Source organism: Prosopis cineraria, unplaced genomic scaffold (genome assembly GCF_029017545.1).
Source record: "Prosopis cineraria cultivar Desert tree isolate PC_DT_omini unplaced genomic scaffold, ASM2901754v1 PC14, whole genome shotgun sequence".
NCBI lineage: Eukaryota > Viridiplantae > Streptophyta > Magnoliopsida > Fabales > Fabaceae > Prosopis > Prosopis cineraria.
The window spans coordinates 14,022,097-14,166,275 of record NW_026555345.1 but is presented as its reverse complement, the minus strand read 5'-3'; the positions used below and the strand labels follow the sequence as shown (position 1 = coordinate 14,166,275).

Below are 144,179 nucleotides of genomic sequence, written 5' to 3'. Positions count from 1 at the left end.
CTTAGACTCTTGATTAAGGACTTAATAGTATTAGAGGATCCTATGGCTGATTTTGGCAATAGTGTTCTCTCCCAAAAGGTGTTGAGATTAATAGGCCTTCAAGATTCAATAGTAAAAACCGTGGAAAGACAACTTGTAAGGAAAAAAGGAGTGAACTCATAGAAAAGGAAGAAAAGCTTGTACTATTAAACTCCAAGGCAAAATTAATTATTGCAAGTGCCTTGAGTCAATAAGAGTACTTTCATGAGAGTAATCTAGAAACAGTAAAGGAGATGTAGGATCTCTAAAGATTTCTTATGAAAGCACTAAAGGAGTCAAGGAGAACAAAATAAGTACATTGACTCAACAATATGAGCTGTTCAAGATGAAGCCTCGAGAAAGTATCAAAGATATGCAAATATGCAAGTCAGATACACACACATGATGAATGAGCTAATGGCACTTGGAAAGACTTATACTTAGAAGGAACAAGTAGAAAAATTATGAAAGGTCTCCCGGCTAAATGGCAACCCAAAATAACTACCATTGAAGAAGTAAAAAGTGACTTTGTGAGATTTGTGATAGCACTATTTGGAAGTCTTGTCGAGCACAAAAGAGTTTGAGTGAATGAACTTAAGAGCTTTATTACTTTGCTTACTTTCCGTGTTGTTTAGAAATGAGGAGTTGTGGGAGTATTTATAGGCCTCCCCCTTTCTCTAGAAAATTCCCACCTCCTTAATGGACGGTGGAGATCAATCTAATCCTATGATTTACATTCATCCTCTAGAGTGTTCTATCAAAATATCTACAATAAATATCTAGATATTTATAAAGATATTTCTAGACTAATCTTTAAGATATGTATGGAATGTTCTAGAACATTCTAGAATATTCTAGACATCTCCACATCCCTCTCTAAGTTTCTAAAACCTTCTAGAAAGTTCTAAATTTCTCCATATTATTCTAGATTGTTCTAGATGGTTGTAGAACATACTAGATTCTTCTTGAACGTCCTGGATTCTCTTGAAAATCTCTGCATCATCTTGGACGTCTCCAAAAGCACTGTAACCCTATAGTTTCTTCTCTTTCTGAATAGAGGTTGTGACAATAGGCTATAAACCTAATAAAAAAAAGTTTTATAAGAACTTCTTTGTTCTTGCCACTATGACTAACTTACCCAAATCTACTTATTCCTACTACAACAAGAAAGGGCACATGACAAAATCATGTATCCGTAGGAAGCAAGGGTTGAATGAAAATATGAATTAGGTTTCAAAGGGGTCTACTAACCCACTAGGACCTAAATAGATTTGGGTATATTAGAAAACATGACATTTGTGTAAGTAATAAGGAGAGTCACAAATGAAAAATTATATCTAGACAGTGACTGCTCTAAGTATATGACTGGTGATAGCTCTATATTCTTATACATAATAGAAACCAAAAATGGTAGAACTGTCACCTTTGGAAACAATAAAAGGGAAGAATTCTCGGTATAAATAAGGTTGGTAAGAATTCATCCAACTCTCCATCTATTGATACTGTTTACTTGGTTGATGGTTTAGGACATAACCTCTTGAATATAAGTCAATTATGTGATAAGAGTTATGAGGTTACATTTAATGTCGTGTGTTACATTATGGGAGATGAACAAATAGGAAAAACCATCCTAGAAGGAAAGAGAGTTTAGAATGTATACTTAATCAATCTTTGTGATGATGACTCATTAAATACCAAGTGTCTAATTTTGGTAAATGATGAGAGCTAGCTCATGTCAACATGAAGTAATTGGACAAGCTAGTAAAGAAGGAACTTGTCATTAAGCTGTTAAAAATAAAATTCAAAGCTGACAAACCATGCGATGCTTGTATGGCGGGTAAACAAGTCAAGACCACATTTCAAAGCAAAAATGTAGTTTTTACATTAAGGCCTCTGGAGCTACTTTATATAGATCTAATTGGTCCTTCAAAGGTAAAGAGTCTAAGGGATAATCTCTACATCTTTGTTATTATTAATGCTTATTCTAGGTTCACATGGACTATCTTCATGTCTCACAATGATCAAACCTTTGATTATTTTATGGCATTTATAGCCAAAGTATAAAATGAAAAGATTTTGAAAATTGTGAAGATAAGAAGTGACCATGGTGGAGAATTTGACAATTTTAACTTCATTGAGTTTTATGAAGAACAGGAAATTAGTCATGAATTTTCAGCTCATAAAACACCTCAATAAAATGGAGTTGTGAAAAGAAAAAGATAATAGCAAGAACCATGCTAAATGAGAAGAAACTCCTAAAATACTTCTGGGCAAATGCCATGAGCACAGCATATTACATCACAAACAGAGCACGTATTCAACCCATTCTAAACAAAACCCTATATGAGCTCTATAAGGGAAGCAAGCCTAACATCTCTTATCTGCATGTATTTGGCTGTAAGTATTTTGTGCTCAACAATGGTAAGGATAATTTAAATAAGTTTGATTTTGAAAGTAATGAAGATATATCTCTTGACTACTCCAACAGAAGTAAAGCTTTTAGAGTCCTTAACAAAAAAAACCTATCTGTTGAAGAGTCAATTTGACAAATCCTTATCAGATGAGAATAAGAAAGAAGAAACTATAAATCTTCTCTTGATGATCTCTCACTGAAAGAAAAGGAGGAAAATCAAACCAACAATGATACTATGACTAATGATCAAGATGGATAGACAAATGATCTTCCAAAAGGTTGGAGATATAGTAAGTCACATTGTATTGATCAAATCATTGAAGAAGGTGGTGATAGAATGATAATAAGAGGTTTACTTAGAGAAGTATGCCATTTCAGTGCATTTCTTTTTAATATTGAACCTTCTGACATCAAAGAAGTCTTATCTGATGAATATTGGCCTATAGCAATGTAAGAAGAGTTAAACCAATTTAAGAGAAGTTAAGTTTGGGACTTAGTGCCTGGACTAAGTGATCATCCTGTGATTGCAACGAAATGGGTCATTAGAAACAAACTTGACGAAACTAGTATTATGGTAAGAAATAAGGCTAAGCTAGTAGCTAAAGGTTATAATCAAGAAGAAGGGATTGATTATAATGAAATCTTTACTCCTATTGCTAGACTTGAGGCTATTAAACTTTTACTTGCATTAAGGATTTTAAACTTTATCAAATGGATGTCAAAACTACTTTCTTAGATGGACTAATCAATGAAGAAGTTTATGCAGAGCAACCTTTAAGACTTGAGGATCCATCAATTCCAAATCATGTCTATAAACTGAAGAAAGCATTATATAGATCGAAGCAAGCACCAAGAGCTTGGTATGACATGTTAAGTAGTTTCATATTAAATTATAACTTCAAAAGAGGAATGGTGGATAAAACTCTATTATATCAAACTAAAGGTAGTTATATCTTTATAGTTCAAATTTTTATTGATGATATTATTTTTAGAGCTACTAATTAAGTTTTTTGTGAGAAATTTGCTAAAATTATGCAAGATGAATTCGAGATGTCTATGATGGGAGAGTTGAACTTCTTTTTTGGATTGGAAATGAAGCAAAAGAGGGATAGGATCTTCATTATCCAAACTAAGTACATTCATAAACCACTAAAGAAGTTTGGATTTAAAAATTCAAATCCAAGAAACATACTGATGAGTGCATCAATCAAGATGGATAAGGATGAAAAAGGGAAGAAGGAAGATCAATCTAAATTCAAGAAAATGATTGGATCACTCCTCTACTTAACTACTAGTAGACCTGATATCATGTTCAGTGCCTATATGTGTGCAAGATTTCAAGCTAATCCAATAGAATCTCATTTAAAGGTTGTGAAAAGAATCTTCAAGTATTTGAATGAAACTCCATAGCTAGGACTTTGGTTTCCTAAAGGAGGAAAGCCTTAATTGATCACTTATTCAGATGCTAATCATAGAGGATATAAGGCAGATAGGAGGAGCACAAGTGAAACTTGTTAGTTCTTTGGTGGCTCACTAATATCATGATTTAGCAAGAAATAACATAGCTTATCCTTATCATCTTGTGAAGCTGTATACTTGGCGGCTGAAAGTTGTGCACAAATTCTTTGGTTAAAACAGCAATTAGAAGATTTGAGAGTTTATCTCAAGGAAATTCCAATCAGATGTGACTACACCAATACTATCAATTTGGCCAAGAATCCTATCCAACACTTAAAAACTAAGAACATTGATATAAGGCATCATTTCTTAAGAGATCATGTGCAAAAAAAGGATATCATGCTAGAGTTTGTGCCCATTACCGAGCAATTAGCAAACATTTTCACCAAGCCTCTGGCTGAAGAGCAATTCACATTCATTAGAAGCGAATTGGAAATGATAAATCCTAATGAGTTGTAAGATTTTTAAACTTAATTTTATTACATTTTAAATCTTTTACTAACTTAAGCTTTGAAGTTGTTTTAAGTTGTTTTTGCAAGGCTTAATTGTGAATCTTGGCTTCTCTAAACTGAATCAAATTGAATCATAGAGAAAGAGGTTAGAAGATCAAGTATAATTTGATTTAGAGAATAGTTATTATTGTTTTAGGACATTTCTTGCGAGTTCAAAGGTTATATCTTGTGTGAAAATGCCTTATTCTATTGTGATCATTTTATGGCTGCATTTTCATGCATTAGACATGCTTGGCCATTTACATGAAATATCACTCAAGATACCATCCTTACTAAATTGTGCTAAATCACGCATGAAGAAGATAGTTCTGCTAGCATGAGATAGCATATAGTGTATCATCCTTCCTAAGTTGTGCTAAATCACGTGTGAAGTAGGAAGTCTCACTTGCATGAAATGTTCTCCTAAGAGCATTTTGTTCTAACCTACTTATTTCTCATGTGAAGACCACTTGTGACCACACGTGATTCTACCTATACTGAATGTGCAAAATATGAAAGTTAACTATATGGCTTAATCTCGCGTGAAACAACCAAGTTACAGGCAAGAAATAATACTTAGGCTGAAATATTGGTTAAATCACACGTGAAACACCTTTTTCCTCACGTGTGATCCTACACTGCCTATATATATCTCGCTTGTCAACTCTTCATTTTCATGCATGAACCAATAGTGAACTTTCTAACCATTACACATTCTCTCATTCTTAAATGCCTTCCTGATTCTTCTCTGGCTATTTTGGCATTCGAATTTCTTTATCTATTCCTTTTAAACTTCTTTTTATCCTTTACTTCACTTTAATTTCTTCTCAATCCTCAACCAAAATCTCTCTTCTTAAAATTCTCTATGATGGCAAGAGCTAAGGATACTAGAAAGAAATCCAGTGAGGAGGTAACAAGGAAGAGAAAATTCACAGAGGCTTTGATCGGTGAAGGAAGTAAATCACCTTCTTGATCATCCAAAAGGATTAAAACTCCAAGAAAAACTAAGGAGCCTACTTCAACATCAGAGCCTACTTCGACTGATCAACAAGATAAGGCTCTGATCAGGCTTGGTCAAGAACTGTCTCAAGATAGAAATCTTTACTTTCCCACTATTGTTTCTGCAATTCTGAAGAGATTTCATGTCAAGTACACCAAAGTAGCAGTGCTGGAGCCAGAAGAATTCAAAGATACTATCCTCTATAGAATGGAGTTTAAGCTGGAAGGGAACAACTTTGTTCTAAAAGAAGAAGAACTTGTCAACCTTGTTGTAGTAAGAAAGAAAAGAAAATTGCCAAAGAAAGCTACTGTTGGGCCTAGTGAGGTTGCTGGAGCTTTATTTTTTTAGCCTTTTCCTCATATGCCCATTCCACCTAACATGTCAAACACCTTCCTTTACAAAATTCTCAATGGAATTGAAGGCAAACTTAATCAACCAGTGGTGCATCTCAAGAATGACATCAAAGGCCTTGGTAACATAATACTGTACTTGAATTGTTAATGAGATAGAATTATGGATAACCTTAGTATTTTTTAGGCACAACGAGGGATTGTTAGACAAGAAGATGAGGCTCGTGCTTCAAGGTTCAAAGAAGGTAATTCATACTATCAATTCATCCACAACCTCGATAACCCATTCTGACCAACCTTACTCACCTTTCCATATGCCTTTCCTTATTGACCTTTCCTTTCAAGAGCAAGAAAACCTTCTATTTCGAAGAGACTAAAGGTTATCCATCTAACTCACCTAGAAACTCAGCCTTAAGATTCAGCCCAACTGATAATGGATGCGGAAGCAAAATTGTGCCAGTTTAGGGACAGAACCCTAAAACACAACAAAAACACAAGAACAAAAAGAAAGGGAAGAAATTTATGACAAAAATAAAGAAAGATATGAAATAAACAATGGGATAATGATAAAGGAGAAGATCCTTTAGAGCACCTACCTCTAGGAACCTCAATCTTTGAAGACACCATAAGAGTTGATCACACTCTTGATCACGTCTATTTCTCACACAGGATGCCACTACAAAGCACTAAGGCTCACGAGAGTTATAAACTCTAAAATGAATAATTTCATTCAACTTCTATTATGTGTACAAGAGGGAGTATGCCTAATTTATATAGGCTCATGGAAAATAATATTTCCTAAAATTAGAACCCTAATTTCCTAATACTAAAAGGAGAAATAATATAAAATAATGATAAAATATTCAGCCACATAATTTAGGAGATGTGATCCTAAAATTATAGGATTGCAAAATTTAAAAATTAATACTATAATTAATTCTAACATTTGACTAGACTCAAAATAGGAAATCAAATCAAAAGACCATTAAAATAGGAAATAATTTAAGAGACAATCAAGGGATCATAAAGGATTTAAAATCACACCACCTTTGACTCCTTCACTAGGGTTTCATGCCTCCTTGCTTGCAAAAGGCTCAACTTGTAGTCTTCCTTACATTAGGCTAAGGTTTGCATCTCTTGGACTTGACTCTTCATGAATTTGGATCTTAAGCATATTATACACGTATAGATGCTCTCCTTTAAGCTTGAGAGGAGTGCCCCAATGCTCTTCAAGCTCTTGAACTTCTTGCACAAGACTGAACAAGGCTTGCTTTATGGCTTTAGTTCGGGCTCTTGTCATTGAACCTCCAATATGTTGTAATGGGTCTTTAAGTACCTTGGATTAGAAGTATTAGGCTCGTTATTCCTTGTCTTGGGCTCCTTCCATGTCACCATGCTCATGATTACCATGCTCAAGATTCGTTGCCATTAATGTCATGTCATCCGTGCCATGGGGTCCATCACCAACACACTGATTTCTAGACTGAATCTTATAACCATTAAGACACCTCAAAGCCTATCCATCCCTTTGATGGCATGCCACTCCCTTACATTCCCTCTTCACCAAATCCTTTGACACAGCCAAAATTGCTGAAATTCTATCTTTTGAGGAATTATATGAAGATATTAGTGATATGAGTATTACCAAACTTATTGGTAAACTCACTCAAAATGTTAGAGAGCCCGCTACACCTAAATCTATGCTTATGTTTATGGCTTCACCAGCTATTTCCTCTACTCAATCTATAACCAAAACCTTTTAAAGGAAGAAATCTATCCCAAAACATAAACAAACCGAACCATCCTTTCACCAACCTATTGAGGAACCGATCATTGAAGAACTTAAGGACCAAAGACCTAAAGATCAACTTCACTCAAGTCAAGTTCCTCTACTTGCTGAAGGACAAGTTGAAGATATAGATTCAAAATTGCCTTTAGATTCTCCTCGAGCTACTGATGGCTCAATTGCTCCATTGAATCCTATTCTACCTATAGATCCAAATGACTCTTTCACTTGGGCAATGGTTCTGTCCACTCCAGCCTCTAATCCAAAATCATTGTTTAATAGAGAAATTTTGGAAACCCATCTCAGATATCGTGTTTGATCTTTCTTAAGAAGGCCTGCATCTTTTTGACAATACCAAAAGGGGAGAAAATATAGTAGAGAGAAAGGCTAGACTTAAAGGGGAGATGTAGGAATTAGCCTTATAGGAAGAAATCTCTTTGTATAACTCTTATATTTTTCATTATGCTATGTCTTGTAATATATCTATTATCAATGCAATATTTCATGTTTTTCATGTTCAATTTCTTAATTGCAAAATTAATAATTCTGCATTCTTAAATTTTAATTCTCCCATATCAATTTAAAGGGGAGTTTTGTATTAAACAGAACTAATAACCTTGATCTTAAGGTTTTGTTATCATAAAAAAGGGGGAGATTGTTAGATCATGTATTTTGATGATTATAAAACCAAGAGAAGCGGTATTTGTTATGTACGCAGATATAAAGAATCATGGATGAAAACAAAACATTAAGAGCATGAAGAATCAAGAGAAGATGAAGATGTTTAGGATAAGTTATTTAAATTCTCTTAAATTCAATATGAAAACTTTGAGAGTTTAATCACTATTCATAATCATTAAAATGAATGTATCATAGTTGAAAATCTCAAGTATGATTTTGAGGACTAGACGTAGTCAAGTTTGGGGCTGAACCAGTACAAATTTTATGTGTCTCATCTTCTTCCTTCATACTAAAGTTTTCCACTCTTCTAAGTTTTCAAAAATTTTTAAGTGTCACCCAATTCACCCCCTCTTGGGTGCCAACCTTTCCTAACAAGTTTCACATCCATACACTTTACTATTTAAAAGTTGGACACCCGGACACAATATTGTTCATTTTCCTTTCAAAACACATACAAGGGTGTTTAAACACACTAACTTAGTGCTAATAACCTTAGAACCACTTAAATCAACTCAAATGGATCACAATCAACTTGATTAACAAATCATATAATAACAATTACATTCTAAACAAATGTTGGCCATTGAAAACCCTAATTCCATATAATTTAAAGGGTGGCATAAAATTCACAAATATCAATCTCTTGGCCAATCAACCACACATATGACTCAATCACATACACTTGTATTAGTATCTCAACCTCTAATAGTAATCTCATTACAAATACATCATTCCAGATCGAGATACCCGCAAATACACAATCTCATGCAAGTAATCCCAAAACAAATGTATCATCTTATATTGGCATAAAATTTCACAAGTTATTTGTTACAATACGAAAATAAAAGGGAAAGATCTATACAAACTAAAGCTCTTCAATCCTCAATGGTCTCTTCCTTTCCTTTACTCTTAATGAAGCCTTTTCCTGTAAAATATAATCATGAGGTGAGATAAATATCTTAGTAATAGAATAACTCACAACTATCAATTAATATGCACAACTGTAAATAAGTAATGCTTATATATGTAAAGATACATTACAAATCCAAATAAAAGCATTTCCATATTCATAAGTCATTTTCACACTCTAGCATAATCATTCTACCATCCGAGTCTCCATATCACCCTAAATGAAACTAGAGGCTCTATTAGACTAGACGCTCACACACGTTAGCCCGAGTACACCGTATCACACACCTTAGTAATAGAATTGCCTGGCCAAAGGCATTATGTCCCACTTCCGAATTATGGTTTCCCCTACCAAACAAGATTAGGGTGTCGTTACTCTCACGTCGTATCACACTAATGCTAAGGAGAGTAAATTTCCAATACCGTAACCTACTTGGGCACTAAGGAGAGGAATTTAGCAATATGATACCTATGTAGGCACTACGGAGAGGAATTTTCCAACACCGTACCCTATCGAGCACTAAGGAGAATGTATGCCATATAGACTTTCACTACCTCTTCCTACAAGTGAACTCTTACCTCTTAACTTGATCATACTCACACTTCTCATACAAATCACATACTCGTATCCAAACCATAAATTACTCAATAAAGATACTTTCATAATATCCTCAATTAATTGTTTTTAAAATCATTTTCTATGCACAATATCCTCATTCCCAACATGCAATACTTTCAAAATGCATATGTGCAAAGTTATATGTTTACTCACAAATAATTAAACAATTAATCAAATAGAGTGAATTATTCAGTTATCTTAACCCTTTTATAAGGTCTCATTTACTAATCCATAATTAACTCCTAAAATCAAGGTAATCACAGGAATAACCCAAATGAATTACTAAGTTTGTAAAATTTTCATAAATATGATCCTAAATTTTTAAAAATTAAAATGATATAAAGTCATTTTAAAAAAATAAAATCAGAGCAAAACATGCATACAGAGGTATGGATATCATACAAGGTAAGACAAAATCAATCTAGGGTTAAAATAGCAATAAAAAAATCAATTCTAGCACAATGACACTGCAACATAAAATTTTATGTTGTGGCATAAACAACAGAATCTGTGACAGCAACAAGTTGTCATGGTAGATTTTTTGGCTGAATTTCTGACCTGCACCAAATCTCGGTCTGATGTCTAATTAAGGTAATCTAGGTGTCTATAGAAAACTTTCTCTAACATCTAGCTAATGGCATTCGTTTCACATTCAAATCATTTCTCAATCAAAAATTGGACACCAAAAAACAAATACACTCATTTATGCATTCAAAACACAACTAAGGTGCCTAAAACCCAATCTAAGTTTCAAAATCCCACACCAACCCTTAGACCACACTCAATAGACTTAGGACAACCTATGTAACATACCACAATAACGAAATATCACATATTTCACAATTTCAAACCTCAATCCCTTAATTTAAGAAATAACGAGGGGAGGCATTTTGAATTCAAAACTTAATATAATCTAATACAACTATGCATATAGTCAAATTTATACTTGCACTAGTATTTTGACCTTACTCATATATCTCAACTAAAAAGATGCCACATGCATTAGGCATAAAATACACTTTAAATACTCAATATTCAATAGTGCAAGTAATAATAAAATATGATCATCCTAGTTTCTAAGCCTCTAGTGCTTTTCCTTTGTCCTGCTTTGAATTAGTTCCTGTAAAATGTTAAATAAAGGGGTGAGTACAACCACTCAGTAACCAAGTTTTACTTAATCTATACAGTTGCATATCAATCGATGCAATTGGCAATAAACATACATATAAAGTATGTATGACAATGTATAGCCTCAGCTATAACAATAACAACCATATGACTAGACTTCAAACACATAATCATATATATATATATATATATATCAATAATGCACAACCTGGAGTGGCAACAATACCAACTATGTGCACCTAAACCTTATCAAACCACAATACTAACAACCATAAGGCTAGGACTAAATACATGATCATATACCAATCTTATACCCTCCTGATTAACTCTAACATGAAACCGATGGCTATTCGGTAGCTACACCTTTCACAGACTAACCCAGCCTTTTACTTGTGAGGAGCTACTAAGCTAGGGTCAACTCACTCACTTGTGTAATCCAGTTTCCCCTAATACTAACAACTATAGGGTGTCATACCCCTAATCTAGTCTCTTAATAAATTGGTGGAGACTAGTTAGATTCGAGTCCCTCATAAAATAAGTGAGATAGTTTTAAATCAACCATGAGATAAGGGCTACCTCTCGATTCTAATGGTCAGTACCAATGTAAGCTCTCAACTTTCTAATGATCGCTACTAATACTATGTGGATTTATCAATCTACCCCTCTCCTTAGGCAAATTTTTGCCAATGATCATCCTATGCACAGATTATACATATTACACAAATATGACCAAAATCACAATCCCATGTCATGTCCACATCAATTTCTTACTCCAAGTAAACTTTACAACTAATATATATCACATATGTTATATTTTCACAATATCATAGTTAAATGGCATCGTTGCTTCACACATATGTATCATGCACAAAACTCTTTATTTTCAAAAGCCATTTCATCTATAATACCACACATTTGCCAAAATTACATCAATAACTTTCTACACATCAAACAAATTTTAAATCATAAATTTTAACAACTACTTAATTAACATACAACTATATAAATAAGTTTTTCCCCTGTTACCTCAATCCTTTGAGAGGTTAAAGGTTACCCTTCAATCATAACTTGGTTTTCCAAGCTAAATTCATGCTCAATGATACTTTGTGAGATTAGTCTACAATTACATTAACACCCATTACTAATAATCATTAAAATCACCACTTCCAACATCTAATTTCATACCTTAGTAACTAAATTTCTCAGCTACAAGATCAACTTCAAGTCGAATTAGTTCCTTAACTCCTATTAACTTTATTTAGCTCTCCACAACTTAAATAATCACTATTATATGATCCAAAATCATCATTAATGTCACAAATTACTAACTTTCAACTCTCAAATTTCAACACTTTAATAACCCAAAGCTCTTAACTATTGATTTTAATGACTACATTAGGTTTATTAACTCCCACTAGATCCAACTAACACTAACAAAATCTTTAATCAACATTCATGGCAGCCACTTACCTCAAGCACTACCATTTTATGGCATTTAAATGTACAAATTTGTCCATAATTGAGAGCCCACTCTCATGGATGTATAAAACCTCTATCTTTAGGCTTAGATAACTCAAACAATTCCCATTAACTCGATTTAAGTCAATGGGTTTAGACCTAAAGCTCCTAAGGTCCGAAAATCATCTTCCAACTTCAAACCTTAACTTAAAAATGGTGTAGAAAGGAAGATGAATGGTAAGGGAGGCTTACCTTAGTGATTGAAAGTTCTAAATCTTCCCAAACACCAGCAAAATCATGCCCTAACAGAGAGGATCACGAGCCCTCTAAGGTCACCCATACTTGACCACATAACACTCCACAATCAAGGTAATCAAGGGATTAACTCTCAAAGGATTACTTAAGTTTGTAAAATCACATAAAAAGGATTTTCTCAACTTTTACATTTCAATTTTTTAAACAATTCTTTTAAAGTGTTCAAATTAGAGCTTGAAAGTAATGTGGAAGCTTAGAATTTAATTGGAACCCAAAACAAAAGTTTGGAAAACTTAAAAATGGATTTTTTTTAGGAAACGGCACGTGCATCGTGGCTCACGACATGTGTGTCATGGCTTGTCTTCTCTATGCCATGCACCGTGGCACATTACATGAATTTGACATCACAGGGAGCGAACTTCTGACACATCCCAAATCTCTATCTGATGTCTGATTGAGGTAGTTTTGATGTCTACGTAAAGCCTTCTCATAGCTCTCACTAATGGCACAAGTTTCACACTTAAATTCTTTTTCTATAAAAAGTTAGACACTAAAACCCATTTTGACTACTTTTTCATAAAATTTCTCAAATAGGGTGCCCCAACTCAACCACATGTGCTGATAGCCTACACCAACCATCTGATCACACCCAATAGACTCATACAGACCCGTGCAATGCACCACATATAATTGGAAACATGTTTATCATAAAACCACCAATTAACCCCAATTTTCTCAAGACACAAAAGGGGAGCAAAAGTTGCACATATACATCAATTTCATCCTAAATATTTCAAAATATATATCTCTACTTGCATAAGTATTTTGGCCTTATTCACAGGTTTACAACTAAAACTCACTAACCTAGGGCACAAAATACGCAAGTTATACACAAAATCATGTAAGTAGTGCATAAATTATGTCAAATGATCCTAGTTGACAATTTCATTAACAAATACACATGAAAATAACAAAAAGAGGCATAAAGAGGATTATTCCACAATCCTAAGCCTCTGTGTGTTTTTCCTGACTCAGATCTGATGAGCTAAGTCCTGAAAATATTGAGAATTAAGGGGTGAGTACAACCAATCAGTAACCAAGCTTTACCTAACCTATACAATTGCATATTAATTGTAAATAAATGTAATTAAGCAATTATACAAATATCACATATAAACACTTGGTCACGGTTCACAAAACTAACAACCATGTGATCGGGCCTACAATACACAATATCATGATATTTCACAAAGCATAACATAGGATCGCAATAATAACAACCATGTACCCCTAACACATGCCAGACCATAAAACTAATAACCATGTGGTCAGTCTTATATGCAGGATTATATGCCAACCTTATACCCTTCTGTTACCTTTGACATAAAATTGGTGGCTATCACATGGCTACGTCCCTCACGAACTAACCCAACCTACTACTTATAAGGATCTACTGGGTTAGGGTGAACTCACTCACTTATGTAATTTAGTTTCCCCCAATACTAACAATCGTAGGGTGTCGTACCCCTAATCTAACTTCCTCATGAACTAGTGGAGACTAGTTAGGTTTGAGTCCCTCGTAGAATAAGTGGGACAGTTTCGAATCAACCATGGGACAAGGGCTACCTCCCAATTCCAATGGTCGGTGCCAAGGTAAGTTCCCAATTCCAACGGTCACTACCAGTACCACGTGGATTTAAACTAATCTACTCCTTTCCTAAGGCGAATTCCCGCCAATGATCATGCTATGCACATTTCTCACATAATATGCATTTCAAGAAACAATTCATGATAAATTATCTCATATTTAGTCACTCCACACAATCCACATATCACATATCACAATTCTTCGCTTCTATAACAACATGCCACAAGTAAATTCATAAATCACAAGTAGGTAGCCAAAATCAACATTTTTCTTTCTAAAATCATTTCACAATTAAACATATTGCTAATATGCATCAAATATTTCAATCATAAATCACATTTCACAAATACAATTAACATTTAACCATAAAGATTAAGTTTCCCCCATTCACCTCAAACCTTTGAGAGGTTAAAGGTTTACCCCTCAGTATACCAACTTCTAAAGCTTCAACAAACTTAAATGGTGCCAAATGATTCACACTACAATTATAGCGCAAGATTACTATTATTGTCTCAATCTTGAGAATTTATCAACATATTATTCTATACACATTATTCTATCAACCCCAAAATTCACTACCCATTCATACTAAATGGGCTCTTTAGGTTTCATTAATGCACATTATCATTAATAACACTTCAAACCACCATTAATGAACACGAACTTCTCCCAACTACCACATTTATGTTAATTTTTGGATATTAAATGCTCTCATGGACCAACCACTTCTAAAATCATTAATTTGATATTCTAATACCTTAAACAACTCCCATTATACCCATCCCAACCAATAAAATTGGACCCATACCCCTATGGATTGAATTTCAACCATCCAACTTAAACCCTATTACAAGTCATCATAAATAAGGGAGAGAAAGAAAGAATAAGGTTAGATTAATTACCTTGGGTGTTTAGGAGTTTCAATCTACCATCAATATGCTCTAACCACAAGCCTTAACAGAGCTAAAGTCATGCTCTTCGATTTTCTCTTCCTCTTCTTTGTTTTTCCCACACTGATACGAATCTGATATGTCAAATTTTTTGTCATGCGTTGCAGTGCATGCTACCCTCCATCATAGCATATGGCATAGAGGAGCTCATTACATTTAAATCTGTCTTTGTGCACTATAGTAGACTAACTACATACCACGACATATGACACAGAGAGCAATTCTTTACTTTTTCTTCCTCTTTCCTTGCTTGAGTGGCTTACCATTAATCTAGACCCACTTTTGGGTCTAAAATCACCACAATTATTACACTAATTAGACCCCTCTAGCCACACACCTTATTAACTCACTAATTAAAATAATTGGGTTGATTAATCACAGTTAATTTTCTCAGATGTTACAAGCCCCTTCGTTCTCCTTTTTGTCCTTTGTTTTTCACACACATAGATGCCCTTTTCAAGTTAAATTCATAACATCATACTGCAGCGTAATGCACAATTAGCCAAATTCTGATTTTCTCTCTTCAATTTAAGCCCAAGTGGCCCAATTCATATTCGAAACCAATCTAATAACTAAAACCAAACTCAATAGGCCTATTAGCCATCTCTAACCATCCTCAAACTCATTTATACTTAAATTTACAAATTTTTCCTTCATTAGCTTAATTAATCAAGGGCATAATTTTTGGGATGTTACACCTTTTGTCATAAAAAGGGTTACCGTTATCAAATATTTGCTTCACAAGGTCCACTCACATAGCAACTATAACATGTAGAGTTTTTAATATGGAATTTATTGATGATTAAAGGAGAAATTAGTTTAAAAAATTATTAATTAATTAATCATGTTTTCAAGTTATTAATTGACATTTTAGGTCATTAAATAGCTTTAAGGTCAAGTTAGGGTTGAAGTTGGGTTAGATAAAGACCAAATGGCTTGATACAAGTGAGATTGAGCTTAATGTGTATTATGCCCAAATTTTGAAATAAAAGCTACATGAATCAGCTTAAAATTTTAGATGGGATTTTTGTGAGAGTGGGGAGAACAAAAGGGCATATTAGGTAACTAAGCTAAGGCTTCTATTTGAGCATGATTGAAGTTGATTTGGGTTCTCATTCATTTGAGTAAGCTTGCTAACTCCATCTCATTCTCTAATCCATCTTTAAAGGGTAGAAGATTTAGAGATTTTGGGTTTACAAAGAAGATTTAGGGACGAATATAATTGAACCCTAAGGATTGTATGTGATGTTGGAGCTTAATTAAAGCTTCTTTAAGTTGAATAAGTGTTAATATGAAGCTTAAGGGTTGTTTGGAATAAGTTAGATCAAGCCTTAATTGATTTATAGGGTTTTGAAGTATGATAAATTGAGATATTAAGGGATATGTTGTGATAGAGTTAGAGGAAAGCTTGAAGGGGCGGTGTAAACTAGTTGTGACCTTGACTATCTTCTTTGTTACAAATAGGAGAGAGAACTGGGAGAATTGTGATAATATAGGTAGTTAATAGTGCTTATGTTAATTGAAAATTAACATACAATACTTGTTGTCGTAGATTAAGGTATGGAGAACCTTACTGTGACCCCGGAGGAGATTTAGTACCACAAGTAACCTTTTTAGTAACAAAAAGGTCGGTAACCAGATAATTTATATTATTTATTAACTTGTAAGAGTTATTTACAAGTTGAACTTCATATGATTGGTTATTTCTATCTATATATATTTTTTGTAAAAGTTAAATATTTTTGAAAAAAAAAGGTAAAGTAGTGATCTATGAAACTTCATGTTTTGAGTGATAAGGGTGTTCCTTATACTTGCATGGAATTTGATATGCATGATCTAGTGAAAATATGTTGTGAAATGTGACATGTTAGTGGATAGGAGTTCACCTTAATAGAGATAGTAGAGAAAGTCCATATGACATTACTGGCACTCGGGATACTAGCACTAGTGTAGAATTTGAATTTTACAGGGGACTTTTAACATCGATTAATGCGCACCTGCTATTAAAAGTAAAGGTGATGGCATTTTTATAATTTTAAACAACTTTCAACAGCGGATGAAGTAAACCCTCCTTATACTCACTGTTGAAAATATGCATTTAAAAATAAAAAATAAAATTATTCAACTTTTAACAATGGATTGAAACCAACTGCTATTGAAAGGTCATTAAAAAAATTTGAAAAACAAACACTTTCAACAGTGGGTACCTTGCACCCACTGTTAAAAGCTAAAAAAAACAAAAGAACACTTTCAACAACGGGTGTAGTGTACCCACTGTTGAAAGCTAAAAAGATAATGCTTTCAATAGTGGGTGCACTGAACCCACTGTTTAAAGCTCATTAAAGAAAAAAATTAAAAAAAAAACACTTTCAATGGCAAGTACGATGCACCCACTATTGAAAGCTCGTTAAAAAAAAACACTTTCAACCACCCGTTGTTGAAAAGTTTTCAAATTTTTTTTCTCTAAACCCACCCCCCACTCCCCCTCCTTCTTCACCAGATACACCTCTTCCTCTTTCACCACTCCCATCTCGACCCCCCCACTTCCTCTCATGCCAACCCCTCGTCGCCCCCCTTGCCACCCCCTCCTCTCGTCGCCCCCCTTCCCCCTCTTGGTCCCCCTTCCGCTTGCCCCCTACACCCAGCCCCCACCAAGATCCCCTCCTCCCACCTGCTGCCCCCCACTAAGACCCTGTCCCCCACTTATTGACCCCTTTCTCTCAGCCCCCCGTCGCCCGCTCTCCCTCAGTCCCCACCCCTACTCCCCTCTCCTCACCTTGTCGACCCCCACACCCTTTCCCCTCCTCAGTGGTCTCATCCACTCTCCTCCATTGTTCCATTACTCTATTGCTTTAGGTATTTTCTTAATTATTATTTAATTATAATTTTATTTTAATTATTATTTAAATAATTATTGTTGAATTACTTTTATTATTATTTTTAAGTAGAATTGTTATTGTTGGATATCTAATCTTTAGAAAAAATATTCTAAAATTTTATTTATATTAATTGTTGCTGGAAGTGTTGTTAATGGAATCATAAGGCCTTAGGTGTTGCATGTGATTATTATTTTGTGTAAAATTATAAATTTTCTCTTGTAAAATTTTTAGGAGGTTTAATTTTTAGGGGGGACTCTGCCAAATTTTTTTTTAAATCTAGTATTTTTCCTAAATTAATTAAAATTATAGATTAATTGGGAATTTATATTTTTTAAAATAGTTTGAAGACGATAACATGCATATCAGTTTTATTGTTCTCTAGGTAGTAACATATGGATCGTAATTAGATAAATACTAGATGAACAAGTGATGTGTATGATAATGGTGTGAAGGAGTTTTTGGCATTTGCTAAGAAAAATGTTGTTGACGATAGTGAAAAGTTATATTGTCCTTGTGTAAATTATTTGAATGAGAGGAGACTCAGTGTTGCTGAAATAAGAGAACACTTGATTTGTGATGAGATTTGCAAGAATTATATGGTATGGATTTGGCATGGTGAACGATTAGAAAACCATAGTGGTACGTCTCAAAATATGGAAGTTAGTAATAATCTTGGTGATAAAGTAGATATGGGTGAAGATCAGTTAGAGGACATGACCCGTAATGTTGGAGAAGAGGCCTTTGAACAAGCGCATGTATATGATAACTTGTGTACTGATCTAGAGAAGCCTTTATATCTAGGGTGTACTGATTTCAGTTTGTTATCTGAGGTGTTAAAATTAGTTACATTAAAGGCAAGAGCTGGGTGGAGTGATCAAAGTTTTACATGGTTACTAGAGTTACTTCAAATAATGCTTTCAAAAGGAAATGTACTATCAAATCATATTATGATGATAAGAAGATCTTGTGTCCAATGGGTATGAATTTTAAAAAGATACACGCATATCCTAATGATTGTGTGCTGTATAAAGAAGAGCATGAAAGGGAGGAGAATTGTCCAAAATGTGAGGCACCACGATATAAAGAGAAGGGGCTCTTGTAAAAGTCTTGTGGTATCTTCCGATTATACCAAAGTTCAAGCACTTGTTTGCGAATACTAATGATACGAAGAACTTAAGGTGGCATGCAGATGAGAGGATTTTCGATGAAAAATTTTGACATCTAGCCAATTCTCCTCAATGGAAGAAAATTGATCAATTGTTTCCTAAATTTGGCAATAAACCAAGGAACCTAAGGCTTGGATTTTCTACTGATGGAATGAATCCTTACGGTAGCCTTAGTAGTATACATAACTCATGGCTTGTTCTTTTGGTTATTTATAACCTATCCCCTCAGCTATACATGAAACGGAAGTATATCATGCTATCCATGTTAATTTTAGGACCAAAGCAACCTAGAAATGACATTGATACTTACTTAAGACCTTTGATTGAAGACTTGAAAGAGCTATGGGAGATAAGTGTGGATATATTTGATGCAAATTGAAAGGAGAATTTCAAGTTATGTGCTATGATCTTTTGCACTATAAATGACTTTCCTGCATATGAAAATTTGTCTGGGTACAGTGCCAAGGGTCATAAAGCATGTCCAATTTGTGAAGAAGGCACATGCTACCATCAACTTCAACATGGAAGGAAGATAGTCTACCTTGGCCATCGTAGATTTCTTAGACGAGATCACCCTTATTGTAAATTAAAGAAAGTTTTTAATGGCCACTAAGAGCACCTTCATGCTCCGAATGCTTTAATTGGGGAGCAAATCTATGAACGAGTGAAAGACATCAATGTTATTCTTAGTAAGACTCAAAATAATACAAGTACCAAAAATATATAAAAAAAGGTCTATCTTCTTTAATCTTTCATATTAGCACTTTCTTGAAAGTGAGGCATTGTATTAATGTTATACATGTGGAAAAAAACATATGTGATAGTATTATTGGAACATTACTAAACATTCCAGGAAAGACGAAAGATAGTTTGAATGCAAGATTAGATTTAAAAGAATTGGAAATACGAGAGGAGTTACACCCGAGATTAGAAGGTAAGAGGACTTATCGTCCCCCAGCTTCTCATACATTATCCAAGGCAAAGGAAACAAGTTTTTGTGAGTGATTACATTAGATCGAAGTGCTGTTAGGGTATTCTTCAAATATTAATAAGCTTATGTCGATGAAAGAGTTGAAATTGGTAGGCTTAAAGTCTCATGATTGTCATGTCTTAATGTAACAATTATTACCAGTGGCCATTTGAGATATATTGAAAGAGGATTTAAGGCACATAATAACTAGGCTTTGGTTTTTTTTTCAATGCAATATACATTAAAGTTATTGATCCCCTCAAATTAGATGAGTTGGAACAAGAAGCTTCTATTATATTATGTCAACTTGAGATGCACTTTCCTCCTTCATTTTTTAACATTATGATACACTTAATAGTTCATTTAGTGAGAGAGGTTAAAATTTGTGGCCTTGTCTACTTACGATGGATGTATCCAGTTGAGAAATATATGAAAATATTGAAAGGGTATGTGAAGAATCCTTACCACCCTGAAGCATCTAATGTTCAAAAATATGTTGCTGAAGAAGCTATGGAATTTTATTCTGATTACTTGTCTAATATAGAACCAATTGAGCTTCCTAAATCTCATTAGGAGAGGAGGCAATTAGGTCAAGGCACACGTAGGGTATCAGTAAAGAGCATGAATTGTGATGAAGTGCAATAAGTATATTTATATATCTTGAATAATATTGACAAAATTCAAAGTTACATAGATACCCATAAAGAACTCTTAAGGGTAGAATGCAATCGGCTAAGAATGACTAAACAGAGGTTCTAAAAAGAGAATAATAGGACTTTTGTAGATTGGTTCAAATAACAAGTCTTAAATGAGGATAATGTTTCTGATACAATTAAATAGTTAACAGAGGGTCCTAATGTGGATGTGATATGCTAGAATGGATATAATATTAATGAGTATTCATTTTATACAAGGTCTCTTGATGAGAAGAGTACTGTACAAAATAGTGGAGTTATGATAGTGGTTGAAGCTGTGCACTTCTCAAATAAAAAAGATAAGAATCCAAAAATGGCATCCATACCTTATTTTGGGATTATTGAAAAGATTTGGGAGGTTGACTATACCAAATTTAGAATTCCTATTTTCAAATGCAAGTGGGTTGACATTAATGGTGTACAAGATGATAAGTTAGGATTTACATTAGTTGATCTTGGAAAACTAACTTATAGGGAGGAGCCATTTATTATGGCAGACCAAGCAAAACAAGTTTTCTATGCTACCAATCCGGCAAATAAAAGTTGATCAATAGCTCTCAAAGGAAAAAGGGTGACTGATAGTGATGATAAGAATGAAACAAGCTTCAATATCTCTGAAACTCCTACCTTCTCATCAGGACTACCCAATTTGAATGTAGATGAGATAGATGATGAACATGTCGCATGAAGTGATCATCATAAAGGGATATAGGAGAATATTTTTATATGAATTTAATTTTTAAATTAATGTTAGTTTTCTAATTTAGAATTATGCTTTATTTATAATTCTTTGTGTTTTATTTATTTTGTGTTATTTGAGTTATGCTTTATTTACAATTCTTTGTGTTTTATTTTTAGGAACATGGAGAAAAATCAAAGTGGACCCACAAATGGTGTTTTGAGCTAGCCATATATAGAGGTTACTCAAAGCTAGCCGACTGCAGAGGTTACTCAAAGCCAGCCAACTGCAGAGGTTGCTTAGAGTGGTGACAGTGATCCTAGTCAAAGCCAGTAGTGAGGAAGGGCAGGCGAGGAACACGATTGAGAAAGCTGACCTTGAGTAGGACCACTGGCCGCAGGTTACCAATTTAGTTTGATTGGTAGTGGAAACTATGAAGGCTAAATAAGGCCAAGTTTGTCAACGAACTTGGACTCCTGTCATGAAATAAGCCCAGTATCTTGCATGAAGATTGACTTGATGTGCTAGAATGTGTGAAGGAACAAATTTGAAAAAGTATTCAGGTATATCATTGTAAAGTTATAAACATTTGTAATTATTATGTATAAAATACTAACTATTATTAATTACAACTCACATATGATGTTCTAAATGATGAAGCATATCAAAGACAGTTGATAAAATATTGTGGGGAATGTTGGAGAGGTTTCAAGACTAACCTTGCGAGGAAATTTTTTCATGTCAAGTTGAAAGAAGGTCAGCCTCGTCTTAATCCTCTTTAGACATATCAGTTTCTAGACAAACAAACTTGGCAGGAATTCTACAAGATTCAGACTTCTGAAAAATCTATAGTTAGTTAATTTCTAATTGATTTAATTGTAGTAATTTAATTCAACTGATTATATTAATTTGTTAATTTTTTAATAGGAAAAATGAGCAAAAGGTAAAGAAATTGCTCGGAGAAATGAATGCACCCACACGATGTCTCAAGGGGGTTATGATTGCGTTGACGATATTTTGATGGATGAGAAGTTGAAGAAGAGAGAAGAAGAAGCTAAATTCAATCCTTCTATTCTCTTATCCCTACTATCGCCTATCTCTCGTAAAGATAAATGGAGATATGGACATTAATACAAGAAGGGAGGGTATACAAGTAAGAAGGCATGTGAGGTTGCTGAAAGGATTGTAAGTAACATTTATCTCTTTAATTTTGTTATTCGATTACCAATATAGAATGTTATGATATTTGTTTTGTTTGTTATATGAGGCTCTTAAGGACCAACAATCTCAAGGATCCTTCATTCCAGAGGGTAGAAATGACATTTTGGTGGTTGCTACCGACAAGCAAGAGCATCCGGGACACGTTAAAGGTATTGGATTTGGCATAGGAATCAAAGATTACTTTGGAGCATATGCATGCCTTAGCAGATCAAGTGTTTTTATGAGAGAAGAGCTGGAAAATGTACTAACAAATGTAAGGCAACAAACATGAAAGGAGGCTGAGGCTTTATTTGAAGCTCACTTGGAAACTCGACTTGCAAAAATGAAAGAGGAGATGATGACCTTTATGCCCTCACAACAAGAGATGACTATTGATACACCTTATACACAATCTCCTAGATTTCATAGCATGAAAGAGAATAATGTTCTTGGACACATGTCAGAGGGTCCTTCAGTGGGAAACACGGGTGAACCGTGTGAGCTACATCTAGAGAATCTTGATAGATGCTTGGTTGCTCTTGGCAATGTTCACAGTTTGGGACAAACCATCTACCATAAGCAAATGCAACAAGATCAAGTCAGAGTGGTGGTAGAAGATGTACAAGTAGTAGATGCACTTGTCCCATTCCCTACTGATGAGGTCAAGACTGTGTCCCAAGCTGTTGATACTTTTATCATGTGGCCTAAGAGACTTATGAGTATGGTTCAAGCCAAGGTATGTTTTATTAAATATTTCATACATTTTATTAAATATTTATTTTTATATTATTTTTTTAATTAGCTATCTCTTGTCTTTTCAGCTTCCCTTGCTAAATAATCCCCTGCCTAAACTTCCACAACCATCGCAATTGACTCCTCTCCAAGAAATAATTTTATTGGCTTATGACAAATCATTTCAAGAAAAAAATTTTCCAAAGGAAAAGGATGTTGTGGATATGGAAATTCTAGTGATGATTGAACAGGAAGATTTGAACCATCTTTTCTTGAAAAGTCAGATTACCACAGCATCAATTGAGCTTTTTATGCTGTAAGTATGTTTTACTTAAATACAATTAACTTATCAAGATCGATCAACTAACATAATTGCATTATCGCAAGTACCTCCATCGTTTGTGCATTACATCGGGCAAAGGTGATCATTTTAGATTTCTTTGCCTTCATCACATGACGGAGAAAGGGAATACTCCTGAAATGAGATCTTGGTATCCCCAGCAATGAATATGTGAAGTTAAAAAGGATGTTTTCACGGCTCCATATGTGCAATCATAAAAATCAATTTACGATTGACAGTTTTTTTGTTAAATGTGGATTTCTTTTGATATCTCAATATATTTTGTAGGAACTACTGGCAACTAATTGTTCTTTCATTGAAGAGTAACACAGTCCTCTTCTTATGCTTCCTCCATTACAAACTAAATAATGACATAAAGAAGATGATAAACTTGTAAGTGTACTTGTAAAAAAAACTATTAATTTTTATGGATATATTAGTTACTAATCTCGTGATGTTGATTATAAGATAATGAAAACATATCAAACGATGGTCCTAAAAAAGCACCCACATGAACTAAAAGATCTTACGTGGATTGAGCCAAAGGTAAGTTAAAACTAACACTTTATTAACATATTCAATTGTTAATATTTATTATCAATTCCCAATTATTTATATATGTTTTTATACAGAGTTGTAGGAAACCACTAAAGAGTAGTTTGTGTGGCGTATATGTGATAAGGCACATGCTTAACATTATCACATTGGGAATGACTAAATTTACAAATGAGATAACTATATTTTTCAAAATATAATTTTATTGTTGCTTGAATTAATTGGTTAATGTTTTAATTGCAATTTTATACTTTAATATAGATGTTTGACATTGTGGATCCATTTTCGAGGAAGAGATTGACGACATCCTCACATGTTGGGCACAATATTTTATGGATGGTACATGAAGTTTAGGTAGTTTTTCAGGAAATTGTATGAGACAATTTAAGTTTTGTGTAATTTCTATAGAGTTGTATTGAAATTTGAATTATTTATATGTACTTGAATTGGCTGGCTGGCAATAAATTGTATAAAATATTTTCATTTGCAGGAATTGAGGGAACAACTAAAAATAGAATAATTTTTTTTAAAACCTCTTTTAACATTGATTCATGCCATAACCGATGTTAAAAGTCTTATTTTTTAAAAAAAATTCAATGAGAAAGTTTCAATAATGGGTCTATGTTTGCTGTTGAAAGTTCATTTTTAATAGCCATTATACAACTGCTATTGAAAGTCACTTACATTTACATCTCCTAAAACAACAGCAGACCTGGAACCAATATTAAAAGTGTTTTTTACCTATTGTTAAAAGCCTATCCTTTAATAGTGCTGGTGCAACCTCCTTAAGGCCCAAAAAGGGTGTGGTGTTAGATAATTATTCTCCTTAGTACCTAGAAGGGTGTAAAGTTAAAGACTATGATCCTTAGCATCTACAAGGAGTCGTGTTGGAGTAACAACACCCTAATTACTCATAATAGGGGAGACCTGTAGTCCAAAAGTGGTTTAGGATTGTAAGCTTAGGGACCAAACACATGGTTTGGTTCTACAAAATAGCCTACCTATTCGGTTAAGAGTATTGGAAGATCGGATGAATAGCAATCATGCACTGTGAAGTAGTGATAATATATAGTATTTGTATATGGTGTACTTACTATACATATTTTAAAACTTGTTTATAACTTAACATGTTAATTGATAATGTAAATTATCTTGGTTACTGAGATTTTTATCTCACCTAATGGTTATTATTTTATAGGTTCTGTCACTGAGTTTGAGCAAGGGAAAGAATCAGGCAAGTGCTAGTATATTTGTCACATTACAATTGTAATACTCAATTTTATTTTGGGTGGTGTGTACAAAAACTTAAATATATGAGAATATGAGTTGCCAACTAAGAATGTATAACATTTTGTTATTTACACTTGTATTATACTATTTTATTTTATATTTTAGCTCAATATAATATATGATTTGAATATGTGGTGATTTTTGTGGTAAAGTGCTAAAATACTAATACAAGTGCTAGGAATGTAGTATATATGTGGTGTATTACGTGGTGACGATAAGGCTAGGCAGTTTTTGTTTATGAATTTGTGATTTTGGCCATATTCGATGAAACCGACATTAAGTGGTGAAATTTTGTTCAATCAAGTATATATCGGTCTATTGGCCTTAGTTCAAGCCTTAAAATGGGTCAACGATATAAGTTTTGAGTTTTTGATACTTGGATGTTTGTAAACTGTTCTAAAATCTGACTTTTCGCATCCGAGTACCTAAAATTCTCCTTTTTCCTTCTCTCCTTCACAAGTTGACCACGTCTTATTAATCAAATTTCTATGCCAACATATGCCGTGGCATTGGCACAATGAAAAAAATCTCATTGTTGTTTGCACATTTCACTTTGGATCCCCATTCTTTCACTTGATCCTATCCATTCAACCACCCAAAAAGTCAAAACATCAATTCACCACCCAAAATCCTGATTATTTAATGAATTCACTAAATTACTAATTTACCCCTTAATTAGTAATTAACTTTCAAATCAAAAATTTAAGATGTTACACCATAATATCATTTCATAAATCAAAATCAAAGCAAAACATGTTCACAGAAAGATGGGGTACCTAATTATATCAAAGCATTTACAATATATATATATATATATATATATATATAATTAGGATCCTAAAGCACACTTGCCAACATATGGTGTAGCCACATTAGCTCTATAAAATTCGCTCATGCTGACACATGTCACTTCCAATGTCAACCTAAATATAATTTGGCTCAAGGATAGGGAGAAATAAATTCCTAATTGCACATTATGAGATAATGGAAATATAATCATTAATGTAAGGATTTGTGGTGATGATCAATAAAAAGCAGTCAACCAAATTCAATTACACTTTTATCTTGATTGTACATGGTGATTTATTAAAACAAAAAATATATAAAAATTATAAAAAATTTTAATAAATTTGCTCACCAATTTGGACAATCCACATTTAATATGGATGCTCAAATTTAGTATTAAAAAATTTTAATAAGTTAACTGCATTGTCTAAAGTATATCATGACTACATATCACGTGGGTTGGAATCTTGTATCTTATATATCTTATATATATAATTTAGACTCTTAAGCACACATGTTAGCGTATTACGAAGACATGTTAGGTCCCTGTTTTCCTCTTATGATGACATGTGGATGCAAGTAGATTAATTTTGCAAAAATAAATTATTATTTCATTAAAGTTTCATTTAAAAATATGCTGCATGTATTTGATTTACACATATAATGTATTGATTTTGGGATTTGATTTTTTTAATTTATTGTAAATATGATCAAAAATTTCAATCTACTTTTTCAGAATAATTGCAATTAGTAATTTCCCGTCAAATCATCATCATCATCCAATCACATTGAATATTATTCCCATTACTACCTATAATTATTATTGTGATTTTGCATTTAAAAATTAGGTAACCATGTTATATGCAATAATTCCCATTAATATGTGCAATTCGTATTCCTATTTAAAGTTATTATTCTATCATGTTGCATTTAAAGATCAAATCGTGGAGCAATTTTAAAAACTTACCATTCCTATTATCGCTCATCATCAATGATTCATTATATATTTAGATATATAATATTCCATCACACACACACACACCATTCCTATTATCGCTCGTCATCAATGATTCATTATATATTTAGATATATAATATTCCATCACACACACACACACCATTCCTATTATCGCTCGTCATCAATGATTCATTATATATTTAGATATATAATATTCCATCACTCACTCCCTCACACACACACATAAACAAAATAGTAGTCATTTACTTTTTATAAAAAATTTAATTATTTACTCGATTTGAAAATTTCTCATCAATCTTACACCATAATCAATTTCCAACCTTACTTTATAAAGAGAATAGAAAATAGTTGATTGGATAAATAATTATTGCTATATCATTCAATAATTTCTAATTGAATTAATATGGGTTTTTCAAATTTCTCCCATTTCTATGCAGCTTATCAATAAGAAATTGCTCTTCTTGTCTTTTTGTTTTCTCACGTTTCCTTCATTGTCAATTCAATTTTTCTCTTTCATTCTTCTTAACCGACATTTAGTCATTTGTATTTTGAATTTTCCATCTTTAATCAACAATCCTCCGGACCTTTGCGTGTGCTAAGTGCACAGAAAAGCAAAAAAGAAAAAAATGAATAAAAGAAAAAGATGAGTTAAAAAAGAAAAAGATTTTGTACCCAAACTTGGATTCTACGCAGCGCTGGTGATTGAATTTTCCATCTTCAATCAAAAACAACATTTTGATTGAAAAAGTTTTAGCACCAATTTTCAGATTTGTAACTATATGTTGTGAGACTATTGCCTTGTGCATTTCTATAATGTTGCCCATGAATGACTTGAACCAACATAGCTTACTTTCAAAATTAACAAGCTCTAAGGCTATTGTGTTTCTTACTGGGTGGCAAGGTGTAGGCATTGTGCTATTGTGTATATTTAGAGTACTTTTGAAGGAGGGAAAAGTACAAAATGGATTGCAGGATTTCATAATTTGCATGTGTAGAGGTTAGTTCCCTCCTTATGTTATGATCTAGACTTTGATCAACTCGTCTTTTTTGGGCTACTTTGATTCTCTAAAATAAATAGAAAACTTTTAATATATAGACTTTTACATGCATTTGTATAAAAGGCCTAAGGGAGAAAGGAAAGTTTAAATGCTTCCTCTAAAATAAATAGAAAACTTTTAATATATAGACTTTTACATGCATTTGTATAAAAGGCCTAAGGGAGAAAGGAAAGTTTAAATGCTTCCAAGAATAATTAACAAATACTAAAAGCTTCAGGCTATAGCATAAGATCAAAATGATCTTAACATAAAAATTAGCTAAATCAAATTGAAGTGACTTTGTTTTACAAGATTTGATCTTCTATTTTAGATAAAAACTTATTGTTTTTTCATATAGATGTTGATTCTAGATTTTAGGTGTTCACCCTGATTTCCATATTGATTTGGATATTTACTTATAAATAAGATTAGAGGCTTCAAGCTATAGCATGTAATTAAAGTGATGCCTAATCATTAATATCATCATATCCTCAAGGTAGCTCACATGACCTTCATTTATTGTATTTATGTGTTTTTATGACATATTTGGCATCTTTAGCTAGCTTTATTTATAGTAGTTAAGTGATGATAATTCATATATTTAATTCTCTTATTACTTTTTCACAATTTTCCTATCTTGTCCCGATCCTAAATAGGAGGGACGAGATATGAGATAAAAATTTAGTCCCTTTTCTTTTTCACAATTGGACATGGGATAAGGTTGTCATTATCTGTCTCATGAACACCTCTACCATTGACAGCATTATTTATATCAAATAGGTACTATACTTAATATTAGACTCTAATTTAAAAGGAAAAATAACCATGAGAGATACATTCTAATTCTAATATATTTATATACTATGTCATAAACAGATCAGATGATAGTAAATAACAATTAACAAGTTTTTTCAATGGTTATTTAACCTAGCCAAATTCAAATATTGTTGGGCCTAATTGGGGATAACTCTTAGAAAGGTATTTTGTGCATTCACATAGACTTAAACTTGAGACCTCATATTTAAGTGGTTACATAACCCATTTCACTAATTGATGCCTATTAGTGACAAATGACAATTTTAATATCCTAATGATATAATATATTGGTATGAAATTTTTACTATTTAATGATTATATATATAAATATTGCACAATATTTTATCTTTTATTTAATATTAAATTGTATAAAATAAATGATATCCCATGCATTGCACAGGTTTATTGCTAATTAGGTTGAAAAACAACATTTCAACATAATAGGATAGAGATATACTGTGGCATTCCATAAGTGCATCGTGACACAACCTCTTTTGTGCCATATACTAGGCACCATGCATTACATTGCATTGTACGAAGTTGACAGCAACAATGTTCTCAAATGATAGTTTCCGAGGCAAACTTTCAATGCACTACATTTCTTCATCCAACATTCAGTTGACGCAATATAAGTGTATATAAAAAAGCTTTTCTCCAAGTTTTAGCTAATAGCACTAGTTTCACATTTAAATTATTTCTCAAATAAAAGTTGGATACCTATTTCTAAACTCACTCTTTTTACTACTTAAATTGCAACTTGGGCATTGAATATTCAATCCAAATGCCAAAAGTTCACAAAAAGCTCATAGATTACACTTAATGGACTACAAAGGACCTATGCAATACACCACAATAATACAACATCTAACAAATCATGATTTTAACACTTAAACCCTTAATCACAAAAATAGAAAGGGAAGCTAATTTTCTAGGAAATATCTCAATACTCCTTTACAATTATCCACATTCTTAATATCATACTTGCACTAGTATTTTGGCTATGTCTAGATATCAAGATTTAACATATAACGATTTAAGGCCCAAAATATACAAATGAACTCAAATCATCAAATAGTGCAAGTAATCAAAACAATGCAACTCCTAATGGACAATTTCAATAAAATCATACACATAACTTTCAAAATAATTGAGGCCTATGAGTTGTTAGTTTTGATTATTGCAAAATAGAGAAGCATTTATTTTGTAGATGATTATGTGTATTTGAATGCTTAAGAAAGTTTGGACTGTAAGCTTAAATCTTTGATTATTATCCTAACTATCCTTTAATGTCCTTCTCTCTTATAAGCCTTAAGATAAATATTTGATTTATCTTAATTCTCTTTGAACAAGATCAGTTTGGCTTAAAATATTTAAGCCAATAGGTTCAGATCCATAGTTTCTATAAATTAAAAACCATCTCTAAAATTCAACCCTAACCCAAAATCTAGAGAAAAGAGGAAAACGATGGAAGTATAAGGCTTAAGAGGCTTGCATTTAATGTTCACAAACTTTGAAACACTCTTAAAACCTTCAAAATCCCTATGGCCTAGTAGAGCTCAATGTTCAACCTCGTTTCCTCTTTGTTTCCTTTCTATTTTTCACATTTGATATAGCACTTGGAAGAATTATGACCATGCTCCATAACACATGCCACATGTCCCATGGCATGTGTTACAAAGAGGTAGGCTTTATAACATCCTGAATTCCTAACTCTAAAACTAATTGATAATTAGGGGTAAATTAGTGAATTAGTAAATGATTAGAATTTTAGATGGTAATATCGAATTTTAGCTTGTTGGAATGTCAAATGAATATGATTGAGTGAAGGAATGGTGTTTTAGAAAAGGTCCAACAAGCACGGTGAGAGTTTCTCACTGTATCACACATTGCGGCATATGCTGCATGCACCACAGCGCATGGCATAAAAAGTTTCTTACTAGTAACATGTTAGCTCTTGGATACAAAAGGAAAGGAGTGAAGAAGCATGCAGAAGAGAGGAGAAGAAGGGTAAACTCTGCTAGGGCATTGATTTTTGGAGTCTTGGGAGACACTTCCAATCAGTTGCTTGTCGGGTAAGTTTCATACCACCATAAAACTTTGATTCTACCCTAATTTTTCTTAGTTTAAGTGATAAAGAAATTGAATCAGGAAGTTTTAAGGGGTTTATTTCTTACCTTTTAGTAATAAAAACATTTTTGAGAATTGAACTAAAGCTTTGCGATTAGTTTGGAAGTTAACGATAAAGGTTTAAGGCTGTAGGCTTGTTTTAGCCATAAATGAATGATTAAAAAGGCTGAGGATTTTGATATGAAATGTGTTAAGGGTACTAATGTTGAATCCTGGTTTTGATTATTACAAAATAAGAGAAGTTTATGTTTGACAGGTTTAATAATTAAGAAATAATGGCTTGTAAGGAAATTGGTTAATTTTGATTTAAGGTTTTGAATCTTGCGTCTTATTCCTATATATTTCCTTATTCCCAAATATGTGTCTTATTTCCAAATAGCCAAGAAACACATGAGCTTTTCCTAAATCTATTCATATTGTGTTTCTTTCTAAAGATTAAGTATTTGATTGATCTTAATTCCTTAAGGACCTCTTGTATTGCTTGGAAGGTATCTCAAGTGGTCTTAGAATCAAATTCAAAACATGAGAGCTTTTATCATTTTTCAGTTTGATGGTCCTTATTTTGGAATAGCTCCTTTATTCCAGAATAGCATATTCCTGAGGGAACTTTTTTCATTCCCAAGTATCAACTATCTTATCTATTTTGATATAGCGTATTTAGGAATAGTTGTCCTTATTTTGGAATAGTGTTCTATTCTTCAAATCTTATTCACGCTGCGTCTTTGTAAAGTAGCTTATTTAGGAATAGTCTATTAAGGAATAACTTATTTAGAAGTAGCTTCCCTTATTCCCAAATAAAGATTTTCATATCAATACTTACGTAATTATCTTCTGATATATGTTCTTTACTTTGAAATATCCTCTCTACATCTCTGTTCTGTTTGATCTTGACTATTCTAAAATAGCCTCACTTGTTTCAAAATAAACTTGAATATCCTCGCTCTATTTCACACAAGAAAAACAGGGGTTCTTTGTGATCCCTTTTGAATTCTTTCCTTTCGCATTTTGCGTGTCTTGTTGGTAATATAATCTTTTAAAAATCATTCTAAACAAGTTCTTGAGCTCATTTGAACGTCAAAAAGAGTTTCTTCCAAAAGAGTTTCTTACCTACCTTGTCAGAACATTTAATAAAAAGAGTTGCTACCTTTCCTTACTTGCTGTAACAGAGAAAGCTCTGCCAAAAAGCACTATTACATTACCTCAATTCAGCGATTGCTCAGATAACTCAGAGAAAAGAAGATAATAACTCTAATGATTATATTCCTAACTGTAACGGATCTTTTACAGACTCTAACTATAAATACAAGCATTTATGAAGACGGTAGATTGATGAATGAACACGAATAAACTTAAGTCATTCATATTTATTGTTTACCAATTTTCTGAGTTTATATTTATTATGAGTGAGCTTCATTGATTATATATCAAATCTAAGCAAGAGAATAGTAGTTGTTCATCTTTAAACATACTCTGTTTACCTCTATTTTTCTAATTCAAAAAAGAGCAACTTAAAGTTTAAGTTGGGTTGTATCATTTACCTTTATAAGGGGGAGTGATTTAGACTTTAGGTTAAGTTTTGGATTTTATTGTGGCTACCAAGAACCCAGATTAATCTTGGTAAAATTAGTGGAGAAATCTCAAGCAAAACTTGAGGACTGGACGTAGGTTCAAGTAGTTAGAGTTGAATTGGGATAAATATCTGTGCAAGCTTCTCTTCGTTTATTTTCTTAATGTTCGGTGATATCCCTCTAAACTCATCTTTTGATTTTAATTATCATTTTCTCATTTTTTATAATGCCCAATTCATCCCCTTCTTGGGCAGACTTTTAGCTAGAAGTGATAGAAAGGCTAGAGGAAGTGGTTAGGTCTTGTACTAGTTAGGAAAGAAAGGAATAAACAATTAATTATGATATATGGTGATAATTAGTACTAGTGGTCAATTTGTAAATTGACAAATAATGCTAATTTGTGTAGCTTGATACTACATGTGTGCGCTTTAGTGGCTTGGAAGCGAGTGTGGAGATAATAAGTGATTAGAGAAATTCATGGGTAACCTTTTTAATAACAAAAAGGTTGAGATAATTGAATAATTTTTTTTACTTAATTAATTGTTATAATTATTTGTAAGTAGAAGTATAATATTATCTTTGTGTTTGAAATTGTGCATGTTTGTGAAATGAGTATATGACATATGAAAATGGTTTTGGAAATGAATTTGTATATGTACATGTGCATAGATACAATTTGGATAGCATGATTATGCTAGGGATGGGAGTTCACACATAAGGAGGAATAATGAAAATCCATATGGCATTCATTCTCCTTGGCGTTAGACTAGGTATGGTGTTGGAGAATTCCTTCTCCTTAGTACCGATATAAGTGTGGTGTTGAAGAATTCTCTCCTTAGTTCCATATGGAGTATAGTGTTAGAGATTTGTGCTCCTTAGTATTTGTGTGATGGGATGTTGTGTGATGTAACCTCCAATAATGTCCACCTAAATTTTGCAACACCGTTCCTTCCACTCAATCCTATTCATTCAACATCTCAACAATTCAGAATTCTAATTTACCATCCAAAATCATAATCACATACTAATTTATTAATTTATCCCTAATTAGTAATTAGTATCTAAATTGAAAATTTAGGATGTTACATATGATAGGAGAAAACCATAATTTGTAAGTGGAACAAAACACTTTTGGTTGGGTGATTCTACCACTGGGGTGAGTTTGGGACAATGAGTATATGTTTGACTTAGTAGAGCCTATATTTTTTATCAGGGTAATATAGAAGATCGGAGGGTAGGAGATCATGCTAGCGAATATGGTAAAATGTGAAAATGATTTTATAAAGTCATGTGTTTGTATGCATATGCATAAATGTATTTTCATATAATAGTGTTACTTACTTCAAGTTATACATGTTGATTAATAGTTGTGAATTATTTTATTACTGAAATTGTTATCTTACCTTGTGGTTACATTTTTGTAGGCCTCGATTGTGAGTAAGGCAAAGGAAAAGATTTGAGACAAGTGTAGCAGTGGCTACAGTTGTACCCTTGAAGTCTTGTGTAATGAATTTGTACTTTGAATGTTTAATGATTTGAGTTGCTATAGATATGCATGAGCATGTATTTAATGGTAAATTTATATAGCTTTGTGGAAATCTTAGCTTAATGTGCGCGATAATGTGTGATATGTAGAATGATAAGTTAAGATGATATGTCAACTTTTGTCAAACATTGAAAAATGGTGACTTTGCTCCATTTTTAATACTTTTAAGGCAATATTAATCTTTTTAAAAGGTAAGAGTATTGAATGCTCTTTTAAAAAACTTCTCAGACATTTTTGATTCTTAACCATATGATAAGTTCTTTTTATTAATTTAGAGCTTGTTTGGATAACCTCTAAAAAAAACATTTGACTATATTCGGGGTATACTTTTGTCAAATTTAACAAATAGTTATATCTTTCCAAATATACTGTTGTCTGATGCAAATTAAAAACCAAACACACATATATAAGATATTAGGAGAATCACATTCAATGATCTCTCAAAAAAATTATTCACAAATAAGGGCTAACAATAAATTTTATTTTAAAAAAATAATCATATTTTTATTTTAATAATAATTTATTTTATATTAATTATTGTCTGTAAATAATTTTTTTGAGTCCTTGAATGCGATTCTCTAAGGTATATTAAGAAAATTCTTATGTGATCCAGGCGTGTAAAGGGCCTGCTTCCCGGTTTCCCGGCTCTGGCCACATAGCCTTACGGGCTGGTTCCGCCTTCCGCCCCTGTAGTTGCGGTCTTGCCCGAGCGGTCACAGTTCCCTCTGATTTATTCTCACAGTCGCATGCTCCTGCAGCTTAGCCGTCGACGTTTTCTTCATCTTCCTCCGCGAGTCACTGGTCTTCGTCTTCCTCTTCGGCGTTGCTGGTATTCATTCCACCTGAAGTTGAAGCTTGTGGTTCGTGGCCTCTCATTCTCTTATCTCCATTGCAGGTAAAGCTTGTTCCTCCCTCAATTGCGGCCTCCATGACAATACAAGAGCAAGCATCTGATCGAAGGGCCCAAGTCACTCAAAGGAAATAAAGTAGGGGGAAAGCAACCTCTTCTACTTAATATATACACCAACCCAATCTCAATACAACTTATGGAGAGGCAAAAATGGAAGCCCACGGAGCCGTAACTAGGTCCAGTCCAACAGCGCCCATTCAGGCGGATACCTTAATAAGGATGATCGATAAGAAAGGTCAACCGAAGCACGGATTCCCACTACTAATCCATTCTTAAACGTGAGTGGCCCTAGCTCCAGCTACAGGCGCTATAAAGCCCGGAGAAAGCCGCGAGCTGAGCAAGGATATTCTATTTAATTAAGATGGACTTAGCCCAGAGGCATATCGTTACCCATAGCCCATGGATCACTCACTACAACAAAGAGTGCTAAATCACCCTCTATAGTCCCTGTATCTACTCTCCGATTATTTTTCTTGTGGTGGGTTGTGTGAAAATGGGAATTTCATTCAAAAAATGCTTTACTTTAAGGAGGGCTGGGGCAACCCGGAAAAGAAAAGATAACCCCAGAGTACAAAAATACCATCAAAAAAATGGAGAGAACAACTCATAATCTTATACTCGCTGAATCATTATTCTTGTGGCGTGTTTAATTATAAATGACTCGCTTTATTCATTATCTGAAATTTTAATTATATAATTGAATAATTGATTCGTTGTCTAATTGGTTTTCTCATTTGGATTGAAATTATGAATATGCATTTATACACAGAGTAGTCTCTGATTGTTTTCTGCTGGTTTACTACTTTGGATTGGTTTTTGGACTGAATCATACATCTGCTTTGAATGGGTTGCTTGGACGACAGTTATATGAGTATGCTGGGCTTTTAATATTTATAGAATCAAATATCTAAAATTTTGTATGCATATAAAGATGATTATGGAGGGTTATGCCAATATAAATTCTCCTGATGCATACTGTAGAAAGGCGATGACTGAATATATGCACCTTATTTAATTTAGAAACAAAGGACCATATTGTGGTAGTATTTCACTGACAATATCACTTATTGTAGCATTATTGCATTGAAAAGTAGATATATTATGGATTTGTGATGCTACTGTATTGATAGCTCGACAAATTGTGGTGATATATACATATAATATTATTTTTCATTTAAATATTACATCACATGTTCAACTGATTGAACCATAAAAACTGTTACTTCTTGGCATTTCTAGTGTGATGTCTGGTTCGCTTTTAAAACGTTGGCTTGGTTTTGAACTTTGAAGGTTAAAAGTATTCAAAATATTAGCTCATAATGGCCAAGCTTGATTGCCTTAGGTTCCTATTCCGTTTTTGATATTTTCAGTTTTCATGAACTTTTGAAAGACTTGCATTCATTTACGAGGCATTGTCTCCTTTTTATCACGATGAATTACTGCGCCTATGCATTTAGAACAAGCACTTTTTTTGGCACCTTTAACATGGATAATCATCCTGTCGTTACTAGTCATCTTTGACATCTGCACCTATTGCAAAGATCTTATATTTGTTGCTTCGTTTATTTTAATGTGCAACTCTTGATTAACCTTTTTATAACTGATGGGTATTCTCAGCTCACTCCTTCAGTTTTTCTTGCCCTTACAATTTGTGTTAGTCTTATTTCTGGTCTTTTATGCACTCCATGCAGTGAAGATGGGGAATGATGATAGTTTGAAGGCATGGGTATCGGACCAGTTAATGTCACTACTGGTTTATTCTCAGCCCACTGTCATACAATACATTATTGGACTATGTAATTCATTTCAAACCACTTTCCATCCTGTTAACTTCTTCTCTATTATCTCTACGACTCATTTTGGAAAATATTTTGGAAATATATTATTGTGGTTGCAGCAAAGCAAGCTACTCCACTGACTGATGTAGTGGGCAAACTGGTTGAGTTTGGTTGCTCAACTCGTGCATTTTTTTGCAAGAGTTCCTCACAAATCGTCTGGTTTAAATGTTAGTTGTTTAATCCGTGTGGCACAATGAACATATAGTCATAGATTTACCATCATAACATCTTTTCTCCTTTAATACTTATGTGTTGGAAGCATCTTATATCTTTGTTGCATTGCTATGCTCGTTGTATTATGTGCCAGATTTATCACAAACAAGAGAGAGAAGCTGCAATGCAGGTTAGAAAACAAAAGACTTATCCTATTTTGGATGTTGATGATGCTGATGAGAATGATGGATCTTCCTTGCGGACTTGTTCTAAGTCCAGAAAGGTTGAAGGTTGGAAAAAACGGTTCAGGAAGAAAAATGAAGTGGATGATGATGAAGATGATGAGGCAAAGTTCTCTGAGCCCAAAAGTTTAATTTCATTTTCTTATGTTTTGGTAAGCTGCTGATTAGTGGTTCTCCTAAGAGCATTTGACTTTGTTTTGATGAAATGAAAAACCTGCAGGTAATTGCAAGGGAGGAAAAAGAGAGACAAGTTAAGAGGAAAATTTCACTAGATGAAGATGATGCTTCAGAGGTGGTTTTTGTGTGTGTGTGTGTCTGTGTGTATGTGTGTGTGTAAATATGCTTTAATGCACTAAATAGTTTTCTACATAAAATATATGAGATACATTTGCTAGTTTCTACTGATTATAAAAATCTATAATTTGTGCAATCAGCTGGATTTATGTGTATTCTCGAAATTGGATTTTACTTAAGTTCTATAATTAATGGATTCAACTTTACATTGATCTTAGATGTTCTCCCATTGATTAACTGGAGCCCTTGCTAGGTGATACATTGATCTTGTATGTGCAATAATGTTAGCTAGATTATTATTGTCTTTCAGAAATATGAGTTATGGAGACTTGGTCTTATTTATTCTAGCAAAGTCCCATGTTGAGATGTTATTTTCTCATATGGTGCGTTATGTTAATCTAATGTTGATGTGGTATTAGAGGAAAAAGAACCTATCTTATTATCTTTTATATAAGTTAATCACTTAGTAATTTCTAATTTAGAGTTTGTAACTGATAGGGGTCCTTTTGAGTTTGTTTTTATGGTTAACATGGGCATACAGAAATATTATCCCTTAGTAGTATCTTCATAGGTTGAGGATTCTATTATTCTATTTGATTTTTGTTTGAATTCTTGTTTTGGATTGCTTTGTAGTCTACTATTAATATCAGTCCTGTTTAATATACTGTTTTAAGTAAATAATTTATAGAATAGTCATAGTTTTTTTTTTTTGTTTTTTCTTGTTTGCGTTCCTTTGACATTAAACAATCACATGTTTTCCTCATTTGTTTCATCTTTTGTGATTCCTTGTTCATATGCAGACAGTCAGAAGGAGAAAGATTGCGTGACCAAAAAGAAAGGAAAGAATTAGGGCAACATAAAAGAGTACGAGATGCAGCTGGGACACGAAAGGTTCATTTGTATATTCCAACTACTTTTTCTCTTCCTTTTTATCTTCAGTTCTTGGTGTCTGGTTTGCTTATACTTTATTCTTGTCTAATTTGCATTATTTTGGATAGAGGGTATAAACTATCATTTCATGGAGTCAAACAACATTCATGATCTTGTTCTTTGTTGATTAGGATATGAATAAGTTAGTCTTCGAGTTACTGGCCGCATGAATTGACTGTGTCTGCTTAGGCCTTAATTTTGGCCTTATCTGGTAGGATCCCAAACTTGATAGAAATAAGAAGAGTAATTCTTTATTAAAGCATGAAATCAGAATCTAATTTCATATATCAAGATAATATAGAACAATGATTTCATTCTTTACTTCTCTTAAATGTTTAGGAGAAATCTCCAAAGGGCCATAAGTCTCAAAAATCTGTTTTATTCATGATATGCTAACTTTTAAGTTGCTATGCATGTTTATAAGGCTAAATACCATCCAAAATATTGAATAAAATCTAAATAAAATTTAAAAAACTAAAAATTTAAATAAAATCTAAATATCTAGATATATGAATAAATATCTAGATATCTAAATGAATATCTGAATAAAATCTAAAAAATAATTCAAAATTCAAAATAATAATAATTAAATAAAACTTAATTCAACTGACCCTTATCATTATTCTTATTATCCATTATCCATTTTACATCTTTCAATTTTAACTATTAAATATAATAAAAAAAGATTATAATTATATTCAATCAAAGAAATAAAATAAAATGATATAAATAATAATAAAAGTTAATCAAAAGTTCAAACAAACAAAGAAAAGAAACAAAAATGACTTTGTTCTATAAATTAAAAAGGTAAATAAAATACCAAATCATTGATGGAAATGGAAAGAGAGGGATTTAAACCCTCCGTATGAAAAATTCGTACAACAGATTAGCAATTTGATGCTTTAGTCTACTCCCCTTGAAATTGTTGTGCCTATTATGTTTTCTTGAAATGATTTTTAAGAAAAAACATCGTATATTTGTCTGTGTGTAGTTAATTTGGCCAAGATCTGATTGACTCAGGAACTAGCCCTATGTTAGTGCATTAAATTTTCTTAGCTTAGCTATTACTAGCCTTTGTTCTTTTAACTCTTTCTATGTTTCGTATCTTGATCTTCTCTCTCTCTATTTTGTTTTACAGTTAACTGAGAAAAAATTAACATGAAAGGAGGAAGGTATATGCATTCTATATCAGTTTATTGCCATACCAAAAATATACATGTAAGCTTGCATGTATATTTATATGTATTTGCATGTTGGTTTTTTTGACCTTACCTCATTCTTTCTTGCAATAGAAGAGGCAATTTGAAGAGCTAATGCTGCAGAGCAGAATGATATTGAAAGTCTAAGGTTTGTTGTATATTTTTCTATTCATTGTTCATGTGCTATGCATTTTATTTATCTACTCGGGACGTCTTCATTTTATAGTTGTACTGGTCAATGCCTTGTTAGTCGATGGTCTAGGTTGAAGTTATTTGGTAGCAAAAGAAGTCTTTATTCACTATATGAGTCGATATATAGTACATAGAGAGAGAGAGGGAGAAATCGATCATATCCTTATGATTTCTCCTCAAAATATAAAATAATAAAGGCTATGATAATAAGAGATAAAATCAGATCAAAGAAGAACGGAAAATTAGGTTAAATATTGGAATGGGCCTAAAGATGGTAAGCCCGTTATCAACACTTCATCAGTAGATGTTGATCATTCCCAGCTTGCTTCTGTACCTCTCAAATTTTTCTTGAGTCAACGGCTTGCTCATCACATTGTCAATCTGATTTTTTTAAGGAATATAGGATAGATCAATCATTTTTTCTTCTATTTTCTCTTTAATAAAATGTCAATCAATCTCCACATGTTTGGTGCAGTCATGGTGTATGGGATTGTTAGCAATTTTTAATGTTGAGATGTTGTCACGCCAAACTTTGATTGTAACATCAACAATCTTGAGCTCTGTCAAGAGTCTTAATCCACATGTCTTCACAAAATTCCCAATGCCAATGCCTTACATTCAGATTCAGCTAGGCATCTGGAGACTATTGGTTGTTTCTTCTTTATGTCACCAAGTTTCTCAACACATAGGAATAGTAGCCAGTAGTTGATTGTCTCAGTTTTTGAGCCTAGTCAGCATCTGCGAACAACTCAATACCTTTGAAATCTCTTTTTCTAAAGAATAATCCTTGAGTAGGAGTTTTCTTTTGGTACCTTAGAATTCTATAGTTTGCTATCATATGCTCGTTTGAGGATTACTCGACAATTGGTTTACAATTAGAGCCGGGAAAACGGGTTGAGCCCATCGGGCTAGTTCGTTTAAGCCCGTATAACAGTAGGGTCGGGCTTGTAAATAGGACTCTAAAATGATAAAATCGGGCTTAAACGGGCTAGCTCGTTTAAGCTCGTTTAATCTGGGGCTTAAACGGGCCGGCCTTGCAGGGTTGAGGGCCAGCCCGTTTAAGCCCGTATGTACATATTTTTTTTTAATTAATTTTCATAATTTTCACTCTTTTTAGATTTGAAAAAAAAAATTAAACTAAATCTTACTCCACATCACATATCAGCCCATATTTACTGAGGATGGAAGGCAAAAAAAAAAAGGAAAAATAGCAATGAAGAATCATTGATCAAAAATTATATCAGTCAAGGATCACTTGTTGTTAAAATCCGAGTGGATATTTGTGGATTCGGTTAGCCTTTATCAATAAGTATTCATTTAGGTTTTAATAACAACTCATTTTAAATTAACAATAGTTCATTGTAGCTTGTCTTTCATTCAGGTTTTGATAATAATTGATTCTTAATTGATATAAATTTCATACAGAAATCCTTGGCTGTTATTTTCTAAAAAAATACAACTTTAAATCCCCTAATTCATCTAGATCCATGATAATGATTCATTCAGTTCAACATTTACTCTTCTAATTTCGATTGGGTGTTTGTCGGCTTAGCCGATCCATTACTTATTGCATTGCTATTATTTTATTTGTGTTTTTAGTTCATTTAGATGTTATTTAGTTAGTTTTTTTATACTTTTCTTGATTGGGTATTATATTAGAATGAAGTAATTTTTTGTTTGATTAAAAAATTTTAAAAAAATAAAAATAGTTAAAAGGGCCTAAAGCCTACAGGGCCGGCCTTGAGCGCGCTATGTCAAGGGTCGGGTTTTGAATGTCAGGGTCCTAAAGGGAACTCGGGCTTAAAAGGGTTTGGCCCCTTTAGGCCCAAGCCCTTTAAGGGTCGGCCCTACAGGGCCGGGCTGGCCCTTTTCGCCAGCTCTACTTACAATGCTTGTTGGGAAGCATATATTAGGTCTAGTGTGGGATATATAAATTAATTTTCTCACCAGCCTTTGGTATCTCTATTTACTGCTGCACCATCCGGCCTAATGGTTAACTTTTGATTGAGTTTCATTAGAGTATGGGCAAATCTAGCTTTGAGCATCCTTGTCTCCTTCAATAAGTCCAAACTGTATTTCTATTGTGATATATTGATTTCCTTATGGGTTTGTGCCACTTCCATGCCAAGAAAGTATCTCAAGGCATCGAGATCCTTGACTTCAAATTCAATTGTCATGCTCTTTTGAGCTTAGTGATTTCTTTTGCGTCATTACCTGTCAACACTATATCATCAACATAAACAATGAGAGCTGTTGTTTTGTTTCCATGGTGTTTAACAAATAAAGTGTGGTCTGCTTGATGTTGCTTATAGTCTAGGCCCTTTATAGCAGGAGAAAACCTTTCAAACCAAGCTCTGGGTGCTTGCTTTAATCCATATAAAGATTTAAGAATTTGGGCAAAAAATATGTTATACTATTCACAACTAGGGTATTTATCTAGGTTTAACCACACAGCACTTTCGATTAATCCCTAGAATCAAGGTACAATCAAAGAAATATTTGCAAGGTCAATTAGAATCTTATCTAATTAATAAGATATAATAGGAAAGAAATAAGAGGCTAAAGTCGGCAGACTTTTGTTTCTTTAACCCTTAATTATTCTTAAACCTTAACATGTTTGGGCTTAACCTAATGGGCCCAAGATGTCGTATTCCAACACTCCTCCTTAAGTTGGTGAATAGATATTAATCATTACCAACTTATCAGTTAGTTCTTCAAATCGTTCTCTCGCAAGTGGCTTGGTCATGATGTCGGCAATTTGATCTTTTGAAGGTATATGGGCCAAGTCAATCACTTTTGTTTCAACTTTCTCAATTATAAAATGACGATCGATCTCCACATGTTTGGGTCTATCGTGATGTACCGGATTATGTGCAATCTTTATTGTTGACATGTTATCACACCGTACCTTGTAAGGTCCCTTTATTTCAATGTGTAGCTCCTTTAGGAGTCTCATGATCCACATTCCTTCACATATGCCCAAAGCTAGAGATTTGTACTCTTTTTTTGTTGAGTTTCTTGAGACCACTGGTTGCTTCTTGCCCCTCCAAGTCACAAGATTGTCCCAAACAAAGGTATAATATCCAATAGTAGAGCATTTGTTGACTACAGAACCACCCCAATCTGCATTAGTGTAGACTTCTCTATTCTTGTTGTTTCCTTTTCTAAAGAACAGTCCTTTTCTAATAGTCTTCTTTAAGCATCTTAGAATCTTGAAAGCTACTTTCATGTGCTCTTTACATGGGTCATTTGAGAATTGACTAACCGTACCAATTGCAAAATTGATGTTTGGCCTTGTGTGGGATAAATAGATGAGTTTTCCCACTAGCCTTTGGTACCTCCCTTTGTCTACGGGTGATCCTTCTTTTCCTTTCTTTCTTCTCAAGTTCTTTTTGTAGTTGGTCTCCATAGGTATATCCACAAGCTTTGACCCTAACAACCCTGTTTCCATCAATAAATCAAGTGTATGTTTCCTTTGTGAGACGCTGATCCCCTTTTCTAATCTTGCTACTCCTAGACCCAAGAAGTATATTAGGTTTCCAAGGTCTTTAACTTCAAATTCCTTAGCCAGATTTGCCTTTAATTTTTCAATCTCTCTTAAGTCATTTGCTGTCAATACAATTTCCTCCATGTACACAATCAGGATAGCGACTTTATCACAATTATGTTTCACAAACAAAGTATGATCTAATTGACATTGAGTATAACCATACTCTTTGACTGCTCGTGTAAAACGTCCAAATCAGGCCTGAGGGGATTGTTTTAGACCATACGAAGATTTTTGCAATTTACAAACTCATCCAGGTCTTCCACTTCCCCTTAGCCTAGGTGGTAATTCCATGTACACTTTGTCCTCTAGGTCACTATTTAAGAATGCATTTTTCACATCCAGTTGTAGTAACGGCCATTTAAGGTTTGTAGCTAGTGATAAAAGAACCTTAATGGTGTTGAGCTTGGCAACTGGAGCAAATGTCTCTTGGTAATCTATGCCATGAGTTTAGGTATATCCTGTGGCTACGAGTCTTGCTTTGTACTTGTTGACAGTCTTATCAGGGTTGTATTTGATGGTGAACACCCACTTATAACCCACAGTAATTTTCCCTTTGGGAAGATTAGTAACGCTCTAGGTTTGATCCTTCTTAATGCATGCAACTCCTCTTGTATTGCTGCTGTCCATTTAGGATCTTCTTTAGCTTCCTCAAAGGTTTTTGGTATTTTCTCATTGGTCACATTAGCTATAAACGATTTCATAGGACGAGAGAGTTTCTTATAAGACATACTTATAAATGGGATGCTAAGTGCATGTTCGTTTGCCATTCCTTAGGTAATTGGCATAAATCTCCAGAACTTGCCTTCGGTTTGAATTCTTCAACTTGCATAGGAATAGTTTGGTCACTACCTTCACTCACATTCTATTTAGTGCCCTTGTTTCACCTAGATTGTGATTGATCCTCCAATATAGTGCCCTTATTTCGCCTGATGTGAGATTCTTGCTTCTACATACTAGGTTGTTCCACCCTTGTCTTAATAGTACCATAATTTTTCAGATTTTCTTTTTCTGTATTACCACATTTTTCCAGAATATCTTCCTCTAACTAGGTTCAGATGAGGTGATATTAGGTTTAGAGGGTACAATTGGAGGTGATTGAGGGTCATTTGATTATGTAGGAAGAGGAGCTATCATCGTAATTGGTGCAGAGTCAAGAGGGGGTTCAGGTGGCATTTGGGACCTGCTAGATTTAGTACTGAGGTTGCCAGGTGCAAGTTTATCAGAATTACTATTTTTAAAACAAATTAACCATTCATTATTGGTCTCACTCCCCCCCGAATGGGTAATTTTTGGAAAAATGGTTGATTTTCACAAAACTGAGCATTCATAGTGATATAAAATTTACGAGTGGAAGTTGAATAACACTTGTAACCCTGTTGAGAGGATGCATACCCCAAAAAGATGCATTTGATAGCTCTTAGGTCTAATTTTCCTTTATGTTCATCATACACAAAAATAATGCAGCCAAAAATCCTTTAAGGTATGTTTAGCAATAGGTGAGAGTTTTGAAAAACTTCTTGAAAACTATGTGCAGGGGTTCAAAATGTTAAATTTCTTGAGGGCATTTGATTTATTAAATATATTGCAGTTAAGACAGCTTCACCCCAAAACATTTTTGGAACATTATTGGTAAGCATTAAAGCTCTTGAAACTTCTCAAAGGTGTTTGTTTTTCCTTTCAGCTATATCATTTTGTTGTGGAGTGTTAACACAAGAGGTTTGATGATGAATCCCTTTTTCAAACAAGTATTTTTGACAGGCTGTACTCGTGTACTCACGGCCATTTTCAGTTCTCAATATTTGAATTGAGGATTTAAATTGATTTTGTACAAAAACATGAAAGCGTTGAAAAATATCAAGTGCTTCAGATTTGTTTTTCATCAAAAATACCCAAGTTAGGCGAGTGTGGATATCAATAAAAGTGATAAATCATCTAGCATTATTTGTGGTTGCAATTCTAGAAGGTCCCCAAATGTCATTATGCATTAGTGCAATAGGTTGGGATGGTTTATAAGGATGAGGCAAATACTGGTTTCAGACTTGTTTGGTAAAGTAGCAAAAATCATAGTGGAAAGAGGAGGGATTTATTTTATTGAATAAATCTGGAAATAACAATTTCATATAATTGAGACTTGGGTGGCCTAACCTACAATGCCACAACATCAACTCATTATTTGATGAAGTAGAGCAGGCAACAACATTTGCTACTTTATTTCTCTCTCCCTTTCCTCTCAAGTAGTAGAGACCATCCCATTCTTTAGCATTGCCAATCAACCTCTCCGAAGTCAAATCTTGAAAAATATAATGAGTGTCAAAGAATGTAGCACTACAACCAAGCTCCTTAGAAATTTGTTTCACAGAGATCAAATTGCATTCAATTTCAGGCACATATATTACATTTTCTAGTTTAATATCTTGTGAAATTATCACAGTTCCAGCCCCTTTAACCTTGGCATACGTTCCATTAGCAACTTTGACATGAGGATATGCAGATTCAGTTTTAAACTCACAGAATAATTCCTTAAAACCAGTAATATGGTGAGTAGCACTAGAGTCGACTATCCAAATGTTCTTGGATATTGTGTGGGTTCTACATGCAGCTATGAGAGACATACCTGCTTGTCCCAGAGAAATGGATGGGTTAGAATTCTCATTGGCTTGAGGAGTAACTTCATGTTTTTCCAAAAGTCTCTTGAGTATTGTGTTTTCCTCTTGGCTTAGTGGCTGTTTTTCAGATGTAGGACCAGTATATAGTCCTCGAGCTTCACCTCTGCCTTTCTGCTTGTTGTGGTTGGGCAGTTTCCTATGAAGTTTCTAGCATATATCCTTAGTGTGACCACTCTTGTCGCATTGATCGCACCAAAGTGAAGAGCGTTTACCCTTGGCTATTATAGCAAAAGATTCTGAGTTAGTACTAGGAGTAGAAGAAGAATTAAGGTTTATACCTTGTACTAATTCTTTTCAACTTTCCTCAAATTTGATGGTGTTGACAGTATCTTCAAGGGAAGGTAAAAGTTTCTGTTCCATGATCCTCGCCTTTACACCTTCAAATTTGTCATTCAACCCCAAGAGAGATTCATGCGTGCGTTCCCGTTCTACAATTTGAAGGTAAGTGTTGCATCAACATGATTGGTCCATTGATAGATTTCATAGAGATCTATCTACTGCCAGATTCGCATAAGGGCGTTGTAAAATTGAGTGATTGATTTATCTCCTTGCCTTAGGTCTTTCAGGGCTTGTTTCAATTGAAACACAGCTACTGGGTTCTCCTTGACAACATACGTGCGTTTCACCAAGTCCCATATCTCCTATGCTGTTGAGGCAAGCATGTAGCTGCTGCTAACTTCCACAGTGATGGAGTTTACAAGCCAACTCATCACCATATTATTTTCGGATGTCCATGTGCAGCAAGTAGGATCGCGTGATTCTAGTTCTTTGGCTTCTCTAGTCACGTACATTTCCTTTCCTTTCCCTTGGATGAACATTAGAATATTGTGGGACCATAGTAGGTAGTTTTTGGTCAATTTGTGAGTGACCATAACATATGGGAAGCCATCACTACTTGTCATGGCTTGCTATTTTGGAACCAACACACCTTCTATGTGTGATGTCTTGGATGACGAAGATTCGTCCATAGTGTGAACTCTCACACTGCTGAATTGCATTTGCCTAGGAAGTCGGGAGCCAAACGCTCTGATACCATGAAGAATTTGGGCAAAAAAATATATTATTCTATTTACAACTAGGGTATTTATCTTGGTTTAACCACACAGCACTTTTGGTTAATCTCTAGAATCAAGGTACAATCAAAGAAATATTTACAAGGTCAATTAGAATCTTATATAATTAACAAGATATAATAGGAAATGAATAAGAGGCTAAAGACGGCAGACTTGTGCTTCTTTAACCCTAATTATTCTTAAACCTTAACATGTTTGGGCTTAACTTAATGAGCCCAAGATGTCGTATTCCAACAAAGATTTATATAGTCTCATACTTTACCAAAATTCTCTTAATTTCTTATACCTAGTGGGTCTTCCATGCAAACCTCTTCCTCAAGATCACCATTAAGGAAGGCATTCTTGATATTAAGTAGAGGCCACTCTAAGTTCGTAGCAAGTGATAATAAGACCATTATGGTATTGAATTTTGTCGTACGTGCAAATGTTTCTTGAAATCCAGTACCATAAGTCTAAGTGAATCCATGAGCAACTAGGCGAGCCTTATACTTGTTGATACTCCCACCAGAGTTATATTTAACAGTGAACACCCACTTACTATTCACTATAAATTTTCCCTTTGGAAGGTTCACAATCTTTCAAGTTCTATTTTTATGTAGAGCCCTCAGCTCTTCCTCCATAGCTTGTTTCCATTTCGGATCAGCAATGGCCTCATTGAAATTTTTGGGAATTCTAACACTTTCAACATTAGCAGCAAAGGTCTTCAAAGGAGAAGAGAGTTTCTTGTATGATACATAACTCCTAATGGGGTGTTGAGTACAACTTCTCTTTCCTTTTCTCAAAGCAATTGGCTAGTGTAGTTCTTTAAGACTTGTCTCAGGTACAGAGTCATGGCTTTGCCTTGGTATGATAATGGAATTTTCTCCACCAAGTTACTGTTTTGGGACATTAACAGGTTCATTCACGCTAGTCTCAGCAGAATCTAGTTCAGATAGCAAGGTTAGAGGTTCAAATGGTTTTTTATCTTGAAACTGGGATCTGGTTTCAGATTTTTCTGATGACTGGTTCGTGAGTTCTAGGGCTGATTTCAAGTCAAGAATTGGTTTGTGAACATTGTTCAGACCTGTCTGTACAATTTCTAGGGCTAGTATTTGGGAAAATGGGAATAACGGGTATTCTAGTGATGTTTCAGGTCCTTTATGAGGCTCAATATTGTTTTGACCAGGTTGATCACATTTGGAATCACAAATAATCCATTCACTCTGCTCACTCACCCCCTGAATGGGTGATTTGGGATAAAAGGGTTGTTGTTCAATGAATTTGACATTCATGGTAGTGTATACCCTATTGGTCATGGGAGAACAATACTTATACCCTTTAGGTTTGAGGAATACCCCGGTAAAATGCACTTAACAACTTCTAGCAAATGTCTACTTTTCCTCTCGGAGACCCCATTTTGTTGAGGAGAATAAGCACAAGAGGTTTGGTGGTGTATATACCATGGAGAGTCAAGAAATTTTTAAGATCATAATTTAGATATTCTTTTCCATTTTTAGTCCAAAGCATCTTGATTGAGGTCTGAAAGTGGTTTTTAACAAAGGAATAAAAATTTTTGAAGATGGAAAACACCTCTGATTTTTCTTTCATCAAGAATAGCTAAGTTAACCGAGTGTGATCATCAATGAAAGTACCAAACCAACGAGCCTTAGAATTTGTTTCAATTTTAGATGGATCTCATACATCACTATCAATAAGATTAAAAGGATGAGTTGGAACATCGGAATGAGAGGGATAAGAATTTTGCGTTTGTTTAGCAAAATGACAAGTCTCAATGAAATTCTGCAATTAATTTGTTGTTGATACTTGCAAACAAAAGTTGCATGTCACTAAGACTAGGGTGGCCTAACCTAGAATGCTGCAACATAAGATCAACAATGGAAGTAATAAAGGTGGTAGCATGAGAATGATGTGCTATAGGAAGAGATCCTTGAATGTTGTAGAGTCCATTCTATTCCTTACCATTGCTAATCATCTTCCCCAAGGTTAAATCTTGAAAATCACAGCCATTTTTGTCAAAAAAGAACAAGACAATTTATTTGAGTTGTAACTTGTTTGACAGATAACAAGTTGCATTGTATTTCAGGAACATAAAGGACATTCTTCAACACAATATTCCTAGAAATAACCATAGTGTTAGAGCCTAACTCCTTAGCATACTATCCATTGGCTACTTCAACTGAATCACGTTTAGTAAATTTGCTAAACTAAACTTGTTATATGATCAATTGCACCTGAATCCACTATCCAAATGTTTCTAGTTGCAGTAACACCACTAATTGCTTAGTAAGAGCAATGCTTGCGTTTGCTAGAGTAATAGGAGAGGTTTTCTCACATAAATTGGTAGAAGCAGGTGAAGCGTGTTTCTCTAGAATTTTTCGCAACACCAAAAATTCCTTAGGGCTCAAAGAACTTTCCTTAACCCCACCAATACCAACCAATAGCCTTTTTCCGTTTGATTTAGACTTTTGTTTTGGGTTGGATAGCTTACTGTGAAGTTTCCAATATTCATGTCTGATATGGCCATTCTTCTTGCAATGATCACACCATTTGTGACTTTACCCTTCATGTCACCTTGAGTGCCTTGAATAGCTAGTGTATAAGAGTCATGAGATGAGTTAGAACGGGTGGGAGGATGAGTCAGTACCTTTTTGCTCTCTTCACACTTAATCATATTAAATGATTCTTTCAATGAGGGAAGCAGCTTCATGCTCATGATGCATCCTAAAACGTCTTCAAAAGCATCATTGAGGTTGAGGAGGAAGTCATAGCATCTTTCTTGATCAACAATCTTCTTATAATACAATCCATCTTGATGGCAAGACTATTCATGGACCTCATGTAAATCAATCTGTTACCAGAGCCTTATCAAAGAACTATAGTATTGTGTCACAGACTGTTCTTTTTGTAGAAAATGACAAAGCACACGTTTCATTTGAAAAATTGCAGCTGTGGTCTCCTTAACAGAATATGAGAAAAAGTTATATACTTAATTGTTAGAAGTATCTTGGGCTAGTTGTTTAGAATTTATTAGTTTATTGTTTCCAATGTATTTTTTTTGTCTTATTTGTTATCTTTGACTTTTAGGCAGTGAATCATTTATTGCTAGCTGTTGTGATTCTTCCTATATGTATCCATCTCTCTATCTTCTCACATATATGGGAAAAATATAGAAAAATATTTTTTCCTCATTAACCAATGTACTTAAGTTGCTAGTTTCTAATTAAATCAAAGCATGTGGATCTTTTAAAGATGACTTATTCTATAACAAACTATTTTTAACATTAGCAATACATTACAATTTACTTGTCTTGATTTTATTGGATAAAAGTATACAACAGCAGCAATAAGCCTTGTCCCACTAAATGAGGTCGGCTATATAGATTTTATGATGCCATTGTACTCTATCATGTGCCAAGTGTTTAGAAATGTTAACTAAGATTTTAGTCGACAACTTTGTAAAGTGTTCTCATTGTCTTTCCTCTACCCCTCTTAATAAAGCTCAAATTTATCTATTTCACTTTTCTTACTGGTGCCTTTTCGGATCTTCTTTGTACATGTTCAAACAATCTTAAATGATTTTTTATTACTTTTCTCTCAATAAGTGCTACGTTTACTTTTTTTCGTATATACTCATTTTGAATTTTATTTTACATATATGTTCGTTCAAAATCCAAAATGAGCGAATACAGGAAAAAGTAGGCGTCACACCTATTGAAGGAAAAATGATAGAAAATTGTTTAAGATAGTTTAGACATGTACAAATAAGACCATGGGAGGCATCTGTGAGGAGAGTGGAATAGATGATTTTGAGCCCTATTAAGAAGGCTAGATGAAGGCCAAAGAGAACATTTTTGAAAGTTGTTGAGCGAGATCTTTTACTTAATAATATTTTTAAAAGCTTAATAAATGATAGAGTACAATAGCATCATATAATTCATGTAGCCACCCCACCTAGTGAAATAAGGCTTGTTGTTGTTGTTGTGTATGTTCGTACATCCATTTCAATATTCTCACATTTGTTACTCCATCTTTGTACTTTTACTGTTTTATTAAAGCGTAACATTTATTACCATATAACATTCCTAGTTTTGTAATAGTTTGATAAAATTTCCTTTTAAGTTTATTAGGTACCTTACAATAGCAAATAACTCCTTTAGTCTTTCTCTAATTAAACCACCTAGCATCTAGCTTGCGTAATTTTCCATCAATTTCCCTTTCATGTGGGATAATGGCTGCCGAATATCTAAATATTTTCACTTGAGGCATAATTTGATTTTTCAATTTCACTTTTAAATTACTACTGATCAATCTCTTATCAAAATTACAATGCAAATATTTCGTCTTATTCTTACTTAAGTGGAAACTTTTTGATTCCAATGTCTCCATCTATAACTCAAGTTTACAGTTAGTCTCCTCTTGTCTTCGCAATAAGAACTATATTATCAGGGAACAAAAATGCATATGAGGATTTCTTCTTGAATATTCTTGATCAAAACGTCTAAGACCAGGTTAAACAAATAAGGACTTGAAGGTGATTCCTGATATAGTTTAATCTTTATAGGAAAGTTATTTATTTCACCACCAAACCTTGTTATACTAGTTATTATCCCTTCATACATATTTTCTATATTTCTAACATAGGCAACACGGACTTCCATTTTTTTTTTTAAGGCTTTCCAAAGTATTTTCTTTGGTACATGGTCATAAGCTTTTTCTAAATCAATAAAAATTATATGTAGATCTTTTACCTTTGCATCAATACCTTTCCATTAATATCTTTAGTAGATAAATCGCTTCTATAGTTGCCCTACCTAGTACGAAGCCAAACTGATTTTAAGAGATATTAGTTTTCAATCTCAACCCGTGCTTAATCACTTCTTCCCACAATTTCATTGTTTGACTCATAAATTTAATCTTTTGGTAGTTAGCACAATTCTAAATGTTCCCCTTATTTTTGTAAATGGGAACTAAGGTGCTTCTTCTCCAATTGTTAGACATTTTCTTGAACTGTAAAATCTCATTGAATGACTTAGTTAACCATCACTTCCCTTTTTCACCCATACATTTCGACACTTCAATAAGGATACAATTAGGTCTATTAGCTTTACTATTTACCATTTTCTTAAGAGTTTCCTTTGTGTCACTATCGCATATTCTTTGATAAAATGACACATTTTGTTCTCCTAAACTAGTTATTAAATCCTCCAAGTTACTAGATGAACCTCCTTTGCCATTGAAAAGTATAGAAAAGTAGGTCTCTCATATGTCTTTGATATCACCATTTGCAACCAAAACTCCTCTCTCTTCATCTTTTATGCATCTTACCTGTTCCAAATCTCTTGATTTTCTTTCCCTACTTTTATCTGACTTATAAATTTTTTGTTTTTCATTTTTTATCCTAAGACCATTATAAAACTCTTCAAATGCTTTAAAATGAGCTTCACTCATAACCTTCGTAGTTTTCTATTTTGCCATGCAATACTTTTTCTAAGTTTCATCATTGTTGCACAAATGGATGGCTTTAAAACATTCCTTTTTATGTTTGATTTTTTCTTTTACATTATCATTTCACTACCAAGACTCCTTATCTCTTGGAAAAAAACCTTTTGATTCTCCCAATACTTCTTTTGCAACTTTCCTTACCTTAGCCATATCTTCCCACAAAATGCTAAAACTTTCCTTGAACTCTCAAATTTCTTTGACCAAAAGATTCTGCTTGAAAATTTCTCACTTCTCACCTTTTAACTGCCACCACCTAATTCTTGAAGTTATCATTTGTTGATGCTTTTGATTTTTACTCATAATATGCACATGAAAGACAAGGATCTTATGTTGTATTGTTACAGCATCCTCAGGAATCACTTTACAAATTTTACAAAGTCTTATATCCATGTTTCTTACTAAAAAGAAATCAATCTGTGACCTCAAGGCTTCACTTTTGTAAGTGATGAAATGTTCATCCCTTTTCTTGAAACAAGTGCTAACAATCTTGAAATCATATGTTAGAGAAATTAAGAATAGATTATCCTTCATTGTTTAGCACCCTAAAACTAAAACCACCATGCACCCTCGCATAATAACTTGCTTCCCTCCTGACATGACCATTAGAGTTCTCTCTAATAAAGATCTTTTTACTTTGCGGTAAACCTCTCCAACTCTTCCTAAAATAATTCCTCAAGACTGGCTTCTGCCTGGACTTGAGGTTTATATGCGCTAATAATATTGATAGTCTCATGTCCAACAGTTATTTTTAAGGAAATGATTATATCTCTAATTTTGTCAACTTCTACCATGTTCTTGTTTCATTCCTTATCAACAATGGTGCTCATCCCATTGTGTGTGCTTACTTACCTTACATACCAAAGCTTCAAACCTTGAATATTCTTAGCTTGTTCATAGGGCCATTTAGCTTCCTGCACAAGATATTAATTTTTCTACAAATCATAACTCCTACCGCCTTCATAGATTTACAATTCAAGGTTCCAATGTTTCAAGTACCAAATTTGATCTTCCTCACATGGACTAACTTTTTTGGTTGTGCTTGTCCAAAATAATGTGGTAGCCATTGCTCATTTAAAAGTACATCTGGGCGATAATGCAATGCCGCTAACTCACTCGTCATTGCATTCGAGCCATGCAGTGCGTTATTTATGGGCAACGACCTAATATTAACACAAAAATGTCTATTGTCCATATCCATATGAGATTCAACAAAGTTTTATGTTGACTATTGAGGGCCTAACACAACACCCCTCATTTACTCAGGCTTGGGACCGACCATCTAACATAGGCAGAGTTATTAGAGAAAAGTATATTTGGTATATAAGATTAAGTATCTAAGTTGTACCCTTTATAAATTTTCTTTATTGCTTGATAAATATTTTTATTTAAATATTAGTTTTTATGATCATAAATGAATTTATTTTATGGTTTTTATATATATAATATTTAAAAATATTAAGTAAATTATAATTGGTTCGATCACTTTTTGACAACAGTTAGATCATTAACCTTTAAACCAGTGCCTCATCTAATTCAGTTACTGGTCTTGTTTTTAAAACCTTTCTTCAATCATTGTTCAAGTTTTCATAATTCAATTGCTTTAATTTTTGAAGGTTGGTTGTTCCATTCGTTTTGAGGACTGCACCTCTGAGAAGACTATTCTGAAATATATGACAGATGGAATGTTGTTGAGAGAATTTCTTAGTGAACCTCGTCTAAACAGCTACAGGTGAGCTCATGTTTTTAAATTAGTTCCTGATTCAGTTGATGTGGTGCTATTTTTAATAAATTTTGTTTGTAACTGCAGTGTTGTGATGGTGGATGAGCCTCATGAAAGAACACTTTCAACTGATATTTTGTTTGGACTAGTAAAGGTGAGCAGAAAATTTGTTTTCTGGATTCAAAATCATTATATCTTGTATATTTCAAGGGAGTGAGTGGTGGACATTTTGGTTGGTTATTCTTGAACAATGAGCATCCTGACCCTTTTTCATGCAAGTTGAAACATGTAATTGATTATGCCTTGCATTTATTATCTTGAACGTGTATAACAAATCTGTTATCAGACTTTTGCATTAATTTGCCTGGCTTCGTTTGGGAAAGTGATGGCATGTATTTTTTTGTGGTGTTGTGAAATGATTCTTATGTGGACGCCTTCCTCTTTTTAACCCATCAGAGCAAGATACTTATGTTCTCTGTTTTTATCCCATAGGATATTGCGTGTTCTCGGTCTGATCTTAAGTTGCTGATCTCAAGTGCCACACTAGATGCAGAGAAGTTCAGTGATTATTTCGATTCTGCTCCCATATTCAGGATTCCTGGGAGACGATATCCTGTTGAAATACACTATACGAAGGCACCAGAAGCTGACTATTTAGATGCTGCTATTGTAACTGCTCTCCAAATCCATGTTACTCAACCTCCTGGAGATATGTTGGTATTCTTAACTGGTCAAGAAGAAATTGAAACAGCAGAAGAGATCATGAAGCATCGAACTAGGGGTCTGGGGACTAAAATTGCTGAGCTAATTATTTGTCCTATATACGCAAACCTTCCAACCGAGCTGCAAGGCAAGATATTTCAACCAACTCCTGAAGGAGCACAGAAGGTAGTCCTTGCCACTAATATTGCCGAAACATCATTGCAATTGATGGGATCAAGTATGTTATTGATCCAGGGTTCTGTAAGATGAAAAGTTATAATCCAAGGACAGGAATGGAATCCTTGTTAATAATGCCAATTTGAAAAGCCTCAGCAAATCAAAGAGCTGGTCGCTCTGGAAGAACAGGTCCTGGAAAGTGCTTCCAGTTGTATACTGGATACACTTACTCCCATGGTTTAGATGACAACACTGTACCAGAAATACAACGGACTAGTCTTGCAAATGTAGTTTTGACTTTGAAAAGCCTTGGGATTCATGACTTAACTGCACTTTGATTTTATGGATCCTCCACCTGCTGAGGCTTTAATTAAAGCACTGGAGCTTCTATTTGCATTAAGTGCATTAAATAAGCTTGGTGAGTTAACAAAGGTAGGTAGACAGATGACAGAGTTCCCTCGATCCCATTTTATCTAAAATGATAGTGGCTTCAGACAAGTACAAGTGTTCAGAGGATATCATTTCTATTGCTGCTATGCTCTCTATTGGGAACTCAATATTTTGCCATCTGAAGGATAAACAAGTATATGCAGACAATGCACAAATGAATTTCCAGACTGGAAATGTTGGAGATCATATTGCACTGTTAAAGGTTTAATTACTTCAGAGTTAGCCACTTGACTATTTCCATCGTGAATGCCTGTGATATTTTTTCTTGAATACAAGGCCATGGAAAAACCATGCAAAAAAACAAAACTTACGTCTAAAACTATAAGGTTTCTACTGTCATGTGGCAAGCTGTTGAATATCATGCTTGTGATATTTTAGACAACTTATTTTAGCCGCTTAGGCATTTGGTTTTACCTTCTGTTTATGTTCATTTATTGGAATTTTGTACTGTTCAGGTATACAATTCATGGAAGGAGACCAATTACTCAACACAGTGGTGTTATGAAAATTATATACAGGTACTTTACGTTTGTTTGCAAATTAGTGCTGTTACATCTATGTTTAGTGGAAATATGTATGGATTTAGCTTGGCCAAAAATTTGGCGTTGCTTATCTCGTATTTAATACCAAATTGGGCATGAATATGCTGAGAAGAATATATCTTTAAGCATCAGTAGGTCATAATCCGTGCGGAACATGTTTTTATGGAAATAGTTGATTGGATATCTTTAGTGCTGCCAATGTACAAGATTTTCCACACAGCTTTGTAATTGATGATCTCATTTTCACAGATTCTACTACCTGTCTTCTTTCCTTGAGTTTGAATTTTGATAGATTCTCTTCTGATGTTCAGGTGAGGAGTATGAAACGGGCTAGGGATATCCAAGATCAACTTGCTGGCCTTCTGGAGAAAGTTGAGATTGAACTTACTTCAAAAGAAGGTGATGTGGATGCCATAAAAAAATCGATAACATCTGGTAAGCTCTTGATAGCTGTACTTTTTCACTCTTTTTCATAGCCTACTTAATCTAATTTTAACCACTGCAGGCTTTTTCCCACATTGTGCGAGGCTGCAAAAGAATGGATCTTATTGGACTATAAAACATCCACAGACTGTTCATATACGTCCTAGTTCTGGACTGTCTCAGGTACTTTACAGCTGGAAGCTGTTGATAACTCGCATAATCTATTTCTCCAATGAATTGTTTCCTACCTTCTGCAATAATTTGGAAAAATATTTGCTTGGAAGATTTCTTGTGAACTAAGCTGGTCTAATGCAAAACAAACTAAAAATGTATACCCTTAAGTTGGCCTCCTTGCAATTTCAATAGAAATTTTACCTCCATAACAAGTCTTTAAATCTATTATCATGCAAATTATCTTGTAACTCTTCATAGCTAATTAATATTGTCACTAAGCTATTAAAAACTAGACTGGTCAAAGCACTAAATCAATTTTTAATGGTCAGACTGGTTGAAATGATTGCAAGAAATAGGTATATTTTTCATAATTTTATGTATGAAAATATTATATAACAAAATTTCAATAATGATTTAATTTAATGATAGTTTAACCAAATAAAAAAACGTGAGGGAAGGAAAAGTGCCAATAAGGCCCTGTTTGGTTGGGGGGGAGGGGAGGGGAGGGGAGGGGCTCCTCTTCCCTCCCCTCATTTGGTTAAGAGGAGGGGAGCCCCTCCCCTCCTCTCCCCTCCTTTGGTTAGGAGGAGGGGAGTAAAAATTTTCCCTCCCCTCCCCTCCAAAGCCTCCCCTCCAAATTGGGGGGGGGGGGACTCCCCTCCCCTCCCCCTCCCTTCCCTCCCTTCCCCTCGAACCAAACAGACCCTAAGTGATAAGACTAATGATGAGAGCAAGAAGGAAGAGGACGAGAAAGCTATATTTGTAAAGGAAATCAAGAAATTGAGAGTGCAAAGATCATAATAGGAAGAGGAAGCAGAGGAAGAAGCTGAGGAGGAGGAAAATATTGGAAAGCCAAAAGCCTAAAAGATGAAGAAGGCGCAAAAGTTGATGCTTCAGCTAGTAAAAAGAACAAAGGCATGGGATGCACGAGTGAATATAGTAGTGAGTGAGAGTAGAAGCTGATGAAGGGAGAAGAAGGTGAGCTGAGAGGAGAAGCTGAATCCTTGTGCTTTGCTTCACTTTATTTTTATTTACTTGAAGTCCCACGTTGCTTTTGATGGGAGAAGTTGGATCAGGTCGTCAATAAAATGCTAAAGGATGGGAAATTGTTTGCGAAGCACATAGGATGAGGCTTAGAATATTATCCACAGCCCAAAACTCATTATTTCCTTTCACCAGTTTGTTAAAGCTCATCTTATTGTTAATTGGTTTGTCAGTTCCTAACTGGTTTACTTTTCTCTGGTGTGGGATTAGTTTAGACTTTAGACTGGACTTGAGTATCTTTATGTGTTTTCCAATTGAACTGTCCAGTTCAGTTTTTAATACACAGCTTATCATGTGCTTAAATTTGCTGCCTATCAACTCTACATCATAATTATTGTTTAATGGCAGTCCAAGTTTATATAAATTAGAAGTCCCAAACCTAGTAACAACTCAAGTATAAAGACTTTTAGTGTCATTGAAGTTAAATATATGTGCCACTGGCTTGAATATGGAGGCTGTAATTTAACCTTATCGTGCCAGCCAACATCATTGATTCTGAAGGGAGCTATTACTTTTGTTCATAATGTTGCAAATTCTAGTTGCTTCAAACCTCCTTTTCTCAATTTTTTTCAAGGGAGGTTGGGTGTTCCAGTGCCATTATAGTATCCCAACAACTCAGTACCTAATAAATTTGTTCCGTTATTGATGAAGGTTATTATCATCAAAATTACTTTGATAATTTGTGAGAATTTGCTGTGCTAATTCATATATTTTATTCTCTCTGAATAGATTGATACATACAGGGCTAGAGGGGAAAAAATAGGGCCTGTTTGGAAACCTGTTCTGGGAACAATTTTTTGTTCTTCAGAACAAGAGAACAAAAAAATATGTTTGGTAACATGTTTTTAAAAAGTGTTTTGGAGAATAAAAAAACAAAATATTGTTCTGGAGAATAGAAAAATGGAAACAACTTTTAGGTGCTTTGGGATTATTGTTTTGGAGAATAGGGAGAATGAGAAAAACACTTATTTTTATTATTTTTTTATTCTCAGAACATGTTTTACAAAACACCAGTTCTCAAAACAATAAAATAAAAACAGTTTCAAGCAGCCCTATAATCTCCCAAAATCCTCCTCAATGATTGACAAAATAAAACCATAATTAAAGGAGATATTATGTAATCTGTTAAGTAAACCTAATTGAAAAATTATAAAGTATTTCATTCATAGAATGGAAAGCATAATTGAAAAATAAAATCTAAATAATAAATCTGATTCTAATCTCTGATAATTTGCTGACTAATAATTATGAAGATAATAACAATTACATCTAGGTTTATGTTTAGTAAACTAGTGGGCCTAAAGGTCTATGGGCCAATTGGCCTACTTCCAACATTCCCTTTCAAGCTGGTGAATAGATGTTGATCATTCCTTACTTATCGTTTCATCTAATTTGGTTCTAACTAGAGGCTTGGTCATTACATCTGCAACTTGTCTTCTTGAGGGAATGTAGGCTAGATCTATGACTTTAGCTTCAATTGTTTTTGTGATGAAGTGCCTATCAATCTGAACATGTTTAGTCCGATCACGTTCAATCGGAATGGTTGCAATTTTTGAGAGTAGCCATGTTGTCACGCCACATTTTAATAGGAGCTTTCATTTTCTTACCAAGTTCCTTTAGTAGTTGTACAAACTGTAAAGCTTCACAAATACTAAGAGCTAATGCTTTTTATTCAGGATTCTTGAAACTACTGGTTGTTTTTGGCTTCTCCAAGTCACCAAATTACCCCAGATGAAGGTGTAATAACTTGTTGTGGAGCGCCTATCATGAATGGCTACTGCCCAATCTGCATAAATGTAAATCTTTACAGCTGTTGCATTTTTTGAATTGAGATTTCCTTTATTCCCATCTGTATAGATTCCTGCGCCTTGCTTATTTCCTTTTGAGAAGAATAATCCCTAGCCTGGTGTGGTTTTCAGATATCTAAGAATCTTGTACACAGCTTCCATATGTTCTTTTTGAGGATTACTTGCAAACTGCCTCAACTGCTACTGTAAAGGATATATCTAGTCTTGTATGGGATAAGTGTATAAGTTTACCTACCAGTTTTTGGTACTTCTCTTTATTCACAGTTTTCACATTAGGTTTCACTTCCAAATTGCAATTTAGTTCCATTGGAGTTTCTGGAGTTCTTCTGATGTGAAGCAAGAAGGGAAAAAGGGGAAGAGAGAGAAAGGGGAAGGAGGGAGAGAGAGAAAGGAGTGGGAAGGTCAAAATTCTTGGAACCCTTTCCAACGGATAAGATATTGTTGAAGCTTCCTCTTAAATGATAGGACATTCTTGGTAGGTATAACCCATTGATAAGGTGAATCTGAGGCTAGTTCTGACCAAGTTGTTAAATGAAGGTGCCACTTGTACAAGTAGAGGAGCTTTAACTAAAGCATCTAACAAAGCTTGTATTGGTGAAGGTGCTGGAATGGACAAATCACTCTCTTGATTGAGCTTTGCCAGAATTACAATAGACTCCTCTGAATTTAGGATAGAAGTTTTAACCTCTTCTTGCTTGATTGCCTGCTTCTGTTGATTCAGTAATTGGATAACTTGTTGGCAAGTCTTCCTTATATTTTTTAATAGATGAGCACTTTCTTGGAGGTAATGTGCCCATTTGATGTTGGATTCAGCTCTGCAGCGTTCAAATGCAACTATTCCCTTTCTTATTTCAGCATTAAATCTCTCATTTTCAGTAATTTGCCATTTATATTCAGCTCTACAACGTGCTTCATAATTATCCCATTGGTTGTATGCATACTAGTAATCTAGGAAGCACGGATACATCAATTTTGGAGATGTATCTGTGTCGGATACGCACCGGACACTCGCTCCGTGCGAGCACGTCCGTGTCCAATACGTTTTTTGTTTGGACGACACGGCTGACATGGCTTTGACGTGGGATGCTGCGTTTTGCATAAAAAAATTGCCTAAAGCCCTAATTTGCAAAGCATAAGCAGATCGAACCTCACACTCACTTCTGATTCTGACCTTCCCTCCCAACTCACAAAATCAGTTGGCCGTTGCTCTCTTACACTGAGTCGCAGATCACGCCGTCATGCTCATCCGCAAACCCTTGGAACAAGCTGCAGTGCACCTGGTTCTTTCGTGCTCCTACGCATTCCTAGTTGCTCAGCTCATTGGCGTTGAGTCCAGGTTCTTTCGTCCGTTCACTGGTCTGCACTTCTCTTTCTCTCTCTCTCTCTGTCTCTTATGTCTCTCAACTCTCACAGTGTCACGTTGAAACTGAAAAATGAAGTGATTTTGTTATTTTATTGTTGCTCACTCTCTATTTCATCTTAGACTGCTCGCTAGGTGCCTCGCATTTAATATTTGGTTCAACTCACATGTCCTATTTTTTTTCTTTTGACCGAAGCTCATGCTCTGTTCTGTGCTTCTGTTCCTCTTCTCTAAATTTAACTTTTATTTATTAATTTAATATGTTAGATTGCAATGTTCAATTGTTCATGCGCAGAATTTATATTCGATGCCCACTTGCTTTCTATTTTTATATTTCAATGCTTTTAGTCACATTTAATTTTAGTTTATCTCAATTTTTTTTTAATTAGATATGGCTACAGCAAGTAGTTTTGGGGGAAGTATTAATTCAGCAGCTCGTTTTTATAGCTACAAAAAGATAGAACTCCCTTATGGTGCTATGTCACTTTGGTGAATAAAAATAGAGACATACCAGGGGGTGGAAATAGATATTGGAGGTGCAATTATTGTAACAAAGAATTCAATGGCTCTTATTCTAGAGTTAAGTGGCACTTGTTAAAAACTTCTGGCAAGGGAATTGCTATATGCTTGAAAGTTGATGAGCATTGCCTAGCTGAGATGAGAAAATTACAAGAAGATATTGATGATAAGACCAAGTCAAAGCAAGTGCCATTACCTCCCCCGGCTCAAGGTTCATCTCCCTTACATCCTATGACAAGTGAATGTAACCAAAGCAAGAGAAGGGCAGTAAGTCCATTAGAAAAGGCCTTCCAACAAGGGGCAAGAGAAAATCTACATGCTGAAATTGCAAGAATGTTTTATACAGGTGGTCTATCTTTTCATTTGGCACGCAATCCATATTTCATTAGTTCATATCAATATGCTGCCAACAACATCATTCCTGGTTATAATGCATCAAGGGGTCAATTGTTGCAAAGAGAAAGAGCTCACACAAAAAAGTTACTTGAACCAATTAAAAGAACTTGGAGATTGAAAGGAGTGAGCATAGTCACAGATGGTTGGACGGATGCTCAAAGGAGGCCTCTGATTAATTTTATGGCTGTGTCTGATGGGGATCCCATGTTTTTGAGGGCAGTTGATGGATCCAAAGAATATAAAGATGGACATTATATGGCTGACTTGATGCGTCAAGTGATTGAAGAGGTCAAGCCTCAGAATGTGGTTCAAATAATCACTAACAATGCATCTGTTTGCAAATTAGTAGGTAGGCTTATAGAGGCTGAGTATCCCATTATTTTCTAGATGCCATGTGTTGTGCACACGCTTAATCTTGCATTAAAGAATATATGTGCAGCAAAGAACACAGAGGCAAATGAGATTGTGTATGATGAATGTTATTGGATAGAGGAGGTTAAGGATGATGCTGTTTTTATTAGAACATTTATCATGTGTCATTCTATACGATTGGCAATTTTTAATGAATTTGTGCCATTAAAATTACTTGCCATAGCTGACATTCGCTTTGCATCCACCATTGTTATGCTCAAAGGACTCAAGCTTATTAAAACTTCACTTCGTACAATGGTAATAAGTGAAGCATGGAATGCTTATAAGGAAGATGATGTTGGAAAGGCAGCGACAGTGAAAAATTTAATCCTTCATGACTCTTGGTGGGATAAGGTAGATTATATACTTTCTTTCACTGGACCGATTTATGATATGCTTTAGATGGCTAACACAAATAAGCCCATACTTCATTTAATTTATGAAATGTGGGATTTAAAGATAGAACGAGTGAAGGAGTCCATCTATAAGCATGAGAATAAGGAGCTTTCTGAGTATTCATACCTCATAAGGTACTTATGAGATATCATTTCTCCAAACACCGCACCTCGTCGGGTACTTAAGAGAATATATGCCATATAAACTTTTACTACTGCTCCTTACGGGTGAACTCTTACCCCCTATCACAGTCATGATCACATACAAACCACATTTTTGTATACTGATCCATACACAAAATCTAATAATCACATAGTATCATAAACTCACTTCTTTAAAATTTATTTTCATGCAACAATTATTTATTTCACAAACAAGCTCATTCTAAAATAATTTCATGCAATAATTGCAATATTCACAAACAATTTAGCTAGATAATCAAATAGAGGAAGTCAATCAATTATCTCAACCTTTTTGTCAATAAAAAAGTTACCTGTGGATTTTTCTAACCACTAACTATCACCACACATGATTTCAAACCATCAAAGCACGCACGTAATGTTAATCTACACACAAATTATTATTAGTCAATTACAAATTGACCACAAGTGCTAATTATCACTAAAAATCATATTTAACTACTTATTTCCTTTTATTTGGTCAATTTAGGTCTCACGCACCCTAGCTGTAAGTCTCAAATTTTTAATTCTGGCATTTGTTGTTAACTAGGGGTAGATTAGTAATTTAATGTGTGATTAGAATTTTGAATAACAAAGTTGTTGTTTTGACCCCTTAGGATATTGAATGAGTAGATCCAAGTTGAAGGATCACATTTCGATGTAAAATGTGTGAGCACGATGAGGATTTTCCCTTACTGTGCCACATGCCGCAACTCATGTTGGATGCAGTGCATGTCACAAACTTTTATTTATCAGTACATGGCTAGTTCGTGAAACAAAATAGAAAGAGAAGGGAAAATGTGGAGGGGAGGAGAAGGAAGAGTAACCTGTGCTAGGGCATCAGTTCTTGGAGCCTTGGAAGATGTTTTCAACTTGTTACTTATCGGGTAAGTCTTGTACCACCTTAAACTCCAATTCTACACTAATTTCTTTTAATTTAAGCTATTGGAAAATTGAATCAAGAAGTTTTAATAGGTTGCTTTTTTACCCTATAGTAATAAAAAGACTCTTCAGAGTTAAACTAAGACTTTATGATTTGTTTGGACGTTAACAATAAAGCTTTAAAGTTGTATGCTCAAATTAGTCAAATTAAGAAAGAAAAAAAGGGTGAAGATTTGGAAAGGAGTGGATTAATGGTGACATAAGTGGAAAAAGGGATTTAAAAGGTGGAAATGGACTTAGTAAGGGTAATAGGTAATGTTTAGATGTTAATTGTTGTAATTAGTACTTCTAGTCAAATTGACAATTGACTCTAGGTGCTAATTTTATGTAGATTGTTGTTGATACTTGATAGAGTGTGAATTGAGCAAAAGAAGTGCAAGTACTATGGGTAACATTTTTTAAGAACAAAAGAGTTGAGGTAACCATATAGTTTGTTATATTTATAAATTAGTGTAACTATGTGTTAGTAAATGTGAACAATGTGATTTTGATGATGTTAGGGTTTCTAAATTTATATGTTTTGACAATATGCATGATTTTAGCATTAAAGATGTTTCAAAATGTTCATTTAATTATTAATGGTTTTGATGAAATTGATATATATATATATATATATATACATGCTATATGCGTGAAAGTGGTGATTTGAATACAGTAAGAGCATGATCATAGTAGTAGGTGAGAGTTCACCCTCTGTGCACGTGGGTGTGGGTATGGAAAAGTGTGTAAACAAATTTATATAGTTGGGCTGGCACTATAAGATATCCGATGTAGCAAACTATATAGGTTGGCACCATAGGCATCTGATGTAGCATTTTTATTGAAACTATTACCATAAGACATCCTAGCAGTTTAGTAACTTCCTAGTGCCTATGAAGGTGTGGTTAGGAGTCAACGATGCCCTTATCATATATGTGTGTGAAAGGAGAAAATATAGTTTGAAAGTGAGATAAAATACCTTTAGCTAGGTGTTTCTACCACTAAAGGTGTGCTCAAGTTAATATGTGATTGATCCATCATAGTCTATGGTTTCAATTGGGGAGTTTGGAGGTTTGTTGGATAGATGATCATACTAGTGGTTGTGATTTTGTGAAAGTTTTCAATAAAAGTAAAATTATGTGTACATTCAATACAATAACTATAAATTTAATTTTGTTTACTAATATGTGGTTATTTATGTTAATGAACATTTAATGAGCTATTTCGGTTACTGAGATTATTATCTCACCCGTGGTTATTTATATTTTTACAAGTTCTGATACTAAGAGAACAAAAGGGAAAGATAAGAGTCGAGATTAGAGGATTTCTCTATTTAGCCCAATAAACGAGTCAGTGTAATTAATATATGTGATGTAGGTTTTGTATGTGTATATAAGTTTCCATTAGAGTATATAAATATGCATAGTTATGTGAATGCAAACATGTGTGTGTGAATTTATAAACTAGCCCCATTGTATGTATATGTGTATTTGAGGTGAATGTTGTTATGTGAGCTAAGAATTGATTACAAGTGCATGTGGATAGAATCAACATTTGATGAATGAGTGAGTTTGGCTAAAAATGTGATTTTATTTAGAAATATGCAATTTTGCCCAAGTGTGTGTGTAATGGGCAATTTGTTAGTCAAACTTGTATATATGCATGATATTATGTATGTGAATGATCAACCAGGTGTTAATTCTCCCATTGGATGTGGTCAAGGCCTTAGAAATGGTCAATGACATATGGTTTGAAATTGAGATGTTATGGTGGAAAAGTTTGGCTTAAAACGATTAAATTGCACTTAGATATTCAATTTTCAAATGTGATATCAAATTTGAATGAAACCAGTGTCATTGGTTAGATTTTAAAATAAGCTTCATATATGTGCTTGAATCACCCCAAAATGACATTAGATACGAAAACAGTACACGTCCGAAGTTTGTATTAGAACTACTGAATTGATAGTAGAATTTGATATGTGCGTTGTGAAGCATGACACAGAACCAAAACCCATACCCATGTACCACATATGGCGGTGCATGGGCCTGTTCTACTTGAAAAAGTGTCATCTTGCTTCCATTTTCTTTTGAGGTTTCACATGCATGATTTATGCTACTTCCACTATATAGTTATATTTATTTTGAGCTTTTAGAGATGGTTTTTAAATATTTTTAAGTTAGGATCCCAAATGTTTCAAAGTTTTTAATTGTATTTAGGTATTTGAGTGTTAAACAATAATGTCTGAAAGGGCATTACACCAACCAACCTTTCTATCACTTCTAAAGGTTCCAACACATCTCACACACCATTTTAACCCCTTTCAATTACTAGATTTGGGCTATTTTAAGCTTACAGCTTCAAAGCTTTATCACTAACTTTCAGACTCAATGCAAAATGTCAGTTTGATTTCCAAGAACTTTCTTGTTACAAAAGGATAAGAAATAAACCCCTTAAAACTTCTCGACTTAATTTCTCTATAACTTATACTAAGAGAAATTAGGGTAAAATTAGAGCTAAAAGTAGTATAAAACTTACCTACCAAGCTACTAGTTGGAAATACCTCTTAAGGCTCTAAATTGATTGCCCTAACAAAAAGCTTAGCTCCTCCTCCTCTCCTTCTCGTGTTTCCCTTCCTTTCTCTCTTCCCTTCATAAGCTGGACATATCCTTAATAAGCAGCTTTATGTGCCATGCACCGCAGTGCACAAAGCATGTGACGCGGCACGTGGCACAGTGAGAAAAATCCTTACCGTGCTTATACTCCTTACCTCGAAATGCAATCCTTTTGCTTGAATTTTCTCATTCAACATCCTAAGGACTCAAACCAATATTTTACCATCTAAAATCCTAATCACATACTAATTTACTAATTTACCCCTAATTAGAAATTAGTTTTCTAAATTAGGAATTTAGGATGTTATAGGTTGCATTTTGTATACACTTGTACATATTGCTGTTTATGAATTTAGAATGTATTTTGGGCATTGGAATGTATATGTAAGTTTGATTAACTATTAATAAAGCCAAAACAGTAGTGTAAGTGTAGGGAATATTGTTATATTGTTGAATTTGAAATCTAATGATTTATGCAATGTTTAAAGCTCCCCTACCTATTTTTGGCATTAAAGGGGATAAGGAGTGAAAATTTGGTATGATTGAAAATTTGAAATTATGTACATGTGATGTGTTGTACAGGTAGTCCTAATTCCATTAAGTGTGTTTTGGGTGTTAGGAATAGCTTTTAGCACATGTGTAGATTTTGGACACCATTAAGTTGTTAAAATTGTGAAAAGGTTTAGAACTGTGTTTGGGTGTTTATCTTCCTTGTATGACATAATATGGAAGTAAAACCCATGCTACAAGCTATTTTATAAAAAGGGCTTTCCACAAACACATAGATCACTCTAATCAGACGTTGGACAGAGAAATAGGGTGCACCAAAAGTTGCCCTAAGCTACTGTTATGTGCGCTACAGTGCGCGGCTTGGAGAAGGAATGGGCCACATTAGACATTGGGCTGAGAAATGGGACACATTGAAAGTTTTCTTAAGTTGCTATCATACACGTTGCAACATATGGCACAAAGAAGGACAGCCATAACACGTGCACATGCTACAATGCGTCCCCTTATTTTTCATGTCTTGATGTTTTTTAATTGAGTTTAAGTCTTTTTACTCCCATGAGTTATCTTGTAACACTTGCCCCAAGTGTTAAAGAATACACGCCACAATCAAATAATCTAAGTGTGGTTAAGGAGTTGATCCTAAAATTAATTTAGAAAACTAACCATTTAAATTGTCAAACAATCTATGCAATAGCAAAACAAATATTTAAAACCTCTTAAAAAATTTTAAAGGATTACTATATAGTGCACAAAAGCAAAATAGACAAATTGAGGCAATCAGTTGATGTCATGACAACATTAATTTGCTGTCATGACAGCCTTCCTGGGCAAACTTCCAAGAGGTTCCGATTCACCATTTGATCTCCGATTGAAGTAATTTTAAAGCTCACATATCACTTTTAATGAGTACTAGTAGTGTTACAAATATCACAAAAATTCAATGGATGAATTAAAATTTGGATATGTTATAGGTTTGGCTTTTTTTTGCTGTCATAACATCACATTCAAACCAACTTCTGGAGTATACCATTTTTTCATCCGACCCTGATCGGAGCTATTTTAAAGCCCACACATCACATTCAAAGTGTACTAATATTATGCCAAATTTCAAAAAGATTTAATGATCAGATCAAAATTCTTGCACATCCTAACCTCAGTAATTGTTGCTGTCATGATAGCATCTTCAGACTAACTTCCACAGCACTCCGTTTCTCCATTTGATGTCTGATCAAGGTGATTCCAAAGCTCAAATGAATATTATAAAATTTTTTACTTGTGATCCAAATTTCAGGAAAATCCAATGGTTGGATTAAAATTTAGACACCCGAATGCAAAAGTGCAGCTTTTTAGTAAAAATCATTTTCAAAATTATCTAGATCTCATCCTAAGGATCACAAACTTGTGAGAATACTTTAGAGACATCAAATAGGACTAGGAGTACCTAATAGAATATTCAAATGATACGAAAAATTTTTATATCAAAATTTGACCACCCGAGTACCATTTCTCAAAATGGACCCTAAGCCCCTCAAAATGCACAAATCACACAAGAGTAGTCAAAAACTAATTCAAACACCATATACTCATATAAATGCATGTGCTAAATATTTTTATTTGGCTCAAAAATATTTATGGGACTCTCGCACCCACTCTCTCTATTCAAGGTGTACGTTTGCCCATAGCATACCATTTGTAATGCAATCACTTTGCATTTGCTTGTAAAATCACATATATTCACATACATACCAAAATAAACATTTGCTTATAATAGAAACATGGTCTACCAAATGAATCCATCAAAGCCACACACCATAACCAAGTTTTTTGGCCACAGGTCTTGGTTTGTCCCTTAACTTCCAAACAAATTCCATAAACAATCCTTACAATATATAAATAATTCACATCACTTATCATGAAAAATAGTATAAAAGAAGACTATAACTCATACCATAAAACTTGGGTCAATGAGCTATAATCTATCCCAATGGTTTATATATTAAACCAACCATTCACATAATATCACTTAACCACCACAACTATATATTAGCCATCATTAGGCCAATTTTCAGACCATATAATTTTTAATCAACTAAAAACATTCACTTGGTGTTACTAACTTTCATAATTAGCCTTTATAATGACAACTAAAGCTTAATTTAAATCTTATTAGATTCAAATAGCAAAATTATAACTAAATCAATAGGTTTAAACTATTAAAGAGAAAAACCTAATTCCTTAAGGTTTAAGTTTTACCCTAAAACTCTCTTTTTCATTCAATTGCCTACTCAAAATATTAGAGCACCATATAAAAACTCAACATCCTCCTTAGAATCTAAAAAAACTAAAGCTTACAAGAATAAAGGCTTTGGGATGAAAATCCATAATACCTCTTCCAAAAGCTCAAGAAAACTAAGAGGGAAGGAAGAAGATTGAAGTAAAAAGTTTACTTATCATATAGTTGAGCTAAAAATGATTGCAAAGCCTCATGGATCCGAGCCTTAGCTCCCTCTTTTCCTCCTCTCTTCTTCCTCTCACTCTCTCATTTCTTTCTCTGCTCTTGCATTTTATTTCCTTTCCTTGTTTTCTTTATTTTAGTTTTTGCATGCATTTGTTCTTAAAAAAAAATGAACTTAGCAAATTGGGGAAAATTACAAGTAGGGGCCCAATATTTTTTATAATAGCACAAAAGCCTAGGTCAATTTTGATAATTTTTCACATAGCTAAAAATCAAACTTTTGTTAAGTAGAATTCAAACTCTGGACCTTTATTAAATTATTCTTAATTTTAATTTAATTATAGATATTTTATTTTAAAATAAATTCGGGCCTTAAAAATTTTGGGATGTTACATATTCCATGCTTTTGAAACATTATTCTACTCTAATTGTCTTCAATGTTATTTTAGTATTGTGAGTTATGCAAAACTTGAGATCCCATTTTTACAATTACAAACTTGGTAGTCTAATTGGATTAGTCCAAAGATTGCTTGAGATTTTGGAAGTTAAAGGTATATTAGTAAGGGTAACTATACTTGTTTATGTAATGCCACGGTAATGTCTACCTGACATTACCAAATTATCATTCTTATCTCACATAATCAAAATTTGAGGTCTCTCAAACCCCCTTAAAAATAATAAGTGTTCAAATAAGGTAAATAAATATTTAAAAATGTTTGGGATTCCAAAACTCTTAAAATAATTTGAAATCATTCAAATATAGAATATGATACACAACGAAAGCTTACACACTGCATAATTGTCTCTTGATGTAAGAAACAAGGAAAATAATTCATTTTTGAAAATACATTTATACATATGCATACAAAAGCATATTCACTAACATAGTCATCTACCATTCGATCCTTTATGTTACGTCGACCAAAACATAGGCTCCACTAAGTCAACCATACACTCATTGTCCTCAACTCATCTTCAATTGTAGAATCACCTGGCCAAAAGTGTTTTGTCCCACGTGTAGACCATAGTTTCCCATTATCACATGTAACATCTTAAATTTTTAATTCTGAGACTAATTTCTAATTAGGAGTAAATTAGTGAATTAGTGTGTGATTATGATTTGGATGGTAAATTGTAATTCTGACTCATTGGGATGTTGACTAAATAGGATTGAGTGGAAGGAATAAAGTTGTGGAATGAAGCGTGCAAGCTCAATGAGAATTTTCCTTACTGTGCCACATGCTATGGCACACGCTACATGTGTTACAGCACATGGCACAGAAAGTTAGTTGATGATGGAACCCTAAGTTGCTTCAAGTCATCAATACAAGCTAGAATGTAGTAGGAAGTATTCTAGGACATTTCCCTAGAAAGCAAACTAGCATACAAATTTGATCGAATGCTAACAAGTTAAGAATGGTTCAAATGTGGCTAAAAGTTTAAGGACGATATATTTATGATTCCAAATTAGGATGGAATGAGATGAAGGTATGAGAAACAAGTCCAAGTTAGAATCCCTTGTGATCATTCTTGAATTCTAGAATTACAACCAAACTTATATTCCCAATTAGCTTAAAGAAGAACACTTTAAAACCTTAAAAGTGTAGTGAATTATTTAACCAAATGGTCACTTAAAAGTTTAAGCCAAGTTGATCTAAGATTAAACAAAAGTGAATCTGCCTTGTTCAAGAAACCAAAACTTCAACCAGAATTTTTGGTAAAGAAACTTCTCATGCTAAATTCATACAAACCTATATGGATCTAGCTTGAGCCAAAGAGAAATATGAACAAGAATAGCAAGAACATTATGAACTCACTCAAGAAAATTCAAATGAATTCATAAAATTCCAAAACAGAATCACAATTATTAAACCTCAAAATAACATCTACAACTTCAACTTGATACAAAATAAAATCAAGCTCAAGAATCTAACTAGATTGTATGAATCGAAATCCTCAAGGATTAGAAGAAGAAATTACAGAATTTAAAAATACAAGTGAGGAAAATAAATTTGGAAATATCAAATCACAAGTTCATCCTTCTTGTAGCTCAAGGAAGATTTAGCCACACATGCTCCTCTTCAAATCTGATCCAAGTTCTTGATCAACATTGGCTTTCATGAATCTTGTGTGAAGATGAGTATGAATATGGAAATTGAGTATAAAGTTAGACAAAATTGAGAGAATGGAAAGACAAGAGAGAGTGTGAAAATTCAGAAAATGAGATAGAGGAAGAAGTGAAGAATCTGAACCTAAGGCTAGTCAAGTCCTTAAGTATGAGAGAATAATGTGAATGGTGATAAAAACAAGGTGAATCCATATCTAAATTGGTTAGAAAATGAGCTGGCATGCACTGGACAAGAATGGCACCTACATTATGATGATGTGCACGTATGTGTCATGGAATCTGGGAAGAAATTTGAAGAAAATATAGTGGTATGTGCATGAATGTATATGGCCATGTGGATTGCATGAAGTAAGGAAATATAAGCATATGTAAAATGTGACTCCTCTTCATAAGCTCCCACATGGATCCCCCAAATCAAAATTAGGTCACACCTCCCAAGCCTTACCTTGCACTTGATGATGTGTTCTCAATGCTTCCCATGCCTGATTGCCTTTTTCGCCTGATTGCCTTTTCCTTTTTATTTATTTAATTAATTTCCTTAATTAATTCTGTAAATGCCAAGTGTCCTCAATGTGTTCCATCCTCATTTGCTCCTAAATGCACAAGCTTGTTCCACCTAGACTTTGCTTCACACCAATCAACCCCTATCCTTCATCTTTTATTTATTTTCTATTTCTTAAATTCTTCCAAGTAAGTTGAATTAGTCTCTGATTCTTGATTCTAAAATTACCTTAACAAATCTAAAAATAAAAACACAAAGAGTAAGTAAATTTTAAAATGGAGAATTAAAATGGAAGAGAAGAGAAATGATGCTTAAGACATCAAATTAGGGTTTGGAAATGACAATTCAAAATAGATTAGAAAACTTGAAACTAAGAATGAAACCCTAATTTTCATAATTTGATTCCAAAACCAAGTATGTTGATATGTAAAATATGTGAATGATCAATTCCCCCACACTTGGCTTTTGCTCTCCAAGAAAAAATCTCTAAAACCTTAAAAGAGAAACAAAAAAAATAGCAAACTTCGAAGAGTAAATTTAATTCTCAAAGCTAATGCACTCTCATAAGAACTCAATCAATGTTATAATCACAAGTCAACCATTTTGAAAGAATGTAATTCCAAAGAGAAACTTCACTAGATTAGTATTTTACATAACACTCGGTGTTTAAGGGTACATATGTATTTAACTCAAGTTCCTTGGCAAGTCACCCTACTATAGGCTTGTAATCTCCCTATCTCTCCACGACTAAGATGCAAGGATTCTCAAGAATCATATGGGCTTGATCAAGTCTTTAATATGCTCAATGAAGGATAAACTCATTTGCATGTGAAGAGGTGAGGATTGGCTCAAGAAACTCATCTTGGCCACAATGTGAGCATGCACAATATGCAAAGCTGCCAAAAACTAAACTAAGTAAATAACATATAAGGATCATGGATGAAATGATGAAATGGCCAAAAGTAAAGTGAATATAGATGAAGTAGAAATCCACAAATAGAAACAAGTGAATCAAATGAAAAACTCAAGGAAGCATACTTATTCAAACTTAACTATTTTTTTGCTTTCTTTAATCCACATTGGATCCCTTTTTTACTTTTATTTTTCTTTCTTACAATCTTTTTAGAGTTTCTTTCTATTTTTTTTCTTTTTATTCTCTTTTAAAACAATAAATAGCTTCCACCACTTAGGTACGGCAAAAAGAATGTTCCTCAATATAAAAATGGAATAGAATGGCCAATGTGAATGAATAGAATGAATTCAAATAGATGTTATCTACCAAGCTTAATTCAAAGTAGTCAAGCATATTGAAACATACCAAATGAAAATTACATGCAATTTATTAAGAATTAAGGGTCAAGTGTTTAAAAATTGAACAAAATAAAGAAAGGCTCTCTTTGGCTAAGCAAAGGACATTCAAAGAATCAAGGTTAGCTAAAGGACTTGTGCACTTAAATGATGGCCATAATCACTTTCCCTACAACCAATGCAAAAGTGTACCCTAAAGCAAGAAAAAACAAGTTCTAGAGGGTTAACAATACCAAGGAACATATAACTCTCAACAATTGAAGGCTCCTTTCATATGGTATATTTGTTGCTTCTCTTAATCAATTACACTCAACCTAATAGTTTCTTGCTTCAAAACATATTTGAACTAAAAATAAAAACATCCCAAGAGTTCAAACTCAAATGCACAAATCAAGATTTTTTTCAAAACTCAAGATTGCTTTGAAAATAATTTTTTTAATTTCAAAGACAAAGAAAAATAAACTCAAGACTCAACTTTTTGTAAAACACTCTACCCCACATTTGAACAATGCATTGTCCCTAATGCATACAAAAGCATGATAGAAGGTATTAATTCCAAATTTGGAATGCAAGTAAAAGTGCAAGAAAAAGTAGTATGCAATTTTTTTTCGGAAAACAAAGACAAAACAAAGTAAAAGCCTAGAACAACAAAGAATTAAACAAGTGAAAACCAAGACACAACCTACACAAAATGCAATGAGTGAATTTTTTCCAGTTTTTTTTCCTTTCTTCTTTCTTCCTTACTAGTTTAGGTTATATCTCCCCCACACTTAAATGAAAAATATATTATCAAACACATAACAAAGAACGGCACAAATAGAACATAAAAATTTAAAATTGTGCAAATTGTGTGTTATGGTGATTAATCAATAATAGTGTGAAAGATGGAGAGATACAACCTTTGAAGAACTTATGGAGGATCTTTGAACTTCATTTTAGCTAGCAAAGTAGAAGCTTTACCCTCATAAAAATTCTTGCACAAATGACCGTTTCTCTTAAATGTGTGTCCACTTTGAGGGTTTTTGCAAGTAAGAGCGCCGTAATCATAAACCTCCTCCACAATGTATGGATTTAATTTTTCCAACAATGAGCTTTAGTCTTATCTTGAAATTTAACATTTTGTCTCCCACCTGAAAATGCTTCCTCAAAATACATTTATCATAAATCAATTTAGCTCTTTCTTTATACATATTAGAACTCTCATATGCCTCTAATATTAACTCCTCCAATTCTTGAAGTTGGAGCTTTCTAGTGGCAACAACTCCCTCCTCTCCAAATGCGCAAGCTTTCACAACCAATAAGCTGTGTTTAATTTCAACTAGAAGATGACATTGCTTGCCATACAACAACCAAAATGGGGACATTTCAATTGGTGTTTTATATGCTGTCTTGTACACCCAAAGAGCCTTCTCAAGTCTTGTTCTCCAATCCTTCCTACTTGGTCTCACAATCTTATGAAGGATTGACTTGATCTCCATATTTGAATTCAACCAACCTATTAGTTTGAGGGTGAGATGGAATTGCAACCTTGTGTAACACACCAAATTTTTAAAGCAATGATGAAATGATCTTATTGTGAAAATGTGTCCCTTGATTGGTTTTGATTGCACTTAGAATGCTAAATCTATAAAACACACGAGACAACAAGAATTTAGAGACTACTTTGGCATCAATTGGGGATAGCCTCAACCTAACTAGAAAAAAAGTCAACACAAAGTAATATATATGCAAAACCATTAGAGTTAGGAAAAGGTCCCATAAAATTCATATCCCAAACATCAAAGATTTCACAAAAAATAATAGGGATTTAGGGCATTTTATGTCTCCTTCCTAAACTACCAAAATATTGGCACTTATGACCTGCTTTGTAAAATTCATACGCATCTTTGAAAAGAGAGGGCTAATATGAACCACAATCCAACACTTTTTGTCCAATTCACCTAGCTACAAAATAACCACCACATGCATAAATATGACACATTTTAAGCACATCTACAAACTTTACATTAGGCACACACCTTCTTTTGACACCATTACTACACAATCTCTAAAGAGTAAGTGAATCTCAAACTTAATATCTACTTTCCCTTGCAAGCTTTTCCCTAGCATGTCTAGTGATTCTATTTGGATAAACATTATGAACTAACAAATTTACCAAATCAAATACCAAATAGAATCAAAGCAACCAATAACACATAAAGCTTCATCTTTAAACTCATTATAAGGAAAATCAATAGAAGAATTCACCACAATGGAATCATAAAGCAATCTACTCAAGTGATCCACCATATGGTTTATTGCTCCACTCCTATCAATGATCTCCAATTTGAATTCTTGAAGTAAAAGCATCCATCTAAGTATTCTTGGTTTAGTGTCCTACTTTTTTAAAAGGTACTTCAAAACAGCATGATCTATGTAAAAAACAACCTTGAAATGCAACAAGTAAGGTTTGAATTTATCAAGAGCAAACACTAATGCATACAATTCCTTTTCAGTTGTGGTGTAATTGCATTGTGCCTTATCAAAAGTTCTAGATGCACATGCAATAACATAAAGAATCTTATTGTCCTTTTGTCCTAACATTGCCCCAACAGTAAAATTAGAAGCATCACATAAAATCTCAAAAAGAATCAACCAATTAGGACTTTTCAAAATTGGAGGGGAAAAAGTTTGGCTTTCAAAGCATCAAAGGCATATTTACTATTTGAAGAGAACTCAAATTTAACATCTTTTTGAAGCAATAGAGACAAGGGATGCTAAGCTATTTTTCAAAAATCTTTAATGAATCTTCTATAAAAGCCCACATGGCCAAGAAAGGATCTCAAATCCTTGACATTAGTTGGATGAGGAAGAGATGAAATCACTTTAATTTTGGCCCTATCCACCTCAATGCCACAACTTGATACAAGATGGCCTAGCATAATTCCTTGTTGTACCATAAAATGACACTTCTCAAAGTTTAAAACCAAGTTTTTCTCCACACACCTAGTAAGGACTTTGTCAAGATTTCTCAAACAAGCAAAATATGACTCACCATGAATTGTGAAATCATCCAGGAAAACCTCCATGCAATTTTAAATAAAATAACTAAAAATACCAAACAGTCAAATATGCAAAAGTGTAAAATGGACAAGTGAAAGTGGTTTTGTGTTGATCAACCGAATTAATGCAAATATGAAAATAACCACTATACCCATTAAGAAAACAATAATTTAATTTTCTCCCAAATCTTTCTAACATCTGATCAATAAATGGAAGAGGGAAATGATCTTTTTTTGTAGCCTCATTCAATCTCCTATAATCAATACAAAATCTCCAACTATTTTGAACTCAAGTTAATATTAATTCATCATTTTTATTCCTCACTGTTGTAATTTCAAATTTCTTAAGAACCACTTGCACCAAAGACACCTATTCACTATCATTTATTGGATAGATTATACCTATACTTAAAAGTTTGGTGACCTCCTTCTTTATCACATTAAGAATTGGAGGAGTCTACCTCCTTTGTGGCTACCTTATTGCTTTAGCATTCTCTTACATGATCCTATGTGTGCACATTTGAGAGTTGATTCTAGGGATGTATCCAAGTATCCAACCCATAGCCTTGATGTTCTTCCTCACTACATCACACAACAAAGATTCCTCTATAGAAGTTAGAGAAGCAGAAATGATAATTGGAAGTTGATTACCATCTCTTAACTATAAATACTTAAAATGTGAGGGAAGTGGCTTCAACTCTAGATTTGGTGGCTCAATTATTCTAAGATGAATCTTTTTCACTTGAATTTGTTAATCTAAGTTCATCTCATCGTCATCAAGTTTTCAACTAGTATATGAAGAAAACCAATCTGGTTTTCTTTCAATGGTATTGCAACAACCACAACACCATATTCTTCATTATCTGGCGCTTTAACACCTGAAAAATCACAAGAAAAACTACCTTCCAAAGATGGAGAGAGATTATACGAACTTATACTAGAAAACATTTCAAAAATTTTAGAATTATGCAAACTACCACAAGTTAAGTGATTTTGTATCATGTCATGTGGAAAAGATGAGCTAGAGCCATCATGATGTTCAGATTCACTATCATCATTTAATTCAACCAATGATGCAAAAGAAATTCCAAATTTAATGTTCAACCTATCAAATTCATCCACTGCAAGCAAATCACTCAAAGAAGCAAGAGTATTTCATAAACAAAAGTAGAAATGACTTGTGCTTTAATTTGAGCAATATGGGATGAATCATGCATGTTATTCAAATTTTCATGCTCATGTAACTGCAAATCATCATGCTCTTTCAAACTAGATAGAATTAATACTATTTCATTACAATTTACACAAACAGAATCGTTAGTGCATGAACAAGTGAAACTAGGTAAAGAATCAATATTTTCATAAATAGGTGGCATGGAGACCTTATCAATGGTCATATCAAGTGTATCATCAATTATATTAACACAATGAAGGCTCTAATCCACAAAAATTTTTTATGCTATTAAAAATATTAAACTCATTTTTGTTATCTAAAAATTTCATTATGAATTTACCTTCCTTCATGTTCAAAATTGTGCTTGAAGTCATGAATAGTCTTCCTAAGATAAGTGTGTCTTGACCTCCTTCTTGCATATCAAGAACATAAAAATTTGCTGGAAATACTAAGTCTTGAACCTTTACTAAAATATCTTCTAAGAATCGCTTAGGCTTCCTTGTGCTTCGATTAACTAATTGTAAGATTACATCAGATTCTTTTAATCCTCCCATCTTCAAAGAAGTGAAAATATGAGTAGGCATCACGTTTATGGTAGCTCCTAAGTTAATAAGAGTTTCTTGAATCTCCATGCTCCCAATCTGAATTAGAGCCATGTACACCTTGGATCTTTGTATTTGATTGGTGATTGAGGCTTGAATATTGCACTTATAGAATGGCAAAGTTGGACAGTGGCAAGAGGCTTGAATTCTCTTTTATTGGTGTAGAACTCCTTCAAAAACTTAGCACACTTAAGGCATACTCTTGATCATGTCAAGTAATGGAATATTCACCTTAATCTTCTTCAACATATCATTTATATATTGCTTATCCTCATTCAGTTTCTTCTTGACGAATCTAGCTAAGGTTTTAGGAAATGGCATGTCTTTAGGGATAGGATCCCCAATCTTGTACTCTTTAGGTGGCTCTCTTCTTTTTTAAACCTCTTTCTCTTTAAGCTTGCTAGAATCAAACTTGGTTGACTTGGAAGCATTAGGAATCGTGGCATCCTTCTCAACACCTTTAGTTCCTTTTGGGCTAGATTCCTCTTAGATTTCATTAGAATAGGAATTAGCTTCAGCTTCCATAATGTCTTCAACCACCATCTCTTATATGAAATCATTTTTTAGCTCATCATGCTCTTGATGTTCAGATTCACCCCCTAACTTGATCACTGTGTGACATCATTGGAATAAAGAATACTTGATTAGTCTTGAAGAGGTTGAGGCACCTCTTGCAAAATTCTCCCACTTCTCAACTCAAGTGCACTAATGTTATTTAGATCAATCACTATTGATTTGGAATTTTGCCATCATTTTGAGCTTGTTTAATGCTATTTGTGTTCTCAAGTTGTTGAACAACCACCTCTGTATTTTGTTGCTTAAAGATTTTTCAACCTCTTGAGCAAAACATCAAACTTGGAGTCAGTATTAGAGACATGAGAATCAAGCTTTTAGCTAATGTTGATCATAGTATTTCCTATTTTCTCAAGATATGAATGCATTTGCTTATTACCTCTAAATTCTTGAATAGGGATAATTTGAGTGTTCTTTAGTTGAATCACATCTTGATTTTCTCTATAGCTAAAATTAGGATGTTGCCTCCAACTTAGATTGTATGTACTTCCATAATTTGCCTCAAAGTTATTTTTGCTTCCTTGATGATTTTGGAAATTATAAGGTCTTTATTATTGAAAAAAATAGCCCTAACATCATGGTTCCCATAGGCATGCATGCAATTAAATGTGATATGCATGGTGGAGTTGCAAATTCCATAACTAGGTGCAACAATAGCCTTTGACATGGAGGAGACTTGAGGTTGTGATGGATTAGCAATGGACATCTTTAGAAAATCAAGTTGAGAATAGACGTCATCAAGTTGAGCACCTAATATGGCTGATTAGTATACTTGGTGCACTCCTCTTGCATTATCACTTGTGCTATATTATTGGCTGTTATTAGCTAATTTTTCCAACAATTCTTAAGCTTCATTCGGTGGAAGATCATGCAAAAAACCATTTGTAGAAGCATCAATGGTTTCTCTATCATGAATTTAAAGCCCCTTCATTGAAATAATCAATAAAGAACTCCTTCCCCACATTGAGATAAGGACAGTGAGCTAACAACTCTAAGAACCTCATCTAATATTCATAAATAAACTCTTGGTGAAGTTTTTGTATTCCCATAATTTGGTTCCTTAGTTGAGAGTACTTTGTAGCTATAAAATACTTCTTAAGAAAGCAATTCCTCATTTTAGCCCATGAATTGATGGTTCTTGTTGTAAGAGCGTTGAACCAAGTCATTGCCCTATCCTCAAGTATGAAAAAGAAAACCTTGAGCATAAGATTTTTCAAACTTTTTGTCAGTGGCTTCATGGTAGAGCAAACCCTCTCAATAATTCAAAAATACCTATTAGGAACCTCACCTGCAAGTCTATGAAATTTTTGTAAGGCATTGATTAAATAAGGTTTAATCTCATAATCAATATGTTCTTGCAAATTTAAATTCACACCACCAATTCTAAATGTATCCATAGGTGCAACCATCTCTCTAACACTCTTTTTAATAGGGGTATCATTATTATTATAATGCAAATGCTCAGCCATAATTTCAAAGATCGAAGAATTGTAAACCAAGGTGTTAAAGGAAGATTCTGCCAAGAACTCAAGATATTGATCCCTAAAATGAATATAACTATCCCCAAGTTCTCTTCAAGTTATACAAGACATACAATACTCAAAACACCAAAGAAATGATATTTAAGGCTACAAAAACCCAAAATCTAAAGTTTGACACAAAACTGGAAAACTAAGCAGTAAAAGACACAATGACAGAATATTTTTGTCAAATTTTTCTTAAAATGAAAATGAATGAATTAACAAAAACTCAAAAAACAAAATATGGAGCTAAAACATTAAAATAAATTTAGGAAAAATTTCATGTAAATCAGATAAGTAAGGAAAAAAGTTATGCTCATTCAAGGTTCCCCTTTCTCTATGGAATGCAGAGGAGTTTGTATGCTTCTGAATTGCACAACTCTCTGGTCCAAGATTAAATTGATCCAAAATTCTTACCTGAAAATGATAACATACCAAAGGTTATACAGTTCAAATTTCATGTTCAAATTCCTTCTCAAAACTTCCCAATAATTTTCACTACTAGGGTCTGCAGCATTGAAAATTCCAGTGAACCCTTTTCCACTTAAATCAATGTTTCAACCAATTAATAGCAAAACCAATAAATGTATTCAACAACAAATGACTCTTAAGACACTAATGAACATAATGAAATATGAAATATCTCAATCAAATAAATGGAATGGAAATGTTACCTAACCAAAATCGCGTGCAATTATGACCAAGTGTAGCTTCTAACAGCTTGCAATCAATGAACTATCCTTGTCTAATTTCCAATCCTCATGTCCAGAATCAGTGTTTTGTGACAAATTCCAATAGTTACATCAATCAAAGAGAGGATCAAATGCTCAATTCAAAATTCCAACCACTATAAAACACTAATGTCTATATTTAAGTGAATGTAAAACAAATTAGAATTGGCAAATGAATCAAAATTTGTATGGCTAGTTGCTCCTCGAAAACTGTGCCTATTAATAGAACCCTAAGTCACTTCAAGTCATCAATACAAGCTAGAATGTAGTAGGAAGTACTCTAGATCATTTCCCTAGAGAGCACACTAGCATACAAATTTGGTCAAATGCCAACAAGTTAAAAATGATTCAAATATGTCTAAAAGTTTAAGAAAGATATGTTTATGATTTCAGATTAGGATGGAATGAGATTAAGGTATGAGAAATGAGTCCAAGTTGAAATCCCTTGTGATCATTCTTGAATTCAAGAATTACAACCAAACTTATATTCCCAATTAGCTTAAGGAAGAACACTTCAAAACCTTAAAAGTGTAATGAATCATTTAACCAAATGATCACTTAAATGTTTAAGCCAAGTTGATTTAAGATTAAACCAAAGTGAATCTGCCTTGTTCAAGAAACCAAATTCTAACCAAAATTTATGGAAAAAAAAACTTCTCAAACCAAATTCATACAAACCTATATAGATCTACCTTGAGCCAAAGAGAAAATGTGAACAAGAATAGCAAGAACATGATAAACTCACTCAAGAACATTCAAATGAATCCATAGAATTTCATAATAGAATCACAATTATCAAATCTTAAAATAACATCTGTAACTTTAACTTGATACAAAATGGAATCAAATTCTAGAATTTAACCAAATTGTATGAACCGAAATCCTTAAGGATTAAAAGTAGAAATTGCAAAATTGAAAAATACAAGTGAGGAAAAGAAATCTAGAAATCTCAAATCACAAGTTCATCTATCTTGGAGGGAAATATTCAGCGACACTACATGCTTGAACCCTGATTGGTCCATGCTTGAATAAATGTGGAGTGATAAGTAAGCTAAAGTGAATATAGCTCATCCACGCTTGAATTACTCTTGTCCATGAGTGATTGAGTGTTCTAACAAAATTTAATATACTTTGTAAGAAAAGTGTTTTATTTGTCATAGATCACTTCCAGATGTGCATAACTACTATATTTTGTATCTTATGGGTTCTAACGGTTCTAACTATCATAAACCATGAAAATATATAAATAGGACCTCATTCGAATTAGTGGGTAATTTTCATACAAATTAAACACATATAATTTGTATAAAACCTTCATTTTTTAGTGTTCATGTAAAAAGCTCTCAAACTAGTTGTTAGGCCAATATTGTTATATTCATTCTTTAAGAAAGTTTCTAAGAATGACTAATATATTCCTAGTTATCTTTGTGAGAGAGAGCCTGATACTAATAGGAAGACACTATCTCTGCTATTAGAAAGATTCAATGAAGAATATCCTTAGTGCATTGTGAGTGCTCACTGTCTTGAAGTAAAAAATCGAGGAGACTTACTAGTATAGTAAGAGATCTTTAAAATGGCATACAAGTGCCTATGAAATCTTATGAATTGTACCGAGGTAACAAGCACCCATAGAAGCTTGTGTCATAGTGAAAAATATTAAGTGTGAACTTGAGGACTAGATGTAAGCCAAGTGGTAGGCAAAACCAAGATAAATCAATTGCATAGTATTTCATCTCTACTACCTTTAAATTTAGTTCTTCATACTTTGCATATCATCTTGGTTATTACATTAACGAAATTATATTTCACAAGTGTTCTAAAAATCTATACAACAACAACAACAAGCCTTTATCACACTAGGTGGGGTCGGCTACATGGATTGCAAGACGCCATTGTGCTCTATCGTTTATCAAGCTTTTAGGAATATTATTAATTAAGAGATCGCGTTCAACAACTTCCAAGAGTGTTCTCTTAGGCCTTCCTCTACCTCTCTTAATCGGACTCAAAGTTGTATGTTTCACTCTTCTCACTGGTGCCTTCCTTAGTTTTCGTTGTACATGCCCAAACCATCTCAACCGATTTTTTACCATTTTTTCCTCAATAGGTGCCACCCTCACTTTTTCGCGTGTGTGCTCATTTTGAATTTTATCTTTACGTGTATGTCCGCACATCCATCGTAACATTCTCATCTCTGCTACTCCAACTTTATGCTCTTGCTGTCCCGTTAGAGCCCAGCATTCACTACTATATAACATTGCCGGTCTGATAGCAGTGCGATATAACTTTCCTTTAAGTTTATTAGGCACCTTACGGTCACAAATAACTCCTTTAGCTTTTCTTCAATTAAACCACCCAGCTTGAATTCTATGTGAAATATCTCCATTAATTTTGCCATCATTTTGAATAATGGCTCTCAAATATCTAAACTTTTCTACTTGAGGTATAATTTGATCTTCCAATTTCACTTCCAAATTATTGTCGAACAGTCCTTTATCAAATTTACAATATAAATATTCCGTCTTACTTTTACTTAGACGAAAACCTTTCGACTCCAATGTCCTCCTCCATAACTCAAGTTTGCAATTAACCTCTTCTCTTGTCTCTGCTATAAAAACTATATCATCCGCAAAGAGCATATATTTCGGGATTTCCTCTTGAATATGTTCTGTCAAAACATTTAAAATCAAGTTGAACAAATAAGGACTCAGAGATGATCTCTAATGTAGTCCAATCTTTATAGGAAAATCCTTTGTTTAACCACTAGGCGTTCTTATACTAGTTTTTACCCCCTCATACATATCTTGTATGGCTTTAATATAAGCAATCCGTACTCCCTTTTTTTCCAACGCTTTCCAAAGCACTTCTCTTGGTATACGGTCATAAGCTTTTTCCAAATCAATAAAAACCATGTGTAGATCTTTATCTTTACAACGATACTTTTCCATTAATCCCCTTAATAGATAAATCGCCTCTGTAGTTGATTTACCTGGCATAAAACCAAATTGATTCTCAGAAATACTTGTCTCCAATCTCAACCTGTGCTCAATTACTTTCTCCCACAATTTCATTGTGTGGCTTATGAGTTTAATCCCTTTATAGTTAGTACAATTCTGAATATCTCCTTTATTTTTATAAATAGGAATTAATGTACTTCTCCTCCACTCATCAGGCATTTTCTTGGACTGAATTAATGTTCTAAAAATCTATAACTGAAGTATTTGAGTTTTACTTTGATTTATTGTATTGAAACTTCATGTTGCATCTTCAACTATACTTGAAATTGTGAAAAGTTTAAGAAAACCAAAAATTTTCTAAACACTGAATTCACCCCACTATTAGATGTTATTGTTTGATCTTACACTAAATACTTGTGCAAGTATAGTTATGTTTATTTTGATGATTGCATATGGATATCTTGGAGAATTTATATTAATTTACCTCCCCTGTGAATTTTGATAAAATTTTGGTTGAGGAGTAAAAATGTGAATTAGGTCATATATCTATGTTGTGGTACATTGTACAAGTTGTCCTGTGTCCTTTGGGTTAGTCTAGGTGGTTTTGTGAGCTTTTAGCATCCTGGTTTGGTTTTGAACACCTTGGAAGTTTAAAAATGTAAAAAAGAAGTATTTATGGTTACAAGTGTCCAACTTTATCATGTTATAGTTTGGAATAAAACTAGTGTCATTAGCTAGTTCCCTGATTAAACTTTCTAATAACACCTATGTCACCTTAATTGGATGTTGAATAGAAAATCAAGATGCATCAAAAATTTGCCCCCAAACTTTCAACCATCTAACCTCCACATGTAGGGCTAAGCATCACCATATGGTTAGGAATCACAAATTTACTTGACTTACACAAATAAGGTCAAGCCTCACCATTTAGTCAAGTTTCACATAAATCCACATCATTACACAACAATTCATATCAATTACTAGTGGAAAAAGTTATATGAGATAACATATATTTGCTTGATAGTATCTAGGCATACCCACATATTCACTACTATGATATACTTGGTGAGATGCAATATCAAATTTATAAGCAACTTATCACAACTCATCAATCACATATATATGTACACATGTACATATGCATCTTAGTTGGCAACCCAAACATTTATCAACATTACTATACATTCATTGTATAAAAGGCAGTCATACCACTACCAAAATGAAGCTAGTCCTTCCTTGCTTCCTTTCCTAACCCTCTTATACTCTCTTTACTTGTATACAAAACGTAAAGAATGAGATATACGTCCCAATAACTTAAATAAACCTCAAATATCAATTAATAAGAAGAATTAAATATAAGGGATAAATGATGTGGTCGTGTCGCTAACCCTAATGTAATATAAGGCCAACCCTAGGACTTCTCTCAAGAAAGAGGTTCTAACTCTAAATCAAGTGAACTAGGTGAATAAATTAACTATTGATTGAAATTTGTTAACTAATTACTTAATGAAATTAAGTGCAAACTAAACCTAAGAGTATGATGGTTGGCTTTTCTATTAAAGTAGGAACCCTAGGATGTTGTTAATGGAAGAATCCTAGTTTCTAATTGATTATGGTAGCTTATTAAATTTTCTTTCTTGGCTAAAAAAGTGTTTACTTAAGATGACTATCTTAAGGAACCTAACTTAACTAATTCAATTACCTAAGTGCTATTACAAACCTCTTAAATTATCTCACTAGCTTAGCTTTAAAATTAACCAAGTGTCTAATTAAACTTTACTCCCCAATAGCCATGGTTTATAGGCAACTCAAGCACAAAACTATGCAACTCAAGCATTTAATCAAACATTTACCAAACATAACATATGCAAGGTTAATGCAAGACTAAAAATCACTTAAAAAATCACATTGACATGATATTGCTCCAAGTGGCCAAAATTCCAGCAACTAAAGGGAATGAAAATTATTTCAACAATCATGTTTCAATACAACCAATTATCACAAACTATGAAACTAAAGTCAAATTGAACTATAATCAACCATAATCATAGTATTCTAATGAAATTGAAACAAGATGAAGAAATAGTTGAGCTTAGCCAATTGAATACTTTAAAACTCCTCTTCCATTAACTCTTCCCTAGGATTTCATTGAGAATCTAGCTAGAAAATAACAAGAACATCTTGCTACCTCTAAGAACACATAGTGGCCATGGGGTTACTCCTTGCATCTTGATGAATTGAGCTTCAATTCTTCTTTTAGGTGATAGGGGTTTGGTCAGCCATGAGAGGAGAAGAGGATGGTGGAAGAATTGAGTGGATTTGATAGTAAAAAGTAGAAGAAATAGGGGTTGGACAAAATTCTGGTGTAGAGAGAAGGAAGAGAAAATGAAGAACACCAAGAACTAGAGAGAGAAAATGTGAAAGATGAAATGAATGGCTTGTTGATCTGAATTGGTGGGCTCTTGGATGTATGTGTAAATTAGGTTTCCCTTTAGCTGAATTTAGTTAAAGCTCATTAAAATAATAGAGAAAGGAAATAAAATGGAAATGGGAGCCTTGTCACATTTGCAAGGTGGCATCCTCCTATTGGCTTGTAGATAATTCCAATGTGTGTGTAATTTTTCATATATCATCCACATTATTTAAGCTGATTTAATCCACTAAATAAGGTAGAAAAACCTCCAAGCATTAATCCTTTGACCTTAAGAAGTGTTGACTTCACTTGCTTAATTGATGCACAAGTCACATACCACCTATGTCACATAAATCACATCAATTAAATAATATGTAATATAATAAAATCTAATTAATGTCCAGAATTAAATTCATAATTAGAAGGGAGAATTTATTAAAATAACTAAGTTTCAAGCTGTACAAAATTATAAAAAAATTTTTACATAAAGGCAAACTAAAAACTAAGTCAAACTAAAACATTTTAAAAAGTGTTAACTTTTTATTTAATTTCTCTCATCCTAAAATGAATTTTAAAAATTTAATTTGACTACTCATCTTCTAGACATAAAATGTATTTTTGTCAATTTTTTTTGTACATTTTCTCAAAATTTTATTTTTTAGACCAAATATCCCGAGTCCACTAAACCTAAACACTTAGGTGATTTGCCCAAATTTAATGTAATTTGTGCACTTTGAGGTGATAAAACATTAATGAAATGGTCCTAATTGACATAGATAAGTGTGTAACAAATGTGTTCTATCAAGAAAGTAGCATCAATTTCATTAAAAAGCAATATAAATAGACATACAAACACAATGACATGCTCATTCATCCACTATGTTCATGCACTCTCAATTCCCACTAGCAAAGCAAGCTCAATGCTTGGACTAGAACTTCTAGCCTCACACGATACAGGGCACACCAAACCACTACCTCAGACTAGGTATTACAAATATGGGTGGTCTTCTGAGTCTCCACTAGTGGAGCACGCTTAACATTTGGACTATCAGGACTTCCTAGCCTTACACAGAGTAGGGCTATGACTCCCTACTCTAGTCTAGGATACACTCATGGATGCATATACTCCTAGGCCCTCCTTAGTGGATAACAATCAATGCTTAGGACCTTCAACATTTTTGAGCCTTACACAAAGTAGTGCCGCAACTCCCCACCCTAGTCCAAGGTATACTCGGGGATGCAAATACAAATGCTCCTTCACATATCTTGCAAGCATTACTCACACACACGTATGCATAATTCTTTTACAATACTGCTACTCAATCATTTCATAAAACACAATGCGTACAATCTAAATAAAATACTTGTAAATCATTTTACAAACTAATAGATAAAAGATTTATTCTCATTATCTTTTACCCTTATTTTTAAGGGTTACCGTTCACAACAATTCACTTTGAAGGTGTAAGCTCCCATAAGTAATTCATCTAGTAGTCAATCTACACAATTTATCATTCTTAATCAGTTCCCATAAACTCAATGCAAAACATAATTTGCTCAACCTATAACACTTAGCATTCATAATAATCTTAATGGCACTCTTTGGGTCTACTTAACTTGTTCACCACATTTACATACCCCTAAGCTACTAAAAAGTGACTAAAACATGCTCTTAACTTACTTGTTTATCATTTTCCACCTTTCTCAACCTAATAATTTAGGCTAATTTATGCCTATATCCTTAAGGTTCAACCATCAAACACCATACTAGTTGTAAAATCTTAGTTTCACACTCAAGAGCTCTTTTAAAACCTTTCCCTCAAATTTTAACCCCTTAAAACTCCCTTATTCAATTTCTTTATCAACCAAACTTAAAAAAATTATGGTAGAAATGTAGTATAGGGCGATACAAAACTTACCCAGTAAGTCACTAATAGGAAGAAACTCCTAAAACTTCTTGCCCTAGCAAAGTAAATTCTCCTCCCTCAAACATCATTTATCCAAATTCTATACAATGCATCGTACCACATGCAATACATGCCACAATGCATGGCACAGTGAGACATCTCCCACTTATGCTCTCACACTTTATCCTAAATCACAATTCTACCATTCGATCATGTAATCACACCAACCAACCAATACCACACATTAATCCACTATCCAAAACCATATTTAATCCACTAATTATTAATTTATCCGTAATTAGTCTGAATTAAAGTTTAGTATGTTATGGCTTGTGCTATAGATCATAGCATAGAGGAGGTTTGACCATGGCGCATAAGTGGTTGTCCATGGGCTTGCGCTCCTTAAAATTATTAAATGTCACTTTTAACCTTATTTCATCTATCATTTTCAATTTGCATAGCATTATATGCTTTCATATACTTTTAAACTTCGATTTATGCATGTATGGACTTTGAAAATATTTAAATTGATTGTTCAACTTGGGATCCCAAAGATTTAATAGATTATCCTATATTCATATGTGTTTCAACCTTTTCTAGTATACTAGTAATTTTGATTATTGGTTCCAATACTTTTTACCATGGTAGGGTCCATTTATATACATTTTGTAACACCACAGTAGTGTCTACCCGACATTACCAATTTAACACACAAATCTCAATATGCAATTATATTTAAAGATTCCACAAACCTCTCATAATGTCAAAGATGATAAATATTCAAGATAAGAAAAATAAATACCTTTTAAAAATTTGGGACCCTAAAACCTTTCAATATCCTTTGGAACTATTTAAAAATATCATTTTATTACAAAACGAAAGCTGATTTGCTACACAATCATCCCTTAATGAGAGAAACAAAGCAAAACAATTAAGTGCATAAACAAAGTCATGCGTCATAGCTAATGTGGTATAGAGCCACGAGTTCTTTCTCTATGTAATACGTTGTGGCATTTCACCATGCATCGCAGCCCACATGACAATTTTCTACTGTCATGGTAGTTCACATATGTAAACTTCTAGTGTGCGCCATATTTGCATACATAATCTGAATGAAATGATTCAAGTACCCATACAAAACTTATAAGATAAGCTTTTTAATGAAACAAGTTTAGATATGATCCAACAGTGTGATCTCAGTTTGGATACTTAAATGCCAAAAGTCACTTTTCTCAAAAATCAAATACCCAAATGTTCATACGCCATACTTTGTTTCATCATACTACTCTAGGCCTTAAACCAAGTCTAAAAGGATCAATTACACCTGACTGAACAGTAATCTCACTATCAAAATTTGTGAAAATGTAAACACAAGATAAGATAAACATTTTAATAACAGAATAACTCATAGCTATTAACATGCATAACTATAAATAAGTAAAGCTTATATAGGGGTGTGTGTGTGTGTGTGTGTGTGTGTGTGTGTGTGTGTGTATTTCCAATTTTATAAAACCATTTTCACATCAAATTATTTTCACTAGCATGATCATCTACCAACTAGTCCTGCATATCACCCCAATTGAAACCAAGTGTCTAATCAAATCATTTCTACTAGGCCAATCACACACTCAATGGCTCGAGCATATCATCAGTGGCAAAATCACCAAACCAAAAGGTGTTCTATACCGCTTTTAGATTATGATTTCCCCTTATTACACATGATTAAGGCGTTATTACTCTAACATCACATCATACCAATGCAATAAAGCTCAAATCTCTAACAGTGTACCCCACATGGGACTAAGGAGAGAATTCTTTAACAGTACACCTATACAGGTACTATAACATCTCGAATTTCTAATCCTGCATTAATAACTGATTATGGAATGAATTAGTAATTTAACATGAGATTAGTAATCTAGGTAGTGGAATGTTATTTTGACTTATTGGAGTATTATATGAATAAATATGAGCAGAAGAGTAGCGTCCTGAAGTAAAGTGTGTAAGCATAGTAAGGATCATCCTCACTGTGCCACACGCTGCAGCGAAGGATAGATGCGCCATAGTGCATGGTGTAAAATTCTAATTAAGTAAGACATGGTTGCTCATGAAAATCAAAAGGAGAAATAGAGAAAGAGAGCGTGAGGATGGAAAAGGAGTATACCTTTGCTAGGGCAAGTGAAATTGGGAGCGAGAGTGATGTTTTCGACCTATTACTTATCGAGTAAGTCTCGTATTGCTTTAACCTCCGATTCTACCCTACTTTCTCTTAGTTTAAACTATTGAGAAATTGCAATTTAAATGCTGTAAGGAGATGATTTCTTACCTTATAGTAATAGAAAGGTCCTCTATGACTAAATTAGTACTTTGTGACTAGTTTGAGTCCAAGGAATAAAGCTTTAAAGCTATAGTCACAATTTGACCTAATCTAGAGAGAGTAGTGAGAGAAATCTAGCTAGGTGAAGGTTTATGCTTGTATAGAGTGGTAACTGGTCATAACGCATGTGAGCGAGTGTGAATAGAGAAAATGATAGTGATTAAGTGCTTAATTATGGTAATTGATACTTTTAGTCAATAAAGTCATTAACTCTGGGTGCCTAAATTTGTGTAGATTATTGCGTGTGACAAGTTAGATAGTGAAAGGAACTTAAATAGGGGTATGTAACACAGGTAATCATTTCTATTAAATAGAAGGGTTAAGGTAATTATATAGTTTGTTATGTTTATTAACTCATACAATTGTGTAGAAGTAATTGTGTTATCATTTGTGAAGTTTTTAAGCACAAAATCATATTGTGAACAATTTTAACATGAAATTGATTTGAAAAAGGGAAGTTCAATGATTTCTAGTTTGGATTAATACATACATACATACATATATATATATATATATCAGTGTGTGTGGTGGAAATTGTGGAAAGAAAACACTAAAAATTATGTAAAAAGCATGACCATAGGCGGTGAGAATTCACCCAGGATATGTAGGGATGTGTGTATGTGGGGATGTGAGTGAAAAATTTATATGGTCGGGCTAGTACCATAGGACATCTGGTGTAGCATTATGCTGGCTAGTACCATGGGAAATCCAGTACATCATATATTAAGACCATTACTATAGGACATCCAGGCAGTCTGCAACTCTCTAGTGCTTATTAGGGTACGGTTAGGAGTCAACAAAACCTTTATCATAAGTGTGTGATGAGAGAAACCATAGTCTGTAAGTAGGATAGATTACCTTTAGCTAGGTATTTTTACCACTAAAAGTGTGCTCAGGTTAATGAGTGATTGATCTAGTAGAGCCTATAGTTTCATGTTGGGGAGCATTAGAGGTTCAGTAGCTAGATGATCATGCTAATATGGTATTTACATGGAAATGCTTTGAAGAGAGGAAATTCCTACATGCTTTGATATATAATTGCTATTACCTTAGTTTTTGTTATTTTGGCATGGTTATATGTGGTAATAGAACAATGTGTATCATGAGTACATGTAAACATGTGCCAAACACGTATGGACATTTCTTGTGAACACACTACATATGGGTCTAAAATATCATAGTTCATAAATTTAAAAGAAAATAGTGCAAGTAATAACAAAACAATGAATTAGTTGGTAATAACCTCTAATTACATATAAAATAATCTATTTATTTGGGCATTATAGAAGCGACACTTGTCCTTTACCTATGATGCTTTTCCTTTTCTCCTACTGGCATTGTCGCCTGGAAATATTAATTGAGAGAAGTAAGTATAACTACTCATGAACTAAGGTATACTAAATCAAGCACATGTAAGTTAAGTCAATAAATAAGCATGCATATAAAGTGGGCAATTTACAACAAATCAACATATATCAATAATATGCATGATCATTAACCTCTCTTATCCCTCCTATTACCTTTAATTGAATGTATGAGCTATTACAATAAATAGGGCTATGTCTGTGTGAATGAATTAAACTAAGCTCACCAATTGTAAAAGGCAACCCGACTAAAGGTACCATCCTCACTCTCAAATCACGGATTCTAATGAATAACATACTTTGTAAACTTTTATTTGACATTTTTGACCATATTTCATTAGTTGAGACCCTTATATTCATGGTTTTGACATTGGATTTGATCATTGGCTCATTTGCATTAAGTTTTAGCATTAAGGACATTTTGGTCATTTTTGCACAATTTATTGGAATTAATTGTTTTAATATGGAATTTCAATTCCTTGACACATTTTATTAATTGAGAAATTTTTATCCTCATTTGTAAGACTTTAATTGGTTTAATTTTATTAGATTGATTTAGTCATTTTTTCCTTGCATCTTTAGGAGGAGAGGGCAATTTTGTCATTTGGCCAATTCAAAATCAGGTGAGGCACTTCAGAACATATTCATAAGCATGGTTTAAAAACACAAAATATAAAAAAATGAATGAGAAAGGAGACAGATTCACAAACGCAGCTGCTTCTCTCAATCACAGAGTTAGACATGCAAAAATTCATCATACACGATTGCTCATCTTCATCTCAGTCACAAACTTGGTCACATACTCATTGGACAGTTCAATCACACACCATTGTGGAACCTCCTCTCTTGGTTTCAGCTGAGTCACATGCTCGTTCATTCATAATTTCTTAAAGCGATGGTCCATTGTAGCTTCTTGTGGATCTCTTCTTCAGTCAGTAGCTATGGAGAGTGAGATAAGAGGCTAATCTTCAAGGATTCTCCAAGATGATGAAATTTTTCTTAAGCTTAAGATTCTCTTGGTTTCAGTTATATTATAGCTTGAATCTAATTCTGTTTTCATAGTCTGATTTTGAATTTAGTATAATGATTATGGTTAGATTGATTAAATTAATTTGAAGTCATTTTTCTTGTCGAGGATTAGATTGCTTTAATTTACATTTTTCATTGAATTTGTGCACTTCAAGTGTTTGAGTTTATGCTTTAATGGTTATTACTTGTTGAATTTGAATTCTTCTTGATTCTTGCTTGACATTTCATATTCATTTAGTTTCTATTAGGTCTTAATGAGGAGTTGATAGTCTAGATTCAATTGTTCTAAGTGTTAGAGCAAGTTTTTAGCAAGGCAAAATTTAGTGTGATTTGTTTTATCAAAGTTTGACAATTGTTCAGAGGTTATGTGTCTTGGTCTAAGCCACATTTACCTAATCCAAATGGTCATTAGGCTTCTATTTTGTTAGTAAAGTCACATAAGGATTGAGTTCATTAAATTAAGGAGTCTATGATAGTGGAATGGATTCAAAACTTAGAGAATTTACCACCACAACATATGGTACAAAGGCCCAAATTCATGTTTTACTCATCCTATTAGGCCCATATGGGCCTATACACTTTTCTAGCCCTACCTCTTTGCTATCCAAAAATACCATAGACCCATTAAACATTTGAAAACCTTGTTAACTTAACTAATGCATAATTTTACTAATTTACCTTTCAATTAAATTATAAATCCAACTTTAAAAATTTAAGATGTTATACATAACATGGTGAAAACTGTAAACCTCTAATTTTTAAACACATAATTAGCACATACTTAATCTTAAGGTAGAAATTCCATGATATTTATAACTAATTTAATAATAAAATATGTTATGAAAAGAAAAGGATTAACCTTAATTGTATAAAAATTTAAAAAGGCTAAGTAAGAAAACCCCGTAGAGATGGGATCTCATAAATCATTAAATCTTAAAAATGAGTTTAAAAGTTCATTTAGCCATTGTAAATCAAAGTAAAAAGTATTTGGGAAGTATGAAAAATAATTATAGTTGAAAACAAGTCAAAATGAGGTAAAAAGAGTCATTTTTGCTTAACAGGGATACTTGGCTGTTACGAGAGAACATTAAGCTACTGCCAACACTTCCAGTGAAGTTTTGGCTGTGGTCAATTCTCTCTTGGCTATGGCTAAATGGTCTCAAGAAGTCCTTTGGTTGCAACTGAAAATTCATTGGACGTGGCCAAAGATATGACAACAACTGTCATGACAGTTCCCCAACCATGAAGTTTCAACACGCATAATGTTTGACTCAAACCTTTGATTGAGGTGATTCAAGTGCTCACACGTCAAAAATTTTATAATCTAGGTAATAGTTTTGGTTTCATATCAATCCCACATCAGATGAAGAATTTGGACACCCAAAATCACTATTTTACATTTTTACCTCTAAACCATCAACCAAGTGTCCAAATCTCAAACTATAAACCATTAGTCTACACAAGGGCTTAAACCACACTCAATAAGTCCTAATACACTTGTCTAAATAGTCACAAGTATCAAACAACTCTTAATACAAGAGTTGACCACCCAACCATTATAAGACACATAATAAGGGGGTGAAAATACAATTATTTGCATTCAAGCCAAAAAATCACCCAAAACATGTAAAACTCATTTAACTAGTTAAAATATACTTGTTCAAACTATCTTGGTAACTATCATAGTCAAATTAGGGGTTGGGACTCTACTATGGCTAAGACAATCCAAAAATGACTAAATTCAATGTTTAAGGTTACAAATGCAAGTGGACTTCAAATAAACAAAAATCAATATGAAAAACCCCTAGTTGGCAAATATTGTATTTAAATTACACATAAAAGATAAAACTAAAGACATTACAATTGATTACTCAATCTCTAACTTTATAGGCCTCTCCTTTACCCTTAACTTAATCCTCGCCTGTAAACATTAAACTACGAGAGTGAGATAAATATCTCAATAATCAAGTAATTTAATCAAACATACTAAAGTGTGGCAATCACAACAATTAAGCATTTAACATCACATAAGGCAAACCAACATTATTCACAATGCATCCTTATAATGTGTTTTGCATGATCAAATACAACCACCTTATACCACTCCTTATATCATCTAACTAAATCCATAGGCTATTATCTCATATGGGTCTAGCCCATATGACTGGACTAATCTTGCTCTCTAATTGTGAAGAGTCACTCAGCTAAAGGCTCCTACACTCACTTTCAAACTATGAATTCCCCCTACTCAAATACCGGTGATACTAAGCATCATGCTTGATCCATGCTGCACCTGTAGGTTGTCAGCAATGCTAAGAATATATATTAATGAAGTACTATCATAATCCCTCTATTATGCTAGGGTGAACCCCCCCATTATGATTATACAAGTTCAATCAACATATGTGAATCTAAACTCATGCATATCATAGTAATTCATCATCCCTATAATTGTCAAAAACTTGCATGCTTATCATTATCCACACTGCATCATAGTTTAAAATAGATCGTCATATAATTAACTTATAGCCAATCTAAGGTCACAATTCATATTTCAAATACCACATAACATCTATATAAATATAATCAACAAGAATTTCATCATAAATATGCATGCATATCATAACTCTTCAAATATCATCAATTACAATCACTCATCATGCTAACACATTCATCTTATAAGCAATCTATGCCTAACACCTCATTTTAGAATATCACATAGCATCTATATAAATATAATCAAAACACTTCATCACAATGAATCATGTTTCATATTTGAGTAATAGTTCAAAATCAACATATTAATCTATAAGCTCATTTTAAGCCATCTATAATAATGCTTAAAGTGTAAATGCAGACACAATGATATACTATACTTAAATTCTCGGTTACCTCAACTCTTGATTTATCAACCAAGAGTATCCGTGAATATCAAATGGAGCCTCTAATAAGCTCCATAACACCAACAATGGTCAATCTACAATCAAACACATCAATAGTCATTAATGACTAATTATCTTTAATTAATTCTAATCAAAGACTAAACCCAAAAATTTCATTATGGTCATCTACCCACAACCAAATTTATTTTTAGGTTCCATTACTCCCATTAGTCTAATGAATGCTATTAATAACTCATAATCTTCTTAGCTCAACTAATTAGCTTTAAGGTTCACTCCAAACCCCACTTTCAAATCCTAAAATATCAATAACATCATAACCCAACAGTTAGCCATTTAAATAAACACCTATTAATCCCATTGAAGTCAAAATTCTAGGTAAAACCACAACCCATTTTCAGACTCATAAAGAACTAGCTAAAAATAGTAATGAAAATGCATAAGAGAGGAAGAGAAGAGGTTGTAGTCACTTACCCAAGTGATTAAAAAAATCTAAATATACTCAATTGGATGCCCATGACAAACCCTAGCAAAGCCCTATTTGTTCACCTTCAGACTCCCACTCAAATTTATAATTTTTTGAGCTAAAATGCAAATTTAAAGGCTTAAAAATTAAGCTTTGGCTATGGCCAAAGATCAAAATTCTAAATTTTGAACACTGTCCATCTAATTGGGCTCCAATGTGACCCAATACTACCTAGAGTTCAATTCTAAGCTCTAATTAGGGTTCGATAGACCTATTAACCATTTGTACATTATCTTTTAATTAGAGTTAACTCTCAATTGTTTAATTTATCTTTAATTATTCAATTAATTTTAAGTTAAATTTTTCAAGACGTTACAAAAACTATTTTGAAAGACAAGACATAGGCTCTCACACATATTGTTTTGAACTCAGAAAAATATCTTTGTTGCATTTTATGTTCTTCCTCCTATCTTCTCCCATTCTCGATAAAACACACGTGTTCTAGCATAAATGCCTTAGATTGTTTCTTGTGTGTTAAAACTCATTCTTGCAAGTTTTAGAAGCGTACTCATAAGTTTATAAGTCCAAAATACCTTAAGTTCTGTGATGCCAAACATGCGAGTTTCAAAATGATGAAGCATGCAAGTTTTAGAGCTCTAAAGAAGAGGTTATTTATGCCTTATTCAAATACAAGAGCTTTAGAGGTTAAGCATGTCAGTCTTAGAATGGTAAAGCATGCAAGTTTAAGTTCTCATCTGATCCTCATGATTTTAAGTTCTCATCCTCACAAGTGTTAACCTTCTTGTTGTAAGTGGAGTTCTTGCATTACTCATCCACATGAGGATGAACCTAAAACACATGAGTTTTAAAGTTTTGAAACACATTTAATGAGTTTTATAGATAAAGTACTTTTTTAATTTCCACTTTTGTACATGTAATGCAATGGCTTCAAATGGCTAATTGAGGTGTCTAACAGCTTTAATCTTCCTAACATTGTAAATAGAATCTCATTTAAGTGAGTGGATAATGAATTGATGCTTTCACTCATATATTTACCTACTGCATTGAATATTTATAAAAAGCTCTTTTTTTCTTGGTTTATAAGCTTACATTGTATTTCTATCTACTCTTTTGAGAGTTTTGAGATTTGATTGCTTACTCTTTATTATAAAATCTTAGAAAAATATTTTTCTTAAGTGTTTTGTTACTTGCAAAAGTTTTGTAAGGAAGTTTTAAGTGAGTTCAAGACAAGTTTGTCTTGTCCTGTGATTGCAAGCATTTGATTTAAGCTTGTTGATTTAGCAAAAACTTATAATCTTTAGAACTAGATGTAGGTCAAGTGATTGGGTTGAACTAGTATAAATCCTTATTTCAAGCTTTTCTCAAAGTTAATCTATTTCAAAAAGCTCTTAATTAACTTTGTTTTGATAAAAACCAATGCTTCGGTTGGGAAAATTTTTTCAAAGTCAAAGAACACCTAATCCATCTCCCTTCTTAGGTGCTAGCTTGTCTAACAAAAAGGACATGTCCTCTTAAAAATGCTACATCCTTCAACATTGATGTAATTGGTTTGGAGATAATTCTAGGCAACTTCTTAAAGGAAGGTTTTGATTGTATTTTCATAAGTGGGTCATCTCTTTACTTTAGACCACATTTCATGACTTACATTATGATTTGAGCTTTCAAAAGAAGATTTTATAAAAAAATTTCATCGTTAGAGGATCTCAATCAAAGTGTGTTATCATCACCTCAAGGATTGAGGGGTTGAACCTAAGAGATGTGATTGATAACATTATTGAGATGATAACAAAAAAATTTAGTGATGTTCCATCTTCATGTGGAGTTTCTCAAGTCATTGACTCTAACATAGAAGATAGCATCCATGTCAAAACCATACACAGAGGTTGTAGAAGAGGGGTCCCCTTCCCGGCTGATTTTCAAACCAACATTTGCCTCAAATTTATCCCAATCTTTACCTGTGATAGTTCAAGTATGAGAGGATAGATTGGGCTTGAGCATCATAGGAATGGAAAATTAATTTGGTACATTTGTATTTCTCAGGTAAAACCTTAACTTATAGGTTTGTTGACAAGAATTCAACAAAGCTTCACGATGTAAGTGATATTTTACCTAATTTTGAGCCTTGTAAAACAAAGACCTCCATCCCATCCTTTTTTATCCTTCACAATTTAGAGTCCTAAGAAATAAGACGAGATTTATTTTTTTGGAACCATAAGGAACTCCATAGAAAATCATGAGATATTTTTTTCAAGATCTTCAAGAATATTTGGGAGGAGCATAATTTGCATTGTGTATCTAGGAAGAGCTAATGAGGACAATTTTTCCTACCATATTGAGAAAGCGGTCCTTTCCAAGCAAGGGCCAAGAACTAGTTTAATTTTTTCTTTTTTAGGATTCAAGCAAGGTAACTAATATGGACCCAATAGAAACTTGTCAACCTTGAAAGTACCTTGAGACTATCGATCAATAAGACAATGGAAAGTATCTTGAGACTTCAAATATTACAAGTTTTCATGATTCAAATGAAAAATGAACTCTCTTTGCCACAAATCATGTTGATATGTTTCTAATGCTCTTTTTAATGCATGGATTAGTGATGGCTCTTGGTTTTGAATCTTGGTCCTCATATAGCACCTCTTCTTAGCTTGTAGATCCAAAATGATTATTTGCAAGGCCTAGCTCCTTCATGGTGCATGTGTGTTCTTGCCCTTGTCATTGGATTTTCAATTCCTCTCAATGGATCATGCAAGATAGGCTTTGATTTTGAAATCCTTTGAAGGTACTTTCTACATCATTTGCTCGGCCATCCAATGTAGAAAGTTCAATAGTCAATAACAAATATTACAAAAATATCACCACCTAACTTTTTACATCATTTGCCTATCAATCAATGTAGAAAAAACCCTGTAAAAGCCTTATTTGTATTAGTGTTGTGAATCAAAGGAATGCTAAGATATTTTCCAAAGTTTTCAGTTAAGAGGATTTCCAGTAGGCATATCGCTAACTTGTAAAACTCAGTTGATGTTCATGTTCTTAGAATATAAAACTTCAAATTTTAGAGCATCTATTTTTTGTCCTGAAGCCATGCAGAAATCGTTGAGACATTTTTTGGATCACTTTAGCTTACTTGAGGGACATATGTGCAAACTAAAGTAAATAAAAAAAAAAAAAAGATGGGATATTGGAAGCTCATTAGGGAGCAAGCCTTATGGGCTTCCAATCATTAATATCAATACTACTAAGAATGTAATAACCAAATCTTTTGAATACAGAGAACAAAGTGGTAAAGTGATGGTCTCATGTTCCGTTGGGATAATAGATTCAATTCTGTTAAAAATATTTTTTGGTGCATGGATTCAATTTTGTTATATTGTCCTGGACCAAGTTTATTATTATACGATATATATGGATCACTCAATTTCATTAGCCCTTATGTATTTTAATTTCTAGAGAGCGCATGCATCCTGGAAGAAAATAATTTTTATTAAAAATAAAAATATTACTAAAATCAGAAATTTATAATCAAAATTACAAATATAAAATTTTTAAAAGAAATTAATTTTTTTGAGTGAAAAAGGTACTGATTTGATTTTTATAAAAAAGAATAAATTTCAATATGTTCTATTATAACTCTGATGATAGTTTAAACTTATACAGTATGTTAGTAATTCTTTGTTAAATAATATTAGAGGGAATGAAAGTGAGTTAATAATGTTGGCAAAAAAAGAGAAAGTGAGTGAATAAATTTGGGTTTTGGAGGCTTTTAAAAAAAATTAAAAGGTCAAAAGTGTAATAAAATTAATAAATTTTGCAACTCATAAGTCAGCAAAGATAAAGAAAAGAAAGAAGAAAATAAAGCAGCGGTTTTGGCCTTATTATTATCTTATGATACATTAACATTAACAATATAGACTAAACATAAACATAATATTCCTTTAATCCTATTTAAAAGTCACGTCTAATATATTTCACCAAAATCAAGTAAAACCTTAAACCTTATTATTATGTCACAAAATGTAATAAGTTTTCACATTTACTCCCTAATAAAGACAAAAAAATTAAATAATTTTTTTAATATTTAATAAAGGCAAAAAAGTAAAGATGAATATAGAAAATAGTAAAGTATCTTATAAATATGATTAAAATTAATCTTCTCTCTTAGCTCTATAAATAGAACCAAAGGAGTACATAAAAGCTATTGGAGCAATTCAGTTTGGTCTAAGTTAAACCAAGTGTAAACAAATCCTACACTACACCAAACTAGATTTCAACATGATGAAACTGGACAAAAACTAGTCTGAAGTCATATTTGTTAGAGTTCTTTCAATCCGATCGATTTGGTTTGATACGATTGCATCAGTGTTGTTGGCTTTTGAAATGTTGTTGGTAGCAAGTTTCCATCAACCACAGGTTCAAAACTAAAAAGATAAGCCATTGCATGGAATAGTTCAGCTTGTGACTTTCACCAACATGGTTAGGTGGGAACGTGGTTAGTAGCATGGAGAAATTAATGTAGTTAGAATGAGTTTGATTTCAGCCTTGGTCCCATATGTGAAATTCCTATATACACCCAATACACCATGTCATCCACAATCCATCCAATAAAAATATAACATTTAAATAATAATAAATATAAATTTATTCTAACATTAATAATAATAAAGAGAGAAAAATGCAGGAAATCAAATAGGTGTTTTATTATAAAAATAAATTCATTAAAAATAATGAAACATAAAATTTTATTTAATTGAAGGGTGCAATTTTATTAGATAGATCATGGATAATATGATGCGCCTGCACCACTACAAAAAAAGTGTTTATATAATGCCATTTATTAAACAATTATATACACTACAAAAAATAATTAAAGTAGAGACAAAAATTAAAGACGACCTAATTATTATTTCTAATAAAAATAGAAATAAAGACTAATTTACATACGTCTTTAAAAAAGTGTTACAAAATCCATCTCAACTTCTATCATTATTTAAAAATTTAAAAATAAATAAATTTTATTCCTAAATTAGTCATATCCAAATCTATCTCTAATATTAATTTTATATTTTTCTAATTTAGAGACTAAATTTGTGGCAGATTTTTTTTTTTTATGAATTTAGAGACAAAAAGTTAACCATCTCTAATTCCCTCTCTATATTTGTTTAAAATTTCATAATTTTATTTTTAGTAATTTAAAGACAAAATTAGAGACAACTGAAACAAATATATTAGATATGAAATTATTTTTATTTCTCAATACATCTCTAATTCAAAAGTAGAGACAAAGTCATATTTTTTATTTTTTTATTTTTGGATTATTAATTGTTTTAATACATATTTGAAATATATTAAGATGAACATTAATCTTAAAAGATATAGAAAAAATTTCATCATTGTTTGTTGAATTTCCCATTCAATGCAAACAAAAAAAATTCGATATTTGTGTTCAAAAACATTTTTCTTTAGAATTTATAGAATGTTTGAAAATATTTTGCATGTTATTTAAATCTTTCTCTTCTTCTTTCCTTCTTCCTCTAAGTTTAACCATTCTCATTTTTTAAATTTCTATTTAGTATTCATTAATTTATTATATAACCATAATTGATTACATTTTTTGTCTCTTTTGTGTTATTTATATTTTTCTTCAATACTTTTATAATATTTAATGAATTTGTATCAAATAATAAAATTGACTTGAAAGAAGTCACTAACAATATTTTATAACAACACATTAAAATAAGAAAATAAAATCAAAACTCCAAAACATCTATGACATTGAATATTATGAAGAATTAATAAAAATACATTTGAAATGACTATAAATAATATTTATATGGCTAGAATTAATTATTTTAGTATAAAATATCATTTTTGATGCTAATTTACATATATATATATATATATATATGAATAATTTTCATTTTCAGCATAGGAAGGTGAAAATAAAAATAAATTTTGAACTATGTAAGAAAATAATTATTTTATTGATATATAGTATAACGTAAAATTATATAGATAAAATAATATTTAATTTATGATAAATAGAATAACGTATTAATATATATATATATAAACATATTTATAAGATTTTAAATTTTAAATATGTTCCATATTAAATAAATTTGATAAAATATAATTTTTTACAAAAATTCATATAAGTACAATTAAATTAAATATATAATTTAAATATTTTTCATTTTAAAATTTATTAATATTCATTAAAAATTGTTTGAAATTAAAATTAACAAAATTAATGTGGTAAAAATTATTTTTTACTAAAATAATTTTAAAAATAATTAAAAAATTGTAGATGAAATTTATTTGTAAGAAAAGAAGGGGAAACATTTAACCATTTTGGGAGAAGATAAAAATTCAATCACTTATTTATCAATTTTTGAGAATAATATGGAGAAGATAAAAGTAAAAGATATTTAATACTCCCTCCTTTTAAAAATATAAAATATTTTTTGAGGGCTGGATATTCAAAATGTAAGACATTTTTAATCTTTTAATGTGTAATTATTTTTTTTAAAGTATCCTTATTGAATAAATTACTTTATATTTATTTTAGGGTAAAACACCCTATTAAATAGGGATAAATATAAAAAGATAGGATTAGTTTAAAAACAACTAACCATTTCATTGAGTGATGAGATTTGATTAAAAATCTTATATTTTTGAACAAAGGGAATATAAACTAAAATAATACTTATTTTTAAATAAATTATACACCTAATTATTTTCTTTTAAAATATAATATTTTTATATTAAAAATTTGTTTCACTTTCCTAACAAAAATAATATTTTATTATATAGTCATATAAATAATTTTATCATATTAATAATTGAAAATAAAATATAATATATGTATATCTTTTTAATAATAAATTATTTTATATATTTGTATGTAGTTAAGTACTCCTTCCATTAAAAAATATAAGATATTTTTAATCAAATTTTACCTTCCAATAAAGTAATCACTTATTTTTAAACTAAGCTTATCTTTTCATATTTACTCCTATTTAACAGGGTATCTCATCCTAAAATAAATATAAAATAATTTATTCAATAGAGGTACTTTTAAAAAAAAGTAATGATTATATCTTAAAAGACTAAAATTATTTTATATTTTTGAACATCCAACCTAAAAAATGCCTTATATTTTTTTAACAAAGAGAGTAACATATTTGATTTTGCATATAATTGTATATGTATTTCAGTTCAACTGATAAAAAAGAAAGACGTAAGGTTTGGAAAGTAGGAGTTCAAGGGATCAAATCTTAGCATTAACATATTTTGTAACAAATATGTGATGTGACACATGGTAGTGGCTGGCATGGCATGAGGTGGCAACATGATGCATCAAATGACATTGGTTGACCACACATAAGCAGGTGAGGTGTCAGGTGAGTTGGCATGTGTAGATGCACACATAGTTAGTGAGGTGTCAAGTGACATGGCATCAACTAATTCACATGTGGCAGGTGATGTGGCACTAACATAATAGTGAAGACCTAAGGAATTTAGTTTTCATTTTTCAAAAACAAATTTAGTGATCATTTTATTATGTTTCTATCATTTTATATAATTTTAAAAACATTTTTAGCAATGAGTTTCTTATAAAAATTAGATATGGCATTTTTTACTCAAAGATAGAATAACTATATCATTAATTAGCGACGGTTTAAAAAATTCATCTCTAATTATTTAGCGACATCCCTTTTTGAAATACCGTGGTATTCATCTCTAAATCCATCTCTTCTTGTGTAGAGAAGATCCTAACTATTAACATCAAATTTGGTTGGAAGAAGGGCACAAAGATTAACTCTATTTTCTTGTTCTTTTTTTTGTTGGTTTTTTTATTTTACTTCAAGTAGGAAAAAACTGAGGGTGTCATAGAAGATTCAAGTAATGAAATTGTTTTATTGGTTCATTGTTCTTCTTGTTTATTATAAATTTATTGTATTTTGAATGTTAAAAATATAATGAAAATTTCTTGCTCTTTTTGTTCAAATTCTTAATTGGAAGAAATAGATAAATGTAGGGACAGCTGGTCTCCCTATTTTTCAAAAAAAGTTCGTACATAAAATGATTATTTGAAAGCAACAGCTTTATATATCCTGATATATAAAGCTGTTGCAAATAATCAACAGCTTTATATATCCTGATATATAAAGCTGTTGCTTTCAAATAACCATTTTATATAACCATAATATGAAATGATTGTTTTCAAATAACCATTTTATATCTTCAAAATATGAAATGGTTAAAAAATCATTATATATTTATTTGGGGAATATACAACATCAAAAACTCTGAATATACAATAGTAAAAAACCATAATATATAAGTAAAAATAACTGTTTTATATATCTTTTTTATATAATAATGTGGGTCTACTTAAAAATTTTTCATTCCCACCTCTGATTCTCATATGTAGTTACTTCTCAATATCAATGTTATACTTCCTCCATTTTTATTTTTAGGAAAAAAAAAATGTATTACATAATTCAAGAAAATCGATTAACAACACTAATTGTATTTGAAAATAAAAGAATTGAACAACCGTACTTTTTATTAATTGCGTTAATTAAACTTTCATTAATTATTTGTTATCATTATGAATGATTAAATTATGGAAGATAATTAAGTTTGCAATAAATATCTATTAAAAAATATAATTTTACTTATATAAAAAAATAAATTAAAAGTGATAGCTTTTTCTAAAAAAATATGGAGGGAGTATAATCCCTTGCATTAAATTAAATTTGTCTCCCAAACCTCAACCATCTTACTGAAATGAAGAACTGTCGGTTAAGCTATTAAATTCTATCTTGACGAATCCCCAATACCAAAAGCACGTCTCTTATTAATCGCAAAATGAAAATATTTTGTATTTCTATCATCATCATTGTTCACGGGGATTTTTTAGTCCAAAAGGGTTTCCTCGAAAGCTGATTTTTCCAAATTTGCAATGTTACGAGAAATTTTCCCAACAGAAGTTTTGTTCCAACTTAAAAGGGCATTTTTCAAACATTTGAGTTTTGACTTCTAACAAGCTCTAATTACCACATGTCGTTTGGCCAAGTTATATATATATATATATATATATATATGCTCTTTTTGTTTTTATTTATAAGAGAAAAAATGTATTTTACAGTTTAAGAAAATATATTAACTATATTAACCATGTCTCAAAATAAAAGAATTAAATTACAATATCCTTTATTAATTATATTAATCAAGTCTTTATTAATTATTTCTTATGATTATGAATGATAAAATTATGAGGGATAATTTAAGAAGTTTAATGCTTATTGAAAAATATAATTTTATTTATATAAAAACATAAGGTAAAAGTGATAGTTCTCTTATAAATAAAAAAAAATAGGGGGAGCATGTATGTATGAAAAATAGACCCCCTTTCTTGTAATTTTGTTCCATTTTTCTTCTTCAATTGATGATATATATGAGTTTTCTGAGATTTTAGGTTAATCAATTATTTTTAGACCTTGATATTCAATCAATTATTTCGGCTATAATCGATAGGTCTTATCACCTCGAATCTGTTGCCTGTTCAGTCTTACATGTGGTGCATAAAACAATGGTCGATTTTAATATGACCAAATAGTCCGAGGTTTTGAACATGCCAAGATGACGGCATGCGTTGAAAATGAAGAAAGATGGTTAATGTTATCAGTTAGGTTTAACTGCCCCATTAAATTCCAAAAATTATATCTAAATGAATTAATTAATGAAAAAATAATAATAAAATCCTCCAGAATTATTGAATGATATTTTAATCTCTTAAAATATTATAATTTTACTAAAATTTTTAAAAATTTCTGTGTCAATAAATTTTAAATTAAAAAAATTATTTTACCCTTATTGATAAGTTGTAATTTCTTATGCAATTTTTACTATTTTTTGAATAAAAATTGTTATTTTTTAAATAAAAGTTGTAATTGGGATTTATTATTTTAAAAACTTTTTTTAATAATAGAAATTACACTTAATAAGTTATGATTTTTTGGTCAATTTTCGTGATTTGTAAACAAACATTGTTATTTCTTAAGCAAAAATTATAATCGGAGCTTGTTTTTTCAATAACAGAAATTACACTTGATAAATTATAATTTTTTATTCAACTCTAGCAATTCACAAAATAAAAGTTATTATTCCTTAAATAAAATTTATGAATGGAGCTTGTTATTTTCAATAAGAGTAAAATGGTCTTTTTATTTTAAAATTTATTAACATAGAAGTTAGACTTTAATAAAATTATAATATTTTGAGAGACTAGATTGTCATGTAGAAGTCTTCAAGTATGATAGTTGCTTATTGTTGATCTATAGTTCTTTAATAGAAACTAACCATTATATTTTTTAAATTTTTTACTTTTCTAAAAAAATATAAACTGCAAAATTAATTTTTTACAAAAATTTGTGAAAAAAATTATTTGCAACATGTTAGTAACAATCAAGGTAAGAGAAATTCTTAGATAAACTAGAGTGTGCCATATCATTTGTAATCTATTTAATTAAAATGTCCCAAATTAAATCATCTAAACAAAACATTATGTAGCATTATTTTAATTGATTTTATTACAATATTTAAGTTGATTTTATTACAATATTTAAGTTTTTATCTTTTCTCTCTTTACTATTACTAATATCAAAGTTAATTTATATTTAACACCATCTGAATATTATATTTTCATTGGACATACTACAAATAATTATATACATGGTCTACTTAAGAATTTCACTCACAGTCATGATTGACATTTTTTAAAATTTATAACTTTTAAGAATTTATTTTATTTTTCATTAAATCACAATTTTATAACATCACACTAACATATTTTAAATTTTATGTAATTTTTAAAATTTTTTATGACATCAAATTATTATATATTATAATTTCATTTGTTTATAATTTTAAATTTAGCTTTCTTAAAGTTTCTTCTTTAAAAAAATCACTAATTATGAATAAAACAATCAAATCTCAATTTCATAATAACATCCCACTTTAAATAATGACAAACGTAACATCGGTAAGAGCCCCCAGAGATCGCGGTGATCAAAGCATGCGGGGATGTTTCCAAGCTGGCAAATGGCAATTAATGCACAAGATTAAAATAATATTATTATCAAACTCCTGAGTTGATTTTATAAATTTATTATTTTTATATTTTTAATTTACATAATTATATTAACTCGTTTATAAATTTAAATTAGATAAAATTTGATTAAACTTATGAGTTAACTATTTGAATTTACTGTTTTATGTTTTTAACTTATAAAATTATGTCAACCCGCTCATAAACTCACTAAGCAAGATAGGTATATAGAATTTGATGGCAGCGATTAGATTTGATTTAATAAAAAATAAAACAAAAAATACAAAAGTAATATTGATAAAAAAGAAAACAAAAAATACCAAAAAAAAGTTGCCCTATTTTGAAATTTCTATGTTGAGTATAATTATCTAGGGATGTAGATAGATTTAATTTCAATAATTTATATTTGAAATATATTTAAACTAAATTCTGATCATATTTTATATTTTAATTATTTAATTATTTACATTTAAAGATTATTTATTAATAGAGGTGAACTTTTATGAATTTATGATCTGAGTATATGTTTTAAATTTACATCACCATGAGTTTACATAAACTCGCAAACTTAACAACTTTACTATAGAGCTATGTCCTTTGAATTTTGAATTTTTGATTTTAAATTCACTTGAGATAACTTTCAAGCAATACAAGAGATCCTTAAGGAATTAAGATAAAGTCAAATACTTAATCTTTAGATAGAAATATTATATGAATAGATACAAGAAAAACTTACATGTTTCTTAGCTAATTGGGAATAAAGGATTATAAAAAAAGACATTAAGAGTTTAATCCTAGCTAAAGTTGTGTTTGAAGGACTTTAACGAGGTTATAGAATAAACACAACACTCAAAAGGTGAAATAAAGGGATTAGAAGGAGTTTCAAAAATCCCCTGTTATTCACATAAGAAACAGAGCATTAGAATTTATGCTTATCTTGGAATAAGCAAGCTTATTTGCAAATAAGACTGGCTATTCCCGAATAAGGCACATTGTTTCAAAATATGAACTCTAATTTGGAATAAAGTTTGTCGGTCAACTTCTAATGAACATAACTCTTTCATTTTAAATCCAAATCAAGAAAATGACCTAAAGATTTAGATGTCTAGTTTCCAAATAAATAAGGCCTAGTTCAAAATTCAATGTAGGTAGAAAGATATGACTAAAATGGTGAGCATAGGTCAGTAGCTTTTTTTAGAAGATTTGGGTGCATTAACAACCAAATTTTAAAAATTATAACTATTTCATATAAAATCTATTTTGAATGAAATATATGTCTTTGAAAATATTTGCAAGCCTACTTTTAAATGAAAGAAGTTTTATATTAAATGAATTTGTATATTAAGAAATATAATAAAAATTTTAAAGGTTTAAACCTAGTTTCTCTAGAACACTTAAATCAAAAACTCAAAGTATTAATAACATAAATCCATTTTGAGTAAATATAATTTTTAAGAAATTTTATATAGTTAGTTTTCATATAATATTTAAGAGAAAATATTTTCAAATCTTGTGAGATCTAACTGATTAAAAACAAGATTAATTTTATGTCTCACTATTTATTTTAAAACCAAAATGCGTGTTAAGATTTAAAATAAATGCATATAAAAATAATAATTTTAATATAAAGATTGGATAGCCTAAAGATATTATATCCATCAAGATCAAGGCTATGATGGATCCAAGCTTTTATATCTTTGTTCACTTAAACTTTTTTTGAATAATCTTTCTTTTTATCTTTATATTCTCCATTCATGAGTGAAACATGCTAATGATAACTTTAATGGCTTTCTCTTCATGCTCACTCACAATGAATAACCTTCAATAATATATGACAAATAAAGTGGTTAGTTTAAATATTAATATGCATTATAATAAATATATATATCATTATGTTGTGCATACACGTAGTAACTAAACTATATTTTTCATCATCAAAACTTTAACTAAACATAATATTATAATATGTTATGTCTAATATATTTGAATTCACAAGGGTTCAAAGAGGCCAGGAAAACAAAATCACAATGTTCTTTGTCCAAACAATTAAGGAAAAAAAACTAGAATTCATGAGGGTTATTTTTTAATGTATGGATACTAGAATAAATGTTCCTTTACTTTTTTATTTTTTTATGCAATTACTTTCTATTTGGTATTAATTAATAAGTTAAATTTGAGTATGATTAGATCTAAGTGAGACTAATTCTTTTTCTTTTTAAGCACATTAATTAAAAGTTTAGACTTATGGACTTTTACTCATACTTAACTCTATTCTTACCACTTTAGTTAAGCTCATGTGACATCTAATCTAACACTCCAGGCCAAAAAAAAAAGGGACAACTAACTCGAATTTTTATGTAATGTGATTTTTTTATAAGATTTAAAATTTTAATCTTATTTCAAGAATATTAAGTTCATGCACTAAAAAATCTAAGAGTTCAAATATAGTATGAGAGTTAATTTAACTAAACCTAACAAATTGAATGCCTTGATGACATCCTATACCATGTATTTTTTGATTAAAAAAAAAGAGAGAGAACTATACCCAAATTCTTTTACAATACAATTAAATGCCACAGGTTGTGTTAACAATTTAGTACATAAATTAAAAATATTTAGTAAATAGTTGTCATTTTGTCATACTAAGTTAACAATAAACCTTAATTATAATATTTAATTTTGTTATGAGAACTATATATTCTTCCTAAAAAATTCCTTTTGCTTTTACTATGCATTACCTAAATGGGACAATGACGGTTAAATTTCAGAGAAATAAATTAATGATCACTCCCTTAAAAATATAAAGTATTTTTTAAAAAGTTAGATGTTAAAAAATGTAAGACATTTTTAGTCTTTTAAGGTGTAATTATTATCTTTTTTTAAAAAATGTCCCTATTAATAACGACTTTATATTTATTATAAGGTACTTAATAGGTAAATATAAAAAGAGAGAGATAGTTGAAAAGTAGGTAATGACTTTATTAGAGGGTGAGATTCAGTTAAAAATGCCTTATATTTTTGAACAGAGAGAGTAGTTAGATTCCTATCAAAATTTTTTGCAAAGTAAATTATAAATATCAATTCAAACAATTACAAATAAAATTTTTTGTTATAATCTAATAGTTATATTTAATATTTAAATACTTACTTGCAATTGAAATTTCTAGATTTGTAACAATTTAGATTGGTATTTTCAACCTAATTTTTAAAACTTTTATCAAAAACTTAACTGTCATTAATTTAATATTTTAAGACTTAATTATCATTCTTCTTACTTAAATTGTGTTGAGAAGACTAATGTAATAAGAATATGCTAATAAGTTAGAATAATTCTCTTTATTTCACGTCGACAGTAATATAAAAAAATAAATGGTTGTGAAAGAATAAAATAATAAATTATTATATAAAACCTATTTGTAATCGTAAAAATAAATTAAAATTGAAGTTCGTGTGCAATAAGTATTATTTATAATTTCAAATTCAAATCAAATCAAAATATAATCTAAAATATGTATGAAATTCAGTGATAAACAAACAATTAAATAAAAAATAGGAAAAAATATAATAAAATCTATTTAAATTATATAAATAATATTCTGGTCTTTTAAAATGTTACAATTTTTCTAACATCCTTAAGATTTTTTTGTCATTAAAGAATTGATATCAAAAACTAAATTGCCCTTGATTGAAATAAAAATTCTAAACCTCAAAATAGATACTTCATGCATTTGATTCACAAGTTTTGTTATAAAAGTTACAATTTTTCTTTCTAAAATTGTAAGAAGTCAATAACAATTTATAAGTTTGCATTTGAATTTTTAATATTTTTTAAGTGTTGCAAATATCAATTGTTATTCATAAATTTTATTCTAAGATTCACAAATTTTTTTATTAAATTTGCAAAAATTTAACAACAATTCACAAGTTCACATTAAAAATTATGATATTCCTCAAGTGTTGTAAATATCAATTGTCATCCACAAGTTTTGTTTTAAAATTCACAACTTTTTTTTAAATTGGCAAAAATTCAACAACAGTTTGTAAGTTCGCATTTGAAATCATGATATTTTTCAAGTGTTACAAATAACAATTACCATTTATAAGTTTTGTTATAATATTCACAATTTTTCTTCTTAAAACCATAAGAATTCAACAGCAATTCGTAAGTGTCTGTTTTGAGATTTAGAATTTTTATTTAAATCAAAGGTATTTAATCTTTTACATTAGTTCTTTAATAATAGAAAAGTCTCCAACGACTTTAAAGAATTTATGACATTTTGAGAGATTAAAATATTATTTAGATAATTTAAAAATATTTTAATATCATTTTTTTAAAAAAATATATCATATTAAAAAATGTGTTATTTAAGGGAATTTCAAAAATTAAATTTTAGAATGATATTTAAATGGTTAGACGGTTAACATATGTGCCACGCCTACTTGTAATTACAAGCTAGACTTTAATGATAAAGCCATGGCCTGAGTGTGAACGGAACCTTGTGGTTTTCAACAACAAATTTCTAAACGGAAAGGAATTCATTTATTCGGTCCCATTTTCCTGTTTCCATAAAGTCATCATGCAAAATTACCAAAATACGAATTGTCGTCTTTTCTTCATCAGCCTCCCGCAAGTGGCATATATCGTAAATCAACCAAATTCCTAGGGCATCTCCATTCGAGTTTCTCTACTCTAACATTTGACTATTCATACAGTTCTACTTTATTCTGGACGTTCAACTCAATTATCCGATTCTCTATAGTACCTACTTTGTGTTACTCTCCACTCTCTCTCTGACTCTCCCTCTTCCTTCGGGAATGCTTTGATCGCCTCACCGATTCGGTTCTTCAATTATTCTTTGCTTGTTCATATTTTTTTTCTTCCATAGAAACCGATTCTCGCCGATCACGGATCTTCCCTGATTTTCAAGTCATTCGTAAGCGATTGTCCTCCCCTGAAATTTTGGTTTTAGCTTGTTTCGTTTTGTTTTTCACCGGCTGTTATGGTTTCAGTTTGTGAATTTGGCCCTTGGAATTTGGTGGTGGTTGGTTTTAGGGTTTTTGATCTGTCTGTGTGGGATGAGGATCGAGGAATTGGACGATGTGGATTCGGATGGCTGTCGGAGCCAAGGGAATTACGAGAGGCAGATCGTGAGGGTTGACGCAAAGAGAGCATTAGTTGGAGCAGGTGCCCGGATCTTGTTTTACCCGACACTTTTGTATAATGTGCTTCGAAACAAGATTGAAGCTGAGTTCCGCTGGTGGGATGAAGTCGATGAGGTTTTGATCTCACTGATGCTATTACTATTTTCTTTTCGTCGTTGATACATATTCACCTTTTTGACAATACGGTTTTTGTAAACCCCTTTCCAGTGTTTTGTTTGCGTGAATTTATTAGGTTAAAAGTATATTTAGTTTTGGTTTTTGTGTTAAGAGGGGTTAATTGTTCGATGTGCTTCAATTTTTTATGCATACAATCCTGAAATGGTAGCTTAATTTGGGTTTATTTGATGATTGATCAGTGAAAAAGAAAAAGAAATGATAGTTCTACAATTTTGGTTTGTGAAAGTGAATTGAAGGCCAAGGAAAACAGTTGCTGCAAATTTTAAATGCATTCCTGTTTTTGAGCCACAGCTGGATAGATTTTTTTAATTAAAAAAATTGAAATCTAATTTCTAGATAAAACTTAAAAATCTCTCATTCTTTAGATGTACTGTATACGGTTCTCCCTAACACGAACGATGGGGCGCTCAAGTAGATTGGCTGCTGCTGTTTTTCCCCCTTTATACCTCTATCGGTGTTTCCGTGTTTTGTTTGGCTGAAAATGATTCAGGCAGTGTTATTAATTTCCTCTGTTGTGGTTCCAGTTTTTATTATTGGGAGCTGTTCCGTTCCCCAAAGACGTTCCACGCTTGAAGAAGCTTGGTGTGGGTGGTGTAATTACTCTAAACGAACCTTATGAAACCTTGGTGCCGTCATCATTATATCTTGTAAGCGTTAGTCCATTTTTTCTTCTAACTTGCTCTTTTTCTTGCGTGTTATGCTATGCTCATGTTATATCGAAAGCCTTCATACTGAATATTATACAGTTTGAAAATTTTTGTATGTCCAAGGAGTAGATTATGTGTTAAATGGATACAATATACCTTTATTTTGTCTTAATAATAACAAGAGGAGAGCTAAAAGGCTTAGACAGTGCAAGTCTTGGACTCTTGGGGCGGTGCCCCCTATACAATCATCAAAAATCAAAAGACGAAGCTCACCAAGGTTCATTGTGAGGGCGTGGCTAGCCAGGAAATTTGCACACTTGTTAGCTTCACAGTATATATGTTTCTCAGTTGAGCACGGATATGGTATATTTAATTTTCTTACATAAAACAAAATAAGAACAGTTTTGTCATAACCTCTTGAGTATATACTTTATAAATAAAAAATGCTAATGTTTTGTTTGTTATGTACTTCAGGCACATGGGATCGATCATCTGATTATCCCTACAAGGGATTATCTCTTTGCCCCTTCATTTATTGATATAAGCCGAGCTGTGCAATTCATTCATCGTGAGTTCTCTTTCCCCTTCCCTTTTAGCCTTTAGGGTGTGTTAAAGTTTCAACTATTATTGATTTCATTATTTGATTGGACATATTCCTTTGCCTTATAAATCTTTTTCTGTTGATCTTAGAGAATGCAACATGTGGAAAGACTACTTATGTTCACTGTAAAGCTGGGCGGGGCAGGAGTACAACAATTGTCCTTTGCTATTTGGTAATTTTATCTTACAATTACACTTGTGGTTCTGGTTGAAGTATATAGGTATCAATTATTTCCCTCATGGTCCACTTATGTCTTGTAGGTTGAATACAAGCATATGACACCTCTTGCTGCCCTGGAATATGTACGATCAAGACGACCCAGAGTTCTATTAGCACCCTCACAGTGGAAGGTACAGGGCCATTTATGTTTGTAAGTTTTTCATTAGAGTATTTCTTGGTTTTTTTTTTTTAAACGTAATTTTTTCACGGATATATTAAGCAGGCAGTTCAGAATTATAGCAAGCGCAGACCTTGCCCTAGGCCACACTCTCCCCTAGGTGATGCAGTTCTTATAACCAAAGCTGATCTTGAGGGTTACCATCACACAGTCGATGCTGGTATGGAGCTTGCCCTTGTTCCCAAAGTGCCAAAGACAAAGTCAAAACCCATGATATCGAAGCTATCTTGCCTGTTCGCGTCATTAAAAGTTTCTGGTTACAGCATACCAGTGACTCGGCGGCTGCCTTTGTCGGAGGCACGTGCTTGCTAAGCTTGCTTGTCATGAATATATATACAGAACGTGGCCTGTGCAGAAGATGATCATGGAAATAAGTGGTGTTTGTTCACACCCACCTCCCTGAGTCGGTACACAACTGTTACGTGAAAAGAGGACGTATAGGAAGAGTCTGGTGAAACAACTTTTGCAGCTCTGCTTGTATATAGATCATTAGTCACTTTTTGTCAAATGTTATTCCGTTTTATTCAGCGAATGTATCTGCTACATGCTTGTTAATCCAAGTGAAATCCTTATGACATTGGCACTGGCCTTGAAGGGGATATCCCCTTCATCAGCAATTCAGCACCCATATAGTGACAGCAGACTTAAGATTGAAGTTATGAAGAGTAGACAGGAAACTGCACAATAGGATCAGAACTCTAGCTGGAAACCACCCGAAGCGGTAAGGTTACATCTTGATATGGATGGCTTTGAGGACTCAAAAGGTGAAGCTACTCTGGCATGTTTCAAGATGAGAATGGAAGGTGGATAGGTGGTTTCATGAAGAGATTTAATCGTACTTGACTAAATTGTCAAGGTGTCAATTATGAGCACATCTTTAGACAAGATAATAGTTGTGTTGATTGGTTGGTGCAGCGAGCTCTTGTTATACTGCTTTCTGAGCTACCTTTAGAGTGTGAGAATATCTTGTGCATCGATGTGCATCGACCCCAAGCAGCTCCTACAACCTGATCTTCTTATAGTGTTTAGTTTTGACTGTCTTGTTAATTGTATCCAGAGAGAGAAAAAAAATACGGGAATGTATTTGCTGATACAAAACTATGGATTCCAATTTTTAGGCCTTCGAAAACTGTGCAAGTTGCAAAAAATGTAGCAGATACTGCTGTTGTAGCTTCTGAATGTACTTTGTCCGTTATATACCTTACATTGTAAATTTGTAATACTTTTTTGTAAGATTATTTAGTAGAGTTATAATCGATTATTGTCAGACCGAATTAAAGATAGTTCTTTTAAATGTATTTTCAAGATGGAAAAAACTTATACTTTATATTACATACTTGAGGTGTTTGTATTCAATTAAATTAGAACTTGTTGATCTTTTATAAATTATTTATTTTATAATAAATTCTAGTTATTGATTAAACTAATATATTAAGATCCATATGCTATGATGTGATTGGATATAAATATATTAAGTACATAAAGTTAAGTATATAAATCTTGCCTTTTCAATATTCACATGGACTTGAATTTTAGAGTTCATATTTATGTAGCTATAACATTTATTATTTGGGAGAAATAAGTTCCTCCCAATACAATTAATGACTCTTAGATTTATTGATAATTGAATTTAAAAAAATGACAACACTTTTTAAGTTCAATTATTCATGGACCAAGAAGTAATTAATTGTTTTATTATTTTTCTAAACTCAATTGTCAATAAATATAAGAGTAATTAATTGTTTTAAGTAGGATCTTAAAATAATTCTCCCTTTCTATGATTACCTTGTAAGTTGTAATATATTGTAACTGCTCTCACCCAAATACATGCACACGTTTGTTTGTTTGCTTTATTTTATTTTATTTTTTACTGTGGAATATATGCACACATGCTAAGTCTAGGTACAGTTCACTCATATGATAACAGGTTAAGCCCAATTCCCTCTGTAGCTGAAAAAGGCGTAAGCCCATAAATTCTGAATTTGGGCATCGTAAAGACCATAAACAATTAAATTGGGATGTGGTCCACAACTTGGTAAAGTCCAAACTCATGAATGTGGCCTCAGCACACCATTCAAAGATCATTCCATTCAGAAGGAAGAGACACCCATGTTTGCTATAAACAGAAAAGCTAGGGCCATGCACTTGGTGATTATTATAAACAACTAAAAGAAATGATCAAGAATCTTGCTTTTATGTCGTTGATTTGACTATCTCATAAATTAATGGAGATAAACAAGTGAAATTATGATGATTATAATGCTCATCTTAGCAAGGAACAATGCAGTTTTGAAGTGACTAGTAAAGCTCAATAAAACCATAATTAGGGGGATTTCGGTGGTAAGAAAATAAAAACTCTTTTCATTGCATGAGAAACGACAAATATGCTGGTATGTTCTACCCTTTATTATTTATTACCAAAAAACTCCTTTTCTATTTTTTTAATTCAAGGACACAAAAACATATTGTTGAATTATATTCCCTTCGTTCAAAAATGTAAAGCATTTTTAACCAAATCTCACCCCAATAAAGTAGTTACCTACTTTTTAATTAACCATGTCTTTTCATATTTACTCCTATTAAACATCTTACAATAAATATAAAATCATTATTTATAAAAACACTTTTGAAAAAAAAGTAATGATTATACTTCGAAAGATTAAAAATGCCTTACATATTTTTAAACATCTAACTTCTTAAAAAATATCTTACATTTTTGAATGGAGAGATTAACATTTTTCAATTTTTTTCCAATTTTAATTTAATAGAGGCACTGGACCAGTCAAAAACGAACATAAAATTGCTATAATGTGAGATGTGGAATTATGTAGAGTCAAGGGGGAATGAATGGTAGTTGTGGGCAAGCACTAAAAGACAAAAAAAGTGGTGGGGCCCTATAAAATGAAAGAAGGCCCAAAAATGGGGCCCATGTGGAAGAATCAGTAAAAGGCAGATAGGCATGTTGTTATATTCCACTTCGCACTACCCTCCATTCCTCCTGCCTCTTCTTTACGCCACCAAATCTCTCTGCTCACACCCAAACCCTAACCCACCTCTCTCTCTCTCTAATCCAAAATCTTCCTATAAAGTGAAGGAACTTAATATCACCTTTTTAGGGCTTTCTTTTAAATTTTATGCCCAAACACACACCTCATCTTCCACAAATCATATATATATATATATATATATCATCCCCAACCCCAACCAATATGTGTGTGTTGTGTCATTCTAACTTTGTTTATATTTTGAGCAAATAAATATGTTACTTCTGACAAAGATTCTGCCACCACTTGATAGTAAGAGAGATCCAAAGTTGGCTCCAATTTTGGTAGAGTTTTCCATTCAAACCAATTAATAATGATATGATGGGGTACGTAGCTTAGCTATGTGCATCGATGAAGTGTGAGTTAGGTAGGGAGGAACTGGGACAATGGGAAGATGCTATTCACATGAAAAAGGTCAAAAAAAAAAAAATCAAGAAGAAAAGAAAGGAGAAATATATATATATATATATATATATAAAATAAAAGAAAAGAAAAGGGAAGGTAAAAAGTTTATTCTTGTCTTCTCTCATTGATCCCTTTATTCCCTGTCTCGTGAAACTAACATGAAGCTGCCCTTTGTCCTTCATTCTTCTTCTTCTTGTTCATTTTCTTAGCTTTATTGCATGCATGTCCCATGAAAAAGATAACACCCACGCTGTGTGTGTGTGTGTGTGTGTGTGTGATGCGATAAGAACATCTTTAGTCTCATAATAATACTGAAGGGAAGCTCGAATCTACCGCAGAATAAAGCAATAAAGAAGTTTCTGTCTGCTATTTAGTTATATACTACTGCCCCACTTTCCTCTTCAAAACCTCAACAAAAGGATGAAGAAATTAAAAACTCTTTATATATTACTACACACACACACACACACACACACATCAAAGGCTATTCCAATGGGTTTCAGTATGAAATTTAAACTTGGGCTCCATCTTTTCCTTTGCACAAAATTAGTTATTCAGACACAAATTCACTCGATTGACAAGTGTTTCATGTGACATGATATTATTAGAGATTGTATTATATGATACTCAAAAAACACCAAATCTCAAATTTGGGGGGAGGGGTATCCTCCTCTTGAGAGAAAAGAAAAACACGACACTCATTGAGTGATTGAATGATACAAATTCACTCACTAAATGAGTGTCTCATGCAACACGTTGTTATTAGAGATTTTTTATCATACAATACTTAAAAAGCATGAAATGTAAAATTTTTAGAAGGGGCAATGTATGTGAGGGGTCTTCCTTTTAGAGGGAAATATATATTAATAATTTTTAAGTGTTGATGAAATTCAATTGTTATATACAATCGAGATACTGATTGAGTAAGTAGATTTATGATACTCAAGAGAATCCTAACTTAGTAAATAATTATCCGAAACTTATTCACTGGAAAATAAAGAATCATTTGGTTGAATCATGAAGCAATAAGCATTATTGTGAAGATATAATTAATAACTGGTGCTTAGATGAATAACAGTTCATCAAGTTCTACTTATACATATAACTGGTATCAACGGAGCAAGCCTATGCGCGCGCGCGCGCGCGCGCGCGCGCACACACACACACACACACACACACACATTCACAATGCAACTGTGTACACACACAAACACACTACACACTAATGATGTGTTTGGATTAATAAAAATTCAGATTTTGTTTTGAATTTGGACTAAATCCCTCCTTTCAATATGCAAAAATTTATGAATTTGGATTTAATTTAAATCCAAATCCATTTTAAATTTTAATTCCTTTGTAATTTTAAATTTCCCTTACACCCTAGTCATTTAAAATTCTAATCACTTTAAATATTGTATCTTTTCTCATATCTTATCGATTAAAAAATAAAAATAAAATCATCATTTTTAATTTTATTTTTGTTTCGTATCTCAATTCATCTCTCTTCTTTATTTGAAATTTTGTAAATTATTCAAATAAAAAATTTTAAAAGCTTAAATTTCAAGTACAAGATTTTAAATCTAAAATCTAAAACCAAATCCATCAATCTGCATGCGTTCATCAAGTTTATATAAATTATATTGAATTAAACTCTTAAGTGTTTACAAATGAAATTATTATTCAACAAGGATACGATATGTGCTATTAAGTACTTGTAAATCAACTTCGATTGCATGCTCAGTAATAAAAACATGAAAAAAATTATATTTAAGTTTTCCTAGTTTTTGATGAGGAGACTAAATTCAACCTTGAAATTCTTGGTACGCTGGAGGCTACAACTTCAATACGTAAAGTACTTATAATAATTCTAAAGGAGAAAGATAAAGCCATACGATTACTTTAAAATAAATGTGAAAAGAAAAATGGGAAGTTGTGAAGAACCAACGTGATGGCGAACTCTTTGGGAGGTTTAGCATTTGAGAAATATAATTGCACAATTAATTCATGATTTAATTGCTATAACAAATAAAATAAAATAAAAGATGGACTAGCTATAAGCTGAGTACAGCACAAAAATAACTGATGAATTGTTTGCATTTTGCAAAAACTCATTGGTATTTGTATTTCTGGTGTAAAAAGAAAAAAAGAAAGAAGAAATATACAAACTTCTTAAAATAATTAAACAATGTGAAAAATAAAAATAAAGATGATGATCTAATAATAACATTGATGATTTTCATACAGGTTTGGGTCTTTGGTTCTCCCTTGTGTGAGTCAGAAGAAGGGGAGAGAAAGAGCAGCCTTTCTTGGTTTCTCTTTTCTTTTCCTTTCTTTTTTCTTTCCTTTGATTTCATTCTTTTCACTTTAATTTGTTCTTTCTCTTACTCTCACTTCCCAACTTGTTCCGTTGGGAGACAAGCCCCAACGAGAGAACTAAAGAACGCAAAAGAAAAAAAAAAAACAGTATAATTTCTTGGCCTTATCTTTTTTTTTTTTTTTTAAGTTCCTCTTTGAAAATGAAAGAAACTTGAGCGAGCTTCACGTATTAATGATGAAGAAGAAGTTGATCATAATGTTGTCTCTATTTGTTTTATTTTCTATTAATTTCATTCCCTCTTTCTCTACTGATGATGATGACCTGGATTGTCAGAATCAGGCCAGTATGAAGGGTACGTCAACCATTCTGGTTCTTGTGGATAATGTGTGATAGATGAATCCTGCAAAACAGCATGTAATATTAATTAAGTTTTAGGGTTTATGCTTCAAAAAAAAAAAAATGGTACTCCCTTCAAATATTTTTTTTAGATAAAATATTAAAAACATAAGACATTTTAAATCTTTCAATATATAATATAATAAGGGTGTAATTAATATTGTTTTTTAATTAAGACACCCTATTTAATAATTTTAAAGACAATTAACTATTCTTCCTTATTTTATTTATAGGTTACTTCTAGCATGTTTTATTGAAAGAAAAAAAAAATAAACCTCATTAACTCTATCTTTTGGCCAGAAAATATTAACTATATTTTAAAATTTAATAATTTTTCATCTCTACCCTTAAAAAGGACAAAAAGAATTTTTTTTGATAGTTTTTTCTAATATTTAATAAGGAAAAAATAGTAAAGATGATATAGAAAATAATGAAATGCCCTACAAATATGGCCAAAGTTAATCTTCTCCCTACCTTATAAATAGGACTAGTGGAGCAACTCATTAAATATTTAATTATATTAAAAATGCTTGATAATATTGCATAAAAAAATGCTTTTTAAAAACGGAGGGAGTGAAGGAGAACACATGGAGAGAGAGAGAGAATGAATTAAAGCTTGTTATAGCCTTTAATATCTAAAAATTAGTATTGTAAGAAACATTGGATTTAACTTGACTACTTGTTTTCTTTTGTGGAAGTTCTTATATTAAATAAATATCTTTTCTCTCTCTCTGTAATGTGGGTACTATTATATGACACTCAAAGTCTGTGTTTTCAATTATAGGGAAAAAAAAAAAGAGGTCTAAACTTATATACCTCTTTAGAATTAGTTGAAGTAGTGCATCCCATAATTAGTTCCTCCAAGCCAGACGCAGACCTTCCTTCTGGTTTATGATGTTGCTGCCATGAGTGAAGCATGTAAGCATGTAAACAATTATTTATTACCCATATGATAGAGTTACCAAAAGTTTAAATTTGGTTAAAGGACAAAACAATCAAATTCAAACTACACACATGATGTTATTCATCATCATGTTGCTCACGAGCAACGATAAATTAAACAAAAATAAAAAAGCACAAGCCTGCAGACTCATTCCATTTTCTCTCATAAAAATACAAACATGTTTGATCTCAGTAATGAAAACTGATTGGAGGGGGGAAAAAATCTGTCTCTACCCATATTATGTGCATATGATTCATAACAAGTCACACTATTCACAAGTTCATATGGCTCACCAGTCTCATGAATGATATAAAAAGATAAGCATGTTTTAGAAGCAATTTGGTTGGGTTAATCATATATATAATATGTAACGCAAAAGTTGCACTGTTTATAAGTTATGATAACTTGTTCTGCAGCTCTGCTCTTCAAGTTCCATATAATATACACATGTAAAAAGATAAACATGTCTAAGAAGTAAACTACTACCTGGAAATGATCATTTTGGAGCATTAATCTGGTGACATCGTCAAGGATGACGGAGGTAAGGTGTGAAGGAGGAGGTGGAGAGATTTTGTTAGAAATAGGATGTGAAGGCCTACTGATATGATGATGAAATGCTGTATTATTATTTTCTGCAATATGTTGTTGTTGTTGATGATGTTGATGATGATGAAGATGATGATGATTCCCTTCTCCTGATGAACCTGAAGGCTGCACCATTTCTCTTCCTCTCGAAGCAGCTCCTATTCCCACCTGCAATTTCACACCATTCATTCAGATCCACAACTAGCTAGCTAGCCAGTTATTCCATTCTCATTCTCATTCTCGTGATCTAGATGTTAATTAGCTCTAGCCAGAGCTATCAACTTTACGCTAGTTTTTAAATAATGTTACTTAAGGTCTAAGATTATATATAAAGATATGAAAAGAAAAGGAAATAAAGAGAAACATCTTTATTCAGTGACATTTTTATGTTAGCATTTCAGTTGCAATATTTCAATTTGGCAAATGGGTTTAAAGAAGTGGTGGTTAGCTGACACTGATATACGATCTCAAATCAGGTGCTTATATCTCCATGTCATCACCACCTACACTAAAGACTCAATCTGTTCACCTTTTAGAGTGATACATATATATAAATATATATGTATAGATGCACAGGCCAAATACCTCATCGAAGGTTTTTCTGAATGGGATGAAGCTGAAATGGTCGGATTTGAGGTGGTGATGAATATCCAAAGCAGTGAAGGACGTTAATGGAGGAACACCAACGGCAACAGTATTAGAGACGTCATGATGAGAGTGATGAGTCGTCGTAGTGACTATCTCTTTAGAAGAACAACTTCCACTTGTACTCTCTCTCCTACTATTACTGTTCGGCTGATCTCCGCTCGCCTCACCGGTCGTCGTGCTTCTCTCCGCCGCCGCCGACCAATTATTATTATTATCAGTGTTAACGTTGTTGTTGTTGGTAGTGGTGGTGCATTGTCTGGGCTGTGTCTGGAAGAATATTTTGGAGACGACAAGCTCTCCTTCTTTCTCTTCCTCGTGCTGTCCCAGATGATACTGATGCATCACCCAGTTGGTCTTCTCAGGCTTTCTGTTCTTCCCAAAGTTTGTGTACAGTACGAGGATTTTCTTGCAACCTTTTTGTTTTCCATTCACCAGAACTGGTCTGGTTTTTCCTGTCTTGTGCCATCTTGTCTCTCCTCCTTGTAAGTCACACTCGTTCTGGATTTTCCTTCTCTTCCTCGTCCCTGTCGTGTATGCCTTCGATGGCCTGTGAAAGAAGTGCCTGCTCAATCCATCCCTTGTTACTCCTGCAATATACATATACATATATATATATATATATATATATGTAATTTCTCAACTCAAATCAATCACTCTAATCTATAGATCTGTGTTAGTGTTTGTGTGTGTGTGTGTGTGTGTACCTGGGAGTTTCTCTGGATGGGTATAGCAGATTCCATCTTCGCCTTCAATGGTGGGAATGAACTCGTCGATGAGAGGGTGAGATTTGATCATGTGGTTGGATTCGACTTTGGCTTCGAGGTGTTCTATGAGTTCTTGGTCTGTTGGATCAAATTTAACTCCTGCTGGTAGACCCACCCAGTCCTGATGAAGAAGAAGAAGAAGAACACGGATTCAAATTAAATGATTCAAAAGGCAAATTTAAAAGAAGAATATATAATAGAGAAGTAAAGCATACAGGCTTGGATTGAAACTTGTGTCCGCAACCAGGGCACTGCTTGGATCCACACGACTGATTCTCTTCCAGCTTGGCGTCTATCAGATCAGAGTTCTTCAAACTGCTCATCCTTCGCCAAGCATGTCCCACTTTTCTCTCTTCTTTCTACTTTAGATCACCACTGCGAATTAATTCCCCACAAAAATTAATCTCATCAGTAATTAATAAGAATACACACACACACACACACACACACACACACCCACTGGTGTTTTTTGGGTTTGGCTAAGAATCATCAGTTTGGTCCTATATATGTAAGTTTCTTCAGATGTGTAGTTATTAGATTCAGAAAAAGAAGAAGAAGAAGGTGGTGGTGATTTATGAAGTGAAACTGGTGGTGAATGTTAATTGTGAAAGATGAGATCAGAAGAGAGAATATTTACCTAGAGGATTAGGAGAGAGAAGAGAAGAAGGTGACGTAGTGAGAGAGCAAGAGATGAGGTTGAGGTATAAACCAGGAAGAAGCTAAGCAGCTTTAAGAATGGAAATGGAAAACTATCAGAAATGCATCTCCGGCCAGTAGTCTACTTTTGTGAAGTCTTTAACTGAAGCCTGCACACACACAAAGGACATATTGAAAGCAAAAGGTGGGTCTACCTCTACCAAGCCGCTTCTACACACACACACACACACACACACACACACACACAAACACAGAGAGTCTCGTGTTATGATCGTAGGCGGCCTCCGGTAGAAAAAGGCAAACCAATAATATCAAAACCTAACCAAAAACACTAAAACGACATCGTCCCCGCGTAATGTACTCAATGACATCTCACACCAACCAGAGATATCGTAAGATAGACGGTCGAGATCTTTTTAATGAGAGTATATTCAAGATTTACAGTGTGTACTGGAAAATGTTTTAAGGCCCGGACCAAATAAGCGCATGGTTTAACTTATCAACCTGTTTTAGGGATTGGACTGTTTTTGAAACGTAACAATTTTAATAGAACCAGAGTTAATTTGGAAACCCAAAATGATTAAACCCCTTATCGTTTTTTTTTAGTAATAAAATTTTGAGCTCATGATTTATTTATTGGTATTATATGAATTAAATTGTAGGAAAAAATTGAAAACAAGACAAATAGGATAAAAAAAATATACATATGAAAAAATGAATAAATTAAAACTTAGTATGTTATTTTTAATGTTTATAACATATGCATATGAGTACTATTTTTTATTTTATTATTATATTACTGATTTAGCTATTGATCTAATTAATTAAATTATGAGAACCATAATCCATAAACATTTTCGATTCGTTATTTGGTGCGTTTCTTAAAAATATTGATGCTAAATATATATATATATATATATATATAAGCTGGGTTGGTTTTTCTTAATTTTATCTTTCTGTTATGGTAGCACGCAGAGAATCAGGGTCCGGTTTTTCATAAAGCTGCTCTCTCTCTCTCTCTCTCTACACGTTTCACCTTAAGACTTCGGGTAAGTTAAGAAGCCATCCCACGTTATACATGCTGGCGGTCTCTAGCAGAAAATAGGCAGATCAATACTCCTAAAACCTAACCGCAAATATTAAAACGACATCGTCTCACTTAGCGCAATCAAAACTTTAAGAGATATGATAAGATAGATGGTCAAGATCTTGTCAATTGTTCACAAAGGCCACATTGACTTTGCTTACTTCTATCTATTTGTTACTGCAGCATATAGAAAATCAGGCTTTGGTTTTTTCCCTGGTTCTATCTCTCTGTTATTACGGTGCACAAAAAGTATCAAACATGAGGGCTGAGAGGCTGGAAAGATCGTCGAAAGTTCAAATAAACTTGTGATTCAGAAATATAAACTTAAATCCCAAACTTGAATCGTAAAATTATAATTAAATAATTAAAATATAAAATATAATTATAATTTAATTTAAAACATAAAAATTTTAAAATAAAGCAATTAGTTTTTGGTATTTTTTATTTTTTTATTAATATTAGTTTTTTCTTTTTAAGTTTTTTTCTCTGTTTAAATCGGGCCCTATTACTTCTATGAACCAAATTTTATGTAGTATATACTTAACAACTCAGTAAAAAAAATCGATAAGCTTAACAAATTTAACCTAATTTGTATCTAGTATGAGTTTATAAATTAATTGACACTGTTTGATAAGCTAGAAATGTAATTGCGGTAAACTCGCAAGTAAACTTGAGAATTTAATTAAATTTATATTTAATCTGAATTTATGAGTAAGTTATCACGATTTTATGTGTTAGAAAAGTAAAAACATCAAATTCAAAGAGTCAAGAGTTTGACAATTATAATTTTAATCATAAATATGATTTTTTTAATATTTTTATGGGAAGTGTATTTTTTATCATTTTAAATTATTAATAAAATATAATAATTATAATTGAAATATTTATAGGCTACTCATTGAATCCAAATAAAATTTGAATTAGAAGTCTATATTTCATAAATATTAATTTTCCTCTTTCCTATCTTAAATCCTTGCCATAATAAAAAAAAATAAATCATCCATTTTGGAACTTCTCCATTTCCCTTCACTTTTCTCATCTCAACAATTCATTAATTCTATAATTTTAAAAAATTTATTTAATAAAATAATATAAATGATAGAGATGGAAGAAGTGGGAGAAGATGGAGAGACCCTTGGTCCATTTTTTCCCCTTAAATCATAATTCCCCATTCCCACCGGTAATCCATGACTTGGTAAAGTGGGGAAAAAATAAGAAAGAAAACCGCCATCACACCGCCTCTTCAAAAGCAAAGTAACCAATTAAAACTCCCCACAGTTAGCTCCCACAAACAGGCTTTTTAATTATTGTTCTTAATTTATACAGTATAAAATTAAAGTTATTAAATTCTTGAGTTTAAATAAATTTATGATAAAAATATAAATTAGGCTCGTAACGTCATAAAATTTTTTATATATTAATAAATACTCCTTCTGTTAAAAAAATGTAAGATATTTTATGAGAAGTTAGATGTTTAAAAATGTAAAGTATTTTTATTCTTTCGAGGTATAATTATTATTATTTTTTTTAAGTATCCCTATTAATGAATAACTTTATATTTATTGTAGAATATTTAATAGAGATAAATATAAAAATATGGGGTTAGTTTGAAAATAGATAACAACTTTATTGGGATGTGATTCGGCTAAAAATACCTTATATTTTTTAATGGAAGAAGTAATTATTAAAAATATATGATTAAATAATTAAAATATATAATATGATCTTATTTTAATTTAAATATATTTTAAATCTAAATCATTGATATTAAATCTATCTACATTGATAGATTGTCATACGCAACATAGGGCAACTACTTATTTTTGGTATTTCTTATTTTCTTTTCTATTAATATTAATTTTTTTATTTTTTTCCAAACGAATTCTCCTATTTTTATGAATCAAATTCTACACATTATATATTGAACTTATGCAACTTCACAAAAAATTGATAAATTTAACAAGCTTAATTAAATTTGCATATAATTCAAGCTTATAAATGAGTTGATATAATTTTATAAACTATAAATGTAAAAATAATAAATTTAAAAGATCAACTTGTGAGTTTAACTAAATTTATATTTAGTTTAAATTTATAAACAAGTTGACATAATTTTTATATTTCTAATTAATTACTCTCGAACCCTAATAAAACAAAATACAATCTAACCCTAGATATAACATATACACTACTTAAAACCTCACATCCCCTAAGTAGAACGTGCAAATTAAAGCTTCCAACTTTGTGTAAAATGTTTTGGTTAAAAAAAAAAAAACTTTGAGTAAAATGGACGCCATCACCCATATTGAAATCTCAATATATATATATATATATATATATATAATTAATGGGAAAAATGGATGATAGAAAATCACATGGGTTAGGAGGAGCGTTGAATCATGATTGGTTTGTTTTTCTTTTTCTTTTTTTTGGGGCATGACAATAATGAATGAAAATGATTTGTGTGGAAAGTACACTGTGGAAGGCTATGTTGCTTGATTAGCAAGACAAATGAGCAGTGTCGTCCTTGATGGACCCCCCCAAGCCCTTCTTCACTCTTCTAATCCAATTACTATAACTAACCAAATAAATCAATAAATATTGAAGAGCAAGAATTTTTTTAGAATGGAAAAAAATCACACTGAAAATCCAATATATTCTGAGCAAGCTCCAAGGCCCACAGTTCTAGAGCTAAAAATTCCAGCAAGTTCTAATAAACAGACTCTTTAAAAGGTCTATATAATTAAACTCGATTTAAATATTTAAATTTTATTTTTACAATCATTTTTTAATAAATTTTAACTTTAAAATTAGTTATTTTATTTTATAAAAGATATAAAATATGTTTTTTGATATTTAAATGATATATAAGACTTAAACAAATGATAATTTAATATAAAATGACCTAAAACTTAAAAAATTGATTAATATTTATTATATTTTATATATTTTATAAAAATAAACTTTCTTCATTTGGGTATTCAAGCAATCGGGCTTGATCCAAATTTTTTCGAACCTATTTAGAATAAAAAACTATATTTTTCTAAGCTAGCTTTGAATTTTTTTGGGCTGATTTAGGCTTGACCTAAATTACTAACTCTACCTAGTTCTTACACAAATATATTTGTAAGAATTATATTCAAGAATCACTCAAATAAATTATTCATAAATAATGACTAATAACAAGTCTTATTTAAAAAAACAAATCACATATGTTTCTATTGTAACTAGAATTAATTTTATATTAATTTTTATATATAAATAATTTATTTGAATAGTCTTTTGATAAAATCTTTTCAATATATTTTTTGTAAAAAGATACATTTGTCTCAAACGTATAAGTTTTCCACATTAACCTTGTGGTTTAAGCTAAATGCGTCAATTCACAAAAAACAAGTTTGTATTTGATACTTTCGGGCTTGCGAGGAGAATTTAAAATATATTAGGCCCTAAATGTATTTTTTTTTTTTTTTTCATTTTAGAGGTGCAGGTGCGGTTCTCCCTTATTAAAATAATATCTATTCGAAATCGCGTGAGAGGTCAGAGGCTAAGGTAAGAATGGACTGCTATTATTTCTTAAGAATACCGTTTTATTATTACGTCAACTTTTGGATTGTCTCGGCAAGTTTTATTATTTTTTTATCGATTAAAAAAATATGAAAAAATTACAATGAGATTTTATAGAAGAGACTTAAATACAATCAGGTTTCATAAATAAGCAAAATTATTTTGAAGTCTCTTGGTCCTAGGGTGTAAGTAATTTTGCAACTAAAATAACTTATTTGCCCTAGCTAAATAAAAAGTGAAAAACTAAGGAAAGAGAAAAGAGAAAAGAATTTTCGTGAGAGATGAAGCCATAACCAAAGGATAGAGGTCTCACATTCGTCATTGAAATGAGCTAGGTGATCATCTTGTAGTTAGAATCCAAATGTATTCTCACGATCTTCTTCAGAGTGAGCTAAGTAGGAGTCTGTAAAGGAAGAAGGCCCACCTTCGAGCTAGCTACACAGCCTCAACCTTTAAAGAATGCGATAGTGACCATATCAAACTAGGTAAATGATGAGATTGGTTTGCATGTGCTCCATGTTAATCATTTAATCTATTCTTTTATTATTTTTTGATAGAATAAAGTTGTCTCTTTCTCTCATTAAGGGTATATTAGTTATGAGTCTCTCCTTCTCTCTTGATGGGTATATTTGTTGTGGGTGGTCACTAGCCTTACATTTATAATGATATATTTGAGATTCTAGTGCTACTTGGTCGAGTTGGTAAATCTGCCATGAAATATCAAGATATATTATTAATAGGTTAAGCGTAAATTGTCAATATACTATGGGTAGTTGTCTATATATTCTGCATGGTTTAGAACAAATTTAACAAACTTTAACAACCACTACATGTTGATAAATTTGTTATGAAATGGCAAGATGTGTTGTCAATAGCCTAAATATAAGTTGTCAATATGCTATGGGTAATTATTAATATGTTCTATGTGGTTCAACTTGACATGATGAATTTATTATAAAATGGCAAGATGTGTTGTTAAGAGCTTAAACAGAAGTTGTCAATATGTTATGGATAGTTGTTAATATTTTGTGTGTAATACAAGTTGACATGAAAGATGGCTAATAGTTCTAAAAACATTGTTGTGTTTTTTTCATATAGGAGGACAGTTCGTATATGATGCATAAGGCAATATGTAATATATGGGTAGGAGTATAAGAACAAGAAGTATGAAGGAAGGAACAACATATAAAGAGTTAAAAAGAATGTTAGTATCAATTATGGGGTGTGAAGGCAATGGAGGTCAAATGAAATTCACATTCAGCATTCTTAAAGCAACCAAAGACTATAAGGCCTTTGAGAAGAACTATAACAAAAAGATATGAATTTCAATTTCAAAAGATGGTTTATCATTGTGGAAGATGTCGTGAGGCTGGTCATACTTTCAGGACTTGCAAGAACCTTAATCCATGCTGATTAATGTTAGAGATGTGTATTTTTGTTTTGTTTTTTAAGCTGGTATTATTTTGTAAATTTATATGGTATTTTTTTTATAAATGCCTTTGAGATTGTACTATATACATGCAACCCATGTAGTCATGTTTGGAATAGGTTGGCAATATTATGTAATGATATAGATAATGCTTTTAAAGCTATAGTATATTTTGAACTTGTAAGCACTGATGTAAACCCAATTGTCAATGAATGAATAAGAAATTATCATTTCCCCTTGCCTTGTTGTTATTCCCCCCTTCCTCAATTGTAAACGAATGGCATGCAACACTTGTGCAATTAATCAGATTTTTGTTACACTTAAAACATGCTAAGTTGTCATTGCCCCTTGCCTTATTGTTATTCCCCCTTGCACTATTGCAAATGAATGGCTTGCAATGCTTCACTATTTAATAAGTTGAATGCCATGATATATGTAACATCCTCAAATTTTAAACCAGATTAACTAAACTTGAATTAGAGTAATGTAAGTCTATTAGTGAGGTATGTGACCAAAGAGGTTCAATAGGTGTGTTTGATTATAATTTTAACCTTAAATGCGGGTCTAAAGGAATTCGAGCTACCTGAGAATGAAAAGATGAAGGAAATTTAAAAGATAAGGCTCTATACCACGTGCTGTGGCTTGTAGACCAGGCTACCATGGCGTATTTATGATAACACGCTTAGGGAGATGCTCTCTATGCAATGTACTGCAGTGCATGGACACTATTCTACTATTATAAGATCGATAAATGAAGTAAAAAAAAAAGAGAGAAGAAACAAAGGAGAAGCGAAGGAGCAACTGAAGAGTTGTGCTAGGGCTTGGGAGATTCAAAGTTTTGGAGTAACTTGATGTCTCCAAACATTAGAGGTAAGGTCCCCAAACTTAAATCTACTTACTTCTTCCATTTTTTTCTGATGATGAAAGTTAGGATTTGGTTAATGATGATGATTTTCGATCCATAAAGACTATGAGTCCAAACTTATTGACTTAAATAGAGTTAATAGGAGTAGATTGAGATAATGAAACCTGAAATTTATGAATTTATAATGATTGGTGGTTGGAGAGCATTTCATACCCAAAAATTCCCCATAAATATGTTAGTTGGGGCAATGTGACTCCATTAATTTCTATATAAAGGTTCAATGAGGTTAATGTGGGCTAGAGAAAGCTAAAAAACCTTATGAGTATTTTTCATAGGAGTAAAGAATGAATCTTGAGAGTGAAGAAGTGTTGAGTTAATAGTGAAAATTAGCTCAAATGTGAATATTAATAAATTGTATTGTAAATGTTTGTAGAATGACTATCTTTAGCACCATTGAAGCTTCTTGGAAGCTTTGGGAGTGAGTATTAGAGAGTTGAAACTTTTGACCTTTTAAAGGTTTGAGGTAATTGGAGGAATTTTACCTTGTACTTTTGCATATTAATTAATTTGTTGATTTATGATTCATAGTTGAAATGTATAAACTTAAATGAATTGCAAGTTGGCATGAAATATTTGAGAAAATCCACTATGTAGATGTTTGCAAAAGTTTAATGATATGTTATATGCAAAAATTTCCTTGAGACATGAATTATGGATTTCTTGTGATATGATTGTGTGAGGAGTTCTATGATTGCATACTATAAGAAGTTAATGAATGTGCATATTATTGAGGAGTTCAAGGATCCTTGAACTTGTGAAGCTCAACGAGTATGTGTTAGAGAGTTCAATGACTATTCAAAGATGTGAATTTCAATGAGATTGTTAGTAGAGTTCAACAATTTGATTGCGTATAATATGTGATTGTCATGTATATGATTGAGTATAATGATAAGGTGATGCATGCTTGAATGTGCATATCTGTATGTTGCATGATCTTGAAAGATGGGAGTTTATCTATGATTGAGTATAATATGGATTGTTTATATACATATTGTCCCACTTGTTCAATGAGTAACTGTCCCACTGGTTCAATGAAGGACCCAAACTTAAATAACTATCTACTTGTTCAATGAGGAAGCTAGTTTAGGAGGAATAACACCCTATAGTATGAGAAAATGAGAGAAATTATGTTCTACAAGTGAGTTTAGAAAACCTTGATCAAGTAACCTCTCACATGTGTTTAGGCTAGGGAAGTTCTTGATCATAAATTATCCCAATGTGTTATAGTCCACAATTTTACGTCAGAGGATATAAGAGAGATATGATCATGTATATAGTGAAAAAGGGCACATGGTTGTATATATTGTAACCCTAATATTGGTATTCACGAGTTTAACCTAATTCTATATGAAACTATATTAATAGATCATGTGATTAGTTCTTCTCTTGTATAAAATGGTGTTTACTAATCATGATCCTTTGAGCATGTGCAATTATGCTTGAAGATGTGGATTTTATGTTCTTGAGAATGATACATGATTTGGAATCATATTGTAGTTAGCCACTTGCATTTTAATTAATTGACATGTATTAGTATAAGTTAGTTAGACTTCGGTTACTGAGTGATTGTACTCACCCCACTATTTTTAATATTACAGGAAATAGCTTAAAAGGATTGGATAGAGAAAAACAATAAAAGGCATAGGATTTGATATCCTAGTAGTAGGCCTCTTTTATCTTTTAAGTTGTATATGTATATGATGATTAATATTATCAACTAGGATTAATTCATTGTGAGTTAATTGCACTATGTGTAATTGTAAATTATATTTTGAGCCCTAGGGTGTATGTATGTGAATTGTGATATTTATAATAGAGCCAAAGTACTAGTATGTGTAAGAATCGAGTATGATATGTGAATGTCATGGAATATATGATGAAATGTGTGATTTATAACTCCCCCTTTTGTTTTGAGTTTTAGGGGTTGAGCATTGAATATGATTTATAAGTATTTTATATGATGTGGTATATTGTGAAGGTTAGTTTTGGTCTATTGCATGTGGTCTAAATGGTATCAATGGCTCTTGGCTTTTGGTGAATGATTTGGACACTTAGTTTTGTTAAAAGTGATGAAAATGTGCAAGTTTTGAAATGAGTGTCTAATTTTTGAGTGAGTGAAATCTTGAGCGTACAACTAAAGCCATTAGTTAGAGCTCAGAAAGAGCTTTTTGTACTCACCTAATTCGTGTCAATCAGATGTTGGACGGAGAATTGGTATGTGTCAAAAGTTGCCCTGAAAGCTGTCAAATTGATAGCAGAAGTTTGCTATCATAAATTGTGCAATGTATTGTGGCACATTGTGCAACGAGCCGTGGTGCATGGTACAGAGGCAAACAAGCTGCGGTGCTTGTTTAGGTGAACAAGCCGCGGCGTACACCCCTGAACACCATAGTTAATATCTCTGATTCATTAGTTATAAAGTCTTTTGAAAAAGTTTTAATTTTCAAAACTTTGGATCCCACCCTTGTAATTTATTTGCAAGCTTGGTAAATTTGTTTTTACTGTAATACAATCTCTTAACTAATCAAGATTTGGAGTTAATCATGGATTTGAGAAGGAGGACATTACAATATAAGCATTAAAACTTGTATTCACCCTTAACATAAGCATTTTTTCAAAGTGTAATTCGCAAAATAAATGAGTCTGAAAAGGTGAATGCCCTTCGCCTAATTGTCATTCCCGTTTGCCTTAATGTTATTTTTCTTTGCCTAGTTATAAATGGTTGGTCTACAATACTTGCACATTTTATCAGTAGCTTATTATATTTAAAAATATATCAATTGTTAATGCCTTTTGCCCCATTGTCATTCTCCCTTGCCCTATTATTATTCTCCTTTGCCAAGTTGAAAATAGTTGGTCTATAATACTTGTGCATTTTATCAGTAGCTTGTTACACTTAAAAATATATCACTTGTCAAAGCCCCTTGCCTCATTGTCATTCTCCTTTTCCCTATTGTTATTTCCCTTAACTTAGTTGTAAATGGTTGGTTTAGAATAAAGTTGTTACAACTAGTTGGTCAATTGTATATTATGTGATAAATAATGTAAAGGCCTCTTGATAACAATTATGGGATACTTGTCTTGTTAATAATCGTATATTAATGAGAAACATGTAATGATCATTTTGGTTAAAATTAAAACTAGTATTTATTCTTGATATAAGCATTTACAAAGTGAAATATATAAAATGAAAAGTTCAAAATACTATGTAACAAGGTAACTACATAAAATGCAAAAAAGTTATATCATAAAATGATATGCATAATTTGGATAACCCTTCCATATTATCTGTTTACTTTGGTTCGATCCTGAAAACATAGGTGGGTTCATTCTCATTGTTGTGATGATTGAAAAGCCATCACATACATTCAGCTTTCTTCTTTCGGAGGTCATCCTACATGAACAAATTAGAAAAGATAGTGAGGCTCAAAAAAAGTGAGCAAGTAACAGATTTATCAACTAAACCTATACTGCACAACATATTAATAACTACCCGTAGCATATTGACAACTTATACTTAGGCTATTAACAACATATCTTGCAATTTCATAATAGACTTATTAGCTCAACATATTGACAACTTGTAAGGTTCAGGAGACTAAAATGTAAAGTCTCCCTTACTAAACCATGTTTAACTCTAAATTATGACAACCTAAGGTTTAACCCTCAAGGATTTCCAGATTGTAAAGTTTTATAAAAGGAATTTCTCAAATTTCTTTCAAAGGAATCCCAATTTCAACAATTCAAATCTTAAACATTATTTAACAAGTTCATATTAGAGTTTTGAAAGTAAAGCGAAAACTAGGAAATTAATTGGGATCCAAAATAATAAGTTTTAAAATTCAAAAACAGATCTTATGCAAAAAGTGTCACGTGCGCCACGGCTTGTCTTCTTTGTGCCATATGCTGCGGCATGAGGCATCATGTGCCACGGTACATTGAACGAAATTTGACAGCATCAATGCTATCATTTGACAGCACAGGGAGTGAACTTCTGACGCGTCCCAAATCTCTGTCTTATGTCCAATTGAGGTTGTTTTGGTGTCTACAGTGAGCTTTCTTCTAACTTTAGCTAATGGTATTGGTTTCATACTCAAACTCATTTTCTATAAAAAAACTGGACACCAAAACTCATTATGACAACTTTTTCACAAAATTTCACAAATAAGTATTCCAACTCAACCACTCGTGCTAATAGCTCACACCAATCATCCGACCACACTCAATAAACTCTAATGGACCTGTGCAATACATCACACACAATTAGAAACACTTATATCATGAAATCACTACTTAACCCCGATTTTCACAAAATATAAAGAGGGAGGAAATGTTGCACAAAATCATTAGTTTCTTTCCAAATCCTTCACAATACATATGTTTCTACTTACACAAGTATTTCGGCCTTATTTATGGGTTTATAACTAAAACTCTCTAACCCAGGATACAAAATACATTAGTTATATACAAAATCATGCAAGTAGTGTAAAAATCATGTTAAATAATCCTAGTTGGCAATTACATTAACAAATACACATGAAAGTAATAAAAGAGAGGCATATAGAGGATTACTCCACAATCCTAGGCCTTTGTACGTTTTTCTCAATTCAAATCTGATGAGCTAGGTCCTGAAAATATTGAGAATTGAGGGGTGAGTACAACCACTCAGTAACCAAGTTTCATTTAACCCATATAGTAGCATATTAATTATAAATAGATGCAATTAAGCAAATAAGCACAGATAACACATAACACTTGGCCACAGTTCATAAAACTAACAACCATATGACTGGGCTTGCCACCAAACACTTTATCATATTATTTTACAAAACATAACACAGAGTCGTAAAAATAACAACCATACGCCCTTAACACAAGCTGGACCACAAAACTAACAACCATGTGGCTAGATTTATATGCATGATCATATGCCAACTTTATATCCTCCTGTTACCTCTGACATGAAACCGGTGGCTATCACGTGACTACGTCCTTCACGAACTAACCTAGCCTTCCACTTGTGAGGAACTACCAGGTCAGGGTGAATTCACTCACTTATGTAATCAAGTTTCTCCTAATAATAACAACCATGAGATGTCGTACCCCTAATCTAGCCTCCTCATGAACCAGTGGAGACTAGTTAGGTTCAAGTCCCTTATAGAATAAATGGGACTGTCTCGAATCAACCATGGGAAAAGGGCTACCTCTCAATTTCAACGGTTGATGCCAAGGCTAGTTCTCAATTCCAACAGTTACTGCCAATACCATGTGAATTTCAACCAATCTACTCCTCTCCCTAGGTGACCTCCTGTCAATGATCATACTATGCACATTGCTCACATAATATGTATTTTAACAATCAATTCATAATATATGAACTCACATAACTCAAATACTTCATAACTCAACACATAATACATCACAATTCTCCACTCATACTAATAGATCACAATCAATTTCGTAAAATACCAAGGGTAGCATAATTAATATTTTCTTTTCAAAAATCATTTCACAAATCAAATACTTTGCTAATATGCATCACTAATTTAAATCATAATTTACATTTCACAAATACAATTAACATTCAACTATAAAGATCAAGTTTCTCCCGGTTATCTCAAACCTTTGAGAGGTCAAAGGATTACCCCTCACTTACTAACTTCCCAAAGTTTCTACAAGTTCGAATGGTGCCAAAAACGAATCTCACTACATCCATACCACAAGAATATCATCATTGTCTAACTCTTAAAGCTTTATTAACATATAACTTCACACACTCTATTTTTACCAACTCATAATCACTATCCATTCATACCCAATAGGTTCATTAAATTTCATTAATGCACCTTATCATTAACAACATCTCGAACCATTATTAGTGCACATTAACCTCTCCCAACTACAATATTAATGTTTATTTTTAGATAATAAATGCTTCCATGGACTAACCACTTTTAAAATCATCAATGTGGTGCTCTAATATATTAAACAACTCTCATTATACTCATTTTAACTAATGGAATCGGACCCATACTCTTATGGACTGAAAATCCATTATCAAGTCAAATCCTACCATAAATCATCATAAATGAGGGAGAGAAAGGAAGAATGAGGCTTAGATTATCTACCTTGGGGGTTTAGGAGCTTCAAAACGTCAACAATGGGAGCTAATGAGCATGCCCTAGCAGAGCTCCAATGTTCTCTTCATTTTCTTCCTTTTCTCTCTTTTGTTTTCTCAGACAGATGTGATTTGATTTATCAAAAATTTTTCTCGTGTGTCGTGGCACATGCTACCTACTGTCGTGGCGCATGGCATTGAGGAGCCCGTTGCATTTAAATTTATCTCTATGTGCCATAGCAGACCAATCACGCATCGTGGCATGTGGCACAAAGAACAATTCTTCACTTTTTCTTCCTATTGCCTTGCTTGAGTAGCCCACCTTCGATCTAAGATCACTTCTAGGGTTGAAATCAAAACAAATACACCAAATTAAGCCCCTCTAGCCACACATCTTATTAACTCATTAATTACCCTCATTAGGTTAATAAATCAAGGTTAAATTTTTTTGGATGTTACACAACTACCCATAGCATATTGAAAGCTTATGTTTAAGTACTTAACAACATATCACCATTTTGTAATAGATTTATTAGTTCAAGCTAAACCACACAGAACATATTGACAACTATTTATAGCATATTAACAACTTATGTTTAGGTTATTAACAACACATTTTGCCATTTCATAACAAATTTATCAGCATGCAATGGTTGTTAAATTTATTAAATTCATTCTGAACCACATAAAATATATTGACAATTATCTATAACATATTGACAACTTACGCTTAACCTATTAACAACACATCTTGAAATTTCATGATAGATTTACCAGCTCGACCAAGTAGCACTAGAATCTCAAATACGTTATTACAAATGCAAGGCCAGTGACCACTCATACCTATCAAGAGAGAAGGGAAGACCATCTACGAATGATATACCCATGACGAGAGAAAGGGACAACTCTATTTGACCAACAAACAATAAAAGACCAAATTAAATGATTAATAGGGAACACATGCAAATCAATCTCATTATTTACCTAGTTTGATACAGTTACTATTGCATTTTTTAAAGGTTGAAGTTGCATAGTTGGCTTGAAGGTAGGCCTTCTTCCTTTGCAGATTGCTACTTAGCTCATTTCGAAGAAGATCGCTAGAATGGGTTTAGATTCTAGCTACAAGATGATCACCTAGCTCATTTTGAAGATGAAAGTGAGACCTTCATCAATTGGTTATGGCTTTATCTCTCATGAAAATTCCTTCCTCTTTCCTCTTTCCTTGGTTTTTGACTCTTTATATAGCTAGGGCAAATGAGTCATTTCAATTGCAGAATTATTTACACCCAAGGACCAAGGGACTTCAGAATAATTTTGCTTATTCATAGGACCTGACTATATTTAAGTCTCTTATGTGGGACCTCATTGTAATTTTTCCAAAAAAATATAGACAAGCTAGGCCAAGAGCTTATAATTAGAAAGCAAAGGTGAATCTTATGGCTTAAAAAATATTTACTGAGATATTACACACACATGTAAAGTGTATATAATTATTGTTCATCTATGAATGAACATTAACCATATATATTTAAAAAAAAAATAATTTTTGTAAATTAAAATCTCATGTGGGACCCATAATAAAAATATTTATGAATATAAAACTCATAATAACAAATAATAAAAAAATATAATATAAAACCCACAACCAACTATTAAAAAAGCATTTTTTACATTTGGTTTTAAAATAGCAAAATTGATGTAGAAAGAGGGATGAATTTTGTTACAACCGATTAACCCGATATTCTTATTTCATGTCATGTTTGCATCATATCACGCCATATCATGAGCCACCTCGTGGCATGTTACCATTTCTTGCCATGTCACATGTGTTATTTTTATGTTAAGACTTAAGATAAGGTTTAAAGTATTGACCTTCCAGTTTCTAAAACTTGTGCCCTCCTTTATTCGTACAATTATTATATGAAAATTAAATATATTGTATATTATTAAAAAATAATATATGATTATTGATATCAAATAATATATTATTAAAATAATACATATTATATTTTATTATGAGTAAAATGACAATTTAGCCCTTAATTTTTTTAAAATATTATTTTGAACTTCCTACACTGGTTATTTTAAATATTAGGTATAGAAAATCAATAATTTTTAAATAATTTCCTTTTTAAAAAATTAAAAAATATTCCACATTAGCTATTTAAACTAACCTATATAGAAAATCTATCAATTTAATTTTTTTTGTAAAACTGAAAACTTTCTAACCAATGTAAAAAGTCAATAATTTTTTATAATAAAAATGGACTACACTAGGTAAACCTTCACCATATGTAGAAAGAGATTAAACAAAAATAGTTAAAATATTTTTTACACTGAGTAAGCCCTCACCCAATATAGAAAATAATCTTTTTGAAAAAAATGTTAAGACATTTTCTACACGGGTTTATATACATAACTTGTGTAGAAAATATTTTTTGATTATTTTTTTTTGAAAATTTAGAACTTTGTACCCCAGGTAGAAAGGAAATTGATGTAGAGTCATTTTCCATTTTCTTATAATTGTTTTCAAAAATAGAATCACCTTCTAAGCTACCTGATGTAAAAACTTTTACTTTATATATATATATATATATATATATTAAAAAAATTTCAAACTTTTTACACATGTTACTTGTTCAACCGATGCAGAAAATTTTTTTTTTTGATTATATGTAAAACTAATGTAAAAAAGGTTATATCAAGTTCATTTATTTATTTACAAAAATAATATTGCCTCCCTTTTTTTTACACCAGTTCTTTTTTAACTGGTATAAAAGAGAGATGTAAAAATTGTTTTTTTAATAGTGCTTTTATAAAAATAGAATTGTATGTTTATCAACTTAAATCAATATTACCTATAAATAAAATTGTTATATTGCTGTAAAAAAAATTTCTTGTAGGACTCACAAATTTGAATTCAATAAGGGGTATCCTTATCAACTTAAATCAATTTTATTTCTGTTAGTGTATTTTAATTTAAGGATAGCTTTTTTTTTGGGGGGGGATATAAAATGGCAAGTACAAAGCTTGAAAGAAAAAAAAAACAAAAAAACAAAACAGGAGCAAAGCTAACTCAAGGATGGCTGAGTACTGATTAGTTACTAGCAGACAAATAATGTAGAATACCGTTCGGATCCTCTCATAATCTCTTTTCTTTTCCTCATCTCATCTACACTTTTAAATAATAAGATGAATAGTTTAGATTTAATTTTTTTTACCAACAAATTTGATTTGTACAATTTACAGTTGCATACCATTATAAATTTTTTTTATAAATCAAAATTTCTTATTTATTTACTTTAGTGCAGTTATACATTATGTATGTAAAATTTTAACAGTCTATTTTACCAAACTTAATTTAAATGAACAAAAGAGTTAAATTAACTTATCTTATAATATTAAGTTCAAATTTTAGGACATACAATTACGTTAAATAAATATAAAAAGAAAGTATTTTTAAAATATTCATGAGACTATAGTTGATGATAACACTCCCACACAGCAAGTGTTGAAATTAATCTGAGTATTCCTTGTCTAATCTAAAGATGGAGATGGGATGAAGAAAAACAAAAACAAAAAAACAGACCAATTAAATTAAGCCCCACAAGAGATCTTCTTCCGGGGGATACATAGAAGGAACTAAGTAAAAATTGGGGGATTGGGAGGGGAGGGTATGATTTTATTACACAATGACTAATATACCCTCTCTTTCAATTGCTACTTTTAATTTTTTTTTAAAAACAAATTTAGAAATAATAGATTTTTAATAATATATTTAACAATAATAATTACTATATATATATATATATATTTATAATTACATGTTAAAAACATTTATAATTATATTTTATTATAAAAATAATTTTAAAAATATAAGGGTAAAACTATCTATATATAATTATATATCTCTCTTCCCCTCCCCTCCTAAACCAAACAAGGTAATATTAAAACCTTTCTTCTCCTTTTCTCAAACCAAATATATCCTTAATAACTACCCCACAATAGATCTCGATCAGATGTTGGTGAGGCTTCACGTTTGTAACAATCTTTAGAGCAACCAAGAGCCAAGCATACATTAGAAGCAGAATAACCAAAACAAGAAGAAAAGAAACATACTTCCAAATATGTGAATGAGAAAAAAGAATGTGAGATGTGATAATTATTATTGTTATAAAAATAGAAATTGAGAATAGGAGAAAAGACTATACTAATAAAATAAGAGAATATAGATCTTTCTTATTTCGATATGTAGAATACAACTAATGTGCCTTTTATTTATAAACACAAATATATCAATTAAAGTAAATAAAATATATAAGAAAATAATAACTGAAAAATATTATCGTATCCAAATGATATTAGAGAATTTGAGATAATTGTCATCCACATAATATCTTAATATTCATAACATTTCCCATTGAATGTCTAGATATTGTCCTCATTAAAACCTTACTAAGAAAAACTCAATAGGATAAAAACTTAGTGAAAGAAATGGAGTACACAATATCATCACATTATTTATTGAATCTGACTTATTAAAAACTTTACCAAAAAAACTCAATAGGACAAGACTTTAGTTAAAGAAAAAAGAGTATAGCATAACTTTAACTACCCTGATGATGATATCACTCTTTGTTCTTGAATCTTCTTGAGTCATTGCATCCTAACTTATGTGTCAAATTCTTAAATATTGTTGTTGCTGATACCTTTACATCTACAAGTTGATATGCTCTTATAGCTAGACTATATATGAATCATTACTTTCATATAATATTTTGAAACGTATTTTCTATACATATCTTCTGGATATAAACACATTTTTCCACTTGTGGTATATCTTGTGGGAGTAGAAAAACAATCTTAATATACATGTATTTTCACAAATAAATAACCTCTTGATTGTCAACTCATATGGTCCAAACTAGACATGTATAATATATATGTGTAATCAGTTAATTTTGATCATAAATAAATTAAGCAACCACATATAATAATTTCTCAGACATATAATATCAAATACATAATTTCATTGCAAATCAATGCAATGTCATAGATTGTGATATGAAAGTATTCATATATGGTGCTCAAGATCATTTCATGATCCTCTTGAAGAAAAATGATTTTGATTTCCATCTAATCATCTAATATTTTAACATATTTATCTAACAATCAAGTGTTTATATAAACTCTTCAGAATATTTAATAATGCTCAATTAATCAATTTTGATGCCAAGCAATATGTATATAATCATATGAACAAATATAATGAACAAAAAAACTTCTTAAGAATTTTTATAAACTTTTGTTATCTTGAATCCTTTTGGAATTTTCAAGTAAATGCTATTGTACGAAGAGCTATATAAATAAGCTGCCATTTAGTATACACATATCAGATTTTTATATTGTCATACTAATAACATATCAAATATCATTTAATCCACTACACAATATATTAATGCATATTTTGAATCATTGTAAGATATTCTTATGTTGAAAGTCAAGCTTTGCATGTGACATTTCATATATGTCGTTCTCATAAATACTTATGTATAATATCGCATTTGAGGTGCTTATACTTTAAGTTCACAACTTTTATATCATGAACAAGTGAATGTAATTCTACTTGTATTGCATCATTTTTTCTAATATAAGAAGCTTTCTATCCACATTCTATCAAGATCCTCAGTTGATAATAATATTTCATTTTCATTGAAAGTGTTGTGGACAACTTTATTCTTTTTTTGTTCCATCATTTCTCATATTGACATAACTTCTAAATATCTTTTTATTATTATTAGGTACTTGATCCTCTTCTGGGGACTTAAAATCAATTATATCTTTGCCTCTTCTAGAGTACCAACCTCCTTAATATAATCATCTTACTGCTTTGCCTCTTTTTCTTTTTGTAAGATTTTCTTGCTTTGGAACCAATTGGCCTTCCACACTTCAGGCATGATTCATTTTTATTTATACCATTGGAGCATTATTAGCTAGAGCATGAATTTGAATTTCTTCTTTTTATCAATATTTTCATATTTGAAAGTTATTTTATTTTATGAATGCAATGTTATATGAACTTTTAATTCATATACGAGGATCTATATAAGATATCAATAATGCATTCATCTATTTTGATTTCTAACTTTTCATCATCTCTCCATCTTTTTGGGATTACAAACTATACAGTGTAAGCCTTTTAGATCCATTTGTTCCCTATAAAAACATCATTTTGTTTCATTTAGAAACAAACAAAAAGAATAGTCTTAACCAATGTTTATTCCTAACCTTATTGATTGTT

General features: G+C 32.1%; 2 protein-coding genes and 1 pseudogene across 4 annotated transcripts; 2 read left to right on the top strand and 1 right to left on the bottom strand.

Annotated features, from left to right (window-relative positions):
* Positions 1 to 54,175: 54,175 nt before the first annotated feature.
* LOC129292333 (pre-mRNA-splicing factor ATP-dependent RNA helicase DEAH1-like) lies at positions 54,176 to 93,605 on the top strand (annotated as a pseudogene).
* A 19,135-nt stretch (positions 93,606 to 112,740) lies between these two features.
* On the top strand, positions 112,741 to 116,260 carry LOC129292079 (phosphatidylglycerophosphate phosphatase PTPMT2-like). Of its 2 annotated transcripts, none has more exons than XM_054929598.1 (7): positions 112,741 to 112,942; positions 113,019 to 113,285; positions 113,873 to 113,995; positions 114,470 to 114,563; positions 114,686 to 114,768; positions 114,857 to 114,946; positions 115,039 to 116,260. In XM_054929598.1, the coding sequence occupies exons 2-7, from the start codon at positions 113,085 to 113,087 to the stop codon at positions 115,303 to 115,305; spliced, it is 858 nt and encodes a 285-aa protein (XP_054785573.1). In that variant the 5' UTR covers positions 112,741 to 112,942; positions 113,019 to 113,084; the 3' UTR covers positions 115,306 to 116,260. The 2 variants fall into 2 exon arrangements, with proteins under 2 accessions (XP_054785573.1, XP_054785572.1); XM_054929597.1 differs by having other exon boundaries at positions 112,743 to 112,942; positions 113,062 to 113,285.
* A 4,278-nt stretch (positions 116,261 to 120,538) lies between these two features.
* On the bottom strand, positions 120,539 to 124,946 carry LOC129292693 (NAC domain-containing protein 75-like). Of its 2 annotated transcripts, none has more exons than XM_054930295.1 (7): positions 124,733 to 124,946; positions 124,311 to 124,470; positions 124,036 to 124,216; positions 123,269 to 123,918; positions 122,585 to 122,851; positions 121,972 to 122,055; positions 120,539 to 121,159 (listed from the first exon to the last, which is right to left on the bottom strand). In XM_054930295.1, the coding sequence occupies exons 2-7, from the start codon at positions 124,416 to 124,418 to the stop codon at positions 121,064 to 121,066; spliced, it is 1,386 nt and encodes a 461-aa protein (XP_054786270.1). In that variant the 5' UTR covers positions 124,419 to 124,470; positions 124,733 to 124,946; the 3' UTR covers positions 120,539 to 121,063. The 2 variants fall into 2 exon arrangements, with proteins under 2 accessions (XP_054786270.1, XP_054786271.1); XM_054930296.1 differs by having other exon boundaries at positions 124,805 to 124,943.
* Between the last annotated feature and the right edge of the window lie 19,233 nt (positions 124,947 to 144,179).

Bases quoted from the DNA above. Each gene is read 5' to 3' on its own strand.
- LOC129292693 (XM_054930295.1), bottom strand. From the start codon at position 124,418: ATGAGCAGTTTGAAGAACTCTGATCTGATAGACGCCAAGCTGGAAGAG. The intron at 124,217-124,310 runs GTATGCTTTACT...CTTCTTCATCAG, and splicing joins ACAAGTTTCAATCCAAGCCT to GACTGGGTGGGTCTACCAGC. The intron at 123,919-124,035 runs GTACACACACAC...TGTATATTGCAG, and splicing joins CCATCCAGAGAAACTCCCAG to GAGTAACAAGGGATGGATTG.
- LOC129292079 (XM_054929598.1), top strand. From the start codon at position 113,085: ATGAGGATCGAGGAATTGGACGATGTGGATTCGGATGGCTGTCGGAGC. The intron at 113,286-113,872 runs GTTTTGATCTCA...TTGTGGTTCCAG, and splicing joins GGTGGGATGAAGTCGATGAG to TTTTTATTATTGGGAGCTGT. The intron at 113,996-114,469 runs GTAAGCGTTAGT...TATGTACTTCAG, and splicing joins TGCCGTCATCATTATATCTT to GCACATGGGATCGATCATCT.